At 40.8% G+C, this 107,332-nt stretch overlaps 2 protein-coding genes across 7 annotated transcripts; both read right to left on the reverse strand.

Moving 5' to 3' along the window:
- Positions 1-23,489: 23,489 nt before the first annotated feature.
- LEPROT (leptin receptor overlapping transcript) lies at positions 23,490-34,125 on the reverse strand. Its single transcript, XM_035123757.3, has 4 exons — positions 34,060-34,125; positions 31,695-31,770; positions 30,295-30,481; positions 23,490-25,460 (listed from the first exon to the last, which is right to left on the reverse strand). The coding sequence occupies exons 1-4, from the start codon at positions 34,073-34,075 to the stop codon at positions 25,344-25,346; spliced, it is 396 nt and encodes a 131-aa protein (XP_034979648.1). The 5' UTR covers positions 34,076-34,125; the 3' UTR covers positions 23,490-25,343.
- Positions 34,126-36,207: 2,082 nt separating this feature from the next.
- Positions 36,208-79,220, reverse strand: DNAJC6 (DnaJ heat shock protein family (Hsp40) member C6). 6 transcript variants are annotated; one of them, XM_088673938.1, is made up of 19 exons: positions 76,175-79,220; positions 64,476-64,626; positions 61,727-61,776; positions 61,444-61,592; positions 59,258-59,380; positions 58,033-58,166; positions 56,771-56,965; positions 55,988-56,105; positions 54,837-54,916; positions 51,763-51,956; positions 51,573-51,653; positions 50,604-51,050; positions 48,192-48,344; positions 46,727-46,798; positions 45,472-45,606; positions 42,018-42,284; positions 41,050-41,195; positions 39,303-39,479; positions 36,208-38,205 (listed from the first exon to the last, which is right to left on the reverse strand). In XM_088673938.1, the coding sequence occupies exons 1-19, from the start codon at positions 76,404-76,406 to the stop codon at positions 38,104-38,106; spliced, it is 3,006 nt and encodes a 1,001-aa protein (XP_088530064.1). In that variant the 5' UTR covers positions 76,407-79,220; the 3' UTR covers positions 36,208-38,103. The 6 variants fall into 6 exon arrangements, with proteins under 6 accessions (XP_088530064.1, XP_088530063.1, XP_088530062.1 ...); XM_088673937.1 differs by having other exon boundaries at positions 48,192-48,341; positions 59,246-59,380; XM_088673936.1 differs by having other exon boundaries at positions 59,246-59,380.
- Between the last annotated feature and the right edge of the window lie 28,112 nt (positions 79,221-107,332).

Raw genomic sequence — 107,332 nt, forward strand, 5'->3', positions numbered from 1 at the left:
CCCTGCTGGGGACGCAGGAAGCGCCGGCTGGCCAGAGGCTGGGGCGAGCGTCACGTGGCGCCCGAGTCTCTCGCTAACAGGACTTATAACGCGATCCTTCAGCCGTTTGTGCTGGTCGTGGGAACCTTGCTCGGCGTCTCCAGGGACCGCTTTGGCCACCCCACCCCACCTGCCGCCAACACCTGCGCGGCTTCAGCGCCACCCAACGCCTCTGACCTTTCCCGTCACTTGGGCCCCATATGGTCGTGACAGCAGCCCAAGTTGTATTCGGTGGAGAGCAGCCAGGCCTCCGCATTAAGCTTTCAAAAAAGTTGTTGTTGTTTTCCAGGGCACAAATTAAGTAAACATAATACGAAGTTAAATTGCACAATACTGTACTTAGGAGCCTAAGGGGGGAAAGGACATTAGCAGTTTGGTACTATTCTTGGGGGACCTGGCCATTTCGTTTCTTAGAAATTTCCCACTGAGGACAAATGTCCACTATAGGTTCACCACATAAACAAGAGTTCCATTTCCCCTAAAAAGCTGCCCCTGAGGTGAATGTAGGGACAAAGTAAGACATACATTACTGTGTTCCATATTACTTATTCTTTCATTGGTAGTCGCCAAGCTTTTAAACATAAAAACTAAAAACTACACTGGTATTAACAGAACACAGCAGATAGTAGCCAGGAATGGTGGATTATTTTACTAATATTGCTTGCTGTGAGAATGAGGACAGGAGCTGGGACTAGGGCCTATCAGAGATCCAGTCCATTTCAATCTTTGGACACCCCGACTCACAACAAAAACTAAAAATGAAGAGTCAACACACAAAAACAATGAAAGGCATTCCTCATTCAACAACCAAACGCTGCTTCCTCGATTGGTTAAGGTTCAGAGCAAGAAATAAAAATAATTGCCATGAATGCAAGTCTGAGAACTAAATAAACAGATTGAATGGGAGAACTTTGCATCGTGTAAACCCCTCGGATTCTCAGTCCTAACCCCACTTTCCCATTGAATTCTATATAGGACTTACTTCTTAGCAGACATGGTTAGGGTTCCACTGTAGATTGCTGTGCAAGTGGATTTTTTTAAAAAATGGGGGGAGCGCTTTTTAAAAAGAAAATCTAGAACTGCCCAGCACAGTATATGATTATAATTTGTGTGCAATGCACACACTGCTATAACACACCTGTGTGTTTCCCTCATGTGTGCATAAATGCTTGCTTGCTTAATGTCACATTCCGTGGCATTTAGAAACTTTCACAGAGTGGTAGGAAATCCTCAGAATTGGGACTTTGGCAGCACTTAATGCAGAGAGGTTTATATAGCCAAGTTTTGCTCACGAGGCACCTTGGAAGAGGTCAATAAAGTAATAAAGTTTTATTTGGAGTGAAAGATATTAAAAAAGAACAGGAGAAGAAGCCCCAGAAGCATGCACACTGTACTGCAGGCCTCAGTTCACACCTTCTTAGTACACAGACTATGAAAGAGTGGCCTAGCACAAAATAGCTGCCACCTTCAATAAAAATAGAAAAAGAAAAGGGACAGCAATATGAAATTGTACTAATAATGATGAGTAATAATAGTAAAGTTGATGTTATCAATGATGTTTGTGCCTTTGCGGCGCTGCAATCCCGGCCTAGACCCTGCTGGTAGCAGGCATCAGGGAACAGATCAGGATGATAATGATGCCTCTGCACTGCCTACCACAACTTTGGAACAATTCCTGCTACAGGGCAGGCAGCAGGAACAAGAAAATGTTATCATAACCCCACCCCACCCCCGCTAATGTTCAGCAGAGGTCAATCTGAAGCAGTTGCTTCTTCCCCCACTCCTCCATTTTTTAAAGTCCCTCAAGTAGCTGCCTGCTACGTGCTCTGCATGGCTGGCAGGCAGCAAAGCAAACACAAACTTTTTTTAAAAAAAAAAAACACCAGAAAACATACCTTCTCCTATTCTAGCCCAAGGGCTTCCATGGGCAAAATAAAGAGATGCTCCCAACAACGTCCAAATAAATAAATAAAATGGGTAGCAACCATCCTAACTTGTTGCTTGTGTGGAAATTATCTCCGGGCATAAAGTGCAGCTGCCCTGACTTCTCCTTTGCTCCAAAGAAGAGAGTTGACACCACAACCAATTTCAGAGCAAGAACAGGCAGCAAAATAAATGCAGCAGCATATAAATTGACCTCTGAGCTTCATCTCTCCCAAAGCAAAGAGCTAAACAGGCCCTAGCACTTCTTCTCTCTCCTTCTCTTTATATAAAGCCCAGGAAAAAAAGATTCAGATGGACAGAGAGGAGGTGTGCAGATCTGGTTCTTCCTGGACATCATCTCAAAAATGAAAAGGAGAGCAACCAACTTCTCACCATGAACATCTTCAATGACTCAGCCTTTCCTCCAGAGAGGAAGGGGAGGTGTTAACATCACAGCCAACTGGACTACTTAATTTACTTTTTTACATTGTTATCTTTTTCTCTATTTTTACATCGCTTAACGTAATTCAACTTCTGCATGACTTGCTGGCAGAAGTGGATCAAGAGTTAATTAATCAAGGTGTGATTACAGCGCCATTGAGGGGTGGTCCTATCTTGACAGTCAATTGGGGACAACAGTGACTGGAATCATGGCATTCATTTTGTGTTGTCTATGACAGTTTCTTAAACTTCTGAATGGGCCAAGGTTTCGGAGTTGGGAGGGAGAAGTTTGAGCGCTGGGAACTTTTTGTTAATAGCCATTAAAAAGTCTAAATTTCATTGATAAATTTAGTTACTTTTAGCTGAGTTGTTAAAAAGGGTTGTGCGTAAAGCGGTTCAGTCCCTTCAGGTCAATGGGACCTGACCATCATATAAGGCAAGCATGCTCAGTATCATGTAAAGGGTAGAGGTAGGAACAAAATGGCAACTGAAGCAAAATATTTTGAGGAACTATATACAAAGTCAGAACAAGATCTTTCTTTCAATTATATCATTAAAATCAGTAAGTCACAGTTTATCATTTTCTTTGCAGAGAATTCTTAGATCAGACAAACGATCTTGGGACATTGTTGACAGATAATACTTTATCCTTTTTGAGTTTAGAAAACAATATTTTGCCAGTACAGTTTGTAACCATTAAACACAGGAACAATCTGAAAATTGTTTCTGCATTTGGAAAACCTGTCCTAATTTTCTCCTGGAATCGCAAGACATACCAACAGTGGAAGAATGGCAGATGAAAATGTTAGAATATATGGAACTGGCTGATCTGACCGGGAGGCTTCGCGACCAGGGAGAAAAGTCGGCGGAAGAAGATTGGAAGAGTTTTAAAGTTTATTTGAAGAAATATAGTATTGTAATTGATTAGTAAGATATGGATTTTGAAACATAGTAGAAGTTGCAGTTTAGGCAAGGGATTAGAGATAAAGGAGAAGATGAAAATATAGTAAATAATGGTTAACATAATTAAGAATTTGTATAATTATAAGATAAGATAAAAGGATTATGAAATAGAATTGCTAAATAGGATTAGTAGTGAACCGCAGCAGGGAGGATTCGAGGAAGTCACAGCATAATGACTAGGCCTGGTGTTACTGAAAAGTTGTTTTTTATTTGTATTTTTGTTGCTGTTGTTGCTGTTGTTGTTTTATGTTGTGTTTTATGTTTTATAAAAATAATTTTAAAAACATGGAAAAAACAACAACAAATTTTCTCCTGGAATATTATTTGATACATATATAGCTAACATTTTCATTTTCCGGGTGAACTTGTTTGACATACGGTTGGCAGTGCAAGACTTCACTGAGCAGACTAAGGTCAAAATTCTTTGGATACTCCTGCTTTAGCATGTCACCACCATTGTGAATCTGTTGATAGCAGGTTCACCAAAAATGAAAAATTGCCAGCTGGACTTCTACACCCTGTTGCTTTTCTTTCTAGGTTGGCTTTAAGAGCATCCTAAATTTGTCTCTTGGATAAATTTTGTCTAAAGGTGCCATCTCATCATTGGTTTTTTCATAGTCTCTGACTTCTTCTGATATTTCTGTACTCTACATTCAATAGACCAAATTTTGCTTGCTGTTTAGTTTCATCAATATTAGCAATAGTGAGCTGGAAATATTTACACATATTCTCAATGAAATTTGTGAACTGTGGAGTGCCTTGCTAACTTGTTAACAGACTACCTGTTCCATACAGTAAGGAAAAACCAAATGCACAAATATAAGATGCTTGGGATGTAATCCACTGACAGCAGTCAAATACAACATTCCTTGTTTTGCTAGAGTGGACATGCAAGGGAATGTTTGGTCCAGCCATTTGAAACTTCCTGTTCCTCCTGGCCTGGAGCATCCTTCCTTGCATGTGACTAGTAGGTGGCGGGCATGATCTTTCCAGACCTGGTAAAAGGACAAGGCATGCTGCCACTCTCTCTCTCTCTTTTCCATCTTCCTTTCTTCCTGCAAACTTCCCAGACTGCTAACTGCAGTCACTAGGTCAACCCACATATGGGGTAAACCTGTTTGTATATTTAAGCCTTAAGCCTGCCTTCAGGGATCACACTGTGCTCTGCCTGGTCATGAGTAAACTTTCTTTTTATTGCTTATGAATAAGACTGTGGTGTCTTCATTCTTTTAGGAGGGATTCAAGGGGTCTTACCAGGAAAATATTAGAACACATTTCAATCTGGACAAGCCAGATTGAATTGTGTATTGTCTTAAGAAAGTGACACGAGCTTGCAACTAGTTTTCTGCTGTGCGTGAGAAGGGGAATGTAAACTCTGCTAAGTAAAGGAACTTGCTAGCACAAGGATATTAATAAACAATATATCCTCTCCTGCCACCCTGAACATTCCCACAAGATGAATGATGTAACTACCTAGGGAGAAAGCTTTTCAGGTTGTACCAGATAATAAACTGAACATTAGTCAACAATGTGCTGCTGTGACTCAAAAGTCCTTAGTCATTTTAGATACTTTCAATACACAGAAGGTATTAGTCATGATATGTGTAAGGCAATGCTTACAAAACACATCATTTGAGGAAGCTAGACGAACAACTTCATTTTCATGAAAAAAAATAACACAGTGGCAAACTCCTTGTGAATGAGAAACTCCTGACTATGCAGATACAGCTTAGGCCAGTGCCATCCAGTGATTAAACTATATAATGACATGCTATTGCAGAATGCTGGAAAACATTAAACAAGGTCTGAACATCCTACTCACAGCTGCATTCAAGATGAACAAAAATGCATTTAAGATTAATTCTTGGCGTTTTAAACCTATAACTATAAGCATTGTTACTAATCTAACTGTAGCAGTCATGAATCCTCATAGTGCAACTTGCTAGGAAAATGGAATAGGGTCACAGGGACCACGCAATGGCGTTAAGACCAGCAATGAATCTATTGCTTGCATTTGGGAATTTGGGGGTGTTGTCTTACTATATAACTTCCCCAACCCCATGAGTTAACTTTAACAAGTCTTGCCCACCTATCAGTCACCTAACACCATCATTATATATAATGAGTGACAGGTAGGTGGCACTGCTCACTTGTCAAAGTTGACTACCACAGTTTGGAGGGGGAGAGATAAAAATTTGGTTCAGTGGGCCAAAAAGGTTCTACCCCTTGTTTTGGGGCAAGGCGTGTGCTTTCGTTTAGTTTCACTTTGTGTTCCATTAATAATTTTTAGCTATGCCCAGGCACAGACCAGAAGCTGCTTTGTACTGGCTCTAATAAAATTCTCAACCCTATGAGCATCCACAGGAATTTGTGTAATAGGAAGGGTGAAAATATATACGACAAACAAATTAACAAGTTAAAGGCTGAGAGAACTATGCATGCATAGCCTAGCAAAAAGAAAAAGAGAGATATTTGTTGAGAAGGTTCAACTATGTACAGCAAATGCACTTCAGAAAGAAGAGGAACAACAATACATTATTCTATCCACTGAAAAGAGGTGCAGAAACAATGACTGTAATCAAAGCAAACCATTTTACACATGTCAAAAAGATTGTTCATGCCCAGTCCAGCTTTTATACTCTCTCACACATGCACGCACGCACACACACACACACACACACCCTGCCAAATAGCAACACTAACTCCAACTTCGTATCTGAAGAAGTGTGCATGCACACGAAAGCTCATACCTATGACAAACTTAGTTGGTCTCTAAGGTGCTACTGGAAGCAATTTTTTAATTTTTTTGTTCCAACTTCTATGTCACATCACACAACTATTTCAAGTTTCGAAGCTGGTTGTGACACTTTATCTTATGAGGTGGAGCAGAGCAGGTCTAACTGAGTTAAGTAGGCCTACTAACTCAGAATGAAAAAGGAGGGAAACTTGTAGTATGCATGCAACTAATGGTGTGCTTCAAGCAACCATATTTGTAACTTTCTGACTGTTGAGACTGGAGGTTGTGGGGGACAACTGACTGCACTCATCCATATGACCTCAGTGACTGAGTTGGGATACAAGGGTTCAGGTGGTCTGTAGGGTATCCTGGACCCAAGTTGTTTAGGGCTTTGTATATTAATAGGGGAACCTTGAACCTGGCCTGGTAGCATATGGGCAGCCAATGCAAATGTTTTGGCAGAGGTGCTGCAAGTTGTTAAGTGTCTGCTCCCATCAAAAATGTTAAAGCTTAGAATTCTAAATAAGGCATGGCTCTAGATCAGACACAACTTTGGCTTGTCCTATGCCTAGAAAGCATGGGTTCCGAGTGGTTACTGATTCCACTTCTCCTCCACTTTCTAGGCATGGGTCTGAGTGGTTTTTGCCTTTGCCCAACTGCATTTCCCCAGAAAACACACTCTTTGGTGCTAAATCAGAACAAATAGCATTCTACAGAAAACCCCATTGCTGTTTGTTCTAATTCAATGCTAAAGATCAGATTTCCCTGGGGGAAAGCAGTGAGGCAACACAGGTGTGGATAAGCCCTGAATCACACTAACTTTCTCTGAATTAGGACCTTTGAGAGCATTTTGGATTCATTAAAATTAATGATTACGTTTTTTCTAGTTAATTGTTTTAAGTACTTTTTATATTTTTGTGAGTTTGAGTGTGTATGTGTGTGAAATCTAACGGAGGATCCCACTGTTGAATTAGCCAGGCAAGGGCTACAATGGCCCTAAGTATGGGGTGTTAATATAAGAAAGAAAGTTGCTTTGTGCCAGAGGGCAAATGGGTGGGCTAGGAGTTAGAAGGACAAAAGCCAGAGCTGGGCTGGTGTGTGCTGAGCTAGAAGCAGACTGCTGGCAGAAACAAAGAATGAGAGCCATGCTTAATTTCTGCTTGAATCCAAGGCTGTGGCTATGGAAGAAGCAAACCTTCTGGGGTGTTAATGTTGTGAGTCCCTCCATCTAAGGCTCAGGTTGCATGCATGTGTAAATAAACCTTATATCATAAAGACACCATCATCTCCGCTCTCCCTCAGTTCAAGGAAACCTAACCCCAGGTAAGCGCCTGGAACCCATGGAACCTCACACCACTCAGAGATTGGGGTGATGTGCAAAAATATTTTATTTTCACATTGCTGCAACCCACATCATGTTGAAAGATGGGTAAGCAATCTAACAAAATAATTTTCCTCTGAATATTATAAGAATGCAACCAGACATTCACATTGTCAGTTCTGGTAAGAAGCTGTACACAATTATTATATTTTAATCTGCATTGGTGGGGAATTACTTTGCATCCATTCTTTATACCAATAGCTATTAAATACCTACAGCTATTATTTAAGTTGATTCATTTACCAGACTTAATAGCCGTGAATAAATTAGTTTGCACTCTTATTCCAATAAAATGAATGTAGCTGCCTCTTTCTTCAGTGGAAGATTGTAAATGTTCACAGCAAGCTTTTGATATTAAAATATTCAATATCTTCAATGTGCTTTGGCCACACAGTTCTCGTCTGAATTTATTCAAACAAGGGATCCACAAATGCTTACTAATAGGAAATAAGACTGCACAAATGCTTAAATGTTCAGTTTTGAAAGTCTCTTTCTCCCACTCAGTCAACATACCTGTTTGAAGTTCATTAACTCAGTTTTTATTTGCAATAATATCCAGAACTAAAACCAATGCAAATTTTGTGTATTAGCATAATGGCATAAAATACAATAAGTATATCTATCTCTTGTGAATGCATACCTTCTCATGCTCCTCCCTCCCCAAACAAGGCAGCCTGGTGGGAAGAAAAAACCTGGTTTGAAGCCATAGCAACATTTGTTAAGAAATTAAATGGTGTTCCATTCAAGTGTTCCATTCAAGTATTTTTGGCCATGCCTTTATAGTGCAATATGCCTAAATACCCATGTCAAGGCAAACATATTTGGTATACTTTGACCTGTGAATCTTTGCTGACGAAGAATAGTCGAAACAGGGCCTTGTCCTGATTTTTACTGGAATTTACCTTTATTTGCCTTCAACATTGGGATTGATTCCCATTTAAACTCCGCATCACATCAATAAAACCTTGTGAAGATTTATTTGAAATCCATCTTCTTTTGGCCTGAGTTCTTGCAAGTTATCGTTTATTTCTGGACTTTCCCAAGAACTCCAATTTCTACTGCCTAAATACCCATGTATTCACGTATTATAGTGTAGCAGAAAGAATTACAAAGCTGTGCCTCTCACTCACATCATGTCAATTTATGAAGTGATTCAGTATTCCTACTGGATTGTGCTTTCCAAGGATGCTTAGTTTCAAGGAGACAAATATGGTGCAGATTTTTCTTATATACCGGTATCACTCAAGTGGCATCATACCAGTAGAAGTGGGGGAAGGAGGTAGAGGACTCTTCCTGTGCAAAACCCATTTGTTTCACTTTCTAAAAAAACCTTTGGAGGATTGCCTATACTGTACATATACTGTACATATAGCGAGATTTGAGATGAGGGCAGTTAATTCCTTTCTTGGTGTGCAGTCCTGGCCTAGATCTGGCAGGGCTGCACACTGGCAGCATGGCCAGCTTGGGACCTGAAATGGGGCATTCTAGGTGTGCAGAGGGCTCAGCTGGTCCAGGATCAATTGGATCCCAAGCTGGCCCTGCCACTCTGTTAAGCCCTGCTGGATAAAAGCTAACATTTGTATTGCAAATGAAATGTCCTGGATGTTTAAAATGTTCCAGAGCTTCTCCGTTCAGTTAAAACGCCGGATTGAGCCATTCATTTCTCCCCACCCACCCATTAATCATTTTTATAACAAGGAATCAAATAATTTCATCCTTCCATTATTACCCAAACTCCCTGATATTTAATCAGCATAAGTATGTAAACGGTTGTCTCTGATTTTCCAGGGCTAATACAAACTCTAAAATAGCATTAATCTTCCTACAGTTCTTACACAGTTCTTCCCCCATGCTAGACCACAAGTTAAAATCAGGGAGATGGTGATTGATTAGGTGCTCTCCTGATGTGAGCGGCTGCACATGGAGGAACTTAAATTAACTCACACACCAAATAATCTATAGGGATGTGCATCTCCTCATTTCTTCTCATGGTAAACACCCTCTGAGGAATTCACCAGAAAATATTTTTGGGGAGGGGGAGGTACTGATCAGACTGAGTGCTGGCTTTCAACTCTGCATCACTTCCATGTTTTTTACGAAATTATGACTTTGAAACTTTCAAACTGTGCAGGAACCAAGAGCTTGAGGATCTCATGTACATCTTAAATGATATCCCCATGGTGCTTGGGTGCACAGGTGATTGTATATATATTATCCCCAGCTCACCCTTCCCCAGTATCCACATTTTAAACATGAGCACAGACTCCAATTTGCTCTATATCAAGATACAGAATTTCCCTACAATGAGGATAAGTAATAAGACTGGGTGTCTTGATTGCTGCAAATATCTGTACCACCAAGCAGCTAGAAGGTGGTCAAGAACTGTAACAAAGCAACAGTGATGATGGAAGCAAATGTCTCTCACCTGCCCTTAAAAGGTGATGTTATTTGAGCCAGTTCTTAGCTTTGGTGCGATAGCAACCTGCGTGCCCCAGAGCTGGTGGTAAAAAGGAGAAGGTGGTGGTGGACGACCACTGGACGGGTCACTTACATAACTGGTCTCATTCCTATGGCAGTTATATAGCAAGGGCAGACATGTGTTTCACAGCTTTTGCTTAGCTAGAGTTTAACATGACTAGTAGCAACCTGGTAGCTGCAAGACTACTGCTGGTTAGAGGACTCAGCTACATTAGGGTTTGTTTGTTTTTTAAAGAAGTTTTAAATGCATTATAACACTGTGACACCAGGTGGTGCTGCCGAGTTCGGTCTTTAGGCAACGTGATTTTCCATTATGAGGTTTTTTGATGTGTCTAGATCCACCCTGTATTACTTTTATGCACAGCTTGTGCATTTGTAAAGATTTACAAGTGCACATTACAAGTGACCTAATTCTTTACTCTTGTTTGAAGGAAATGTAACACTATGGCTGCGTTCAGTTGGCACTTTCTTCCATAGTCTTGAGCTTTTCCTTACCCAATAATTTGCACATTTTATGCAATCTTTCACATGATGTAAAAGCAGCTTCTGGAATTCTAGTGGAATCCAACAGAAGTTTAGTGCTCATTTCCATGTTAATTTCTTACAGGGGGAAAAAAAATCAGTTTTCAACCCTGTTAACTTGGAAAATAATGGGATTTTGTGTTGTAATTTCATTTGGTGAAATTTGGGGCAGTATCCTGGCATACAGTTCTTTCCTGCCATTTAAAATTAAGCATGGCATGGGGGTATAGCAACACAGAAGTCCCAGTTCCGTAATGCAACAGGTATTGCAGTGTAAATAGAATGTTAGAAATTGGAATACTGTAGAGTGCTAGCATGATAACCAGCAAAACTCCCTTGTAACACTGTAAATGCCATGTCTGAATGCAGCTTATAGCACTGCTTCTGGACTTGTGTACCTTGGAGGAAGTGAGGAGAGCTTAAATGTTCTTTTCGTAGCTTCACTTAGACATGCAGCATCAAATTAGCAAGACCATACTCATTTGTATTTCACAATGACTTTCAATTATATTTAAAAATGTATTTCATTACAATGTGGCTTAATTTACATGGCTAACATATCCACAGTTCCATCTGCATGGCCAACAGACTTTCATTTTCTCAGGAACAGGACTTCAATTACTGCAGAAATACAACTGAGAAATTTTATTTATTTCTTTTTAAAAAAATAAAGGCAGTGTTATAGCTGAGGGAAAGGACTGACAATGAAGAGGTGTGAAAGGTGCACTATTTCCAAAAAGCTCAGATGCATATTAATGTGTACTTCAAAGATCAGCATAAAAGGTTTTAATCTGTTTCTTCTGCAAGGTGGTACGTCTCTAGCAAAACAAATGCTTTCTGAGATCCGTATCCTCCTGTCCTCCCACCCCATTATTCTTCCCTATTTAGTCTTGAACTTGTCTTGAAATGAGGTTGAGTTTCTTAAGCTCAAGCACTGCTCTGAGCAATCACCAAACAAACGATCACCACGTATTTAACAGATGCTAGGCATCATCGCAAAGCAATTGAGAAGGCTGCAATACAAGATACTTATGGTTCATAACAGCCTGACAACAAGAAGAGCTTGGCTTTAAGCAAAGGTTCCTTGATGGAATAAGGTCACAGAACACTTTGCAAGATTCAGATCTGAAGATGCAGCATAAATGTAATTCCATACACCGATATGATAAAATTCATTATGGACTAGGGTTTCATGATGCCTTTAATAACACCCTGGGTATATTAAGACATGAGCTTACTGGAGTTTTCCAGGTTTGTCCCTTCCTGGGTTTTAACAATATATTCACACCATGTGCTAGTAAACTGACCTTTCTTTCTTTCTTTCTTTCTTTCTTTCTCCATTCAAAGACTACTTACTATCAGAAGATCTCAAAGTGGCTTACAACAGATGAAAAGATACAGGAAAAAATATATAAATACAATGAAGCAGATTCAACGAATGAGTCCTGCTAGCAGATTCACAGCAGTCCACAGAGGCACAGGTCACTTCTGTGTTCAAGACAGCTGTCTACCAGCTCCATCTGGTACACTGGCTGAGACCCTACCTGCCCACGTACTGTCTCACCAGAGTGGTACAGCTCCGGTTACCTCCCGCTTGGACTACTGCAATGCGCTCTACATGGGGCTACCTTTGAAAGTGACTTGGAAACTGCAACTAATCCAGTATGCAGCAGCTAGATTGCTGACTGGGAGTGGCTGCTGGGGCCAAATAACACCGGTCCTAAAGGATCTACACCGGCTCTCAGTACATTTCTGAGCACAATTCAAAGTGTTGGTATTGACCTTTAAAGCCCCGTATACCTGAAGAAGCCTCTCCACTGGATGCCTGGACTAGAAGCCTGGACACTGAAGTCCAGCTCCAAGGGCCTTCTGCCAGTTCCCTCACTGAGAGAAGTAAAGTTACAGAGAACTAGCCAGAGGGCCTTGTCTGCAGTGGCACCCTCCCATCAGATGTTAAGGAGATAAAGAACTATAAAACTTTTAGAAGACATCTGAAGGCAGCCCTGTTTTGGGAAGTTTTTGATGTTTTCTTATGTTTTTTATATGTGTTGGAAGCTTCCCAGAGCGGCTGGGGCAACTAGCTAGATGGACAGAGTATAAATAATAAAATTATTATTATTAACTCTGTTCACAGACTTCCACTAGCACAACAGGGCTTTCCCTGCCCATCCTCTCACCTACCCCCAAAGTGGCTCTGGGAGGGGTCAGGAGAGAACCCCCCCCAGAGCAGTGTGCAGGGCAAGGAGAGGGGGGGGGGCTGTTCAGTCTGGCAAGTGGAAATGCTGACAGAACAATTGCCATAGCTCTACATTGAAAAGGTACAATAAATTAAGGTACAAGAAGTACAAGCACCATGCTAGATGCATTTATTTATTTCACAAAATTATATAGCTTTTGACTGTACTAAAACCTCGAAGCAGTTTGCACATCGTTTCTTACTTGACCTTGTTCCATCAACAAACCTTTTACTTTAAGCCAAGCAGGCTATTGTGAACCATAAATACCATGTGCAATGGATTTGCAATGACGCGTAGCATCTGCATGCTAGAGGATGTTCCCTTTGTGGTCACAATACCTTGAGTCATGATCCAAGCATCCCATGCCCAGTTGTAGCATTCTTGCATTCTTGCACTTCCATTTGAGGTTTGCAAGAAGAAAGCGGTCATAAGGCAGCTGCTGAGGGGGCAGTGCAGACCAACCCACTTTTCACTACTGGCGAGACTCAGACTTGCATTCTAGAAGGAGTATTTGAAAACATTGTGGGGGCAGGAAAGTGATTAAGACATGTTTGTGGGAATCACTTGGCATGCCTTTTCAGTGCTAGATACAAACAGTGAACATCAATAGTAGTACCAGACCAGGCTTCCTCAAACTTGGCCCTCCAGATGTTTTTGGCCTACAACTCCCATCATCCCTAGCTAGCAGGGATAATGGGATTGTAGTCTCAAAACATCTGGAGGGCCGAGTTTGAGGAAGCCTGTCCTAAACCTTTAGCAGGTCTAAAGGAAACATCACAAAGTAGGGAGAAAATACTCAAGTTCGCGGGACTTATTCAGGCCATCTGTTGAGGGGGGGAAGGAGTCTGTGGATTGCAATAGTTGTGCAATCCAATCTTACACTTGGGATTTAGGCCTATTGTGTTCAGTTGCACTTGCTGCTCGACGAGTGTATGTAGAATTGTAGCCTTTTAAGAGAAGGTTATTTGCAGGCTTAACCTGAAATCATACTTAGTATTAAGCTGGATCACAGCATGCTGGCTGGCTGGCTAGCTGGGTGGCTGGCTGGCTGGCTGGCTGGCTGTTTGGGTGCCACAAATTCTGTAGGCTCACCTTACTGGCTTTACAAAATATGGGGAAATCAATTAAGAGGAAGAATCCACACGTTCTCTCATCAATAAATAGGACCTCTAGCATCATAAAGTGGATTATATTGCCTTTAAACATATTATTTGTCCCTCTGGAGTGAAAGTGAAAGAACACCTTGGGAGGAAGGCTTGCCAAACTCTGTTCTTTCACTTTCTACCATATGAACTCTACCAGTAAGGTGATCTAAGTTGGATGCTCCAAGCTTAGACCAGGTGGCTTAAGCAAGCCATCCTTGTGTTTCTATACAAATAATTTGGAAACTCTCACCATTTTGGAACCTAAGTTATACTGCCTGTCTTTTCTTGCTTTCATATGAAAAAGCACATGAATCTGGCCTTTGATGAGTTTGTAAGTAAACCATTTTTAACTTACCAAATGTGTGGTCTCTTTGTATGCTAAGGGAAGTCGGGAACTTTGGAAGCAACTTAGAAGGGGATAGTTTAAAGGTCTAACAGCCTAGATTTCCATGCTTTACTTTGCTGCATATTTTGTGATTTTAAGTCTCTGCTGGGGCTGTTCCACCAAAGAGTCCTTGCCCCCAAATCTGGATCTAGGCATCGAGGGAATTCTCTTTTTATTTCACCATATCTGTTTTTTTTTCTTTTAAACCAAACTAATCCAACATATAATCCCTAGTCTGATCTATTTATAACAGAGGCAGAAGCAGAGTTTTGACAGACATGTCCAGCAGTGCGTTAATAAAGGCCAGAATGAAAACAACAAGGAAAATATAACTTCTGGCAGAGTGGATAAGAAATGTCCCCAGGACAGTGATGAACCATGAGGACACCTATGAGCTTAACATTTATTGAGCAGGACTGTAAGCATCCACTCTGCTTTGTGTGTGAAAATGGCACAAAGGAGGAGAGTGCTTTGGATGAGCCCAAATGTAGACTTCAATGCAAACTTCAGTCATGGAATGGTATGAACATGCTGCAAAAATATTTTTTTTTAATGAATGTATTAATTGCATAGATATGATGCAAAACGCTTGTTGAATTACCAGGTATAACAGAATTAGGTAACTGTCTGTGACTCAAGTCCAAAATAGGTTGACTCATAAACTGCAGTGTTTCCCCACGTTTGTGTCATTCTTTCCCCTTAAATTAGTAACAGATATATGCAGTCACCACTGCACTGGTTTGCGATTACTCCCAAATTGCATTTTCACTTTAGCAAACTGGTATGCAGATTAGCAAGTATATTCACAAAGCATATAGAAAAGCCTTGCAGAACTTCTGAATGTGAACACACAGAGATACTTATTCAGGGGAAATATTTGGAAAATCTCTCAATTTCCAGAATAGGTGGACAATAAAGCTTCCAGCATAAATGGAACACATCAAGCATACGACATAGCAAACCTTGCCCAAAGTAGGAGATGAATGCAGAAAATCTTGTATTCTTTGGACACACATGCTTCTTCCTTATGTTTCTTGGAATTTGATCTGCAGGATGAATAGCAGCAATGATATGTGTTCATATAAACAGAGAAAAAGGATAAAGCAAAAGGAAGTGACTGCAGTGATTGAATTAAAAAAGACTGAGGCCTCTGTGATCCTTCATGCTGCTGAAGCATCATCCAGGTAAAGGGTTTGAGGGCAGAATCCAGACCCCATTGCACTCTCAGTTGGGCTTGAAATTAACAAAGCAATTTTCTGCTATTTATGGGGGAAAGCTTGGTTTGCTGACCAGATTTCCAAACTGAATGGTGAGCAGGGGAGGTTGTGCACCATTATGGGGGAAAAAGTAAATAAGGAAGTGGCCCAGGTTGCATATAGACACCTAGGGAACATCAGGAGGCACGGAAACTCAAAATTATCCATTGCTCTTGGTCAGAGATCACCAAACTGTTTGGGCCAGTTTCATAATTTTCAGAATGTGCAGTGGGCACACTGCTGTGGGGGGAATGGCATAACACAAAATTAGAAACTGCATTCACTGTAGTGAAGCTTTTCTCACAACAGTTTTTCCATACCAGGAAAGGCTTCACTTGCTTGCTGAATTTCTGCCTGCCATGCTGTTTTTAAAGGCACAAGAACCTTGTCTCCCTACCAAAACCAACCCTAAACCAAATCCTAGGCTACCATCTCTTACCTGGAAGTTACGGCCATTAAACTTCTGACTAGATATGAATACCATTGAACTGACAGTTAACTATACAGCTAATTCTTAATGAGTGTGTGGTCTTTGGTTTCTGCAGGCAAGTCACATTCCTAAGCCTCTTTGCAACGTTTTCACATTTGCCTTTGGCGGGGAGCGGGGGTTGTTTAACCCCCTTGGCTGTGTAGTAGTATTTGTGTAGCAGCATTCTAGGGACTACCTGGTGTCACATGAACCCATCACAAGAAAGATACATTCTGTTTGCTAGGGGGAAATGCAAAGCCAACTATGGACATTTCTAGACCTTGTAATCTCCAAGATTTCAGGACAAAAGCAGGAAATGACCACTAAAGAGGATGGAGAAACAGCATTCCTTTAGGACTCAAGGGACTCCTAATGCCTGGTGTCCAAACAGCTCACTTATCCATCACAATTCTGATTTCATTCATTGATTAAAAACAGCAATAGGGAGGCTGGCTAATTTCACTGAAATCATAGAGATATGTACCTGCACATTTTCTAATTTTCTTTTTAGAAGGACTAGAGACTTACTCCCCCTGCCAAACCCCAAAAGCTTGGAGCCTGGAGTCCCTGCCCAGGTGTGCCAGTGAAGGCCTTTGCAAGTGCCCAGGGGTTCTGGGTTGGTGACACTGAGGTTTTTGTTCAGGGAGAAAATTAGAATCATTCTGTAGGAAGAAGCAAAAATGTTTCTAAAATAGTGTTTTCCTACAGATCCATTCTAATTTTTTCAGAGAACACATTATCCTTCACATTTCTGACAACTGTGAACTGCCAAAAAAATAAGCCTTGGACATTTTCACTCTCTTCACACATGGGAGCACAGGGACAGGTCACATCCATCGTAATAAACTCTAATCTAGCCTTCCCTGTCCTTTTTTTTTACTCTAATACTGGTAACTGGAAAATAATAGGTATCAAGTGCCTTAATACAAAGTAAATATGCACATGCAGAAAAGTGCAAGGTAAATGGAAAGCCAGACAGTTGCACCTTATGAATCCGAAGCATACCTGTGTTCGGCAGGCTTGTTTATGGAGTTTAAATTGAAAAAAAAGTAGTTTCTATAGTAACATTTGCATCACAGTTTGCACTTATGCTGCTGCTGATAGAGAAAGGCATTCTGACATGTGAACCTTTTGCATTTCATCAGTGTTACAAAGAACAAGTCTGTTGTCCAACAAATATAAACTTCCCTCCTCTAGGTGGATGCCTTTCAGATTGTCAATAAGCACATATCTGTTCTGTATGCACGTTTTAAATAATTATGAGGGGAGAGGAAAGGGTCCGTCTTATCTCGAACAGCTGGATCTCTCTCTCTCTCCCTCTCTCTCCGTCTCTCTCTCACACACACAGAATGCTGATTCTTTATATGTCTGTTTTTGTTTCCCTTAGAATTCTAATGGTGGTTGCCAGTAGCTCATTTAAAGTGAACAGAGCTTTTCCCCTCTAGACTCACAGCAACTGCAGCAATGGAAAACCAGTACTAAGGCAGGCTGTTAATTAACTAATTCTATTTGTTAATAAAATTGAAGAACACCGCTGTGTTCTAATATGGATCTACAATGAGCGTATCTGTATATAATATGAAAGGCAGTGAACAAATCCACTCTTTTCAGGAAATGTTATGTTTGGAGGAACTGGAGGTGAGGGATGCTGATTTTTTGTCCTTGGATCCATAAGCAACCTCTGTGGCTCATACACCAAATGCAGCCCTACTTGTTTACTGGGTTTACAGTCATCCGTGCCTTATTAAACTCCCTTCTAGACTCCTGTAATACATTATTTGTATGGGGTGCCTTTGAAAATAATCCAGAGACTGCAGCTAGTGCAGAATATGGCAACAAGGGAGATTATTGGGACTGGGCAATATGATTCCATTATGCCAGTACTTTAACATTTTCACTGCCTTCCAGTAAATTTCCAGGCCCAAGTCTCTGCCCCACCTCCTGGCTGATCTAAAAACCCAAGAGAAAGGGAAGACATGCAGAATACTTGGTAGGTATATTTATCCAGTGGTTCCAATTATCCGTGTCTCCAGGATAGCCCTTTCCATAGCTGCCAAGTTAACCCTTTTTTTAAGGGATTTTCCCTTATGCTGAATAGGCTTCCTTGCGAGAAAAGGGAAAACTTGGCAGCTATGGCCCTTTCATTCAGTTTTTCAAGTGCAGTTGGCAACCGCCAGTTTTCCTAAAATGATTACTTCCACCATTTCTTTGAATGAAAGCAAAATAAAATATCCCTTATGTAGTTTGCTGTACTAGTCTGGTCAGAGACTGAAATTTGACAAGGACCTTAGTTTACTCTATATATTACAGGACACTCTAGACCAGGCATCCCCAAACACGGCTCTCCAGATGTTTTGGGATTACAATTCCCATCATCCCTGACCACTGGTCCTGTTAGCTAGGGATGATGGGAGTTGTTGTCCCAAAACATCTGGAGGGCCAAGTTTGGGGATGCCTGCTCTAGACTAAGGACAGTTGCCAATAAATATGGGAGGCACTAAATTAGCTAATTAATCAGCACAACATTTTGTTGGAGGAACTCACGTCTCTCTGGATATTAAACCTCTGCTAACATGGAAGGCCCAGCAGGATTATTTATGGTCCTCATGTCACAGTGCCATCAGGGGGCTGTGGACATAACAGAGTAAGACTTCATTTACTGAAAGACCCAAACCATCAGATGTTAGGGTGACTTTAGGATTCTTCATGTCTGACCCCAGCAGCACCATGGACATGTTTTTTTCATGTATTTATCCCACATTGCATGTTCAGTACAATGTACATGTGCGTGCATGAGGATGGGGTTGGGGGGATTGTGCAGGTCCTTCCCAACTGATCACCACCACAGGATGAGACCTACTTTATGGTGCTAGGCATTCAAATATTATCGTAGTGTTGTGGGATAAAGCCATAGAATAGCAACTCCTGTCACATGGTCACAGGCCTAGGGTTTCTTGTTCATTCTTAACCTGAAACTATCTCTTTTTTTGAATACTTATTCTGACCAATGTGTTACCTTAGTTGTTCTATGAAAGCTGTTCTGTAATTATGGTTGGTAGGTCACTTGATACAATTCTTCATGCAACTATTATATTAAAAGCCAATTCAAAATATCCATGCTGTACACAAAATGTGCTTGATGCTTAATAGGACGTACGTGCTGAATAGAAAGATGTCTCAGAGGGGGAGGGAAGTGGAAGAGGACTATGGAACAAATAAGCATGTCTCTTTTTCACATATAATATGAAAAATTTCCTCATGTTCTAGCACTGCCAATTTTTTAAAAAAAGTCTCTAGAACCTGACATTAATTAGTTGCTGGACCATTTAACACAGCAGACACTATAATTCAATTTAAGAGAATATATGGCTTTCTAAAACTCCAGACAAAGAAGCCGAAGAACACTCCAATGTGCAATTTTGAATTTTCCTCCCCTTTTCCCTCTAAATGTATGACTTTATCACACACCATGTGGAAGCTGTAAACTGACCCTGCAATAGCACAGAATAAGGATATGCTGGTCCCAAAATGCTGATGCTGTCAAATGTGAGAGATGAAGAATCAGGGGAACCTAAAAACATCATTATCCACAAGTGGGTTCTGTAGTAATTCATAGTGAGCAAGGCAGCTGAAGGGAGGGGGGCTTTTAATATTTTCCTTCATCCTGACCTTTAGCCAAATTGCTAAATGTGAACTGGGGGGAGGGGTTGTTTTTGTTTGTCATTATGTTATGCATTTTTGTGCTTTTATATTGTGAACTGCCCTGTGATCCTCGGATGAAGGGTGGCATGGAAATTTAATCATCCTCTTAATCAACATCATCATCATCATTTTGCATTTGGGCAGCAACATAGTTCTTACTCAGCGGGTTACAATATAACAGGATGTCCAAACTTCAAAGAGGGCCAGATTTGATGAAGTAAACTGCCACAGGGGCCGGATTAAACCAGCTGATGGGCCAGATTAGGCCCCTGAAATGGACTTTGGACATGCCTGCAATACAGTGGTACCTCGGTTTATGAACACAATTGGTTCCGGAAGTCTGTTCATAAACTGAAGCATTCATAAACTGAAGCGAACTTTCCCATTGAAAGTAATGGAAAGTGGATTAATCTGTTCCAGATGGGTCCGTGGCGTTCGTAAACCGAAAATTCGTAAACCGAGGTGTTCATAAACCAAGGTTCCACTGTATAACAATACCACTCAGTGCTGTCCCTGAGGTTACCCACTATGATTTCACACACATTGATCAGTTTCATTAACCGAAAGGTCTTGCTATGAAACATGTGAAGCACGATCTGGCAATTTTGACAGACAGCACTTCCCCTTGCAAAGGTTGCATCTAACATTACTGTATTCCAAACTGCATTTTTTTTCATCGGTTATAAAATTGGAGTCTATTTTGTATATACATCATCAACTAATGAAGCTAGCTGAACATACATATAAAGTATGTTTTATTTAACAACAACAACATCATCATCATAAATGGCACATGAACATTAAAAGATAATATTTTTGAACCTTTATCCAAGAAGCAAACATATTGAAGTTACATTTAAATGCAAGTGCCACATTTTTGCTACAGTTGCTTGTAAATAGATGAATAAAATACAATTAAATCAATCATTAAACATTCTTAAAGACCATAAAATGTAAAGAGCTATTAGATGCAAGAAAATATTCTCAATTTGTACCGTTGTTCGAAAGCAGGCTGGGGAATCACTGGCCCAGGAAATAAGCCACATTGAAAAGCATAGGACTTACTTCTCAGTAAACATTCACATAATAGTGCTGTAAGAAGACAGTATGAATGAATGATCACTTGCTGGAACCTAAAAGTTTGCAAAAACCTGTGGAAAATGCTAGAGAGTTAATGAAATTACCTGAAGTGCTACAGGGAAACATACATTGACTGCTCCTACTAATGAGTTTAACTAGAAGACTTCCTCATTACCTACACATTACAAAAAAGATTTAGAGGTGGGAATAAAATTAGTTTCAACAACTTATAATACCTTACCTTACCTTGGTGGAGACGTGTACTACAAAATGTTTATCTTGCTATTAGAAGAACAAAACCAAAAACAAGCACAATCATTCAATTTGTCCTTTCATCTACTTGCATTAACAGTTTTTACAAAAGAAAAAACCTTTGGATAACTGATCTCATACCCTCCAACATTTCTCCAATAAAAATAGGGGTGTCCGATTCCATAATTTTATTTTTTATATTATTTATATCCCACACCTTATTGGGTTGCCCCAGCACTCTGGGCAACTTCCAACATATATAAAAACATAATAAAACAGCAAACATTTTTTAAAAAAACTTCCCTTCACAGGATTGCCTTCAGACAACTCAGGGATTGTATAAATCCATACCCTCCCAACATTTCTGCAATGAAAATAGAGACACCTTAAGGAAAAGCGGGACATTCTGGGATCAAATAAAAAACAGGGATGGCTTCTCTAAACGAGGGGTGTCCCTGAAAAATAGGGACACTTGAAGGGCCAACAACTGCTCTTCCCTCTACAATAAGCCAATTTCTCTTTATATTAATCAGGATGTAATAGAAATAAGAAAACAATTCTGTTTATCACCTTCCAATATATAGTAATATTATTTATGTGATGTGCAGGAATTACCAAGCTTTTTGGACTAGTTGGCACATTTTGAATTTTGAGGAAGTGCTATGGCTGCCTGTCACAAAATGGCTGCCATTGGAAAGTGGCATAGCACAAAATGGCTGCCATGAAGGCCATGGCATTGCTGCTTCCCCCCAGACAACACTGTGCTAATCTTAGGAAGTCAGCTATTCCCTGAGCAGAACATAGATGCATACTGCAAATATTTCCCCCAAACAGTCTCTTTGGAACATATTCCCTGTCTAGATAAACCCAGTTGCTCACTGTGAGTGCTACCCTTCTTTTTCTTCCCAGGAGAAATATACTGTAGCAAATGGAGACGTAATGCATTGATCAAATAATGAGTATAGCACTTGCTATTCCAGTAAATGGCCTCAGCTTGAAAACAAACTGCCGTTTGACTCCCTTTTCAAACATTGCTCAATACAGCCAACATTCATTTCTGAGTGTCTTGAAAACCTTGACACCAAAACCCAGCCAGTCACATCTGTGTCCTAAAGTGTGTCTATCAGGTAAACACAATTTGATAGCTACATCAACCTCAATAAATTCACTCTACAAAGTCTGTTAATCCTGATTATAAATAATATGGTACAACCTCAACAGGCATTGACTCATTTTTCAGACCAAGAAAAAACAACAACACACAATTCATTCAATATTACTTCGTCTGAAACTTACTGTAGGTTGAAACGTAATTGGAATTATGTGAGCATATGATATTGGCCATAGTTCTGAGTGTCCTTGTTCCACAAAAAGTCCTAGGGTAATGGATGGTAGCGGTTTATTAATCTCTCGTTGTTGAGCTGCCAATTAAAGCAATTTTCATATAACTCAGCCACTAATTTTCACACATATTCTACACTATTCTACAAAACACTACTCACATAGGATGTGATGGTAATGTATCTCATTTCAGGACCTTGCAACAGCATTGCATCGAGGAGTTTGTCTTATGTTAAAATGTGCTTTGCGGCAATTGCTAGGAGGCAAGAAAAGTAACACCACTTAAACCGTAGATATGCATTTCCCCTCTGGGAGAAAAGAGAGTCAGCAGTTGTTATTCTGTTTCCAGCTGGCATAAAGCACAAAAGAGAGGAAAGAGAAATATTGCAGGATGTATTTGCCCTGTAAAATGTCACGGTGGTACACTAGTTTATTATTGTGAAGTTTTTAAAATGTCTGAATGACAATTACTTAAAAGATCTAGTCTTTGAACATCAAGTTTTGGGTGTTATTGTATTAATCCACCCTTAACCAACCTAGGGTCCTCCAGTAGCTTTGAACAAAAAGTCCCATCAGCCCCAACCAGCACATGTCTCCTAAGCACTAGTAGGTAGAGTAGTACAGCAACAGCAGCACTCACCAGACCTCCTGCTGGTTGAATTTCTTACCCAGAAGGAGAGGAGAGAGGCTGTGGAGAGGTTGGCTTGGTGCAAACACAATAACAGAAGCAATGAATTGGCATATGCGCTACGTCAATCTCCCCACTGCTACTGATTCTAAGAAATAGAATTGGGGGGAAGAATGGACCACAAATGAATTCTGCTGACTAACCTCAGTAGAGAATCAAAGCTTCTTTCTATAAGGCTCCATGACCCTGGACAATGTTGGAGAACCTTGGGACCTATTTGGCCCTCAGGACTTTTGCAATGCCACCCGCCGTCCCAGTTCTGCACATGCCTCAAGTGCTTTTGCCCGGCTCAATTGTTCCTTGAACTGTGATAATGCCTCTTGCTTGTTTGGATGCAGGGGAGTGTGCACATGGGATGGCGGTGTACATGACTGCCATGTAGCCAACAGTACAGAGGTAAGAATCACATCAAAAGGGACACAATAATTCAGAATGCATGCCACAAAAAAAGACTTTGAAGTAAAATTTTATTGAGTTTTTTAAAAATACATTCACAAATGTATTCTAATACTGCACAATTCCAGTACTTCAAATGACATAAATTACAAAGGTTACAAAAGTTCATATATGCTGTATATGAAACATTGTCAACAAGAGAATGCAAAGCAATGTTTATCAAATACATGCAGCATGGCTTTGATGCACATGCCTCCTGCAGAACACAATAATCTTGGAGAAAGGCACTTTGGAGTAAGATCACTATGTGTATTTAGGGTACCACAATACTTTTCTTTCTTTTTTTAAACTATGTAATGAAAATCGCTAACATAAATGAATGGTCACAGACACTGGCAGGATGACAAGCTTGCAGCAAAACAATATCAGGCTCACAGGAACCTTTATAACCCTTGCAATAACTCTTTATTTCACACCACCACAAATAGTAATTTGATTTTACACATTAAATAGGGGGGACCCTTTCATCACTATATCTCACCTATAAAATAACTTGTGTTCCCACTTTAAAGAGTAAAGCACCTTTTAGAACAGAAATGGCAAAAATCTCCTTTTGAAGGTCACACTCGGTCAAGGTGGGTCAGTTTTGGAGGGGCAGATCCCAAAGCAAGGCAAGGCACACCCTTTTTGCTACCCATATTAAATCAGGTTGAAGGCCACGTGAAATAAGGCCAGAGGCTGTTGGATACCCATCCCTGCGCCAGAAAGTGAACATTATCATTTGCCTTTATCATGCCACCTTTAAAAAGGTGTATTCTGTATTATTTGAAAGTGATGGTGGAAGAGAGACTTTTGGAACAACAGGAAAAGAAGATCAAAGCTAAATTTATATTCCTTCTTTTTTTATTTTTGCTGCAGCATAATTTATAAGGCAACTTCACAACCTAACCCAGGCACCCCAAACTTCGGCCCTCCAGATGTTTTGGACTACAGTTCCCATCATCCCTGACCACTGGTCCTGTTAGCTAGGGATCATGGGAGTTGTAGGCCAAAACATCTGGAGGGCCGCACTTTGGGGATGCCTGACCTAACCCTATGCATGTTGACTCATGAGTAAATCCCACTGTCTTCAGTAGAGTAAGCAAACGTGTAGAGGAGTGCAGCATTAATTTTTCATACCTCTACTCTTACCAGAGCTAAAACTACTTTTAAAATTAATTATCTCAAAACTTCCAGCAACACAGAATAGAACTGTCAATGTATGAAATGCATCTGCAGGATTGTACCCCATTTTCTCACTTACGCAAAAGCTCTTCTTTAAGACTGTATTTCAAAGCATTATAAACCCTGAGTAATTTAAGAATTGAATAGTCTGAGTACTTTACAAACATTACCATTAAAATGTCTTTGTGCTATTGTCGTGAAGAAATGCTTACTACGGTTATTTCAGCACTTTGGCAAAATGTAGGTTGCAGTCCAAAAAATTATCACAAATTGCAGCAAGTTGCATGCATCCAACTAAATAGAAAGACTAGTATTTAAAACGCAATACATTTACCCTGTGTTAGGCTGGCACCAGATACAAAAAGCGGACCCATATCCAATAGTGCATGGTTTCTCCCATTGGTTTTGGACTACAACTCCCACCATCCCTAGCTAGCAGGACCAGTGGTCAGGGATGATGGGAATTGTAGTCCAAAAGCAAGTTTGGGATCCAAGTTTGGGAAGCCCTGCAATAATGTAAAGCTATTAATGCATGCAAATAATATGCCATCCTATGCATATGCGTATATATATATATATATATATATACACACACACACATACAATGCACTCTGAGATCCGTGTCATAATAAAGCTCCCTGTAAGCCCTAAAGTGCAGATCCATATGAAAATCCATAGTGCAGTCTACCACTGTTCCCAGGAAAAATCATCTCCTCTTCCAAACAGAACAAAAAAGCCTAAAATGGTAATGAAAATTACTGCATTTCCAGCCAGCACAAGGCAACAAGCTCCCCACTTGATCTGAAATACAAAGTGAATAAGAAGAAAGATTTACTCTCTATTCATTGACAGAAAATGCACCCTACTTTGAGCATTAGACACATACAAAGAAATACAACATCAGGATGCTAAAAGCGCTTACGATCAAACAGTAAATTTTGAGTACCAAGCAAACTAATGTAATCTGAAATGGTTACATACCTAAGTAGTCATTACAGGAACTAATTAAACATTTCGCTAAAATGCAGTGATATATATAAACAATTATTTGTCTTTTATGAGTACAGTAAAACTGGTCGAGCAGTTTGTGAAAAGTTTACAAGATGTTCAGTGAGAATTTTTCAAGCTCATCCACAATGGAAGGGGGAAATCATTTAGAGTATTTTATTGGCAGCCTGCCATAGTCTTCTCAAAAGAGCAAATTTCTCAAAAGAGCAAATTAAAAGTCTGCCCCCATTACTAGAACTATGAAGGGCTGGACATCCCACTGCCCACACATTACTTCTCTTTGCCACCTTGGCCAAACTAATATTTGGGTGAAACTGATTAAAAAAAGAGAGAAATATGACATCATTTATCTTTGAATGGTGAGTAAAGTGGTTTTGAAAAAACAATGTTTTAAAATCATATTAAAAAGAATTTACACTGTTGTAAATCTCGTACAGCCTAAATAAATTTAAACTGTTAAGTGATTATTCCATTGTTACTGCTCTAGATTACTAATAGGGCAATCCTCTACCTGTCTACTCAAAAATAAGTCCCATGAATTCAATAGTGCTTGCTCCCAGATAAATGGACATAGGATTACAGGTCCACCAAGCATTATTCTAGAACTTGGAGCTGGAAAACTACTTTCAAATGCAAGTATATGCAACAACTCTGGTCAACCTGGGAACATTGAGTTCCTGCAAAACGGAAGGCAGAAAGACATTTGGACAACACAGCCACTAATCTCTTGTGCTTCTTACTGAGCCTTCAATTCCTGATCTTGTCATCAGGGGACGCAAACCAATATTGTTTGAAAACATGCACTCTATTAAGCAAAAAGCAGACATGGAAGATTGAGAACAATGATCCAAGGAAGCAGCCCATTTTTAAAAGCTGATGATATAAACTTTATAGTAACACTGCTTGGCTCAATATACATATTAATGCTACTTCTTGATTATATTATAGGTTTTCTGAGCTTTCTTTCTAAAAATATGGAATATTAAAGTGGCATTATTACTGCTAGCAGTCTTTTTTATATAAAAGCACCTAAAAAAGGTAGAAGCTGTAAAACGATTGCAGGAAACAAAATGTAGGTTTTACTACATGGTTTTATTATTTGTTATAGTTATCGACTGTAACACAAACTCGATACTTTCTACTACCGTATTTTATTTATGTTTCCCCAACTAACAAAAACTAAGATATACCTAAATACCTTTGGAAGCAGTAACTTTCAAAACTCCATCTCTAGCACTGGCACTATTGAGAAATATTGTTTCAATACAACTGATGCTGCAAACCTATAAAGATCTACTTTGGAGCAGAAATCTAAACACACTTTTTAGCAAAGAAGTCTCACAGAACTCTATGCAGCTTACTTCAAAGCATTGTGCTGCGTAGCATTAATATTTTTACATTTCACAAATATGCCACATAGATCAGCACATAAAACTGTACTGGCTTTTCACTTTATTCACTTTAAGCTCTTCCAGTAAAGTAACTTTGGGTTTTATAAGTACTGTATAGATTTTCTTTCACCAAAAACCTTTAAAAATGTTCCTCCCACCCATGGTTTCTGCATTTCCAGATGTTTTACAATCTTCAGCCTTTAGCAAAACATTGTTTGGTAAGAAAAGGAATTAGAGCTCTCTCTAGTGGTTGGACTGTATTATTTATTCTTATTTAACATTCTTAACAAAGAGAAATGGACTAAGTAGCAGAAGATGTATAGTACTACTACTGGAAAATAAATTAGACAAGAACTTGGAAAAGAGAATTCTAGACATAACAAGTTTATGGAACCTCAACTAAGGGCTCTGGAGTAAGGAAACCAGAGAGAATACTAGTAAATATGAGAAATATATAAATATATATTTACGTGCTTCTGTTCTGGTAACAAAGCACCATGGCTTAATCATTAACGCAAAGTCAAGTGCACTAACAAACAAACAAAAGTTTCTTCATCTTAACCTGTCCTATTAAGCTCCCAAAGTGAACGAGAATAAGCAGAACAGTAAACGAGACAGAAATGGAAATTGGGTAAAACAGAATTCACCATTTGTGAATAGGAGGGATGTTTTAAGAACAGTGAGCAGGAGACTGGAGCTTCAGTATACCTGAGGGAGGGTCTCCTCCCCCATCGTTATGCCCGGACACTGAGGTCCAGTGCCGAGGGCCTTCTGGCGGTTCCCTCGCTACGAGAAGCTAAGTTACAGGGAACCAAGCAGAGGGCCTTCTCGGTAGTGGCACCCACCCTGTGGAATGCCCTCCCACCAGAGGTCAAAGAGAACAACAATTACCAGACCTTTAGAAGGCATCTTAAGGCAGCCCTGTTTAGGGAAGCTTTTAATGTTTGATGGATTTCTGTACTTTAATGTTTTGTTGGAAGCCGCCCAGAGTGGCTGGGGGAACCCGGGGAGATGGGCGGGGTATAAATAATAAATTATTATTATTATTCAAAGGATTTCTAACTGGACACTGCAAGCAAGACAGCCAGCATCACCAAGCATTCTGCTGCCTAGTATGGCTGTCCTTAGCCCAGTATGGTTGTCATTAGCCTATCTTATCACAGGCAACCAACAGGGGAAGGAGAACAGAGCACAATACCGGTAATAACATGCAAGGGGAGCAGCTCTTGCCTACTGATGCTGCTGCACTCACTTACTCCTGCTGGTAGGGAAGCAGATAGAGAAGAATACCTGAATGAAAGCCAAAACAGCATCTGCAATAGCTAACACAAACACCCAAAAATAATTCAGAGGAGCCATGCATTAAAGCAGGTTATAGTTTGCATTCTTAAAATATGGAAGGTGAGCAAGTGCAGATATCAGTAATTGCAGCCTGTAGCACCTCCTCCTGCCTTCCTGCTCTCTGTGGATTTGGAAAAGTTGCCGAGCAGATAATGGAAAGCAGTGTAAAGTCCTGCTATGCATACTTGCAAGCACAGGTGGGCATATAAAGGAGCTCCCGTCATCAAAGCCAGACAATGCAATCTAGTGTGTGTTAACTATGCTTAAACCCCCATAAGTTCAGCTAGGTGTTTACACTCCTCTGGACTGCACAGCTCGAAAACATTTACTGCAGAGATTTTAGAATTCCACCACCACCACCACCAGTGGTTTATTCATGTGAAACCCTTATTGTGAAATAAAGTTTTCAAAAGGAAATGAACCAGAATGCATGTAAATACAAGACGACTAAAATGTTATCAGTCTGAGGGCAAAATGTGTGCTATCCCCAACGATGGGGGTTCAGCCAAGTGCACTTAAGAAGCCCTCTTCAGGCCTTAACACTAAACCAGGCATCCCCAAACTGCGGCCCTCCAGATGTTTTGGCCTACAACTCCCATGATCCCTAGCTAACAGGACCAGTGGTCAGGGAAGATGGGAATTGTAGTCCAAAACATCTGGAAGGCCAAAGTTTGGGGATGCCTGCACTAAACACATGAAGGTCAGGAGTGAAGGAGCTGACAGCACAGCTCACTACAAACTTTTTGCCCTCTCGTGTTCATTCTGGAGACAATGTGAATAAGGAAGTTATTAGCATCTGTGTCTGCCTCACACCCAGCACTTTTTTCTTTTTTTTACAACACTGGCTGAGTCAGCTACAGTCATTGTCATTCACAGTACCTCTGGGCTCCATCCCCAGTGCATGTCAGGGTCTGAGCCCAGAGATATGAGGACTAAAGAAATTAATGGCAGTAACAGCAACTTCCTCACTCAGAACTGTAACTGCAAGTGCAGGGCAAATCCAAGGCTATTCGGCTTGGGCTACAAGTTCAAAGGGGGGGGGCCTTATATTTAGTCACTTGTTAATTTTTTGGCATTTGACAACTTGCTTTTATGCACACTGGACCTAAATGTGACACTATCACACAGCACACAACTGAAAATTTAAGCAAGAGGTTATTTGGTAAAAGGCAGATGTTAGACGAAGCATTTGTTAAATAACTTATTTCACATTGCACTCTTTTTACTGCTTTTTTTTCATGTATTGACATTTTATTATTATGGCTGGGCACCTCAAGAACCAGAAGCATCCAGGCCACTCTGGATTCCTGAGAGGGCCTGGAAAAGTGTTGGGATAACTTTCTTCATCCTCAGTTACTCTGGGTCCTACCCCTCAACTGATAAGTTAGCAGTGGCTGCCTCAACCAGTACATCTATTTACAGTGCTGAGCAATTATTATTATTTTAATGTAAACTTTTCTTTAAAAAAAAACAAAGTGGGGCAGCAGCATCACTCACAGTGATATTTGTGAAATTATGCTTGGTGCTGTGTCTGGTTTACTGTGAGCAGCAACCAGAAGACATTATTAAGATGACTCATTTTGTGAAGTGTTTATCTGCAAGGCAATGTGCCATACACCAAAAAAAGAGGGTGTAGGATTTACCTAATGACTCTCATCAGTAGAAGCCCTGTGCAAGGACTTCCGCTTGAGCACCAAGCTCCCCCCACAAAAAAATTGACTGAATGTGAGGGAACAGCATTCAGGGGGAGGATTTGGGTGGGGGGGAATCATTCCATCTGGCAAGCTAAAATGATTGTGCTAATGGAGCAATCAAATGACTGGGAGTTGTATTTTGCCCAGGACTGTGAGGCGTCAAAAGGTGACATATAAACTTTTCTTGTGATAAGACCTTACCACTTCAACACGTGCAAGGATAATAGGAAACGCAAAAGCAGAAACCACAATTCCAGTCGTGAAGAAACATGCCAACTCCCTGCAGGCGCTGCTTGCAGCATCTGTATCGTCGCTTACTCTTTTTGTGATGAAGTGTGGAATAGGACTTATGAAGTAAAATATCAAAACAAATAAAGGCCAGTAGACACTGCAGAATGACAAACACAAAGGATGAGAGAAGTTAATGCTGTTTAAAATGAATTTTATGCACAACCTATTATTCATCCTCTGAAATCGTAACAGCTGAGCACAGAAATATACACATAATTATATACAGTGGAACCTCGTGTTACGTACTGCCCCCTGTGCAAATACTTCAGGATACGCACGTGGCAAACCTGGAAGTAATGGAAAGTTTTCTGCCGCCCACGCCTGCGCAGAAGCGGGTTACCATCGCACACACCTGCACAGAACAGGCGTGTCTGGGTGCGAATGTTTAGGGGTATGAACGGACCCCCAGAATGAATTAAATGCGTATCCAGAGGTACCACTGTACATAGGGAAAAGTCACTGAAGTATAAATAGGGCCATATACATTTGTTCTTCCACTCACTTCAGGGTACTCAGTTTTCCAGCCCAACTGCATTTTCTTCCTCCTCCCTTCTTTGCCCCTTTTCTGCAGTTTCATCTCTTTAAAAAAAGGGTAAAGGACCCCTGGACAGTTGAGTCCAGTCAAAGGCAACTATGGGGTTGCGGCACTCATCTCGCTTTCAGGCCGAGGGAGCCGGAGTTTGTCCACAGACAGTTTTCCATGTCATGTGGCCAGCATGACTGCTTCTGGTGCAACAGGACACCGTGATGGAAACCAGAGTGCATGGGAACGCCGTTTACCTTTCCACCGCAGTGGTACCCATTTATCTAAATGCTTTCGAACTGCAAGGTTGGTAGGAGCTGGGACAGAGCAACAGGAGATCACCCCGCCGCAGGGATTCGAACCGCCGACCTTCTGATCGGCAAGCCCAAGCGGCTCAGTGGTTTAGACCACAGCGCCGCCCGCGTCCCTTGTCATCTCCATATCAGCTCAGATTCTAATCTGTGAAGCTTTTAGCATTCTACTGCATCTTCTCTATCTTACATGCCAATTTCTATTCCTCTACACCCACTGCTTTAGCAAAGGTTTACCAAACTACCCTAAGCTTCATTTTCCTTCTCGGCTGTCAGACTGCTCTCCCACACGTTAACCCCGTTACAATCTCTGATGCCGCTCATTTCCCTCAATCATCTGAAAGACGTAAGAATGAAAAAAAGAATTCAAGCTGCGTTCCTAAACCGCTTGCTTAGGGATTTCATTCCAAATAAGCATGCTTGGAACCAACACACAACACAGAACAGTGATATATCTCGTATTAATTCAGTCTTACCCGTAACTTTCCAGTGCACAACCCAATACAAGAAACGTCAGACCCATAGCTCCAGTGAACGATAAGCCAACCAGGGCTACACAAGTGGAAATAAAAACACGCTTAACATTAATTTGTACAATCACAGTCTGCGCAATTTAATTCACAAAGTGATCCAACATTGCAGTTAAAGGTGTAGCCTCCTGATACAGCAGATGTTTGATCTCAAGAGGTGGTCTGAATTTAGGCTTGTTTTTTACTGGAACTCCAATCAGAGCCATACCAATGACAAACTTAGTTGGTCTCTAAGGTGCTACTGGAAGGATTTTTTTTAAAAACACACACACACAAAACAGTTAGAATTAAATACCAAAGTGCCTCCCGAACCTAGGAATTTCTTTCCAGTACCAGAACATAACTGAGCTCACAGTTATTTCATGTAAAAAAATCCACTCCTGGCTAGCTTTCTTCATTTCAGCAGCCTACATGGGGGTGGAGTGTAAATCAACTTGTTGCTGCCATTAGTAATCTAATGCAGATCACCCAGAGATCTACCAGAATATTCTGATCTACCTTAAGAATATGAGGAGCCTGATAGATCAGGCCAGTGCCCCAACATCCTCTTCACAGTGGCCAACTAGATGCTTATGGGAAGCCCAGAACTAGGACCTGGGTGCAAGAGCTCTCCCCTCGCCACTTGTGATGCTATACAAGTGGCCTTCAGAGGCCTGATGCCTCCAACAGTAGAGGTAGTACATTTATCATGGCTAGTATCCACTGACAGCCTGATCCTCCATGAATTTGTGTTCTTTTCTTTAAAAGCTATCCAAAATTGGTGGCTGTCACTACTTCTTGCATTTATCTGGATGCAGAGAAAGCCGAGGTAATTTCAATGCTTTAGTATTTTAACTTTTGTGTGTTTTAAAGTAGGGTTTGTTGAATTTTCTTTGATTTTACTGTTTTGTTTTTTGTAAACCACTTTGAGGATTGTTTGTTTTTACTATCAAGAGGTGTATAAATCTTATGAAATGAGTAAATAACGTTTGTTTCACTTTCGACAGCCATGCTGGAATTTTTTTTGTTTTTTTGGAAGGGTTTCACTGATCACTTAAATTAAACTTCTGTAATTGGGATGGAAAGAGATTTTATACCATAGCTGCCAAGTCCGGATCGTAAAGATCCGGGATCGGCAGCGCGCGCATGACCGGAAGTTGCGTGACGCAACTTCCGGTGGCGCTTCGCCCTTCTATGGGCACCAGAAAATGGCGGCGCCAGCGCCGGAAGTCGCTTCCGCGCATGACCGGAAACACGTAAAAGCGATTTCCGACGCCGGCGCCGCCCTTTTCTGATGCCCATAGAAGGGCAAACCGCAACCGGAAGTCGTGTCACGCAACTTCCGGTCATGCACGGAAGCGACTTCCGGCGCCGGCGCCGCCATTTTCTGGTGCCCATAGAAGAGCAAAGCGGCACCAGAAAAATGGCCGCCGGGAAGAAGCAAATTAAAGGGACAATGCCGGGATTTTCCGCCAAACGGGAGACCGCCGGGAAACGGTAAGAAAAAAGGGGTTTTCCCGGCGGATACGGGATACTTGGCAGCTATGTTTTATACGAAGTTAAGTACCACACTCTGCACATGAACTGTATACTCATTGCCTCAGTGACTACAATAAACAGAAGTCCAAAAGTTTGTAAGAACCAGTGCTTTTCTTCGGGGGGGGGGGCGCATACCGCTAAACATTTTGTGAATCTAAGTTTGCCCTCCTTGAGGGGCAGTATTTCAATGAGTAAGAAAATGAGAGTACCCATAAACATTTTTTTTAGAAGAAAAGCACTGGTAAGAACTATAGTTGGGGGGTTGTTGTTTGTTTTTGTTTTGTTTTGTTTTCGAATCAAAACTGATCGCATGTAAAACAATGGTTTGGGAGTGGGGACACAGCGGCTGGAAAAACTCCTGAACTTTTAAATAGGCTTCAAGGGAAAGGAATTTTCAGCAAAACGTGACCGGCCAGATCCGTTCTCGGCAGTTGCTCCAGAGAAAACAACCCGGCCCTCGCCGGCGCCTGCACGCCCTGCGCATCCGGATTCCCCACATCCACACCCTGGAAAAGGGCGTAGGAGGAGGAAGACACCCATCACCGGCGCAGTGCAAAAAGTTACGCTGCCCCAGAGAGGAGTCTGTTGTTGGCGACAACCGAGAGGAGGCTGCGCAGCGAAAGGCTCCTTTAGCTGTATTTGCAGAGCGCGCGACTCAAGAGGAACTTTCTCCGGGCAGGGACGGGAACGAGGTAGCCATAGCGACGGCGGAGCGAGAGGGAGCCGAGAGAGCAGGGAAAGCGGAGAGAGAAAGAGAGACAGAGGCCGCCCGCCGCGCGAGGATATACTGTACCTTTAATCCCCGCCATGTCTCCGTTTCTTTTGCGGGGCGCCTTTTTTGCTCGCTCTCTCCCTGGACGACGAAGCAGAGGAGGCGGAGAATAAGGTGTCGACTTCTTCCGCCTTCTGTTCACGTGGCTCCTGCACTAACCCTTCCCCTTCTCGCAAAAAAAGCAACACTTTCTTTTTTAAAAAAAGAAACTAAGTAAGACTCTCTTCACGCCTGTGAACTGTCGTAAGGGCGGCGCCAAGCGAGGCAGTCGAGGCCGCCTCACGCCAAGTGAGGTGAATTTTCCTCAGAAATGGCCCTTAAAATGCTGGTCCTCCTGGTCCTGTTTCTGCCAGATGTTCAAACATCTTTTTGTGGATCCATCCACCCACATTTCCCTTTGCCCTCCCAGAGCATATTCGGATTGCAAAGGCTTGGGCAACCTCTATCTCACTTTCAAGGTCAAGCATAGGCCCCACAGAGCAAAAACCTTGTTTTTGAGGTCTGGCATGTGCTCGTCTGATATTATCTCTAATCTTTTTTTTTTAAAAAAAAAACTTTAAATTGCTATTTAGTCTGGGCTGCCATCCTAGACACACTTCCCTGGGAGTAAGTTCCATGAGCTTAAGCAGCCTACTTCGGAGTAGACAGGTGTAGTAAGATGGGCCTGTTAGTAAAGCAAGCGAGCGTCATCATGCCCGGACGTGCACTATTCATCACCTCAGTTTCAAAAGAAGTCAGTGGGATTTTGTGGCCGTGCTGGTTTTTTCGCCCAAACAAATCACACTTGTATGGATCCATTGATGTATGTAGATCCATTTCCATCGATGGTAAGTCATTTGACTGCACACCCACATGGATATTTAGAAATATCTATGGGATTGGGTGACATCTGTACAGCCAGGGATTTGCATTACTTAAATCGAGCATTAAACATCTAATTAGTGCTCCTTAGGGTCCTCATGCATATTTATATACCCACACACCTTTCTAATTCATGCTTTCTCTTGTTTCCTACTGCAATTTTCCCCGCAGCAGAAAGTGATTTCACCACAATGCCAATGTTTTGTATAAAGCAGAGGTGCCAACTTGAAAAAAATATTGTGGGGGCCCAGATAAGCCCTGCACCGCATAATCAATCACATGATGCAATGCACACACACCCCATTTGAATCTCCTTTGTGGGAGCCTAGCCCCCTCAAATATTTTATTGTGAGGGGTCCCAGGAGTTGGTTTCTATGGTATAAAGCTGGGAAACATGGCAACTAGAAGCATTTTTGCATTCAGTAAAACACATATTCTATAATGTTAGACACAAGTTCAGAAAGAGGAGCAATAATTTTAAGTTTATATATGAATGAAGTCATTTGCTCCTCTTAGCATATAAAAAGCACTTACTCAGCATATAAAAAGATAGCATTGCTATCTATTCTTTCTTACCTAGGAGTAAGCTCCACTGAACTCAATGGGACTTACTCCTATGAAGACATATAGGATTGTACTGTAAGGTAACACAAGAGAGTAATATTCAGGAACAGGTTATTCAGTCCCATGGAGAAGTGGGTTTATTTTCTTTCACCTTCTGCTACAGCAGCCTCAGTATCAATATACTCAATAACATCCCCTTTGAAGGCGCTCTGTCTTCCTCTCTCTGCATAGGATAAAATACAAATAAAAAGGACTGAAAATTCTTTCACCTTTTTAATATATATACAAATGCTTTCAACCAGTCACAGTTCATTGAGTATACTGCATATTTACAAATAAATAAATAAATTATAATAGTGGTTTTAGTCAAAACATTAAACCTGAACGTTGATGAGCAGATAGGACCAAAAGGAAAAGGAAAAACCCTTTTGAGTTCAGTAGTTTTGACACATAGGTCTCACTTTCATGCACCATTGAAAGCACTGCAGTTAGAGAAGGTGTTAAGTTGGGTAAGTTTTTTCCCCCTTTTTACTGAACTAGATAAAGCTTAAATGATATATTTATTTTGTTAAAATTTGAATTTATCCTGGGCTTTTAAAAATCTATTAGTCTGATGCACAAAGCTTTTTTTGTAATTTCAAAAACTGATGCTACTTTAACTGAACCCATTTATATTTCATAAGCATAATTCACACAATATCTACAGAAGTGAATGAAAGATTAAAACAAGTCACAGGAACATGATTCACATTTCAAAATGTTTTTAATAGACAAGCACATACTTGATCAAAACATGTCATAATATGTTAATAAATAACATCCAGTTTGTTATAGTTGTTCAAACGTCTTAATATCTTGTACATATAAAAAGGAGAGCTTGGTGTTTTGTTTCACATTGGCAGTAATGGCAATAAATAATGGATCAATACAACAAAAAGATGGCATTTAATATAAAAATAAACGTAGGCTGGTGGACATGCTGTATCTGCAGAAAAGGGTTTCCCACTATAAAGAAAACAGAACAACAGAAAACAGATTGTCTTAAAACACCAATTTGACCAAGATTTTCACGTCATCTAGAGAGTTTTCCCTGCATGTGGAAACCTTTCTGTCCACCTGTTGAACATCAAAAAGGCAGGTGCAGGTTACCATTTTTCCCCATACAGTGACTTTTGTAGCTACTATGCAACAACTCCATGAAGAAATCGGCTGCATAATGGGATCCAATGTTTAATGGAGTCAGGTGGTATGATGCCTTCAACAGCCTGTAGATACCAGTACTTGGTTTTCAAGAAAGATATTGTATCAGCATCTATAAATACATTGGACCTCTATAAACAACCAAGTTTCACATGGCTGTTGCTGCACATTGATTTAACTATCAACTGCTTGAAGGAGAGGAGACCAGATAATATTAATCTACCCCATGCAAGGCAGAGCCCAGATTTCATTCAGGAAATGTCAATAAATAAAACTCCCATTATAAGTTTCTCTGCAAAAGGAGAAACAGTTCAAAGTGCTATGTAAAATTAGTTTCATTAGATGAGAGAACATACGGTACTTTTGTTTTATCATCAGATACCATAATGTGAATATATGAACATTATTGCTTACTGGGCCAATATAACTTTAGTAAGTAAGTAAATTTTCGTATTTTTGCTCACCTCAGATCTTACAAAACTACATGAACATAGTAAGTTACCTATAGAAGTTCAGAAGGTGAGGCTACATTGTAACATTAGCTTGTGTTCACAAATGCTCTGGAAAAACTGGATATTTGATTCAATTTAAATATACAATTTGAATCAATTAAGAACATAACTTCACAATGCTGAAGAAGGCAGCAAAGTTTGTTTCAGAGGCAGGTTTTAAAGTGTTGTTTTCTAACTGGGAATTTTTTGCAAGGTATTCTTGCACCCTTACTTTAATAATAATGAACAGCAAACAACTTTAGTGGTCTGTTGATAATGCTTCAACAGCTTTTGCATGTTAATAAATAAATAATAATTTAAAGACACTTCCCAAATTCTTTGTTTGTGTAAAATGTAGCTATCTGCTTGTCTGAAACACAAAATACAGTACTATGTTTAAGGCAGCAGTAAGTTGCCAAAGACATATCCAGTTGCCTAGCTGTCATATTAAAAAAAGAAACTACAATAAGTAATTGAAGGGTCAAATTATTATGAGAGTTTAGTGTACAGCAAATAACCACATATGAACATCCTTATGTTTTGTTTTGACAAAGCTTGTCCTGGATACAAACTTTCAAGACTAAGCCACATTCCTAGTGACACAGCATCTATTTGGTTCGTAGTGAAAGAGACCATTAATTTCACCTCACTTGCTCCAAGACAAGCAAACCCAGTTTTCTAAAATGCATCCTTACCTACCCTGTTTATACCTGAAAGAACATTATAAGATTAATTTCTAGAACTCCTCTCTTTGCATCTGTAATTCATGGCATACGTAAGGAGCACCTTCCATACCTACCCGCTCTCCATACGGAAAGGTTTTAGTGTTAGGGCTAGTTTTATTTTTTTCCCAAATTTCCAGCCAGATACTAATTCAGCTGTGAAAATCTTGTGGCAAGGAACTATATGAGCACTAGCACAGGTCTACAGCAATGTCTGAGGAAGTACGCTAATACAAGGGCTTTTGGCCTTGGTTTTCAAATTCTGACCAGGCATCATTGAGCTCCATAAAAATCATCTTTGCATATTGTTCATATGGCTGCCCCGTAGCCTACAAGAAAGCAAAACAAGAAACATCACAAACATATTAAAATAAGCTTAAAGATGACACTGTTCATACAGAAAGTCAAAAGCAGAGTGTAGGTATAATTTACGCTTATCATAGAAGAGCAGGCATGCTGAAAAGGGTGGCATGAAACCCTGAGTAAACCCAGAATAGTTACGAGTTGACAAAAATATCTTCTAGCCTATATCCCCACATCTACTTATCAGGTATTTGTAGATTAAAAGAAACAGTCAACTACTATAAAGTTTTCCTACCTAGCTGCCTAGAGGCAATTCTTACTCATCAAAGGCAAGTCACTATATATTTGATCTGTGCATACATGGGGTTGTGTGTGTGTGTGTGTGTGTTGCAGCATTTATCCTGGGTAATAGGGTATGTTTTAATGACACTATAGAAGTAGGTTGGGGTTGCTCCTGGTGCATATTCACTTGCCTTTAGTGAATTGGCTTTATTGTAATCTGTAGTTCTTATGAAGATAGACTTACAGTTTCCAATAGGCTGGTGTAGTATTTACCTATTGATATAGTTTTGAGCTATAAAGTAATGCTGTTCACCATGACCTCACACCTTGCCCACACAATCTATCAACATTTCCCCTTGTTTAATTTTTTCAGACCCATCAGACTTTAATTTTTAGCCTAAGCATATCAGTTTTATGAACCACAGTTTTTAATTTAAAACATTTTTTTTGCTGCAAAACTCAAACCAGAAACATTATTAGTAAACATGCAAGGTCTTATTATTTTCATTCACTTGACTGAACCATATCACATTTTCAGACTATTTTAGAAATTATCCCAATACTTTCCCTAAGCTTTCACACAACTGGTAATAATTGCTACACCAAAGATTTTCCACGGAAAATTAATTGGTCTCTAAGGTGCTACTGAAAGGATTCTTTTAATTTTGTTTCGACTATGGCAGACCAACACGGCTACGTACCTATAACATGGAATGCAGTGACTCTTTGCTCCATATTGTTTTAAAGTTATAATGGTGAAAGTAATTGCAGGGATGGATCAAGTAGGAATCATTAAACTAGTACACGAGGTTACAAATTAAAATAAAATATTATTACTTACTTTATCAGGATGCACAACAAGCACTGCTCTCCGGTAAACCTTCTTTACTTGCTCTGGAGTAACAAGATCTGCCATGCCCACGGGTTTCCATTTTGTCTCTCCTTCCCATAGTACTGTGTGCATTGTGGATAACAAGGCTCTTATATTTCTCTCCTTTCCTTCAATCCATTCAAGGATCTGTGAAAATAGATAATGTAGTACTAAACCAAACTGCTATCCTAGCATGAATACTTATTTGATTGGAACAGTTTATAGTTTGCTTCTTCCCAGTTTGCTTTGGATCTCAGAAAGACAGGAGATAGATATCATCAAATGGAAATGTCAAATTGTTACCTCCAAGAACAGATACATAAAACTGCTTCTGAATATGGAGATTCAGCTAGTATTGTTCTGTAACTCTCCAAATTAGAATCACGGGATACATGGATATAGCTAGTGACCAAGGAAATTAGTGTGAATCACAGGCCCGAGAATTCAACAATATAAATAGAATAAACTTAGCAAAATAAATATTAGATAATTTATATACATAATTCATAATCCTCCAAATTAAAGACTTGTACCATTATTGGGACAGACCCTATTTAGTCCTTCATAAAAGATTAATGTCAGTTTAATTACAGTGGTGCCTCGCTAGACGAATTTAATTCGTTCCACGGGTCTTTTCTTATAACGAAAAATTTGTATAGCGAATCCCATAGGAATGCATTGAATTTTTTTTGAATTTTTTTTTGCCCATAGGAACGCATTAATTGAATTTCAATGCATTCCTATGGGAAACCGCGATTCGCTAGACGAATTTTTCATAAAACGAATTCGTCTAGCGAGGCAACCTCCGCTAGAAAAAACCTTTCGTTAAGCGGAAATTTCGTTAAGCAGGGCATTCGTTAAGCGAGGCACCACTGTATAATAATTATTCATGAGTTTTTCTGATAATCATTCCAACTAGTGATTTGTTGGAACCCGCAGGCCATGAAGAGAGGTGGAGCAGAAGGCATAGTGGAGCAGAAGGCATTTGCACTTATCTTCCATCTAACCACCTTCATTTGCCATAGTGATCACACCCTTTTCACCCCTTAAACAGTACCGGTAATTTGAAAAGAGCAAAATGGGTTTAGAGGCCTCCATGATCAAAGGCATTGCTGGGAGGAGCTGGGCTAAGTGGGCTTAGCCCCCTGCCCCCCCCCTTTGTTGAAGGGATTGAAGCTGGCTGATTATGAAAAATTGATGAGAGGGAATTAAGGTCTGAGGGAGCAGACCAAAGGCCACCCTTTTTCCTGATCTAGTCCTTGCTCCCCACACAGGCCAAGATCTAGAACCTGCATTCTGTCCTCTACTGCCAGAGATATTTCCCAGGTGTCATGAGGGAAGAATGCATGCCATCTTTCACCCACACAGAACTTGGGAGAACGGAGGTGAGGGAACTGTTTCAATCCTTCTCCCACACTATTTTCCTGCACAAATAGGAAGTCTCTACCATCAAGACAGAGTCTTACCTTACCTACATTTAGAAACAGTCTACCCCCACCTCAGTTTTGAACAATCAGTTCCCTTGTGTGGATACTGAAGTTTTCTAGAAAAATATAGGCATGCAAAAGCCAAATACTGACAAGGTCCTGTTACTGATCTTGGTATCATGCTTGCATCGTAAAACATCCCTGAAGGATTAAATATTCAACTATTATACAATCCAGGCAAAGCAAAATCTTGAACAATTTGGAAATCAAATCTGAAGCATTCAGCTTACTTTTAATTTTTCAGGATCCATCTCCTTGGCCATTTCTTCTTTCCTCATTTCTGCTATTGTTCTTGGTCCCTTTCTGTCTTTGTGAGCATTAAAGCCTTGACCAGATAAGAGGTCTTCAAAATCAGCAGAAACTTTTGGTTTAGATTCTTAATGGGAAAAAAGTATAGAGTGTTAAAAGGAAGTACTGTATTACTTGATTTAGGAAGATATAAATGTCACATTCCAAATACTTTACAAAATCATTCCATACGATGCAGAGAAGTACATATGGGCATACCTGTATTTTTCCTCTGCAACGCAAACAGAAGGAGTTTAAGCACTTTTATGGTATTCCCAACACCACCATTGTGAGAAAGATGACACATTCACCCTTCTGCTGAGTACAGGTCACTCTAAAAACACAAGTCACTTAGCACATCACCCTTTCTAAAGTATCCATGTACAAGCAGGATTTCCCAATTGAATCTTACAAGTTTTGTTTGCCCATTTTGAACTTGAACTCACTCAGCAATTCAAACTGGATAAAATAGTGTGATAAGTAAGAACTAGATGCCTTCTAACTATTTGCATCTGTTAAATCTGACACCCATTAAGTTGATGCAGGACATATTAGGGTGAAGCTGAACATTATGGCAAATATGGGATTGCCACCAAATATGGCAGCCCCTCTGAGTTTCTTTCTTCCTATCTTCCCAGTAGCATCTCATGCTCATGGCAAGATGCAAGGTCATAATGCTGCAGGTTTCCCCATCCCTATTCCACACTGATGACAACGGTCAGGGCATGACATCATGTCTGCAATAATATCTAGTTCTAACACTTAGAACCAGAATGTCTAAATTAATTTCACAACACATCGCCTGAATTATAGCTGACTGAATATTTTCAGCTTGGAAATACTCCACCTCTAGGCCTTCAAAACTACAAAACCGCATCAGAAGACTTAAAAGATCAAAAAATCAATTTACCAGAACTGCCTGGTCCTTTTCCACGGTCATTTTGGCCACCGGGTGCTGCAGAAAAACTCACATTATAATTAGGCCTGTTCTGAGGAGAGGAATGTGGCATGCTTTGTTGGGGTTTGGTCTGTGATTGTGGCCAAGAGTATCCAGTGCCTTGTTGCCAGCTGCCTCCTCCCACTGGCTGAGGAGATGGTTTCTGTGGTGACCCCATAGGAGGAAATACTCCACCCATTCCTGTCGGTGTGCTGGGTTTGCTAGCAAAGGAAGGACAACCTGAAACATGAAGCAAAGCATTTTGTGTTAATAATACTGCCTGTGTAATAGGAAAGCAGAATTACCAGTTGATATCTGGTAATTTCTTTACTAAGATTCAAAGGACTGCAGGGGGACCTGGATCCAACCCATCCCTTCTATGCCTGAAGATTGGAGAAGAGTTGCAGTGCAGCACAAGAAGCAAAAATAAAAACCCCTCAAGTCAATAAAGTCTCCAGGAAGCACTTTCAATATGCACACATAAATGTTTGGATTTCACCTATGTCTATATATTCTATAATGACTGAAGTTTTTTTATACTTGTTAACAAAATAATTTAATATAAAGATTTTAAATAAATATTTGTAAGAATTTAAAGAAGAATATTAGTAGCATTGGGATTCCAATGAAGCATAGGGCAGGTGGAAACAACATAGCTTATATTGAAATGTGCAACAGCAAATATGCATTTCTTGGAAGGTTTGGCATAGATTAAACTCACAAGTTCCTCAAGAGTGTAAATACTGAATATCATTGCTTTCTGGGGCAGTCTACACAAACAGATCACATATGATTACCCAAACTACTAATAATTGGGGGGGGGGCAAAGAGAGAGAAAGAGATGAAAGAGATTACATGTCATTCTTTTTCTCTAAGCTATCAGCAGTTTGAAAGCTAGGTTAATGGTGTTTCCACATGCAGGCAGCAATTTCTGGATCAGAATGAAAATCCAATAAACACCAATGTCCTTAACAATTTTATTTTTTTCAGAATTCAAAAGCTTCACCCATTTGTTTTGGTAAAGTACCATCAGAACTTTACCATTCCACCATTTCCTCTGATCACATAAATATAGTAGAAATTATTATTAAAAATTGCCGGTTTATTGCTTGATTTTTTTTGCTGCTTTTTACTTCAAATATTAATATCCTGCATATTCAACTTCTTTTTACTTAAAATCATGGAAGCCCTTCAGTATTGCAGACCTTTTTTTCTTTTTAAAAAAGAAAGAAAGAAGAAAAATAGCAACAAGTTGTTGCACTACGTGACATCAGACACATTTTCTGTTTTTGATCCTGCAGCGCAGCAGAACACCAGCAGAGGGAAGCAGGACACCTAATTTCAGAACCAATGTGACGTTTGGATACATTAAGTGGTAAACAACAGGGAGCAGAGGTAATACAAGCTGTTATTGTTATGGTAGAAATTAGGGGGCCAAGGAGGGAAGACGGAAGGGAAGCCTATTTAGAAAAAGGAGGAAAGACGAAAGCATCCCTTGAAGAAGCTACTTGCAAACAAGGCAGTGACCTACATTTTACTCTCAGTTTTAGTACATTTTCATCCTTCCCACCTCATTTCCTCCTTTGTTCCTCAACTGTATTTACTAAGCAAGGTTAACTTTTCACATACTGTTGTCAATAACAAGGAGGAAGTCTATGACTTTTAGGGTTGTGCCCCACATTTAAGGGTTGCCCTATGCAAACCACACATTCATGATATATGGTTAAAACAGGTGGGCGGGGAGAGAGAGAGAGAGGCAAGACCACCTTCCCAGGGTTATTTTTTCATATGATAAAGCCTGTATTAGATCTTGGAGTTTAAACCTTGAATTGCAAACACAAATATTTGTCTACATTGGCAGCCAACTACAAATTAGTGTAACAGTTCCCTTTATCTTCCTATCACATATTAAATGTACCAAGAGATCTTCAGTACTGCTTTTCATGTTTTGTTCAACTGACAAATAGTTAGTGAGAATATTAAAAAAAAGGAACTCAGTTCAACTTCTGCACTTTTTACTGGCTGCCTTTTTAGTTAGTAGAAGGAGCATGATTCAGAAGTATCAGAGGAGAAAGACTTTCTGTAAAAATAGTCCAAAAAAGTACTATGGCCTTCTGGGGTTAATTGACATAATTTCTCTCAGATATACTGTATTGCTGTAAGGCCTACTTGCAAAGCTCTGTGCATTCTTGTCTTGTGAACATGGATTTTTACTATATTGCCAAGTTTTTATTTCCGTAAACGTCATCTTGTAAATGTCTACTGTTCTGGAGAAGAACTGTATAGCTCAGTGGTAGAACATCTGATTTGCTGGCAGAAGGTCCCTAGTTCAATCTTTGGCATCTCCAGATACGGCTGGGAATACCTGCTGTCTGAAACCATGGTGAGTTGCTGCTAGTCAGTATAGACCATGGTCTGACTCAGGTCACATGCCACACCATACATTTAAAGCATGCAACATCCCTCAAAGAATCCTGAAAACTGTAGTTTGCCCCCCACTGAGCTATAATTACCAGCACCCTTAACAAATTACAGTTCCCAGGATTCTTTGGAGGAAGTTGTGTGCTGTAAATGTAAAGCATTTTTGAAGGGTAGGGGGTCTGGTGAGAATTTTAAAGCAATGGGGCAAGCTCCATATAAGCTGAAACAGATAGGCAGGCTTGGACAAGTCCTTCAGTGCTCAACTGGTAATGCCTCCATAGCCTTATTTGCTTCAACACCCTTCCTGACCTGCTTTATCCTTGTTGTTTGCTAATCAAGACTGTAAAAGCCCAATGGGTGTTATTTATGCAAATTAAGGGTTTTTCAAATTCAGTTGGACAGAACCATATTTAACCATAGCCTATTTATCATGAGTCTCAGCAGAACCAACACAAATGTGTGTTTTTTAAAGCTTTGCTGTAGTACTGCTGAAACCATTGTTGAATGTGTAAAAGAGGTGAGAGCTTGTGAGAGCATAGCTTTACTTCATGCCATCCCTTGATGTGGTTCTTTCATGGTAACTATGGTGGGATCAGGCAAAGGTAAATAGTAGCCTTTCACACATATTAAATGCAACATTTTATTGAAAGCCTAATCAAGCTGCCAATCTATATTAATTGACTCACAGAGATGGAGCAGATCCTGCCTTCTAAATCTGCCAGTCTTTGCGAACAGATTTTAAAGCCCTCCTCCACTGAATCTGCCTGCTTTTACCATCTTTCTCAGATCAGCTCCCCGCCTGCCTTTTCTCTCCCTTTCCGCTTCATAAAAAGTTTAGCAAGTTGAATATGCAGCAATAATATGCCAGGATCACATGATTAACCTATGTAGTTCTACATCATTTGTTTGCCTGCCATGGGTGGGCTTGCAAGGGCTATTCATTCCAAAGAAGCAATGTCCATGTTTTTGGCTACCCATTCTACTCAATGTTCAGGTTTAATCTAACCTGCCAGATTTGCACCAAGAGCTCCCAAGTCAGCAAAAGGATCCAGTGTTTGTGGTTTGGCTTGATGTGTAGGTGTGCTGTGTAGTGACCCTGTTGGGCTGGTAGCAGCTGATTTGCTCCCCATACGTAGACCACCTAAGAAGAACAAAGAGAGTGCTTATAAAACATAATTTATTGACCTCAAATACAAAATTAATATAAGATTGCTGCTTCTTATCAGTTGGTCAGCTCAACACAGAGATACCCCAGCAGACATGTAATTTAGAGAGAAATGAAAAGTACAAAATTCACACAAGAAAATACATTGGACAGAGCATTGAAGGTGTTCTTGCTGCGACCCAAATAACTTTTGGCAAAGCTCACCAGTGGTGGCAATTTCTCAGGCTGCACCCTCATTAAATTTTGCCATCAAATGAACAAATACTAAAGAATTTTAACTTCGATCATGTTCTATGAAGTGGCTTTTGGCAATTGTGTAAATGTAGCTAGCAGGATGAATAATATGCCAATATTAGTAGCATACAAGCCATTTGCCCTGTTTAGGCATGCACAAAGATAGTTGGGAATCTCTATGTGTAAAAATGTTACATTTTGCTCGGACTTTTAAAACATATTTGAGTAATGTTTGCTTAAACTTAGACTTGTTTTTTTCTGCATATGTTTTGTTTCTGAGGGCCAAGTTATAGATGACATGAAATTTACCATTGCATTTAATGTGCACATATTTAATGCAAATAGCAGCTTCTGTGGGAGGGCAATGCTTATTGGGATCACAACAGGTAGGGAAGAGGGAGGTTAAACATATGGGGGATTTATTCCCAATGCAAATAGTAGTCACCAAAGGCATATGTTCATCGGGACTGCAAAAGGTGAGGAAAAGGTTAGATTCCCCTCCCCTGATGTGATCCTTATAATTATTAGGCACCAACCCATTGGCTATTTGCATTGTTTTTAATGCATGTTAAATACAAAGACACATTTAACTTCATAGCTAGTTTGGACCATAGGTACAATCTTCTTGGTAACTTTGGTGTGCATACTTTATGTTCAAATAAGAACAAATGAATTTGATAAGTTTGTTTAAGTTAACCATTTAGAGGTATCCATTTGTGCAATTACCTCATCACATAGGTTCATTTTAATATAAAATGGACTATTTGGAAATTAATGGAAAGTGTCACTGTTCATAGCCAATAGGAATGAATATCACATAGCAAATCATCTTAAACAAGTTAGAAACTAGTTTCAGACAAACCTGATTTGCTAGGCCATTCCCAATCACCTGAAACATCTGGCTGAATGGAAACAGATGGTGTACTAGAAGAAGCTAAACAAGAAGAGAATTGCCTATTAACATACATTGTTTATCAAAATTAAGAAAATGTCCTTCCAGTAATTTTTATTTCATCTTATATTTTTGCTATTTAATGGAAATAGGCTGTTTTTAGAAGACAAGCAAATATATGCACACTATTTCACTATATTCATAGTTTTGAATATATGCACACTATTTCACTATATTCATAGTTTTGACAGAACACTGGGTGCATTGGTTACTCATTGTATCAAAAATTTGTACATCCTATTTTCCAAGCCTGGATATTAATATTAGATTAAGCTTGCAGACTGCTGAAAAATTTAGATACACTTATACCAGGTGTCGGCAACGTTTTCCAGCCATGGGCTGGAGGATTCCCACAGACTATCGTCTGTGGGCCAAACATGGGCCGGACATGCACAGAAGCTATTTCCGGTGCTGCGCTGCCCATGTCTGGGGCGCCAGAAATGGCTTCTGTGCATGTCCGCAGTGTCGGAAATCGCTTCTGTGGCTGCGCAGAAGCTATTTCCGGCGCCACGCTGCCCATGTCCAGGGCACTGGAAATGGCTTCTGCGGCTGCACAGACACGATTTCCAGTGTCGGCGCAGGCAACATTTCCGGTGCCACTCGGCAAGTCCCTGAGCTGCGCTGCGCCAGTTTAGCGCAGTGCGCGGGGGACTTGGCGAGCAGGCGGCTATGTGACCGGGCGGCTCATGGGCCAGATAAATGGCCTTTGTGGGCCGTATCCGGCCCATGGGCCAGAGGTTGCCGGTGTATGACTTATACTAAACTTTAAAATTGAGAAAAGTTCTTCTGTAGCCCTCAGAGAAACCCAGCCCATCTAGACCTACAGTTCATAATGACATGCTTTTTGATTCCACACAACCATATTCCATGTGTTCATTCTAAAGTAAGCACCACACAGTTCAATGGTGTTTGTTCCTACATAAGTGTATATAGGATTTCAGTCTTATTCACATTTTATGGAAAAGACAGCAAGCATCCCCAAACTTCGGCCCTCCAGATGTTTTGGACTACAATTCCCATCATCCCTAACCACTGGTCCTGTTAGCTAGGGATCATGGGAGTTGTAGGCTAAAACATCTGGAGGGCCACAGTTTGGGGATGCCTGGACTACAGTCTCCCCAAGAAACTTCCTGATATCAAACAATTTCATATTGTTTGGCATGTGAGCAATTAGGAGCCAATGGCTTGTTGCTGTTCACTTCAAAACATGAAAATCATATCTTACTATTGAATATCTGAGGCCCACTAACCATTTAAGAAACTGGAAGAGAAACTATTTGACCTTATGAATAATCTGCAAGTGTATGAAGATATGGTTATCACCACTAAACTTACATTCAAAAACAAAAGAGTGGGCATTTGAAATGTTTCCTACCCATATTGAAAGGATCTCCTTGAACAGTAGGTGAAGGACTCCGTGCTCCTTGAAGAAAAGGATCTGTGGTGGCATTTGATGAACCAAGAAAAGAACCTAGAAGATCTGGGGCAGGTTTCTTAGGACTACCGCCAAATGGGTCAAAGGCAGCTGCTGCAAGAACAACATATTTGTTCTATTAAACGTGTATCCCATTCACCCCCAAGTCCACTATTAAGCTGTATTCCTTTACTCCAGAGCAAACCCATATTACTCCTAACTGTTTTGTACATAAAAATAGGATACAATTAGGGAAAAGATTAAGGATTTGCCATCAATTCAAGAACTATAGAAGACAAAGACTCGTGTAGAGGTATTGATTACATTGCTCCATCTTCTGGCAGAGGAAGGAACAGGAGAGGCTGAAACTAGAGTGACAACCTTCTTCCACACGCACTTGAAATTGGGAGTTTATGGGAGAGTGTTTAAATTTCAACTCAGGCAACCAAAAAAAACAATCAAGAAGGCAATAACTCCTCACAATAGGAAAGTTTGCTCTTGGTTTCCATTTGGATCTTTCTTGTTATGTTCTGCAGGTCTCTTATTTATGCCAACTGTTTCCTCCAGAATGTACATAAATTTCACTAGCCCACAACTTCAGTGAGTTCATTCACTTTTAGCATTTCAGTACTTTCTTCTCATGTTTCCTTTCTGTTTGTGTTCACTGTGAACTAAGATATTTCTTCTTATCTTCTAAATTTAGTTAAGAGGCTAGAAGGTTTAAGGAACAGCAATTCTGACACAAAGAGGAAGCATTTAAAATGTGTGTTGCCTCTTACGTACCCAGAAGGTGCCCCTGAGCTGTTGTGGTGCCATGTTCAGGTGTTCTCTCAGCTCAAGGTGAATGTGTCAGTAATGTCAGTACACAGCAGGTTTTGTGACAGATGTTCAGAATCAGGTTGAATGGAAGAAAGCTTCACATAGGACCAAGAAATAGGAGGGGCTTTGTGTTATCAGAAAATGTGGGATAGGCATAGTGCTAAAAGGCAGGTGGCTAAAAAGCGGAGAAGAGAGCAGGAGAGGGATGGCAAGTGAGAGGTAACAGAAGCCTAGGAAAATGGGGAGTGGACCCAGGTAGAAAGAGAAGAGAAGAAAATAGCAAGAGAAAGGGACAGAAGCAAGTCTGTGAGGATAGCAAATAAACCTTGATAGAAATCTGGGCAGGGACTGAAATTCATGCATTGATTAGGATTATGCAGGCATCTTTAACTATATATCAATAGTTGTTTATCAAGGTATTTCTTTTTAAAGGACAGAATAATGTGGTGAACTTTAATTTAAAAAACAGCAAATTCTAAATGGCTCCTGTGGAAAAATATGGCACATTCCCCCCTACAGTGCCTAGTTGCTATTGGATCAAAACACTAACAACAACAGCACTCAATCAGTGTTGGGGGTGGGGTGAGGGGATGACATATGACTGCTGCCAGCATGCGCTAAGGAAGGATAGGCATTTAGCATGCTGTCACAATCAGAAGCAAGCTGGCAGTTGTGATTGCATGCTAAAGACTCAGCATGTTCCACTGGCAGGCACAACATGCACTACCCCCTTGGCATACACTATGGGGCTGAAACAGAATCAGGTAAATAATAAGCATGGCTGTTTCGTCTAGTTAGGGGGATTTCAGAGTTTCTTACAGAAAGCAAGTGACCAGAATGACTTGAGATAATAAAGGATTTGTGACTGGTACAAAAAGAAATTTCTTGTTCTCATAAACAAAGGCTTGAGTTCTCACAACTGTGAATGGAAGGGGGTTCACAGAAGGGGACTTTCTCATTCTCCCATTACATTTTCAGCTTCCTGCACCCACCAAAAAGGTTCTCACCTGGGTCAGGAGACTTTCCTGAGAAGTGGGGGATGGGACATCACAGGAGTACCAAGGGCAGGAGGAAATTTCTCAAATTTGAAAACACACAGAAAGTTTTCTCCCATTAACAATTTTCAGAACCAAGCCAATGGTTACTCCAAGTTAATAATCATTGACAGCTTAGGCTACCGTGCTTCAGACTATTAACTGTTAATATAAAACAGCCTTTATCTTTCCTAGAATTCTGCAGTTGTTTAAGGGCTTTTTTTGTTCAATCTTAAATTCACTTTGCCACATCAATTTGCATTTTTTAAGGTCCTCATTAATATTTACCATCCTTTTAGTGCACATTTCTCTTGTGATACTGTACATCTTTTTGCACATTTCCCCTAGTGTCATGTATGTTATTGTTAACAATATATGCATGTGGTACACATTTAAAATGTGAACTGAACTGAGTTTCTCCCCCATTCCTAGTAGAAAGAGAATCCTATTTAGAAATGACTGCCTGGGAAAAAAATAGAAGTGAAAAAACAAATAAATTGTCACAATTAGGAGTTTTTACCTTCTCCTACTCTTGGGGACAGAGATGGGGATGCTGAAGCTGCAGACCGCCGTGGGGTGGATTGTGTAGATCCAGTACCACCCATCTGAAATACATCCTCAACAGCTGACTGTCCACCTTGATTTGGTCCTCCAGAGTTACCAACCCCAAAGAAATCACTCAGCAAGTCTGAATTTGAGGGCGGTGCGGCAGGTGCTGCTGGGAAGTTCTTGCCCATAGGACTGCCTTCCAAGCCTAAAAGATCGACATCCTCTGGGGGTGGTGGACCTGGTGGCTCTTGATGCTTCTTGGTATGCTTTGGTGGCCCATGGATTTTGTCACTGCTGGTGTTACTATGCTGACTGGAGAGGGATAAGAGTTCATCATCTGACTGCTCACTTTCTTCATGCACCAGTGCCGCCCGGTCTTCAGAGCTGGGATGAGAGCTACTTCTCTCCAGTTTTTGATCTAAGTGGCCAAAAGAAGCTCAAGATTAGCTAGTAGTTCTGTTGATCCTTCAGTGCTAGATACAAGGGGGGAAATACCGCATCTCTTTCTCTCTCTCTCTCTCTCTCTCTCTCTCACACACACACACACACACACACACACCACATGTGGAAGTAAACACTATCAGCAATAGCAACATTTACACTTAACCCAAGTACTTTGGGTTAAACACACAATGGAAAACACAAAATTGGAAATGCACAGTGCTGATAGCACATTGACATTATTACAGTCAACTGCAATGATGAGCACAAAATGAGCCTGTTATGAGAACTTGGCCAAAAGCTCTGTGAAGTGTGATAAGCCCATGAATACTATGCATGTGCATATGTTGGCCAGTTCTTTCCTACGAGTCAGGAAAATTGCCATGGGGCCATGTGAACACAGCATTCCCGAGCTCCTTGGGAACAAGCAATGAGATAAGGGATAGAAAAAAAAACTAGTATGTGAATTATGAGTTCTGAAAAGATATGTTACCCATACCTTGCCAGCTGAGAGATGACAAAAATGGACCCTGCCCCACATTCTTCAGGTTATCTTGTGGTGCATCTACAGGACCTCTACCTATAATGTACAAAGGGTCAAGGCATACCAAAAATGTGTGAAATAAATGGCCAACTCTGGGATTTTTATTAAAGTCAAAACTGCAGCACTAAAACTATAGAGCTTTTACCTGCCAAGGCAAGGGTGTCCTGGTGTTCCTGGTGTGATGAGAAAAGAATGCTGGGATTGATATCTTTTGTTGTGAAGTTTTCCCATGGAGGTGTTAGATCAGTCTGTCTATCAGCAGAATCTATTTCTATCTCCAACATGACATGGAACAGCTGGGGGTACTTGTCTGACGAGTCACATGCATCCAATTCAGGTCTAAACATTGACAGAAAGTTCTTCAAATTAAAATAAAACAGTTTGAAGATATCATGTTAAAATCAAATATTGAGCCTGCATATGATGAGCACAAAGAAGTACTTAATATGGCTGAAATATGTCGCACTCTATATATGTAAAGTAAGTTTTACAGAGTGTGACATCCTAGTGGACAGGAGCGATGACAAAATATTACCTTAGTGGATTTTTTTACTGTGTGCTCTCAATCTGAAGTATTTAAAATCTCAAAAGAAATTTCTGATTGCAGATGAAGAGGGTGATTTGGATTTGTAATTCTAGTCCAAATGGGCTCAGGGAGTATTTAATAGTGATCCACAGGGAAAGGACACCTACCTTTTATTTTAGAGCATGCAAGATGAAAGTTGATTCACATTTAACTTTCTCCCTGATAAAAAGCTATTTCAGTTCAAAATATATTGTGACTCAATGAGCAGAGTTGTATTAAGGGGCTCCTTTCTGCTACAGTGGAACCTCGGTTTATGAACACCTCAGTTTACAAATTTTCGGTTTACGAACGCCGCAGACCCATCTGAAACGGATTAATTCACTTTCCATTACTTTCAATGGGAAAGTTCGCTTCAGTTTATGAACGCTTCAGTTTATGAACAGACTTCCAGAACCAATTACACCCATGCTTTGGGTTAAGTACGCTTCAGGTTGAATACTCCGTGGACCCATCTGGAACGGATTAATCCACTTTCCATTACTTTCAATGGGAAAGTTCGCTTCAGTTTATGAACGCTTCAGTTTAAGTACTCCGCAAACCGTCTGGAACAGATTAATCCACTTTCCATTACTTTCAATGGGAAAGTTCGCTTCAGTTTATGAACACTTCAGTTTATGAACAGACTTCCAGAACCAATTGTGTTAATAAACCGAGGTACCACTGTACTTCAGAAATCTTAAACCAGCTCTAACATGTATAGAAGCCTTAGGCTAGATGTAGCAGATTATGTTCTTGTTTTTGCCACAGCCATCTCTGTTTTAGCCCATTTAGCAGGCATGCTACTGTTGCTACCAGCATTTGTCTCCTTGCTCATCATAACAGTGGTTGGCTTCTTCAGGAAACAGGCAAAACAAGAGAGCTGCAGCTGAAAGAACTGGCATTGGCTTCTCTGGTGGCTTTGCAAAGATGAGAACAGCTATCTGCTATGGCTCTCACATGCAGGGGCTGGTTCACAGGATGCTAATTTAACCTGCCTACTTTACAGACACCTGGAGTAATGTACCTTGCTTAGTCTTGCTGACCACTTGTGTTTTAAACATTCAAGTCATGATCTACATGACTTGTATGGATGGTCCTGGCCTAGAGCAGAGGGATAAATTTAGAGCAGGGGTAGGCAACCTAAGGCCCGGGGGCCGGATGCGGCCCAATCACCTTCTCAATCCGGCCTGCGGACGGTCCGGGAATCAGCATGTGTCCTTTTATTTAAAATGCATCTCTGGGTTATTTGTGTGTCCTGTCTCGTGTTTTTACATGAGTAGAATGTGTGCTTTTATTTAAAACTAGTGGTACCAGCCATGCGTTGCTGTGGCTCATCCCTGTGACTCCCCCCACCCAGTCCCGATCCATGACCCATCCCAACCCCGTCCTCCCCCCATGCCCCAGCCTGGCGAGCCCCCACCTCCACTCGGGTCAGTCTGTAGTTTCGCTCTTGTCGAGCAGGGGTTCCCTGTAAACACGAGCTGAGCTGCTTTGGAGAGGGAAGGTTTGGTAGCTGCAGTACCAGTGGAGTCGCCACTAGAGGGCGATGTTTTGCAACCTCTCCTGTTCCTGTTTTTCTGGCTTTTCAAAAAAAACATGTTTTTACCTATGATAGGCGTGACATCTGTATAATCTAAGGTTATGGAAACACTCGGGTATTGGAACGGAATGTTGTGTCCAAATTTGAACGTAATTGGTCAAGCGGTTTCAGAGAAAAGTGGAATATAACAAACATGGACAGCGTACTTTTTTTATATATATAGATGCATCTCTGGGTTATTTGTGGGGCATAGGAATTCATTCATTTTTTTCTACAAAATATAGTCCGGCCCACCACATGATCTGGGGGACGGTGGACCGGCCCATGGCTGAAAAAGGTTGCTGACCCCTGATTTAAAGCATAATGGCCCCTTGGGCTTTACAATTAAGTACTGTGGGGTACGAAGAGTCGGACACGACTAAACTACAGTACTAAACTCGTTTTCTTTCCATATATATATGCACTTATTTGAAAGTTATATGTATGTGTGTATTTGTGATATCTTGTTTTTATTTTGTAATAACTATGTTAAATACATAAAATTAAAAAAAATCACATATGAGTTTTAATCTCAGCCTTAACTTCAAACACATCCTATTTTGCTACTAGGAGAAGCGGAATATTTTCATATCAGGGAACAGAACATCTTACTCACTAGCAAAATTACAGTGTCTCGAAGGCAAGACTTCTCTGGTTTATTTTAGAATATTCTTTAATTAAGTAGCATAATCTTGTTGCATTATTAGGTAGATCTATGACAACCAGTTAAGTACCAGTATATAGACTTCTCTGTGGACTTTGTTTCTGGGCCTATGCAGACCTTCTGCTTGAAACAAAACTCCAATGTGCCTGAAATCATGGGATGAAGCAGGAGAATGCCCGGTCTGGTATCTACAACCCTCGCTAAAGATGTTTTAAAAGCATGCATTGCTTTTGCAATGTAATATAGTAAGATAAATAGGGAACTACATGCATCATTTACTCAAATTCCTGAGATTTCTATTGAAATAGGTGTTGCTTGATTCCATATCAACACTTATGGGTGTTGCTGCAATAATCCATATGCAGCTAACTACTCAGAACACAGCATCGTTTCTAGTCATGAGATACTTACTTATTGAATTTTAATACAGTTGTTCCCAGGGCTATAAATCCAGTATGAAACTGAATCTGGAATATTTGTGTGTTCGTCATCTAAAAGAAAATGTTAAAACACAATTTTAAAATCAACCCCCTACACAAAAATAAAATCTTTGGTGTATAGTATGCAGGTACTAGTGAGTTAGTCTGTAGCAGGCTTAAACCGTTATTTTGCAAATTCAGAATCCTTCATTATAACAAAGTGTGAAAATATTGCATTGATGAAGACATACTTTTGGATCAGGGTTAGGAAATATGTATCTTTCTATTGCATTCAATTCTTACAGTGGGGAGAGGGGGGGGGACAGAAGCCCTGCTTTACTTATTGCTTACCATGAGTACATAAAATGTAATGATATCTGAGTCATAAAACATGATGGTACTCCCCCCTAATACTCATGTGACTAAGCAGAATCCAGGCATGAATGAAACATACTGCTCATGGTATAGAATTATTCTGTACAATATATAATTATTATCACTTTTCTTATGAGTAATAACATAAATTCTGACTTAGTTCTGCATGATCCGCCCACCCCTTTTGGAAAGGGAATGGACTATGCATAATAAGAAGTTGTGTGTTGTCATCACCACATAGAGGGATATTACTTTGTGAAGATGGTTCAAGTTTCTCCATAAGTTTCTGAACTGGACTGTAGTCTAAAGTGACATCAATACTCGTTCAGCAATATTATTAGAAAAACTACCAAACATCTTTAAATAAGTAGCATTACTGCCTCGTTCTTATTTTGCTTCCGTATCTCCCAGTTTTTTTAAAAAAGAATTGGGCGCAGAACTCTGTACTGCAGAAAGGGAACATCTGTTTTCTTTTTGGTCAGCTTAGATGAGCTGAAAGAAGAGCAGTACCAAGCATTTCACCCCCAAGTATTGGGAATAAATTTCCCTTGATAAAGAGAATGTCTTGAAAAATATCAGGAAACTATTCTCTTTTTCAACTGTCTCTTCCCTTTTGAGATTTGACTCCAGCAGCTGCTTTTGATCTTCTCATTGTGTCTTTAGATTTTGACATCCCACTGTTACCTCACCACAGTATTAAAGAATCTGGAGTTGGCTAACCACCCCCACTTGTTTAGCTTTACATTCAACAAATGCATCAAGTCATACTTTAGCTTGAAGTCGTCCCCCAATGGTTGATCGCATATGGTAGACAGAAACCACTACATCGCCATGGACAGTGACTCCTAATGGAATTACAACTTTTCCTTCTTGAATACGGAATTCCCTAAAGAAAAGGAAAATAACTTTTACTTTACAACTCTTGTAATATTAATCAGAACTGTTGAAACAAAATTCACAGTGACCTTACCCCACACACAAGTACTATACCACTCTACCCAGTAGAAGGAGTAGGTTGGGCCAGTTAACAAGAAGGAAGTCTTGGTTTGGCTGGTTTGTTTACCTCCCTTCTCTCACAGCACAAGCTACAGCCTATGTCAACATACACCAATATACCATATGCAGAAAATGCACAGGTGCAGGGTCCGGGCGCAGCATAGTGGAGGCGGGCGAGGGCAGTGAGCTGATGCCGGGAGGCGCCGTGTCCAGCCTCTGCCTCTTCCCTGGCACCCTCCAGAACCTGGCGCCCCAGTGCCCCATGCCACTAGCCTCTATGGGCAAGACGCCCCTAAGTGTGAAGATAGGATGCCCCTACACACATATGCATTGGGAAATCCTGGTTCTCATCCAAATAGCCACAGCTGTATTGACGCAGACCCAGGCACATACCTATATTTCAGACTGGTGTTGATCACATATCAACCAGGGGATGCAACCAGCATGTTTACTGGTACTTGGGGGCATAAGTAGCTTGTGTGCTCTTGATAGCGCCTTCCCCTGCTTTGTATACATGGGTGCAGAAATATTGTAAGTAAACACAGTGGCACTCACTTCATTCTTTCATACTCTTGGGAGGTTGTGAAGATTCTGGTTTCTCCAATAAGAATGTCACAGAAAGGCCGGCAGCCAGTTCTCTGCTTGTTGAAACAGGGCACTGGACTGAAGAGGACTGATTTGATAGTTAGAGGCTTGCAGTGAGGTTGAATAGGTTTGTCTGCTATTAGATCACAAATGTATCCTACATACCTGCAATGAGAAAAATAATTTAGAGGGGTCCATTCATATCACTGCTTTGCTAAGGTCCTCTTCCAAGGGTCTTCTGCTGGTTCCCTCACTGGGAGAAGCGAAGTTGCAGGGAAACAGGAAGAGGGCCGTCTCAGTGGTGACACCCTCCCTCTTCAGGTGTCAAGGAGGTAAAGAATTACTACACAACTTTTAGAAGACATCTGAAGGCAGCCCTGTATCAGGAGGTTTTAATGCTTGATGTTTTTATTATGTTTTTAGATATGCTGTAAGCCGCCCAGGGTGACTGGGGAAACCCAGCCAGATAGGCGGGGTATAATAACAATAGCAATAACAACAACAATAATAATTGCAATCTTTAGCTCTTTAAAAAAATATTTGGGGTTCCTCAAATTGCAGAATCTAGTATTTTCAATAGTAGAAATCCTGCTGTCAAGGAACAGGAATGCTATGTCTAATTTTAAAATACAAGATTAGAGATCTTAGGGGCAAAAATCCCATGAGGAGAAAGCAAGTATAACATAAGCATTTTACAGATGTAATCCCTGATGCAGTTCTGTTTGAAAGCTGCAAAAGGATTTGGCTCTTCTCTCCCCTGACAACAGGACTACTACCAATTGAGTGTAAAAACAGGTCATAAGTTAATATTTTCTTAGAGTTCAGAATAGGGGTCAGGAAATACAGCTCCTCATTTGTGGTAGGGATAGCTCTTGTGATTGTCAAAAACCCAGGGTTTGAGATTACTAATGACTAAAAATTATTACTCCCACTTATACTGGAACAGTCTAATTTATATAGGACTAAAACAATTTAGGAATACTTGTGTTTTGGATTGCAGCCTTAGGAACCCAGTGGGAACCTAACTGAAAGCATTTGTTTTGCTGAACTGTTGCCAAACTGCCTTCAACCAGTCAGTGACTGGATAAATGAATTCCCACTGATTTCAGTGCAGATACATAGCTTTAAACAGACAGGAAGGGTGGAACTGAATAAAATCTGACTCCAAGAAATAAAGAAATGGAAAGTCACATTTCCTGTGTTTAGGCATTTGGTCCGTCAGGAAAGCTTACCTTCTGTGGGATGGCCAGAGTACTATTCCAGGTCTCTTTGAATTTAACAACTGAATGGCAGGAACTGGGTTAGAGAAGAGATGACAGAAACAGAACATTGCACTGACCAGGATTGCTGATGCTACACGACCATCCTGTCAAATAAAACACAAGAGCATCTATCAGGCTAATTAAAGGGGAAGCTTTGCCAGTTTCTATGAAATGCATTCAACATTATTTTATCAAGGTTCTCTCAAGGTTCTCCCTGGCTTTAATACTAAATTCATACAGTAGAAATTGAATGCAAATACCATTAATGCCCCCAAAGCACTGTATAGATACAACTTATAAGCCAACTGTATAGATACAACTTATAACCCAACTTATACATCCACACAATTAATTCTGAGGACCAATACAGAGTCAATGAAAAACTGTTTTTATTACACCATCAGCAAACATCTTACTGCATCTTCTAGCCTCCATATAAGCACTGCATTTCCCTAGCTAACAGGACCAGTGGTCGGGGAAGATGGGAATTGTAGTGCAAAACATCTGGAGGGCCGAAGTTTGGGGATGCCTGAACTAGTGGATCTAGTGTGGAGACTCTCCATGCAATTGAGTAGGCAGGTGTGGTAAGAAGCTTGTCAACATTGTAGCAGTGCCACAATGAAACAGTTTTTTATTTATCTCCACAGTGGCTCAGTAACCCATGAATCAGCCTTCTGTTCAGCTAAGATTTACTCAGAAAGGTACAGTACTTCTGTGTCCCTGACAGTCTGGAATTGATATTCCTTTTTTTCTCTTCTCTTTTTGGCTTTGTTGTTGGGGTACAGTATCAAGCATATTAGTAAGACTGTGACCTTTAATCAATTAGGCTTACTAAAAAGTTATCCATAATTAATTTATCTTTAAAAATAAATATATGCAGGCAGTATCCAACCAACAGGTCCTGTCAGCACAAGGATTTACAGTTGCACAACTCCCCCCCCCACCTTATCTCACTGTGTGCACCCTCCCCAGATCTGCTCCAGAAGGTTGAGGGAACAACTATAAAATATTTAGGGCACCACAGTTAAATAATTTTGCTGACAACAAATGTCTTAATTGGATACCACCACACACACTTTATTGTACACCACCATGAGCATTTAAAAACGAGTCAGCAGTTTCTCAATTCCTCTATAAACAAGCTGTTTTGTGATCAGACTTTTCTTGAAAAGTGGTTACTTACTGCCTGACTTACCATACAGTGGATGACACAAACATTTTTGGGATTCTGCTGCAACCAGTTATGCATGTTCTTACATACAGCATAGAGGTTATGGAGACTTGGTGCTTGTCTAATTGGCCAGCTACATTCAGATACCTAAAGAAGTCACAAAGGTTAATTTGAAATTTCATAGTAACATGTTGTTAGGTCATCTGCTTCATTCATTTTAATGGACAAGCTGTCCCTTTAAGCACGTTTCTCAAACATTTAACAAAGGGTTGCTTAGCAAACATAAAAATTCATGGTTTAGAAAGAAAAGATTCAAGTCTTTTCTGTAGTTTACTCCTCACAACTAAAATTCCCAGCACCCTAAACCAGGCATAGGCAAACATGGCCCCCCAGATGTTTTGGGACTACAACTCCCATCATCCCTGACCACTGGTCCTGTTGGCTAGGGATGATGGGAGTTGTAGTCCCAAAACATCTGGAGGGCCAAGTTTGCCTGTGCCTACCCTAAACAAATGACAGTTCCCAGAATAATTTGGAAGAAGTTGTAGAAATTCCTATACTGATTTACAAGGCCCTCAGACCCTGGATAACTTAGGGATTGCCTGATACCTTAAGTTCCTGCCTAATCACTGAGGTTTTCAGAGGAGTCACTGTTAATGGTCCCCCAAGGCTTGGATGCACAGCTCATATCTCTTAGGAGCTGTGCATTCAGTGTTGTGGGTCAAATTTTGTTTCAAGTTTCCAGTTTAGGTCAAGCATCCATTGAAGACTTTTATACCAGCAGGCATTTTAGTTGAAGTTTCTTAAAATAGTTCTAACTCTTTTAAATTCTGTTTTATTTAATCTTCTGCACACCACTTAGAGATGATTGTAAATTAAACTGTATATAACTTGTTGAAACAACAACAATAATATTAATAATACTATGCTTTAAAGGTATGGTGTGTATGCATGTAGCCCTGGTGTTTTGAGTACTGTATCTACAGTTAACAGTAACAATTTATTACAGAATTCAGGAATTAAAAACAAAATTTTCATGCATGGCTTTTTTAAAAAACAACAACAACCATACTACTTTGAAAATTACAATATATTTAATAAAAGGAGAGAGGTCAGCTAACCAAATGAAAATGATATAATAGCAAAGAGACCTGTGGCAACTAAGGACAATGGCTGCAATTCTGTGTAAAACTGGGCTGCTTACATCTCACTGAAAGCCACAAGATTAAGGCAGCTTAAGCTAATACATGAGTTTTCATGAACAAGAACTTTCTTCTATTATTGAGGCACAACAGTATAAGTGCCAGCCATTCTTTAGCACTGCAGCGAAAGAACTGTCTGTGCGAATTTAGATAACACCACATACAGAATAATGAACAGTGAAGATGATACACTGGATGGGCATTTGCCCAGGAAAAATTGCCTAAAACTATTTTAAATAATATTACCGGTAATAATAATTAAATAATTTAAATAATAATTAAAGTAGCTCTTCTGAAATATGCATTACTTTTGCTGCATGCTTGACTAATAAGTGTTCTTTGTATCAAGTATACACTAGTCCCTAGCATTACAAAATTCCAGCTTGCATGCACCCACATTCTTCTGTCGTAGTACATCTCATTAGTCTCAATGGTATTTGTTTCCAGTACCTGTAAGTGTATTTATCCAACTTGGGGCAAGGCCCTGCCATTGTTCTTTAAGACTCAAAAGCTGCATTCACATGGCAGTTTATTCCATTTTCATGACACTTCCCTAAAATTTAATTTCTATATTATATAAAAGCAACCTGATGTAAAAGCTACTTCTAGAACTATAGTGAATTATAGTAGAATACAGCACAAGTTAAGCACTCATTTCCACATTATTTCCAAGGGGATTTTTTAATGGAAGCATATAACATCCTAACAATAACTGTCCTAACAATACACAAACTAACCAAATATCAGTAAGACAGCACCATATAAATATCAACAAATAACAAACAAAAACTAACATGGTCTTATGATACTGGTTAAAAGCAGGCAAAGAGGCCTTTCCATAATTTAGGTTCCTCTTTTTTCCTTGCCAACTTGAGTGGATGTAGCTCACAAGTAGAGCACCTGTTTTGCATGCAGAAGGTCGTAAAGATATCATGCCTAATCTTACAAACAGAGGTAACACCCTGTGATAGTCTAGGTCAAATCACAGTAGCAGCAGAAGTCACTTACTCTATTATGAAACCTGGTAGTACGATAAGACTTCGGTGACAAATTGAAAACTGTGTAGTGGTCAGGATGTCTTGTATCCAAGAACGTCCGTACATCATCAATATGATTCCTAAATCCTAGTTCAACTCCTTCACCAGGAAATGACATCACTATCAAGAAATGAAAAAATGTAAGTTTACATTCTAAACCAGAAAAGCTACAAGATTGACAATTAAGAAGTCTGACATGGCTGCATTGCTACACGGAGCACTGCTTCATTGTTTGAAGTAACTCACACACTTACCAATAATTCTTGAGGTAATGTAAGAAATATCTAGTTCTCCCTTGGTGTAGCTATTTTAAAAGACAGGAGAATAAATGCTGGTTAATACACACACCAAAATCAACAGAAGTTTTATAGATGTTCCATGTCCCATTAAGGCCTATGCATAAGTCTCCCCTGTGTCTGTAAAGTAATAATCATATTCACTCAGCAAAGAGACAACTATAGCATCCTGTAATGCACAGCATTTCCCCATATTTTGGGGGTGCATTATGCCCCTGTGGTTCCTCTCCAGTTGCTGGATTCATATTTCTTCACTTCTGACTAAGCAGCTGAATATCTCTCTCTCTCTCTCTCTCTCTCTCTCTCTCTCTCTCTCTCTCTCTCTCTCTCTCTCTCTCTCTCTATCTTGCAATTTTATAGTTTAAACCAGAATTATGAAGATATTTCGTGTCAATTAGCTATTGATTTTAATCTGGCCCTGCACCAGAATGCATTAAGAGATGATGAACCCCAAAAACATTTTTATATGTATACCCCTCCTTTTCTTCTTAAACGTAAGGTGGTTTAAGAAATAGTTCCCATGAGCCCTCACTCTCGCTCTCTTTCAGGTAACAATAAAGTATATGAGAGATGGGAAACCTGTGGCCTCAGATGTTGCTGGACTCCTTCTCCCATAAACACCAACCAGGAAGTACAATAGTCAGGGATTATGGAAGTTGTACCCCAACCTCTGGGGTGGCCACAGTTGCTTCATCCCCAGGGCCGGCCCTACGGCCTGGCTGGGTGGCGCAGGGCGCCACGGGGCCGGCCCGCCAGGGGGGCGCATCGTAGCTGCGCCCGCCTGCCCGCCCGCCAGCCGCTCTTCTGCGCAGCAGCACCCTCGGCAGTAGCGCTGCGCGCTGAGCCCGCCCGTCATGCAGCAGCGCCCGCCCGCCGCGCTGGGAAACGGGGCGGGGGGCGCCGGAGGGATCTGTCGCACCACGGCGCCAGGGGTGCTTAAGACGGCCCTGTTCATCCCTGAATTGGGATTCATTGCCTTTCACTACTCTGTTGGAAATATCTAAAATCTCAAGCTATTTTGTAATATTAGAAATTAGGTAGTTAAAAAAAAGACTACAAATCTCATCCTGGGTCCTTATTTGCAGACAACTGCATATAATGGCAGCTAAATAATTCAATGGATAGTATCCAAGAATGTAGTTATGTTAGGACAAGGATCATTGGGCAGACAAGAAAACTTCCCCTCCCTCTTCTTTCCATGCATGCTCCCTAAATCTGTTCTGGGTTTTCCCCAAAACCTCTGGAGTAAATTTGGGGAGGGCAAGTTCCATTGTGCAAACAGAAATTCTTGCACTAAGGGAACTACTTTGTTGGATACCACCTATGGTGTCTACTCACCTAATATTAAATGTTCCTTTACTGTTTCAGTACATTTGACTCAAAGAGCATAGTGACAGAAGGGCCTCTCAGAGCAAGAAAATGGTGGCTGCAGTGGTCACTTTGAACATTAGGAAAGATGAATTTGTGTTCATGGTTACCACCAGCCTGAATACTGAAGATCTCAGCTTTCAGATAAATCCCTTACTTTTCTGTTGAATTCCATACAATTTTAGACCAAGTTAAGAATGCAAGAAGAGCCTGCTGGATCAGGCCAGTGACCCATCTAGTCCAACACTTGTTCTCACAGTGACCTAACAGATGACTGTGGAAAGCCCATGAACAGGACCTGAGAACAACAGTGATTCCAGTAAAATGGCATTCGACAGCAAAGACAGAATAATAGCCATTGGGGTTAGTATTCACTGATAGCCTTATCCTCCATGAACTTCTCTAACCCTCTTTTATAGCTGTCCAAATTGGTAGCTATCACGTCCTCTCATGGGAGTGTATTCCATAGTTTAACTATGCACTGTGTGAAAAATTACTTTCTTTTGTCTTTCTGGAATCATCCAGTATTTAGCTTCATTGAAAAGCTTCTCTCTATATACTTTCTCCACACCACACAAAATTTTATAAATTTTTGTCATGTCACCTCTTCTTGCCTTTTCTCTAATTTAAAAGCCCCAAATGCTGTAACCTTTCATCACAGGGGATTTTTCCCCCTACCCGCTTGATCATTTTGGTTGCCCTTTTCTGAACCCTTTTCAGTTCTACACTAACCTTTTTGAGGATATTCCTTTCCAAAAAGTGAATAATTTATGGATAGAGAGAAGTTTTTCTTCCTGTCTATAACTCAGGGTCAACCAGTGGTTTTGACTGATAGTAAGTTCAGAGCAAACAAGCGGAAATAAAACTTCACTCAGTACAGAGTTAATTTATGGGGTTCACTTCCACAAGACGGCTTCTAAAAGGAGGATTGGACAAATTCATGGAGGATAAGGCTATTGATAGCTAATTAGTTATGATGGCTAAAGGGAACTGTTTCATATCTACCGGTAGAAGTATGCTCCTGAGTATCAGCTGGGGAAACAAGCAAAAGGGAAAGTTAGTAGCTCCATGCCTTCCTTATGGGCTTCCTGAAGTTAGCAACAGTGGCTTGAGGGTCTTCATAATATTATTCAAACTTCAGACTTCCACGTTTTGCTTTAGTGAATTCAGCTTAATTCACAGCAACCTTTTCTGTTTGCCTCCTAAGATCTCACCAGGCTGCTAAATAATCCCTTTGTCCAAGCCTACTAAAATCTGATTATTTCCCTGTGACAGGGAAATAATTACTAAGCTTACTATTTTGCTAGCTGAGCTCTCCAGGGCTTTTGTTTCATAGTACCTTGCAACAGATTGCATAACTTTCGTAGAAGTGTCTTTAAGAGTGTCCTTCAAGTTATCCTTTAAGTTGCTGAACAGTCTCCCTGCTCCTCCTTTCATCATGTCTAACAGGCCTCCCCCATAGTTAGACTCTATGTCCGGAGACGAGGCACCTTAAAAGAAGAAAACCAGACATAAGACAACACACACACACACACACACACAGCTTTGCTGGAGATTTACGAACCACCACAAGCACCAGATCAGCACCAACAATGTAGCTACCAGTTAGGAACAAGCAAATGGAGGTGTAAATGCCAACCAAGTTAGTCACAATCTCTGGTAAACAACAGGATATATCAGAGTTATTTAACTGTGGTAGTGACATAACCAAAGAATGTTACAATTTTTGTTTTTTAAAAAGGGGGGGTTAGCAGAATTTTTCCTGGAAAGCAAAAAATCAGATTAAATGGTGCAAAAAGACAGGCTACCAATGACATTTAATGGTCACTACAAAATCAGGCACGTATGAGGAGCACCAGTTCTGCAACAAGCACTGTACAGTACGGTACTGTTTTTTTCTGTTCCATGTGGACTGTGGGCTGGATAGAATCAGAGGTGAATGTACCTGGAACAGAGAGTGACTAGCAACAGGAAACAGGGTATCACAGAAAGAAGCATTTTTTAGATAGTAAAGCCTGCTCAGCAGGATGTACTGCAGAACCCGAGACAGCTTTCAGAGGCAGGTGTTGATGTGACAAAGCCCACTTGAGTCATTATATCACTAATGCATAGCTTGCTAAATACAGAGCCACATGTCTGAAGTAAAGTTGCAAGGCATTTAAAAGAATGGTACTCTAGGTCTGTAGCTGTGTTACTTATAATTTTTTTAAAAAGTCATATGGAAGAACAAAGGCATACTATGAACCATGGCCAACTCTGACAAATGCAAAAGAATTTCTGTTTATCAGGCCATTTTCCCTGGACAGTCTAAGCCTGTGGTATCAGATATTTTCAGCATTTGAGTACACTACCCATTTAAAGAGAATTTAACAGAATTACATTGGGAAATTCACACTCTGACATGTATCCAGACATTGGGTTCTTATGATCTGAAACCCAGCGGTGGTAAATTCTGATAGCAGGCGCAATGATATCCATGCACAGTGAGAGCATTCGAACATCTCTCACTCTTCTTATGCAAGTTCCCCTACTTAAAAGCACAGCTCTCTTCAAACCATTTTTTCAATCTGCAATTTGTTTTGTTAAAGCTACACCACATATATTAAGTGAATGACTGCATCAGCATTCCCATTCATTCCAAAGGAGGAAACAGATCCACAGTTGAATGGGCAATGGATCCTTGAACTGGAGCATACATGAACACAAAAGAATAAAATAAAACAAAGGTGTGTTTGTAACAACACAACTGCTAATTAAGAATTAGCAAATGGGTGCAGATGTACACAGTAGTATGTGTAGGTGCCCTAATGGAATGCTCTATCCCCCACTGAGCCATCTTTGTGCTATTTATTCCAAGGCAGGTTCTTCTTCCACACCTCCTTTGCAAACCCCCGAAAGCTAACTGTTGTTGTGTTTCTGGGCAGTAGCCTTTTCATCAGGAGTTCACAAGGCTGCAAATGCTTACAGGGAAGGTACGGAAAGCCTGCCTTGGAATTAACATACTGGCCACAATGCTGTGTACCAGGCAGCACAGTGGCAACCTGGGGGTGGGAGTGTAGAGCTCTACTAAATACTAGGGCACCTCTGCATAACACTCTCTGCGTTTAGCATTGCATCTAAAGATTTGAAAGTTCTTTATGCATAGCCAAGAATATAGCCGGGATCCAAAGAGCCTCTTGGGCATAGCTAGTGCAATTGGTTCTTCTTTCCACTTTTTCAACAGACCACAAACAATTATGTAGTACATCAGTTATAATCTAGTTAACTCTGAACTTTTTGGTAAAGAACTGCTACTTTGGTTGTGAAATAAGACTAAGATATTTGGTAACAGGCATGCTTTCCTAAATCAGTTGCTAACTTCTCATTGGAAGGTTTTTTTAATGAAATGCAGCTGCTTGTGATAACTGCCTCTGTTAATAGTCTTATCTACACCTTTATAAAAGTCTTAATTGCCTTGTACATTGTTGTTTTATTCTTCTATGGTTTACAGACCTTAATTAGATAACACAATAACAATAAATACTGTTCTGATTCTAATAGCCTTGATGGCAGAATAAGTTACAGTATAATCCTGCATGATTTCACCTACCATAGAAAAGGGAGGGGGGATGTTTAACTTTTTCTCATTACCTTGACATTTCTACCGGCTTGTCACCTAAGCTTTATGTGGACTAAAATCTTTTATTTATTTAATTTTTCAAAGTATTATCTCATTAGCAGAAAAGCAATTAAATTTGTGCTCAGAATTGTCATTTAAACGACGACAATATGAAACACAGTCAAGGGCAAAACTGTATAAAAATAAGCACTAATGATGCAATGGCAAAAGATGTGCAAGCGATCTGGTGGTGCTATTCAGTTCTTAGAAACAAAGAGGCTTATGAAATGGACTCTTCTGTTTTTAAAAAGGAGAAAGACAGACCAGACATTGTCTAACAGATTGTTTTGGTTTATTTTGTTTTCACTGATACAGATATATCTCTTGGCTTATTGAAAAGCAAATATAAAAAGACAAGAGATGTTAACTTCTAGAAAAACAAATAATATTTTGCTTACTTCAGCTGATCACTGCTAGCTCTTGAGATTAACCTATGAGAAACCCAGCTCCAAGGGTCTTATCTTCATTGATGTTTCCTGGTCTGAAGATATTTTGGACTAATTGAATGGTCAGTGTTTGGTAAATGAATCTAGTTTTGTCAATCAAATAGAGAATGTTTGTTCTCATAGTCCACCCTGCAGCTATGAAGTTTCAGAAAGCAAACTTAAAGTGATATTTTGCATTTCTAGATTCATTTCAATTGGGGTTTAGGCCCGGTTTTGGCACAGAAACTGCTTTGGTCACCCTGTATGATAACCACCATTGGGAAAGAGACAGCAGAAATGTGTCCCTAATAATTCTCCTCAAACTCTCAGTGGCTTTTGATACTATCAACCATGGTAACCTTCTGGAGCAGCTGTCCAAGTTACCGTAGGAGTGGGTAGGAATGCTTTGTGATGGTTCTTTTCTTACTTGGATGATTATTTCCAGAGGATGCTTCTTGGGGACTGCTCTTTGGCCCCATGGAGCCTTCAATGTGGGGTTCTTCATGGTTTGATTTTATCCTCCATGCTGTTTAACATGTACATAAAACCTCCCTCATTCAGAGTTTATGCTGGCATTTTTCATACCAGTTCAGAATGTTTTTTCATACCAGTTCAGAATCTGACAAGTACTGCTGGTAAAGAACTGTACAGTCTTCTACATATTCTCATTTGTCTAGTTATTACAACTGAATTATTAGAATTTTTAGCAAGGCTTGCAGAAGACGTATTGCTAGAAGTAATAAACTGGAAATATGCAAGTGCCTTTATCATAAAAAGGAAGATAATTAAATTCATAGAAGTACTAGAACTGGTATACAATGCCTATAAATTTCATAGAGTAGCTCACCATAGACATTTTTAAAATTAGAATAGCTAAATGGATGAAAATAATAAAAATGAAGATATTCTCATGTATTTTTTTAAGCATGAAGGTTTGCAAGAATTGATAATAGCCTACAATGCAAAATCTTGAGAGCAGGGAAAATATATTATCCCAGGAGCAATTTGGGGTCAGAAGCATTTTTGCTAGTGGTCATTTGAACAATGCATCCACACACACCAGTGGTGTACAAACTATTGCAGAACAAATGCTGCAGCTTAAACAACTGTATAATATTCACCACATGGCTTCTATATTCAAGCAAACATTGCTATCTATTTCATGTAACATGCCTCTTTTCATTATCCTGGTGTATTCAGTTTGATTACTTTGAAAGTATACTAGCTATGCAGTATGCATACAATAAATTTGAAATGGACATAATTGTAGTATGTTGGTCCTTTTTTGATGTTCAGAAGTCCCTTAATATCCACTGATCATTAGGTATTGATCACCGCATTCTGGGGTGAGATCCCATCTTGCCTTTCTGCTAAAAGCAGGGAAGGGAGATGGAAAGACACAAGATACCTGGAGGGAACAAAGCTCTCCATGGAGAGAAAGGAATCTGCAGGAGGCTAAGTCAGAGGCACTTTCCTCTTACTGGTACCAAAATGGTTGAGACAATGGAAGCTACGTAGAGGAAGTGGGTTTGGAAATTTCTAGCTACAGTTGGGTTAATCTGTGTCCTGCTAGGCCTACATATGCACCACACACAGCAGTTATGGAATTTTGGATGCATACAGAAATGTAGCTCCTGATGGATTAGAATTGATATTAATGCCCTTACCAGACAGCGAAGGGGGAAATGTAACCTAGTCCAGAGTTGTTGAGGACTTTATATGTTAGTGTTGTTGTTTAGTCGTTTAGTGTGTCCGACTCTTCGTGACCCCATGGACCAGAGCACGCCAGGCACTCCTGTCTTCCACTACCTCCCGCAGTTTGGTCAGACTCATGTTGGTAGCTTCGAGAACACTGTCCAGCCATCTCATCCTCTGTTGTCCCCTTCTCCTTGTGCCCTCCATCTTTCCCAACATCAGGGTCTTTTCCAGGGAGTCTTCTCTTCTCATGAGGTGGCCAGTAGCCTCAGCCTCAGGATCTGTCCTTCCAGTGAGCACTCGGGCTGATTTCCTTCAGAATGGATAGGTTTGATCTTCTTGCAGTCCACGGGACTCTCAAGAGTCTCCTCCAGCACCAAAATTCAAAAGTATCAATTTTTCGACGATCAGCCTTCTTGATGGTCCAGCTCTCTCTTCTATACATCACTACTGGGAAAACCATAGCTTTAACTATATGGACCTTTGTTGCCAAGGTGATGTCTCTGCTTTTTAAGATATTTAAGATGTTGTCTTATATGTTAGTAGTAGAACCTTAAAGCTGGTTCAGTGATTAAAGGCATCCAGTACATATCTTTTAGCACTAGTTTGATATGTGCTTGATGAGGGGCATCACTCACCACTGGGGTTGTGGGATTCTGCACCAGCTGCAGCCTCCAGACCAGCCATGAGGGAAGGCACACATAGTGGCCAAATTATCCCTGTTCAGGAAAGGATATAGTTGACATACCAGCCAAAGCTGCTGATAAGCACTCTTCACCATTGAGGTCACCTGAGTCTCCATGGGCAAAGATGATCCCAAGAGCATTCCTAAACTTCATACCTGTTCCTTCGGAGTGAGTGTTACCCCATCTAGAACAGGCACCCCCTCCCCCAATTCTGCTGCTTAGTATCACACACTTTTAAAACTAAATAAATGCCAATTCAAAACAGTTGCAGTTTCATACAATGCATAGCATGGCAGGTTTGCCTCTCAATGGCAATGTTTTCTAGTAATATGTTACCCATGATTAAAACTGCAATATTACACCTACTTCCCAAGGAGAAAGTCTCACTGAGTTCTATGGAACTTGCTTCCAAACCGAAGTATATGGGATGGCACTCTTAGAATCTGTACTGACAGCATCATTGTCCTCACAAGGCTTTTTAGCTTGGTAGAGAGGCAAAAAGAGGAGGCATATAGTGGTGCATAGAATTATGTCTGTAGAGAAAGTGGACAGAGAAAAAATTTTGTTCTCCGAATAATACTAGAACTGGGTCACTCAAAGAAGCTGAATGGCAGAAGACTGAGAAGTACTTCTTCCAGCAAGTAGTTAAATTATTAAATTCACTGTCACAAAATGTGGTAATGGCCTCCAACCTAGGTTAAACTAAGGTTACCAGACTTCCCCGTTTCCCAGGGACAGTCCCCGGATTTACAAATCAGTCCCCTGACAAAATCCTATCATTCCTACGGAAGTTGAAAAGTGTCCCCGGATTCATTGAAAAATATCTGGTAACCTTAGATTAAACAATTTCACAACGGATAAAGCCTACTAGCCATGATGGCTGCATACCACTGATGACCATTTTATCTACTACTGTATTTTAATTTTCTCAGTTGTTTACTGCTTTTCAAGCCTTGAATTTTAATGTAGTTTATTGATCTCTTGTAAGCCATCTAAGGAAAATAAACACTAAACAGTGTACTAGAAATCTATCTAATAATTTTAAAAGAACCAAAATGACTACCTCCAAGATCAGAGGCAATGGGCCTCTGAAATCCTGTTGCTGAAGAACAGCATTGGAAGTTGATACAGTCATACCTCATGTTGCATTAGGTTCATGTTGCGTCTTTTCGGCTTCCACGCGTGCATGCACAGAAGCGTTCTGTGCGCTTTGCAAATGCGCAGAAGCATTATCTTGCACTCTGCGCTTGCGCAGAAGTGCCACTCTAGTTGCGGTTTGTGGTGCGAATGGCACCCTGGAATGGATCGTGTCCGCAACTAGAGGTACAACTGTATTACCCTCATGTCCCAGTTGTGGGCTTCCCATTGCCATCTGGGGGGAAAAGATGCTGGGCTAGACAATCATTTAGCCTGATCCAGAAGGGGTCTTATGTTTATTATTAACTGTATTTGGATTTGCCATTTAGAATGTTGTGGTCTTGGGACAAAAAGGTATTAAAAGATTTCTGTCATGTTTTCCATCACAACTCAGCCACCTCTAGAATGCACAAGACAAAAAATATAACCAGCAAGGAGACACGGAGGTTCTCCCAAGGCTGGCCTGAAATTGCCTGTTCTCAGAGGTCCACGAAATTATGAGCCTAAGTATATTCTCATAAAATTGAAGCATATATGTATTTTAATTTTAAGATCTCTTTACCTGCCTCAAGTTCATAGGGCATGTTATATGTCTTTAGACTAATCTATATTCAGGTTTTCCTTTCATTTTACCCCAGTGTGTGGATACTACTTTGTGGCATTTATCAAGTGCCAGCGCACTTGATTCCTATATTCTTTTGAAGCTTAGAGCTTATAGATCTGCAGTTATACAGACACATACATGCAATACTCAAAAACATTATACCTTACAGATATGTTTACCCGTGGGCAGAGGACAGAAGAATAGTGAACTAGGGTGGAGGAAGAAAGAGAGTGTATTTTCCTTAATGCAGGGAACACCAATCACTGGTGGAAGAAGAGGAGTGTGTGGGGGAGTGCTGGGTGCCCCGCCCCCAGGAAACACACCCTGCTCCTGCCTGCTCGCCGCCGCCCTGCCCCCCCCCCGGTGCCAGAGCATGAAGCTCCGCCACTGACGCCAATTAATTTGTGGTGTCCTGCTTGTTTCCTCAGAACCCAAAAGCATCAGATTTCAAAGCTGCAGATTCAGTATTTGAAAACTTTGCCCCCTGTGGCTTTCCTCTTTACCTTTTACTTAATTTCAGTGGCAAATGCTCTTAATGAAAAATTAAGCCAACTTTTGCACTGGTTTCTGTTAATTTTTCTAGGATTGTATTATCAGCATTATTACATTTATTACCTGCCTTCACCAGCAAGTGCCAGGGCAGGTTACAAAAATTTAAAATTCTTTATTATCTTTTAAGTAAATTAAATAATATTTAATTAATTTATAAAATACAAATACTGGATTATACAGAACAACAAAGTAAGAGTAAGTTACACCCCCTCCTCTCATTTTAAATGAGTCGATACAATAGTGTTTAATATGTCTGTTTTGCAGATCTGGATATTTGGTAATAAAACCTGCTAAAACAAATTATAGTCACAGGAATAGGATGTCTTCTGGAAACACACTTCTCAGTTGTCAAAGGCCAGAGTAAAGTTGTATGTCTCCAGCATTCACTGAAAGCTTTATAGCAGGCTTCCTCAACCTCGGCCCTCCAGATGTTTTTTGGCGTACAAATTCCATGATCCCTAGCTAGCAGGACCAGTGGTCAGGGATGATGGGAATTGTAGTCTCAAAACATCTGGAGGGCCGAGTTTGAGGAAGCCTGCTTCATAGTGAAGGTGCCAGATACGTCTCTGTGAGGAGGAAATTTTAAAACTCAGAGGCTATCACAGAGCATGTTTTCTCCCGGGGTGTCACCTGCTGAGATTTTGTGGGTGGTGAAACAACCAAAAAGGTATCCTCTGGCAATATTAGAATGCTACAGGAAAGGAGGTATTTTGGACTTGAGTCATGTAGGGTTTTCAACGCTAATGTGAGCACCTTGAACTAGGCCCAGAAACAAAATGGCAACTAGTGCAGCTGTTTTAAAATAGGGATTATACAAGAGTTCTAAAGGAAACTCTAGCCAGCAATCTGGTCCATACATTTTGAACCAGCTGAAGTTTCTGAGTTGACTTCAAGGGTAGACCAACATAGAGAGCACTGCAATAATCCAATGTGGAAGTCACCAGATCAAGGTGAAACGCACAATGTGTAGCTGACAAACCAGCTGGAGCTGGAAACAGGTACTCCTAGCCACAGAGGCTACCTGGGCCTCAGGTGACTTCACTGGGTTGTTGAGTACCCCCAAGCAACAAGCCTGATCCTTCCAGGGGAGTGCAACCCTGTACAGAACCTCTTCAGCTCAAGACTTGGAACACATAACACCTTTGTCCTTTAGGCTTCAGTTTCCAATTGTTGGCCCACATCATTGCGTTCAAACTTCAACCACCTCTCTTGATTCAGATGGAACAGAGAGATAGAAGTGCTATCCACATATTGGTAACACTTCACTCCAAAACTGCTGGTGACAGCTCCCAGGGGCTTCATATAGCTGTTAAATAGCATGGGGGACAAGTTGGAATCCTACAGAACACCACAGGAAAACTCCAATGGTGTCTGTGGCCTTCCATAAATGCTTTCTAGAAATGACTCTGGAGGTAGGAGCGGAACCACTGAAATACAGTGCCCTCAAACACCACCTCATTGAGTTGTTCCCGAAGGATGCCATGGTCAATGGTATCAAAAGCTTCTAAGAAGAATAAACAGGATTGCACTCCCCTCCATCTCTTTTCTAACAAATGTATCAACCACTGTGATCAACACAGTTTAGGGCCATGAATGGGCCTGAGGCTAGACTGAAATGGATTCATTTCTCTCCAAGCATGTCTGAAGCTCAATTGCAATGATCCTCTTAAGCACCTCTCCAAAAAGAGGATATTTGCCACTGACTTCCAGGTCTAGGGAGGTTCTCTTAAAGAGTGGACACACCACCACCTACTTCTAGACCAGGCACGTCGAACAGGTAGATCGTGATCTACCGGTAGATCACTGGACATCTGTGGTAGATCACTGGCTCCCCCCAAAGCAGCTCAACAACTTTAGCTCCCCTTAAAAAAAGCTCAACATTTTTGCCATGCACCCCCCCAAAAAAATGTGGCTTCCTCCTCCCTAAAAGAAGGTCAACAACTTTGACCTGAACCCCCCAAAACAGGGCTTTCCTCCTCCCTAAAAAGCTCAACAACCTTGACCTGAACCCCCCAAAAGGGGGTAGATCACTGCCAGTTTTTAACTCTCTGAGTAGATCGCAGTCTCTTGGGAGTTGGCCACCCCTGTTCTAGACAAATGGTTCCTCAGCCATTCCAATGAAGCACCAGTCACTCCCTGGACCCTATTAATCCCCTATGGTTAGCTTTAAGAAGCCAAGATGGGCAAGGGTCAAGAGGATTGAACTGTACCTGGAAAGTCCAGCACAATTTATGAGTTTGCACAGACCTCATTTCTCCTCTCCTCTATTCCAAGAGAAACAGAAGCATTACCCCTTACATCCTTCTCTGATCAGTAACAATTACATAGGAAAAAAGATTCCTTAACTCTACAATACCAAGACAAAGTTTTCTTAGATCAAAGTTATGCCATTGTGGGTGCACACTAACACTAAACACACCTGTTTGTTTAAAACGAACTGATGCATGTAAGTGGAGGTAATGCATTGTGTGTGACTATACTAGTCTTCCCCAGCCTGGTGTCCTCCAAGTACTTTATGTCACAACTCCCATCAGGCCTAGCCATTTAACATCTGTTCAGCTCATTGGGGGAAGAGGAGTAATCTTGGCAGATAGTTTTGAAAAGAAGCATTAGTTCTTCTTCCACTATTTTGAAACCTACATGGAGCCTATTCTTTAAAATAAACCATTAGTTCAGTAGTGTTGTATTATAAACTAGACTCCCAATTCAGGTCATATGGTTCATCATGTGTACTACTCTTATACCATGTAAAGTATCTGGAATTCCACCCCCAACCCCGAGACAATGACTAAACCAGTTCTCAAGTCCAATCCTCTTTATATCAACCAAGTTAATCACACCACATAAATTCAAGGATGGGGACTAAGTACTTGTAGACTATTAGATTCTCACTCTAACAGTTGTGCTTTGGGATTCCACTTCACTGGATATGAGAATATATTTTTAAATGGACTGGCAGCACATCACTTTGTGGAAACTGCTTATACATCAAGAAGATGTTCTCTGGAGGAAAAAGGAAGCTAGTGTCAAAAACGAAACAGCTATGGATAAAATTGTTAGCAAACACAGCTGGTATCATTAGTATTGAAATACGAAGAAGAAGAAGAAGAAGAAGAAGAAGAAGAAGAAGAAGAAGAAGAAGAAGAAGAAGAAGAAGGAGGAGGAGGAGGAGGAGGAGGAGGAGGAGGAGGAGGAGGAGGAGGAGGAGGAGGAAGGAACACATCCATCCACACATTTCAGTACATAGCTGATAATCCATCAATAGCTACTCTCAGCAATCCAGGCTAATCTGAACCAGGACCCCTGAAGTGCATAGCTTCTCATTACTTCACATCTGGCTATACAATTGGAAGATTTAGCAAGGGGTGGGGGTAGTTGCCCAACTCATGCAGCATGCCAGTCTAATTCCACTGGTCATTCCAGCAAAATTACATTCAAGCTTTCCTTCCCTTTGCTATTGGGAGGGGCACAACTTTATTTACCTGCCAATAAAGCAGTGTTTTCTAATTTCTTCTTGTGTTGTTCCCTATCAATAGATCTAGAGACAATACTAGCATGCTTGTTAGCGTTTACAGATAACAAAAGAACTCTTTTGGCCAAGCCACTCAGGATAGTTTTTTGCAGAAATAAATAAGCCATTGTTTAGTAGCCTTCATTTCCAATACAACATCAACATGTATTCCACATCTGATATTCAGTTGTATTTTACCCCAATTAAACAATGACCCAGAGCACTTTTTCCACTGTTATAATGTGACCACTTTAAAACTGCTCTTAAGCATGTTTACCATAAGATAAACTAGACATGGACCCAATACTTTCTGAAAAATACGTTTTCGTTCTTCCTATGATCACCCTGAGTTTACTGTGATTTCTTCACTTATGTTAATAAGGCACACCACCAGCCAACGAAACCTAAGCCATCTTCCCTCCATGCCCACTTAGCACACATCCTGAGAACAATACACTGACCTCAGCAGTTCCTTTGCATCTCTCCTCACTCCTTTCCCCATCAATTAACAGAAGAGAGTGACAGCTGGGATACCTTTCCTCATTAGCTGGTCTTCAAAGCTCTTTAAATTTGCAACACTGAGCCCTCTTAGGTTTCCTTGCCTCAGAAACCGGAGGATGGCCTGGACCCCGGCCAGCCTTGCCTTCCTCCCAGCACCAGCACGCCTGGGCCTCTCAGATCTTGCTGGGAAGAAAGGTGGGGCTGTAACCAGAGCCTCCCATCACCCACAGCCTCCTTCCCCTCCCCGGCCGAGAAGTTAAAGCCGCTACCTGAGCTGTCCATGGTGCTGCAGTCGAGCGGCTGGTGCTGCTGTCGCGCTGGGCTCCGGGCTGCTGCTGCTGCCGCCACCACCGCGGGGATCACCCCTTGTTTGCTGATGCTGCCTCCGCCACCGCCGGTTCGCTCCCGGCTGCCGCAGAAGTCACCGTTGCTGTCCACGAGCTGCAAAGATTCATAGCCATCATTGTTGGTCTTTTTCCGGTAGCTCCCGAGGAGGCTCATGGGCTAGTCAGGCACAGAGGGTCTCCACTGGCATAAAGGAGGAAGCGGCAGGAGGAGGAGGAAGAAAGGGAATCACAAGTGCATAACCTTCCCCGAGAGGCGGAGGCAGCCACACGCCCAGAAAGGGGGCTGCAGCCCCAGCAGGGCCTTCCTCGAGAGCGAGCTGGTGGGTGTATGCGCGCGCGGTGGCAGCCTCCCCGCCTCCCTCCCCGCCTCTCTGCCTGGAAGCGATTGGAGCAGCCTGGGCAAGGCACGCCTCGCCTTCCACGGACGAGAGCCAGGGCCTGGCCATTAGGGAGCACATCGCTTTCCAGAGATCTGGTGCCCGGAAGCAATCCGGGAGGCGCCTTAGCCGTGCCTCCGTTGCCATTGGGCTTCTCCTCTCCGCACATAGAGCATCGCCAGCCATGCAACTGTCGATCTCAATGGTCATGCAGGAAGGGGACGCGGTGCTCGACAACAGGAGCAGCCCTACTGAATCCCGACGGTGAAAGCAGCAGAGCTCCGCGTTCCACAACCCAGGAGTGTTTCTCCGTTTTAAGTCAGCCGGCAGAATTTCACAAAAGCGGAAGTTTTTCCAGCTCCCTCCCACGCCCTGTATGTGATGCATCTTCCACTCTTGACTCCAGCACTTTCTCATGTCCCAGTTCTCCCAGATCCCCCCCCCCCCGCGCGCGCCTCTTTCCCTTGTTTTAGGAAGGGGCGAAAGAGAGAGAGACTACAACCAAAGGAAGGGGAAGGGAAGCCTAGCGCTACCCTGAGTTTGTAATCAGGATAACTGGAATGTTAAAGGAAGAGCGAAGTAGATGGGGATCTGTCCAACAATAGCATAGAGGTACATGTGGGTGTTAAAACACTGGATGCTATGTTAGTTAAAAAGTAAGTCTTACTGAGTTAAACGGGGTTTTTAGACTGCACAGATTTGCAGCCTAAAGGTGGCAATAGGTGGCCCATCTGCAGAAAGAGAAAAGCAAAAACAGCCGTATCACTGAAAGGAAGTGGCCCTAACTTGCTGAAATAAGTTGAGTTCCTTTGCATGCCATAATGTGGTCCATTAAGAAACCTTTTATGAAAGGAAAAGATAGTGCTGTAGAAATAGGCTCTGTCTGTTAAACCTGCCATCTATGGCTTTAGTCATTTTTACTATATCCTTACTACAACTCTGCCAAATTACAAAGGCTGCAGTCCTAACCATACCTCTAGGGTGCTTCATTTTCCAAGACTACCAAGGCCTTATTATTCAGTTTGGGAGTAACACAGAACTACAAGTGGCATCAACTCAATTTAAGCAGCTATAGAGCTCATTGCAATTGACTTACAGCTGCTAACCTCTGCAACTTTTGCAAAAACTATTGGTGGGGTGAATATATGTATGTAAATCTAATAAAAATATTTTTTAAAAACAAAACCTGATGTAACAGTTACAAATGGACTTCCCTACCATCACATTGCAGCCTGGGAAACTGGAAGGTCTTACTTGCTAGATAGGTAGGAGTAGATTCAGATGAAATGTTGAGGTGGTAATTGATACAACAAAGTCACTATGGGGTGAAATGTTTTGAGAGTGGTGGCTAGAGGGTTTACACCATTCCCTAGAACATTAACAAAACCTGGGTCAACATGGAGGCAGGTTAATGATGATCAGCCAGTAGAACTGTGACACACAAAAACATCAAAGAGCAACTGGTCACCATGCCCAAAGTCACTAGGTTTAGGATGACCTTAATGATTCATCTGTTATTACAGCAAATCAAAAGAAGAGCAATTATTTGAAAGAGCTGTTGGACTCCAAATTGCCTGGGAGCTGTACCCTGTCATTGAGAAGCTTTTAATATTCCTTTGACCCACAAAAATCCCAGAGCCTGAGGCTGACCATAATTATTCCATGATGTGAGAAAGCAATACAGATATTCTTTCAGCCAACATAGAAAAATAACCATAGGCAATATATATTTTATGAAAGACAGTGTCAGAAGTTTCTTGCATTCTCATGCTTATATTGTCCTAGCTTCACTAACCCAGATAGAGGTTAGGTTCTCCTCTTATTGGGTACAGTGATGCAGAAGGACTATAGAACAATGGTAGACTGGCACTGAAATTGAGTGATTTCAGTGCAAATTCATTAGAATCCCAATTAATCCTTTCTGGGCTCCTAAACAAATCCTGTCAGCCGGGCTATAGCACACAAGTACAATGATGATGATTAGTTTATTAGAATGGATTAACATTTACAGATTGATTGTATCATACAAAAAGATGCTCCTCTGTTGCTCCTCCACATAAGTTTGTTTATAAAATTGTGTTTTTAAACTCTATATGTTCCTGAACCAGTATAATATTCATATATATTGTTAGAATAGTCTATAGCAAACACAAAAAAGGTATTGAAATGGACAATATTCTTACCAATATCTACACATTTAGGAGATCTATACAGTGGTCTGTGAATGTGGAAAAAGCTTTCTGCTATGTCCCAGCTTCAGTCCATGCACAATGTTTAGCACAAGATGCTGCTGCACTTTCATCTATGTGCAAAATGCTAAATGTTTGCAAGAGAATGCAACTAAGAACTACTGAGATAATTTGGATAAATGTAATGCTTTCTTTTATGCCTGCAGCGCACCGAAGTGCATAAGATATGTATTCATTATTAGTGCTTATATTCATTACTACGACTTCCGCTCAGTGGCCTGTTAGTGATTGATTTAGACTTCTATAAATTAAATCTGTGTATATTGTTATGCTCTCTCTGCTTGTCTGAGCTGTGACAAGCTCCAGAGGTTTGTATTTTCCTTTCAAATGAAGGATTACTGAAGGCTTATTGGATTTTGTAATATTTGCATTTATTTACAAATACACAGGTTGAACATAGGTGAACTTAAAATACTCCAACTGACAGCCAAAGTCCACTGCTGCCACATTGGATCTCCAGAAAGAGGGAGCTGGCACCCCCAAAATACTGTTATGTAAAATGAAATTTGTTTATTGCCACCTAGATTAGGAGTGAATAACTGGATCTGGCTAGTGAGCTAGAACCTTCCTCCCCTTGTGGGACCACCTATCTGTCAATCACCTGACATTATTATGATGTCAGGTAACAAGTTTAAAGGGGCTGGCTCTGTGCACCAATCAGCTGATTAGTGTGCAAAGCCATCCCTTCTGAAGTCCACTCGTAAGCACTTTGTATTGAAACCATCCCATCCCAATGGGTAACTTCTTAATGCAATCAAGCCCAGTGGGGCTTCCTGTCAATGGCAATTGAGAAGCATACTTTCTGACACGATGAGTGTTAGTATGATTGGACGGTTTTTTGTTTTAAAATTTGCTTTATATATGATTAAAATATGATTTAACTTATATATGATTTAAGTACGGGTCATTATGATTTATTATGATTTGATATTATTATTTTGGCATTATTTGATTTTGATTATGTGTTATCAGTGTGTGTTTTGTTTGGTTGTTTTTGTCTTTTATGTATATTTTTAAACGAAATAAAGTCTTTTTATATTTTAAAGAGAGAGAGAGAGAAGCATACCTTCTGAAACATACAGCTGATGGAAGTTCCAGGCCACCTCCTTTTGCCATAGCTGCCAAGTTTTCCCTTTTCTCGCGAGGAAGCCTATTCAGCATAAGGGAAAATCCCTTAAAAAGGGATAACTTGGCAGCTATGCCTTTTGCTGTCCAGCAGACTATTATTCAGTCCCTCAAAAATGTCAAGACTTTCTTTACAAACCCCTTCTATAACATTACCTGCATCCTGTCTAGTTTTGCTTGCCTTGTGTTTCTCTTCAGTGACTCACCAAATAAAAGCAGTCTTTCACTTTTTATTGATTATTCTCCCAAGGCTTTCATTTCAGCAGTAGTTATCAAGCAATTTCAGTCAGTATGTCATTCTCTTGTCCCTTTCCTCATTCGAGAGAATGGATGTGATTTCATAAAGAATGTATGAAGTGGGAGGGCAGGTAGAAAGAGGGTGGGAGGCAATCAATGAATTCTTCCACATTTATTCAATGGAACAATGTCTGTTTCACTGTAGAATTGTCAAGGTGTTTGAGAAATTGTGCAAGTGGCAGACCTTTTATAGAAATGAATGAAAGGCATTAAACTTTCCAAGAGCAGTTGCCGCAAAGTGTTGCTTTACAGAGGGTTTCCAGTGGCCAAATGTTTTTAAGCAACTTTTAAAGTGAGTCAGGGTGAATATGGCTGCTTACCCCTATGCACTGTGATTTTTGATGAGAAGAAATAGATAAGCACCAACATAGTTTAAAAAGATGGGTGGGAACATTAACAAAGTTAAACATTTTCCCCACTCCATCAGTAGACAAACCACCATTTTTAGAACACTTTAGAACACTTTGGGGACCTGGATGTGAAGAGTGCAACCAGTAATCAGACAGTATTGCCAGGCTGGTGCTGGCAATACAGGCTGCAAGCCTCCAGACACCTACTGATAATATATAAGCCTCAAGAGGGAGTCAAAAGGAAGAGTGAAAGCTTCTAGATGGGTTGTTTAGTGAGCAGTCATGCTTTTACTGTATGTTTCTGAAGAGGCTACATGGCATTGCAAGCACTTGGCTGTTATTTTGTGCTTTCCACTGCATTTCCCCTCTCACTTTTCCATACCCACCAACATTTCTCCGGTGAAAATAAGGACATCCTTAATAATAATAATAATAATAATAATAATAATAATAATAATAATAATAATTATACCCCACGCATCTGACTGGGTTGCCCCAGCCACTCTGGGCAGCTTCTAATCTATAAAAAAGCACGAGAAAACATTAAAAAAAATTTTTTTAAAAAAACCTTCTCTATACAGGGCTGCCTTCAGATGTCTTCTAAAACTTGTATAGTTACTTATCTCCTTGGCTCTGGGGTGACATAATGGCAAAAAGAAACACAATATGAAGATCGAAGCAGTATGGTGATCAAAGGAAGGAGCAAAGCTTTTAGAGGGGAAATGGGGTCCCAAGTGCTTCAGCCATTTCTTCCACTCTTCCCCCACCCCACCCCAACCCCCAGCACTTACTTTCTTCAGTCTGCTAACACAGAAAAATGGGGAGGGGGGGGCTTTCCCTGACCATACATGAGAGACGTGTATTTTAACTAGCTATCCAAATGCCCATTAGACAAATAACTTTTAATTAGGACTGAGAGAGCTTGGGATCATTTTTACTAGCAAGCTTGCTCTTTCTTTTCTTTGATCTTTCTAGTACTGTATTGCAAAATAGTCAGCTTAATTGCAATCAATGGATGCACTAGGGTGGGGTGGGGATCCTGGCACTGAGGCACACAGAGTACACGGGAGGCTCTAAAGGGGGGAAGGGGAGACAGAGAGACCCGCTAAGGGAGGTGCCAGCAGAGATCCCCTCAAAGAGCCTTTCCCGCCTGCTCACGGGCAGCTTACTGGGCACCGACATGCCACATGCCCAACAGCTCGGAGAGCCTGAGGTCTAGGTAGCAGCAGGCTTGGATCCAAAGAGCCCAGGCTAGCACCATAGAGAAAAGCTAACGAGTGATCCCCGTGTGCACACTTCCTGGTTCTGCTCGCAAAGCAAGTCTTTGTACCGGGAACAGGCGTGTCCATAGAGATAGGAAAAAGTAAAGAGTGATACTCGCGTGCACACTTCCTGGCTCTGTTTGCAAAAAAATAAAAATGTTTACACCCATAGCCGCCTCCAGCTCTGGCAGGGAAAGCGGGACATTCACGGATCCAATCAGAATTCGGAATGGGCTTCTGTAATCTGTGATGTCCCGCTAAAATAGGGACACTTGGAGGATCTGATATATGCTGCGAAGACATATTAAAATAATTCATTCAGCAATCCTTATCTTCCTTCAGCACACCTTTAACTCCTTTATCACTCCCTACCTATACTACTCCTTTTCCTACTACTAATATATTTAAATATTTTGTTGGCAGTGGTTGTCTTTATATTTTTAGCAATGTGCTCCTAAAATTTTATGTAATTTTACCATCCCTTATTGTCTGCTTGCATTTCTTTTGCCAAATTTCTGTTCCATTCTGTTCTCGCATGGACAAAACTTCCATTTTTAGGAAACCTTATTGCCTCTAATAGCTTCCTTTACTCTGCTTATATACTGGCATATTCTTGGCCTTGGTGGTACCTTTTCTGATCTGCAGTATGCATGTCAGTTCTAATTTTGTGTTTTTAAACAACTCCCAAGCATTTCAGAGAGATTTGACCCCCTTGGCTTTGCCTATTAACTTCCTTTTTATCAATTCCTTCATTTTGGGGTGGTTTCCTTTTTTGAAGTCAAATGTGACCATGTTTTCTAACAATTTGCATGTATATTTAACATAATAGCTTTATGGCCACTGCTCTCAACTGGTTCAACAACACTTACATCTCATTATATCAATGCTGTCCTCCAAGACCAAGCACACCAGTTTGCCTATTTTGGCTCAGTAAAGAAAGGAGTTCAGAACACTCCTTCCACAGCACCCTGCCTTTTACCACCCAAAATATTTATCTCCTAGCTAGATTCACCTTCAAACTGGAGCCTGGCTGATGAAAATGTGATATTGGAGGAATGACTTGTTAGAAATAAGCCTTGCAATAGTGGTGGTGGTGGGAGGGAGGGCAAGATTCCATAGTCCTGAAACATGCATTTTAGAATTGGGTGCACACAAACCATTAGTTTGTCCTTATTTGAAATGATTATTAGTATTTTTTTTTAGCATGGTCTACCATGTCCTAAGATCTGTCCTTGGATGGTGTGGGATTCACTGCAGCTTATGCTTCTCCCGCATTATTCAGATAATGTTGGGAAGATCTGGGCCACATGGGCGGAGCTCATAATAAAAACCAGTGTGGTTTAGTGGTTGGAGTGCTAATCTAGAACCTTGGAGACTAGAGTTCAAAACCCCAATCAGCCATGAAGCTCACTGGGCGACCTTGGGCCAGTCATAGCAGGTGTTGAGGAAAGGTCTGTATCTGAGAGCATGGAGAACTGTTTCCAGTTAGGGTAAACAGATATTAGATTAGATTTGAGGTGTCAGAGAATACCAGATTTTGCTGCAGAACCAGTCATCAGACCAGTGCAAACAGGCAACAGACATGCAGTTTAGTTCTTTAGATCTACAACTCTTTCTGAGGGTTGGTTCAACCATTGTACTTAGGAGGTCAACTGAGGGCTTGCTATCTTTTATTGATTGATTGATTGATTGCTTTAATGATGCAAAGCTTCTTCGAGCAGCTTTAAGGCATCGTACCTTAAGTAAAAACACTTTGAAAATTCTGCAGGTGTGTAATTGTATGTACAAATGGGCAATATACATATGTACATATGGAAAATGGCATATACATAGTACTTGTAAGTGCCTTATGCCACTTGTGGGGCATAATAACTGGGTTCATGGTATCCTGTGCCATTCTGAAATAGGCATCTGTACATGGGATCAGTCATCTTGTTGTTCATAAAATGGCCTTTTACATGGAAAGTGGTATGCAATAACTTTCTGTACCATTTTATAGTGTTTAAAGTACACAGCAGAGGTGCAATGGGATGAAATAAGTGTTAAAATAAGGGGAAAAACAACAGAAAGGAAAGAGTAAGAAGAGTCTGAATTTGATATCCCGCTTTATCACTACCTGAAGGAGTCTCAAAGCAGCTAACATTCTCCTTTCCCTTCCTCCCCCACAACAAACACTGTGTGAGGTTAGTGGGGCTGAGAGACTTCAAGGAAGTGTGACTAGCCCAAGGTCACCCAGCAGCTGCATGTGGAGGAGCGGAGACACGAACCCGGTTCCCCAGATTACGAGACTACCGCTCTTAACACTACACCACACTGGCTCTTGGTTCACCTCATAAGAACTGTGTGTGTGTGTTCTGTGAACACATTTTTTAATGTACCTTTTTAAAGGATTTTTCCAGAATTAACCTTTAGAAATCCACACAAGGATGGGGTAGGATGTACTTTAAAATCTCCATGTGTAGTACTAGGATAAGTGCAACTGTGGCCGCATCTGCACTATACATTTAAAGGACCACTTTACCACTTTAAGCAGTTGTGTCTTCCTCCAAAGGATCCTGGGAAGTCTAGTTAGCTAAGGACGTGAGTGTTCTTAGGAGATTCTTATTTCCCTCAGAGATTGTTAAACCACTCTGGGAATTGTTGCTGTGTGAGGCAACTGGGAGCAATGATTTTAAAACTATATATAAAAAAAATGATCTGTAGTAAAACGCAGTGTAAAACACAATATAAAACAGCAGTCAACAATTAACAGAAGCTGCCCCATCAAAATACAAATTACTAAAACTTTTTTTTTGACAGTGACAGTTTCTATTATTTGGCTTCACTAAAGAATTACAGAACTATGCTCAACTTGCAGAAAATGCAATGTAGCTTCAGGCACTGACAATGCAGTCCTATGCATGTTTACTCAGAAGTAAGTCCTGCTATGTTCAGTCGAGCTCAAAGTCCTAAGTATACTCTGCAGCTTGAGCTAGGCTCTTCTTTGTAGCCAGTCCAATTACTGGTTAACAAAGCACATCATGCATCTTGCACTGTGTAGCCAAAGTGCAGCAATAATAATTAAAAAGGGCACCAAGTCAGAGGTATCTTTAAAACAAGGGATGAGTTTACGTAATGCAGCCAGATGGCTTGAGAATATGAGTCATAGAATCCAGGGAAAGTGCCCCTTTGACACTAACAAGCCAAATGAGTCATATTCTGAGATGGGGGAGAAACTTGATTCAGAGAGCATTTAAAGGAAAATCTAGTGAATTTGTGAAACAAAATAGCCATGGTCCAAAAATTCGCACTTCTCAGAGTTTTGCAATGTACTTGTTTGCCATGTAATGTGTAAAAAATATATTCTCCCATATACTGAGGACAAGTGTGCATAAAATGCATATATTAGTAAAAAAAATGAACATTTTTTTTGGGAGGAAATAGCTTTGCAACAATCTGTACTGGGCAAAATGGCAAACAGTACAAAGTGCATATTAGGGGGACTTAAAAAAACCTTGCAAACTATTGAGAACTAAAGTTTGGAAAACAGAGAAAAATAAAAAATGACAAATTTGTCTATCCCTAGTCATGTACCATTGAGGAGACTGGCCTTGATCACTTTGATCTAGAGTCAGGAATGTTTTCTTTATATCCCTAAATAATCTCTCAGGGCACATGTTTATACATTCAGCAGTATCAAGTTGAAAAGATTTCCTGGACCGTACAACCATAGGAGCGGGAGCACATTATATATTTCCCTTCATGTATTTCCCTTCATGTACAAAGCTATTGTTATGAAAAATGTACCCCAAAATGCGTTGCCTTTTAAGAAGGACAGACGCGGGTCGGAAGCTCCAAAATTTGCACTAAGTTCAGCTCCGCCGGGAAAATGACAGAGACCACACGATGCTGTCAGGAAAAACAAACTGATCCCTTTATTGCAGAATGCAAAGCTACAGCTGTAGGGTCCCTGCCTCTGGAAAGAAGGAAGGAACCCCGGGAAATGGTGAAGTCCCCCTATATACCCTCCTGTTCATGCATGGAAATCTCTGGACTGGGAGGGAGGGGGAGACAAGGGCGACAGGTGGGGGATCGGATTAGCTGGGTGCGGAGATGGCTTTTCCTTTCAGATGGGGAGATGTCAATTGCTCTTCTCCTGTCGCTGATGGTGCTCCCTGTTGTTTGGCAGGAAGGGCAATCAGTCGAGATGGGTGCAGAGGTGGGGTGGAAGTCTGCCCGGCAGGTGTTTTCCTCCAGGCCATGGAAGGGTGGGCTACGTTGAGGATGGCAATTTATTTGAATAAAGTTGTTCCAGCTAATCCCTCCATTGTCCGTGTGTCCCTGAATGGGCACAGGGTGGTAGCAGGGCAAGGCTCAGGTGGGTTGGGATCATACAGGGTTCATACAGAAAATATACCTGGAAAACATACCTAATACAGGGATTTCTAATTAAAAGGTAGCAGTCCTGACATATACAGTTCTAAGATATAAAACAGCAATTCTAATACAGAGGCAGCGGATAGAGATTTCATGGTAAGAGAACATATAATAGGCTGTATTATTAACTTGAGTAGAAAAGTTTAACTTTGGATTTGGGCGGTTTCCCCCCCCCCTTCTTCTGGAAACATTGTTTTGTTCTGGGCGGAGGGGAGGTGGAGAGGGGAAATGTGTGAGTTTATGCTAACTGTTGTGCATATGCAGATCCTTAAGCCTTCCTTCAGGCAGGGTCGAGTCCTAGCTAGAGGGGTGGGGAGACAGGGAAGATGGCATTGAACAGGATTCTGGGTATTGCAGCTGTCAAATTCTGTCACCCCTCTCTGTTCATTAATAATGGTGTCCTGCAAACCCCCCCCCCCCAATATGATTTTATAACAGCCCCCTCTCTGAGGCAATATTGTTGTGTAACAACCAATCATTGCCTCACATAATCGACAGTGACGTATTCTCCATTTCCTAGGTGGTACATTGGCACAACCTAGGGGTATGTGGTGGCGGCTCAAAGGGGGGCTTGGGAGAAGCATTTTATAAGAAATGGTATATGCCTTACATTTACCGGGAAGGTCCACCAGTGACTGAAAAATGCAGTTTCCTTGGAGTTTGCCTTTTGTGTGTTCTCAGGTGTAAAAGTTAGCTTTCTGGTCCCACACCTCCATCATGGCACAGCAGCAACAATCCCTGGTGAATCCCCTTAGGGCTTTCATATTGACCATGTCACCTGGCACTCACCATAGCTGCCACAGGTTTGGACATGTCATGAGAGAGATGCCTTTGCCTTGGGCTTTCTATGGGATTTTTTATTATAGGCTCTGGTCTTGCACTGTAGTAGGGAGTTGCTCAGTTACTCTTAAAGGGAGAAAGCTACTTGCACCTTGGATACACTTGCCCAATTAGAACTGACCCAATTATAATTTATACAGCCCCATAAAAACCATTCTGAAAAGGGCACATGTCCAAATTGGTCAATTTAATTCTATAAGGAATCATTCCAGGTAAATCAAGGCATATACACCTTCTTGTATCTGCTGGTTTCATGAATCCTGAAACTGCTTCTTGGTAAAAAGAAGGCTGGCACACTACAAAGTGCCAGGTGAGATAAGGAAATGTGGTCATAAATTGATCTAAATCTCAATAATGGACTATGCAATAGCCTGATCTTTTAGAAAACATGAGTCCTCCATTGGGCGTATAAGGAATAATACCACCATACAATAACTTACTATACATTAAACATGAAAACAATTACACACAAAAATGCCCCCCCCCTTTGTGGAAATAACATATACTTGTCAGGCATAGGTCAACGTTTCTGCATAATATCACGTAACATAAAACATAATTATATATCAGTTGCATATCTTGAGGCCAACTCTTAACAGGGCACAGAGTCCTGAAGTCAAAAGAGAGCATATGTCCTTGCAATTCACTTTCCCCCCTTTGTCAGCCCATATCCTTTTGGAATGAGATAGTTGTGGCCAGTTTGAAAACTCTGGTGTCTGTTGTTGCAGGTAAAAGTCTTGTGGTCCGGAGGATTTGGGTTCAAGGTTTTTTCCATCATTGCGTCTGTAGTAACATCTGTAGAAGGAGTATGCTGTAAGGGGCAGGGTTTGGGGTACTTAAGGGCACAGTTAGAAGAAGGAAAGGGCAAAAGCCAAAGGGAAGAAGAGGGAAAAAGGGGGTGGCAATATCTCCTGGAGTTTTTTTGGGAAGCTGCAAACAATAAAATCTTGATGCATTAAGTATTTTATTCATCACATTTCTATATAATTACTACTGTTATTAGCTGCTAAGTCTGTTTTCCTTTACCTAGGGGTTTATTATTATTATTATTATTATTATTATTATTATTATTATTATTATTGTTAGAATGACTTAGATGTTACATTCACATGTACAGAAATAAAAAGTAGAAATGCAAAATAATGCAAAAATAAGAACAAAATAATATTTAGATTACCACTCAAACAACATTTTTTTCAGATGGACTTGACACAAAAATCTCAGATTAAAAAAAGAATTATTATCAAATAATATGAAGACATTATAAAGACCATACAGGTTAATATTGGACTGTAACCTAAAGATTTGAAGGTGAATGGTAAAATAATGGGAAAAAAACCTTAAAAGTCATCATGTGCTATCTGAGAAAAGAGAACTCTATGGGGAAAAACACAGATGGTACCTGAATAAACATCAGTCTAATAATGAGCATCTCAAATGAAAATAAAGAGTAGCAATCTAAAGTTGTACAAGTATGGTTAGATTAATTTCATAGACATAATGGAAAAACTGATTTAATAAATGAAAGCAGATTATTTGCAACCTAAAGAGAAGCATCAAAGTAAAGGAAATATATAAAACTATAGCGGGAAGTAAACTAATACAGCAGGGATTTAAGCTCGTTTTGCAGACTGTAAGGAAAGAAATTACTGTTTGTATCTCTTCACTACCCCCCCCCCTTTTTTTTTTTGTGGGAGAAAGGAAAAAATAAACACTTGTTACTGGGGTTTAGTCTTCTTAAAGGTTCACATATCCTTTAGAAATGTTCTTCCTGGGAAAGCTGTGAGAATAATTTTTGCATGTTAGGTTGGAACTTTGCAAGGGGGGAGGTTATGCAGGAGTTAATGCTTGGGGTGAAATGCAAATGCGAGATAAGTATCTGAAGGTGCTTCCTGAATACCCATTGGAAAGGGGGAGCAGACCCTTGGTTTGCATAGTCTGGAGTTTTTTCTAAGCCCTTGACTAAAATCACAATCAGTATCCTGTTGAAAGGGGAAACAAACAACAACAAAAAGTACTCAAGCGATGAAAGTACTCAAGCGATGAACTCAAAGTGGGAGTGCTGAGATATTTACCTCTGGAAAGAATTTTGCATATTAGATTTGGAATGATGGTCCAACACTTGACCCTTTTGTTTTCTCAAGTGACCCCCTGGAGTCAAAGACACATAAGGAAATTTAAACAAATTTTCCCCTGCATGGCACAGGCCCTTCAGCATTTGGTTGCTGTTTTTGTTTTGTTTTGTTTTTAACCTCCTTTTTCTCTCTATTTTTTCTCTTCAAGCTGGCATAGCCTCTGTGCATGTACAAAGTTCATGATTCAGAAATCCATTGTACCATTTGAAAGTGTTGCTGGTGTTGGCTAAATTACCATTTGAATAGAGGAAGGGAAGGGTGAATAGGTTAGATTTTACACAGAAACCCAACAATTTACACTTCCACCAAACCAGCAACAAAAAGTGGTCAAATTAAATTATTTTTGGTCAGTTTAAATCCATTTCTATAGCTTTTGTGTCCTGAGATATTTCTGACACCTCTTACTTCCTGTTCCTTGCTGCTTAGGAAGCAGGCTTATAAATCTTAAACTTTAAATATATAAAACTTCAACATCCAGACAACCCAATATTTTCACAGACAACCCAACCCAATATTTTCACAAGAAAGCTGCAAGAAAAGTTTGGTCAAATTAAACTCCTTAATGAAGTCATGGCACTAATTAGCCATGTTTACTGTACTATATAAACATCTCATACCCCAGGCAAAAGAAATCTAGATTTGCCCCCTTTATCTACAGGGTTTTTGGGGTGCAGACTTTTATTCAAAATATTTCACAAATGTGGATTATTATTATTAGTGTGCTTTCCCTCTAGTCATTAGCGGAACAATGACCCGCCCCCTTATGTACGGGTAAATGACCAGTCAGAATTCATAAATTGCAAATGTTTGGGTTTTTTTTAAATAACTTCAGCCATGGGCAGACTAAAATTCCCTGCCCCCTCATATATGGGAAAATGGCTACAGGGTCACAATTCATAAGATATTTTCTGCCATTTATTTACAAGGGAAAATGGTCAAGACTTTCATATGTGCTTAAACTTTAAACCTTAATAGACAAAATGGTAAAAACTTATATAATCACTCCTTAAAAACCAACGACACTCTTGTTCTAACTCTGAAAACCAATAATCTTTCCTTGCCAGAAAGCAGAGCTGGGCTGAATTTCAACCCATCACCACATCAGACACATTGCCTTTCACATAGCTCTAAAATGGAAGTTAGAAGGGACCCTGAGGTCATTTAGTCTAACCCTCTAAGATGCAGGATTCAGAAGATTTGACTGAGAATACCAACCCTATACAGAACCCTTTAGCAGATGAGTTTTTTCCTTAAGAGACTGATATCAGGAGCCCAACAAGAACCCTTCTGTCCAACACAATCAAAGTTAAAACTAGACTCAGATAGACAATTCCTGGCTATGGAAGCTCTACTTTTGACAAACAAATCGCCTTTATAGGAATAGCTGTTCAATTTTCCTTTAGTCAATATTCCTCTAGTCACTTGGAGAAAGACTCCCCTTTGTAGCCTCTCTCAATAACAACATTTGCACACCTCATTCTCATATTTATCATGTTTAAGATTGATTGGTTCAACATTGTTTCTTTATACTAGAAATTTAAAACAAGTTGGCAGTTTTAACTATGCACACTTAAGAAGGCAGTCTATGGATGTTGTGGCCAATTTATACACAACCCCATAACATTTCTAAACATTGAGTACATCTCTTATCCACTTATAGCTGGAGTTTATGAAGTGAACATTTTCAAGTTTCGAAATATTTTCAAAGCATTGAGCAAGCATTTTCAAAGTTACAACTCTTTATTTTCCTTCATCCTGCCCCTCTTTTCTGTTGAAAAATGGGTAGGTACACACACACACACACCTCTTTATACTTTTGGAGAGAGAAAAAATGGCCTTCTACAGCCTCTTTAAAACAAACCTTTACACACTACTTCCACTCTTTTTAATATTTGCCATGTTTTTGGGTTGATCAAGCCCTTACATAAAAATTATTTAAGCAAGCTTGCATTTTGTTTTGGTTTTTTCTTTTGTTTTTGTTTTTTAGACCCTGAAACATTTCTTAAATACAATTGGAGGCGTCTATCAGAGTTCAGACGGGAAGTAAGCTCTCCTTGGGCTTATTTCTCCCCTGAAGCCTGCAGAGTTGTCTCTTTGGACAGGGGTGCACCCATTTTTGCCCTGGTCAGTCTCCGAAGGGGCACTTGCGCAAGTTCTAGCCCTGGGCAGTCTCCGACGGGGCTGTGGGGTCTCTCGGGGTTCTGGGGACTCCTTGGGAACCTGGGGCACGTCTAAGGAAAGTGGACAGACTCCGATAGGAAAGTGGACCGACTCCGATAGGAAAGTGGGCTTGGGAAGGTTTGCTAAAGGGCTCTCTAAGGGAAAAATGGGGTTTGGAAAGTCTCCTTAGGAAAACGTTCTAGGAAAGTGGGCACACTCCGAGGAGGACTCTTATTCCCACCCACAATTTAATAGTGCCACAGCAATCTCCCTGCCTCTTGCTCTCTAGACTCAGGTCCTACTGAACGCTTGCCTACGCAATGCCAGATCGGACCTGAGGAATGAAAAGTAGGAAAAGGGAACGGGCGCACTTGCAATCTCTGGTCATGGGTCATACCTAACAAAAGGTCGCCATGGCAGAGGGGCGTCTTCACCCGGGATAGCTAAGCGAGAGAAGGGAGAGTTGCCAAGGCTCGCTATCTGGGCAAAACTCCGACGGACAACAAGCCTTGGGGAGGAAAAGGGCAGCCGCAAAACCTTCCAGCCTGGGCAGACTCCGACGGGCTTTGGGTTTTTTTTGGCTATGAAAAATAGGAAAGAGTTTGATTGCTGTGACAATTCCCACCCCGAAAGGCCAATTTCCCTATTGATACTCACGTCGCAGCGCGCTGCCTTCTTTTCCTGAAGCTTGGTCACCTCGCAACAATCAGGAGAAGAAAAATCTTGTAAAATCAACCCCCACGGCCGTCTGGATCCTGTTTGTTTTCCCTGTGTGGTCCCGCTAAGGATCCCAGTTAGGCCAGAACTCCAGGGACAGTCGGGGAAGGGGATCCCCCCTGCAAATGGCTGGGTGCGCTTGGGCTCCCCAACCACGGCGCCCCAAGAGTACGGCTAAACGGAGACTCCTGGCTGGCTCGCCATATTGTTATGAAAAATGTACCCCAAAATGCGTTGCCTTTTAAGAAGGACAGACGCGGGTCGGAAGCTCCAAAATTTGCACTAAGTTCAGCTCCGCCGGGAAAATGACAGAGACCACACGATGCTGTCAGGAAAAACAAACTGATCCCTTTATTGCAGAATGCAAAGCTACAGCTGTAGGGTCCCTGCCTCTGGAAAGAAGGAAGGAACCCCGGGAAATGGTGAAGTCCCCCTATATACCCTCCTGTTCATGCATGGAAATCTCTGGACTGGGAGGGAGGGGGAGACAAGGGCGACAGGTGGGGGATCGGATTAGCTGGGTGCGGAGATGGCTTTTCCTTTCAGATGGGGAGATGTCAATTGCTCTTCTCCTGTCGCTGATGGTGCTCCCTGTTGTTTGGCAGGAAGGGCAATCAGTCGAGATGGGTGCAGAGGTGGGGTGGAAGTCTGCCCGGCAGGTGTTTTCCTCCAGGCCATGGAAGGGTGGGCTACGTTGAGGATGGCAATTTATTTGAATAAAGTTGTTCCAGCTAATCCCTCCATTGTCCGTGTGTCCCTGAATGGGCACAGGGTGGTAGCAGGGCAAGGCTCAGGTGGGTTGGGATCATACAGGGTTCATACAGAAAATATACCTGGAAAACATACCTAATACAGGGATTTCTAATTAAAAGGTAGCAGTCCTGACATATACAGTTCTAAGATATAAAACAGCAATTCTAATACAGAGGCAGCGGATAGAGATTTCATGGTAAGAGAACATATAATAGGCTGTATTATTAACTTGAGTAGAAAAGTTTAACTTTGGATTTGGGCGGTTTCCCCCCCCCCTTCTTCTGGAAACATTGTTTTGTTCTGGGCGGAGGGGAGGTGGAGAGGGGAAATGTGTGAGTTTATGCTAACTGTTGTGCATATGCAGATCCTTAAGCCTTCCTTCAGGCAGGGTCGAGTCCTAGCTAGAGGGGTGGGGAGACAGGGAAGATGGCATTGAACAGGATTCTGGGTATTGCAGCTGTCAAATTCTGTCACCCCTCTCTGTTCATTAATAATGGTGTCCTGCAAACCCCCCCCCCCCAATATGATTTTATAACACTAGCATGTAAGGGAGAATTAAGGCTCAAAAACTAGGAGCATTCACCCTGCTACACCATTTTTCTGTAGGTGCTGGGCAGCTTTATTTCTTGGTGGAGGGCTTTCAAATGTGCAACTCCTCTGGAAGCATGAAGTAGTACAGTCCCAGAAAAGCTTTACTGTTTGATTCAGCTAAAGGTACCAACTATTCCTCACCTTTTAATTCAATATGCTAATGTAATATTATGCAATATGCAATTCTCGTACAAAGGTATATACACCTTGAATGTAGAAGGTGAAGAAGTGAATATATACTGCAGCTTCTATATAATCCAATTGATAAAATGGTTTAATGTGTGTACATATGAATGGCTTACTAGTCTCTACAGAACTTCATACAATTACCTCTTCTGTAATACATAATATCCTATATTGTGCTGCTTGGGACAATCCATGATGTTGTTTTTAACATGCCTGACTCTGCAACAACTCTTAACTCCACTCTGAGTGGGAAACAGTGTATATAGACTTGAGGCCTAGGCTTTCTTTCCTACTCTGAGGATTAATCTGCAGCTGGGTAAAAGCCGTATGCAGAACAGATTAGGGCAGGCAGCAATTAAATGAGAGTGCTTATACTACCGTTGGCATGCAGTAAAAAAACAAACACACACAACCATTAGTTTCAAGGGCAAAACAAAAACAAAAAACCATGGTTTCTCCTTAAAGGTTAAAGAAATTCATAGATGCCGCACATATGAGCTTTGGGTTTCTTGGATCAGAAGGAAACAGATGCTGTCACAGCTGGCTAAATATAGTGCACCCCTGCATTGTCTTCAGGCTGCTATTGGTAGCATCTAAATTACATGAGCCGCTAGAAAGAGGTTGTACCTCTCAGATGAAGCTGCGACTGAAATAAACAGCTCTTTCCCCCAAGGAGCATTGGAAGATGGAGGCCTCATCTCAAATTTGGCATCTGAATCTATACTGCTCACATTAATTTTTGCTAAATTTAAAAGAGATTTGTATATAAATCAGAAACATGATAGGAAAGGCCAAACACTTCAATGCAAAATTGTGGAATAAACCTACCTATAACATTGAATAGTGGCAGTAATGTCACATCACTGTCTCTGCAACATTGTGACAAGCACACAGTTCAATCAATCTCCCTTCACTCCTTTGGGCAGCCTTAGTTTTGATAATTCAGATTTCAAAGCAGAAATAATGTGACATAAATGTGAGGTGATTTGTAATGTAGATTTAAAAGTATTTTCCCCTAAAGGAGAAAATTATGTTCAGTTTTGCAATATCACTCTGATACAGTTATGAAGGTCAAGTATCCTCAAATACTGGATACTTTTCACACACACACACACACACACACACACACACACACTGAAAGGAAGTAGAGGTCTGTTTATTTACTGTAGACCACAAGCTTCCATATATATTTTAATGGTGAGACATCCCATTTCTTTTTGCTAATATCAATATTATCAGATAACATAACATTAAACATTAGGACTGCAATCCTATATACAATGACCTGGGAATCAGTCCCATTGAGCTCAATAAGGCTTGCTTCTGAGTAGACATGACTAGGATTGCACTGTAAATATATACATTGGTATTTGAAGAAAGCCTTGGTAATACAGTCATACTGTAAGACATACTGCATTCACAGCTATGAACTAGCAAATTTGGCATCCTAATTTGTGCTTCAAATAAGAAGGGGATTTCATACAAAGTCTATCCCTTAGCATATTATATAACTGCATTTATTTTTAAACATGGCTTGTTTGCATTCAAGATGCACGATGCAATTTTAAAATGGTTACTCAGCAGAATACACTGTAAATAGTACCACATAAATGACTCAAGCATCATATGTTTATAACACTGTAACATGTTCCTAGTTATAGGTTTTCCTTACCTTTATTTGCAGATTCTTTCATCCTCCCTTCCCTCTCCTTGCTGCAGCTCAGCAGGGGGGTAAAAACCCCAGCTGATTTCCGAAATGCTGACTTTTGATTTGTCATTCACAGCCAGTCATAGGTCACGAAGGCTAGTTCCTCAGTCCGAGGCAGTGATGTGGTGATAATTTGTATGAAAACGGTGTATAATGCTGGGTTATAGTTCGGATTATACAAAATCAGAGGAAGGATGAGGATGCAAGAAGACATAGCATATTTTATAAAATCTGGCATGGAACAGAGGATCTGGAGTCAAAATGTTTTTCCTCATTTCATTTCTACAGGCAATGTTTGTTCATTTCTTTTTTTTTAAAGATCCAGATCTTTCTGTTACTTTTTTCCAACAAGTAACAGGATGAAGGAAAAACAGCTAAAAGGTGTTCTTTGTGAAGCTAATATTCATAATTCACATTATGATAGATTCTAGCATGAAACCTGGAATCTGTGCTGTTTAGAAATCTGGATAGTTAATTTCCACATTTAGCTATTTTTGTCTTGAGAATTCCTTCCAGAGTTTATCAGAAGGCAGTTTCCTCCTTGTAATAAATATCCAAATTATATATGCAAAAAAATATGAAATAAACATATATAAAGTATACTGAGAAGAGAATAAATTATACTGACCTGTGTCATATAAATCTGTAAGTGACTTTGATGTTTTATATTTATAGAATATAAAGTATGAGATTGTTTATAAAATTCCATTCTTCCTGCCATGGTGTAACCTTACTAAAGAAAAAAACATGCCTGCACCAAACTGTTATTTCTATGGAGCAATTTATTCTGGACCCCAGTTTTAGAATCAGCTCCAATTTAGCATTGGTTTGTCTGCAGCTATTAACAAAAATAATGGATGGAAAGGCACCACTTTGCACTGTGAAAAAAGGGAGTTCACTCCGTTTTCTTCATTGCAGCTGCTTCCCTTCTAGAACAATCCTATATGTATGTACTCAGAAATAAGTCCTAGTAGGTTACTCCCATTTAAGTGTACATTTTTAAATGCAGCCCTATTGTCTTATAAATTATTCTGAATTGGTGAAATTAACTGGACCAGATAAAATCATAGAATTGTATAGTCGGAAGGGACCACGAGGGTCATCTAGTCCAACCCCTGCAATGCAGTGATCTCAACACATGGTATCCCATCCAATTTGAAACCATGCTGGACCCTGCTTAGCTTTGCAAGTGTGCTAGTAATTTTATTGTTACACCAAACTTCTGATCTAGTCATTTTGCAGTTGAGGTTTAGCAACTTTTCCTCTTTTTAAGGGCTTGCTATATCTTGTTTTACACCTATTCTTTCACATTCAGGAGGGAAGTCTTTTAAAACAGTCTCAAAGTTGTGCTAGATACAGAAATTAGGATTTAAGTGTTGTATATACCCAACCCATAAATAAAATATACTCAGACCTTCAGCTAGCCAGATGTTGGGGTAGAGTTGGAGGACTCCTAGTGAACAGTCCTAGAGAGGAGTACCCTAGGCCAGTGGTTCCCAACAGGTGGTCCGGGGACCCCCAGGGGTCCGCGAGCTATGCCAGAGGGGTCCACAAGATGCTATTAGAATAAAAAATATATTAAAAATATTTCGTATGATAACAGATTTTTTGTTTTGGCCGCTTCCTGCATGAGCAGAGTCTAGCGCAAAACTAGAATTAGATAGAGGCAGTAGTTCTGCTGTATGCCGTTAGGTGGCGCTTTACAAACACTACTGTTTTGCAAAGAGGCAGCGCGCGCATTCTACTAACGCTCACCTCCCCAAGATGCTTTGCGCACGTCGGCTTCATTTGTGCACTACTGCGCAGGTACCCTGTCTTCTCCATTCCCCTCCCTCCTCCCTGGCGCGCGCTGCCTCTTTGCAAAACAGTAGTTTGTAAACAAAGCGTTGGACTACGCAAGGACTACAAGAAACTTGGAGATAAGGCAATGGAAAAGTTCCTTCCATTTGCAACCACATATCGGTGTGAGCAAGCATTTTCTTCCATGTGTTTCATGAAAAACAAATATAGGAATCGGCTCGACATGCAGTCGGATTTCAGAGTGAAAGTTTCAAGTTTGGAACCTAATATTTCAGAAATAATGGACTCAAAGGACAGATTTAACTCATCTCATTAAGAACTGAAAATTAAAACTAACTGTATACTGATGGAGTACTCTGTTGTAACTGTAAAAAACGTATAAATATAAAATATAAAAAGGCTCTTAATTTGGCTCTCACTTTTTAATTTTAGGATTAGGAATTAATGGGGGTCCTTGTCACAATAGCGGCTCGATGAGGGGTCCTCGAGAAAATTTTGTTGGGAACCCCTGCCCTAGGCATTGGAGCTTTCCTGCTGGGTGGGGGACTGCCTCTCAAATCTTGTTCTAAGTGCAATTGTCCCATTTAGACTTTTCTTTTTCTCCTTGCATTCTGCTCAAGTTCTCTGTGTTTGCTTCTCCTCTTGACCACCTAGCATTTTCAGGAATACATCACAAGCAGCTTGCCACAACATACATATTTTTTGTGTGCAATATATAGCATGCTGTTACATGCCAGAGGTACTATCGAATAGCTGCCATTCATAGTCACGCTAAAATGTAAACATGCCTATATATTTTTAAGCTACATTTATATCCCACCTTTCGTATAAGGACCTCAAGGCAGCATATGTGCTTCTTCTCAGGTGAGGGTTGTGGCAAAGTGAGGATTTGAATTCCAGTTTTTTTCCAGCCTTAGTCCAGTAACTATTACACCACACTGGCTCTCACTAACTTAGATCACATTAATGTGGACTAGTGTCAGTCTTTACCATTCAGCGATTTTAGTGCTACAAAAATCCAGATCTTGCTGCAAAACCATGCCAAATTGGGCAGGGTTCAACTAAGTTGTTGCATGAGTGGAGCAAGGTCTACTCATGCAATGGATTTTCAAAAAGAAACAGGATAATAAATGACAACGCATCACAAAGGTTAAAATGGATTTGTTTTGAGCTGTGACAGGTTTACTTGCCCACATCAAAATCCGGTCCCTTTAATAATAATAATAAAGGTCCACAAGACTTGCATTAAAGGCACCTGCACCTGTAGAGATTGTACTACTCTTCTGTTCTTCTGGAAACAAAGGCAAATATTCTGTTGGTCTGAGAAAAGTTTTTTTAAAAAAACCCACAAGGGAAATGTAGGATGACAGGCAATAGATGATACCATTGTGTGGATGCCCCATAAAAAGTGAATAAGTTAAGCATAGCATTAAATATCCTATGTACTATATAATCATTAACATACATGATGTGTTTCAGAGCACAAGAGGACAGATCCCTCCCTGAGGAGCTTATACAGGAATAGTGTAAAAACACTGCATATTTTACACAGGTCTACACACATTGATTTTATAATGTATGAGTAGTAACACAGGTGTCATGTGTTGCTGTCACAACCAAGCATACAAAGAACTGACTTCATGAATCACATGCTGCAATTTTTTTGAAAGACAAAGACCAATGTGATATAATGTGATGTAGACCTTGGCTTCCCCTGCTGAGCCATAAGAAAAAGAAAATGGGTTGTATATTTTAAGACATATTTTATTCATGGTCATTAAATTAAATGAGTCTACTCAGAGTAGGAAAAATGTTGGATGCAATCCAATAGGTTTGTTCTTATGACAGGTGATCTGATATTTTATGGTGGATTGGCATGGATTTCTGTCCTCTAATCATTTAGTGACAACACTAATTTGTCCTGTCTGGCCTTCTTTCTGTTGACTACTTATCTTTCCATCTCAGTGTTCTTCACTTGTAAAATAAGAATAATGGTTGGTTTCTTTTGACTAGGTCTTTTGCAGCTCTATTGGCCTGTTGTAGAGCTTTGGGTTAGCATCCCTGATCTGTATTAAAAACTCAGGTGAACATTTGTCCTTGAACTTGCAGCTTATCCCAGGGATTGGGTTATGGGATGCACAAGATTATTACTCCACCCATGCCCCAATTTTGCATCCACCTCTGTTTTGTTTTGTTTTTTTAATGATTTTTATTGAAGTACGAGAATTTTTACATACATTATATTCTCTCCTTCCAATTTTTAATTTCCCGTACCATTTTTCCTTTCCCTTCCCACCCCTCCCCCACCCATAATCCATTGGAAGGGTTCAAACAGTTGTCCTCAGCCACGGGCACAATGTCTTTAATTTCCACTGAATGTCTTCTGGTCCAGTAGTTGTTATCCATTGAGCATCCAACTCTGTATGCAGATTCTTCTCGCACTGCTTTGCACCTGACTTCATTTGGTGAATGCGGGGTTTTAGTAAAACACAGTCCATTCCACAAGCCTGAAGTTACTTAACTCTACCCCTATGCAAGGGGTGCTTGCTACTTAATTACAGTACCCTACAAGAAAATTGGATGGGATGATGCATATTGTGGTATTTGAGGCCCATATTTTATTGATTTTTATCTCACTCATTTTCATCAAGGAGGCATAGATGTCCCTCTCATATTCTAACAAGGCAGTGAGAGTCTGAGTTAAGTCTATGTGCCTAACTTAGATCAATCCATGACTTGGAGAGGATTTGAGCTGAAGTCTCCTTAGTTAGAGTCTAACAGTATCCCCTGCAGCATATTGGCTCTTGGCTCTGTAAGAGGCATATATTGGGTTACTCTGAAGTCAGAGGTAATTTTAATAAAATATGTTGGAGGCTACAGTAAATGCCTCTATACGATAGAAGGGTAGAATGGTCATATAGCATGAGAAGTTGGGACCCTTTAATACACATATTATTATGCTGTGGAGCCTCCTAAAGAGAGCCTGATCTTTGTGGAGGTGGGTTTGTTCAATAAGAGAGTCAAATCAGCTTTCATTGCCCAGCCTGAGTTTGCTGGGGGTAGGATTGAATCCCACCTTTAAATTGTGAGTCTAGAAGTAGCCCCAGTGTAACAGAGTTCTTCATTCTAAATGTCTAAGCCCACAAACAAAATCAGATTTATGTAATAGCTCTGCAGAAATGTCTTTCCTCTAATCTATCACTTAGAACAAATATAATCCTCTTGTTAAATGCAGGTTTCCAGCACTATTTTTATTCCAGTTTTCCTCATAGCTGCATCTATGACTGTAATGTATATTTTAACAGAGCAAATAATTTTTCAGCTAATTAAAGTTGTGCTGTTGGGCACATGATTTAGGACACAGGGCAGAATCCAACACTGCAAGAGTGCAACAGAATACTTTCCTCTCCTCTGAGCAAAGGGTCCCCCCCTCAACCTCCTGGAGCAGATTTTGAGGGTATGTAGGAGTTACAGAAGAGAACAGAGGAAGGTGAAGTTCTGTTGCAAGAGAAGTCAGTTCCACTTATGCATGAACCAATTTGGATTCAGCCAGCAATGAATAGTGGTCAAAGCTTAGCGTTTTGCATAGGACTGGGAAGGAGGAGATTGGACATTAATTCATTCCAGAGGGAAGGGAGAGGATTGTACTACTCAGATTTCTAGCAAGAACTGCCACCCCCAATGGCTTGCCGTGTAGGGCATGGAGAAGCAAGCAGGAAATGCAAGACCCAACACTGGAACTGGGGTGATTTTACCTTAGTAGTAGAGCCCATGATTTGCATGCAAATCAGTCCTGGCTTCAGGCCCTTGCATCTCCAGTGAGGATTGGAGAAAGTTTTTGACTGAAACGCTAAAGAGCTGGTGGTCAACATAGACCAGGGTGAACAAATGGCAGATTGGGATCTACTGGTGGAACTCTGGGTGATTTGCAGTAGATAGCAAGATAACCAGAAGTGGTCTTGATATGAAAGGACTGAGAGCTCAGTTCAGTTCTGTGACTGAAAACAAATTTCTAAGCTCAGAATATGCTCAGGGGTGGCCTGCTGGTTAATTCTAATGGTATGCCTTTTGCATGTGGTTGGTTCATCTTCGAATTCTAGTAAAAAACAAAGAAGATCCCACAAGCTTGAAAATCACCTATTCATCGTCAAAACTCTGTATATTCAGTCCATCCCTGCCTCAGTGCTTTCTCTCACTCACACACTCAAAATGCAGATTACCTCATTAGCTCACATCTCTTAATTTATGGTGTTATACACCACATGGGGGGATGTAAGCTACAGGTTGTTTTTTTAACATATGCATAGTCAATCAATTGCTTATGAAGATGCAGCTAGACTTGCATGCAATGAAGTCTCCTCCTGGGTGAAATGAGATGAAGCAACACAGGCCTGCCAACAAAGAATAGCAAGCCTGGTGCTGCAAGCCCCCTCCTCTACCCTCTAGAGCAGTTGTATGGAACCTTTGGCCCTCCAGTTGTTGTTGAACTACAACTCCCATAATCCCTGCCCATTGGCCATGCTTATTGGGGCTGCTTATCATGTGTGTGTGGAATGACCACTCCCCACATCAACTGGGGGACGTACTTTGCGCGGACATGCGCAGCACCCCTGATCCTACATGGCTCCTAGCAGTATTGCCTGCTATCCCCCCCCCAAGGCTGGATACCTGGAGGTTCCCACACAACCTCAGACAGCCAACCAATCCCAGTGGGGTAGGTGTTGCCAGGAGAGTTGACCAGGTAAGGGGTGGGACCTCCCCACCCACAGAATAGAAGGTGGAACTTACCTGGTGGATCACAGTTGGCTCCAGAGCTTCTCCCACCCAGCCCTCTCTCAGTTAAGCTTTCTTTTAAAGATAATAATAATAATAATAATAATAATAATAATAATAATAATAATAATAATAATATATTTATATCCCACCCATCTGGCTGGGTTTCCCCAACCACTCTGGGTGGCTTCCAACAGAACACAAATACACAAAGAACATTGAAATTGTTGTTGTTTAGTCGTTTAGTCATGTCCGACTCTTCGTGACCCCATGGACCATAGCACGCCAGGCACTCCTGTCTTGCACTGCCTCCCGCAGTTTGGTCAAACTCATGTTCATAGCTTCAAAAACATTAAAATACATACAAATAAATAAAAGGTTAATTTCTTCACAGGTATACTGGCGCTGCTACGTATTGGTCGCTGTTAAAGGCCCAGAAAGGAATTTTCCTGCATTGGCAGGTTTTGCCTTCCCCGTAGCAAAACATCACAACTTTGGTGGTATCAGGCCTTGGGTGGAATCCTTTAGTCTTTCTTCCCTAAAATGGCCCACACACCCCACACCCCCGTGGCAGCAATCCCAGGGTTCCCCATTAAAGGGGTTTTTCTGAGGGGAGTCATTGCCCATACGCCGAGAGGCTGTCATTGGTCTCCCCTGTGTTGCGGCGAATTGGGGGACAGGCTCTCTGCTTGAACAGACGTTCTCCAGAGCCAGTCCAATCCCTACTCAATCTGGATAACCCTGATGTTCCCCAGATCCCCTGCTGGGGACTGGGAGGGATAAACGCTCAAGGCCTAAGCCAAGGTCTCCATCTGAATCATAAAGTTGTGGCCAATTTTAATCCCATAGCACAGTGCCGGGTGTCTTTATTCCACACGGGAGCCGGCCTTGGGTTGGGGGGGGGGGTAATCCGCCTGTCTGCGCAAATGGAACATCGTGCCACATTATGTTACTGCATACCACAGGAAAAACAGAAGTATGAACTCAACTGAGGATTGCTATTTTTGTCCGAAGTCCTGTGTTCTTTGTTCTGCTTATTTCCTCCCTTGCAGCACTATGCATGAAGGTAATAGTTTGTTTTAACTTACCAAATACCACAAATTTAGAAAACTTGGATCTTCCCTTTCATAATCATCTTTATAATTTACAGAATTGGGTTTCACCAACAAATGTAGGTAATGGAATGAAACACATCTAAGAAGATGCAGAATAAGTTCAAAATAACTTTATTTACAAATATCAAATGGTTATACAGCTGTAGGATTTTCTGGAGGGGGGGAGACTCTCCCTCAAAAAAACCCTCACCTCCCTCAATTACAGTACATACAAAGACTGTTCCATAGAACAACTAAGTACAGAACTCCCTCCCAACATACTGTCATTAGTACAAAACAGAACCATAACTTTAGAAAATACATCAGATTCACAGTAAAGTGCCAACATCATGAGGTGAAACTTGTGGTGTGTTACAGAAGACTGTGATTCTGAGGAAAAGCTAAAAACCAAAGCAATAGAGAACATAGTATCTGGGTAGCTTCTAAATGGAGTGCTTTTGAAAGTACTCAGAGCAGCAACGATAATGTATTTTGACCCTGGAATAATTTCTACAAATTCTATAAAATTCACCTAGCAATATATTTTAATAATTAGACCACTCTTGCTTTGAATATGAAATTAATGAATATGTAAAGTGAACCCATCACTTTGAACAAATCAAATTTCTCAGAGCTGTTACATCCGAGTCAAAAGAGCACACCCAAGCTCCTCTATCTCCTCTATCTGGTTCCCCCAGTTTCACATTTCCAGCTCTCCCCTGGCTTATGTATAAAGGACTCAAAAAATAAACCTCACTTAAAAGTAAAAAAGCACAAACTGAGCTCTGCCAAAGGGCTTTACAACCTTGAAATAAACACACGGAATAAGAGAAGTGGGTGGATTCTTTCTTATCTTTCTGCAGTGCCTTCCCATCACTCCAAAGCCATACAGCATTTGTTAAATACATAGTTACAGTCTGGAAGCAGACCAAGTCTCATACTCAATATATTCTGCTCACATAGGCCAGTTGCTCTTAATGCATAGATATGCAAGCAGGTAAGAAAAGTTGGGGTGCTGAGCAAGTAACCTCGACCATTTTGTATTAAAATCCAATGTTGTATGAGAGGAAGACAGCAGAGTGCAAAGTTCCCTGGCCAGTTCTGGGTTCCCTTCTTTCACTGCAGCCCCAAATGATAAGGCCCAGAATATTTGGTCAGTCCCCACCCCCCTGCACAACTCTTTGGCGAGGACTTTTTTTGGGTCTACAAAAAGAGCAGGTGAAAAAAGGGGATCCATTGCACAAACATAACTTCTGCTTCTGAAACCTTGAAGACAGCCCATGGTGAAGAAAAACATGATAAAATTATAGAACTCAGCCAAGACATGAATCAACCCCCCCACACACAAATATAAGTGGGGCATGAGTCTTCTCCCACCTGCCACAGGCTGAACAAAGAAGCCCAAGAAGTCAGCCATACCTTCCTGCCCCCTTGAAACTAGAGTGCTTTGAGTTTCAGTGAATGAAGGTATCTCCCAATGTCCCTCCCATCGCTTAAGACACCTTCAGGAGATGGTTTTCTGAAAGATTCTTCTCCATGGAAGCCAGGGAAGGAGAGGGCACTTGGTGACCCATCTCCCTGGTTATTCTAGATATTGCTTTTTGTATAAAAATGAAGAACTAACAAAAATACAAAAGTGCATTCTATCATTGGTGTCCAATTTTGTGTAAACATACATTCATCACACATTTAATTATGTGCACCACATGGAAAATCACTTTTAAAAAATTAACATTATGGCAATTCATGGACATCTGAGCTTTCTCAATATAATTGATGGCCTCCTGTATACCTGGCCCACTCAGAAGTAGTCACAGTGAGAGATAACGGATTTTTTTGTTAAACTCTTTGGGTTCTTTGTTATTAGCTTAAAATGTGCTCATCATTGTAGCCAATTACAGGGATACATAAACCCTTCTCATTCTTTCTGGAAACTCCCTGCATTAGATGTTATGGAGTTGCAGTGCTGGGGTCCTCAGTACATAGAATCAAAAATTGTAGAGCTGGAAGGGACCCCGAGGATTGTCTAGTCTGCAACATAGGAATATGCAGCTGTCCCTTATGGGGATCGAACTTGCAACCTTGGTGTTATCTGCACCACATGAGCTGTCTCAGGAGACAGGTGACCTTCAGAAGACCTTTCATCTTTCTAAAGCACAAATATAGTAGTTGCTTCATCTACATTGACTGTCCAGATTGTCTTGATAAAAGTGCAAAAAAGGAAAAAGCAGCAATGCTAGAGTCTAGTTCCTGGGATGCATCTATGTACAGTATAAGGAATGCTTGCCATTCCCTGTCACTTTGCTCTACAACAGTGCAGCATGAAAAGCTCAGGCTGCATTCAGATAGCATGCTCCTCCTTCTCAGAAGGAAATACTTATCATGGATAGAGCCTTGTCTGTTAGGATGTGGATGTTCAGGAAGGAGTGCTTATCCACACTTTACATCCAAGTGTAGAGAAGAGAACTGAGAATAACCACCATTTCCACTGCACCAGAGGAGGATTTAGGGGAGCGTAACTAGTTTGGTCGCACTGAGCGCTGCAACTATTAGAGTGGAGCAAGAAGAAGCAAGGGGGTGCCAAATTTTGGCATCACACAGGGTGCCACTGAAATTTGAGACCCCAAGGTTCACCATTGTTTGCACCATGGTTAAGACATTGTGAAGTATTATCCCTATGCTGCCAGGGCTTAGTGAGTTCAAACAGTTATGCAAACAGCTATTGGGTAGAACAAACTCTGATATAGGCATAAGATGGCATTAAGTTGTAGTCTTGCACTGCTGGTGTTAAAATTTTATTTCATTGAGTTTGGCAGTTAATGCAGTAACCCATTCTCAAATACTATAAAGTTTTTTGTATAATACGCTAGCCAGTGGGGGGGGGGAGCTTATACAGCATAATTTTATCATCAAATTAGCATAGGTCTCTTGGTGGTGGGGACTATAAAGCATAATTCAGAAAAATTTCTCCCCTAAATACATTCCCCCTGCATTTTATATAAAATAAGGCAACTTGAGGACACTCAGATCAATTTATAGTTCCTGTCAAATATTACGCATCAAAATTACAGTATTTGCTTCCAGTTTAGGAAAGCTGCTATATGAACTCTGGTTATAGGGGAAAAATACACAAAAATGGGTATGCACACACACATACGTCTCTATACATTTAAAAATTATGGAAAACTCCCAGTTTTTTGTTTTGTCCATTTAAAGAGAAACTAGTTTTTTATTCTGGGGTGGAGATGGGCGAGACCTGCAGGACTTCCCAGTCTGGTCCACTGACCTCTCCCCAGCGGTGTTTCCCCCACTCCTGAGCTATACTCTCTGACCAGCTGAGCAAGGAATGGGGAGAGCGCGGGAGGGGGGGGAGTTCAACCATAGCCAGTGCTGCTGACGGGAGATTAAGCTCAGGAGCAGGAAAGATGGGACATGGTTGAGACCACTGCTGATCTGCCCCTGAAGGAACAGATCCTATTTATTTGCCATGTGGTACAAAAGGAAGTCTGCTTTACTTCAACGCTGTGTAGCATGAAAACAATCTGTTCACAGAAAAGTATCACACTCTTTCTCCATGGACAGCAGCCTGCATTTTTGTGCTGCTCGCATTAATAGGAGGCGCACACACCCTTTAACCAATAGCCTTTGACTATTGGTTCGCCAGAAGTGGCCTTGTTATGCTGGCCACATGACCGGAAGCTGTATGCCGGCTCCCTCGACCAATAACGCGAGATGAGCGCCACAACCCCAGAGTTGGTCATGACTGGACCTAATGGTTAGGGGTCCCTTTACCTTTACCTTTATTTCATATACTACGGCAGGGGTATCCAACATGGTGCCCTCCAGATGTTTAGATACAACTCTCAGCACCAGAGAGCATTGTCGATGGTGAGGGATGATGGGAGTTGGAGTGCAGCAAACATTGGGTATGCCTGTACTACAGGAAAGGAAATACTGTAGAAAAGTGGAAACAAAGTTAAGTTGCACTTGCATCCTATTGATTTCAGTAGGATACAAGTTACTCATCACTAACATATCAGACTGAATTCAATAGGTCTTAAGTGCAACTTATTTGCTCTGGATCCAATCCAACATGCAGGAAAGTGAAGAGAAAAGTTGAAGCACATTTGATTTGATTTGTTTGATCTGCAGCAGCAGTTTTAAGACTGGTCTGGAGAACTCTGACATTCCTTGCTACATGTTCTACAGTGAGGAGATCTATAATGGCAGAACCAGCTTTCCCATTA

Source organism: Zootoca vivipara, chromosome 7 (genome assembly GCF_965207765.1).
Source record: "Zootoca vivipara chromosome 7, rZooViv2.hap1.1, whole genome shotgun sequence".
Taxonomy (NCBI): domain Eukaryota; kingdom Metazoa; phylum Chordata; class Lepidosauria; order Squamata; family Lacertidae; genus Zootoca; species Zootoca vivipara.

Coding starts and splice junctions, on each gene's coding strand:
- DNAJC6 (XM_088673936.1), bottom strand. CDS start 76,406: ATGAGCCTCCTCGGGAGCTACCGGAAAAAGACCAACAATGATGGCTAT. Junction 56,966..58,032: donor CTCTGGCCATCCCACAGAAG/GTAAGCTTTCCT, acceptor TTCTCATTGCAG/GTATGTAGGATACATTTGTG. Junction 48,345..50,603: donor GTCCCCAAGAGTAGGAGAAG/GTAAAAACTCCT, acceptor TTGTTCTTGCAG/CAGCTGCCTTTGACCCATTT.
- LEPROT (XM_035123757.3), bottom strand. Junction 30,482..31,694: donor TGTGCACTGGAAAGTTACGG/GTAAGACTGAAT, acceptor GTCATTCTGCAG/TGTCTACTGGCCTTTATTTG. Junction 25,461..30,294: donor TCCTTGCACGTGTTGAAGTG/GTAAGGTCTTAT, acceptor TTTGTATTTCAG/ATCAAGTGGGGAGCTTGTTG.